This window comes from Genypterus blacodes, unplaced genomic scaffold, assembly GCF_046128005.1.
Source record: "Genypterus blacodes isolate CSIRO-AG114 ecotype Tasmania unplaced genomic scaffold, CSIRO-AGI_Gbla_v1 ptg000067l_1, whole genome shotgun sequence".
In the NCBI taxonomy this organism is placed as follows: Eukaryota; Metazoa; Chordata; class Actinopteri; order Ophidiiformes; family Ophidiidae; genus Genypterus; species Genypterus blacodes.
Window position 1 is genome coordinate 11,549,275 of NW_027466879.1, and position 123,509 is coordinate 11,672,783.

Sequence of the window (123,509 nt, forward strand, 5' to 3'; positions counted from 1 at the left end):
CTGATAATCAGCTATGTGCAGGAAATATTATGCTGATGAGAGAACTCTAATCCTAATGCTGCATAAACACGATGCGTCTCAACACCCAATTTCAATTAATTTGCAATATAAGCAATTTTTTGATAGCTCCTTTACATCATCTTTTATAAAGGCTCATATCTTATCAACTTGTTTACTCCGTTTAGACATCTGCATGCACAACTAAAGGGTTTGATTACTTCATAATAAGGCAGAAAACAAGGAATGAATCAGGAATTGCAGCTTAGACATATGAGGTAATGTTTTGTCCTCAGCTCTGCTTGAGCAAAACAGAAGCAATGTCGCATTTCATGACACACGAGTCAGGATGGCAGGAAAATGCTGATCTGTGTTTATTTCATTTATTGATGTCATAATAATTCCAATATATGCATGTGCCCCCAAAACAGACGGGAGAATATTTGATTTCACATATGTTTTCCGCCTAATATTCATGTGTACACAATGCATATCAGATTTAACATTTGGAATGGGGATACTTGTGCCTGTGCAATGTAAATGTGGAATATGTGTGGAAATGTGTGAAAGAGCAATATTTTCTGGAGTGGAGAAAAACCAACTATGAAAAGTTAATTATTCTCTCCAGCAGCTCGTGGCCAAGGTGTAGAGCAGAACTAATGTTGAGTCTGATTATGTGACTTAATGTGATGCACCTTTATAAATATCAGAGAAATTTTGAGCAAATGCCCCAATGAAGACAGTTTACCTCAAAGGCTTAGAACATTAGAGCGCAGAATATCACAGCACTCCTTCATCACAGTAACTTACTTAAGGCGTCACATACATCCTTAGAATTACGACAATATAAATGGGTATGAATGTATTAATTTGTATAAAATGTGTAAAATCTAACAGTTCTCCCTCTTCATCTTTGTGAAGGCGACCAACATCAAGACCCCTCAGACGCAGGATGATGAGTTCATAGAGATCCAGAGTGACACGGGCACTGCCCTCCAACGCTGGACTGTCAGGCACCTCACCATGCTGCAACAGGTCTGCCTCTCAAACCTACACTTTAGAATAAAATAGAATAGAATAGAATACAATAGAATAGAAGGACATTGAATTCATATGTTGTTTGTCTCCCTGCCTTTAGGTGATGGCCAATATGATGTCTTTATCAGCCCCAGAACTCCGACTGCAAGGTGTCTTCCTGGTTGTTATCTGGTTTTGCATGGCCTTCAGGTAAAAAAAAGTGTAGAGGGAAGTTAGGATCTTACAGATTTCAGCTTTTTGTTCAACTTTAGTGGGTATATAATACATATGTCCTAAATCATTGATCATACATCCCATGTTTCTGCGTGTGTATATGTGTACCAGCTACCACGGATTGGGAGTTTGGTTCCCTGATATGATCAAGTACATGCAGTATGAAGAGTACGAGTCCAAGGTCAAAGTGTTCCACCGAGAACGCGTGGAACGTTTCCACTTCAACTTCTCTCTAATCAACCAGATCCACCGTGAGGGAGAATACATCCATGATAAGTATGTTCCCTGCACACTGACCCCGCTCTGTCAGTGTCAGTGCCATGTCATGAGCCCAAAATGTAATAACAGCTTCAGTAATCCACTCTCGGAATTGTTGCATAGAGCATTTTCTATATCCCTCACCCAAACTATGAGTCTGAAAAAAGTTCTCAAATTTGACCTTGAATGAAGAGAAAAGTACTGTTTGTTTCTCTGTAAGTATTTGATACCTCATGAATGTAATCTGAAAGCAACAATATTTAATAAGCTCACATTTAGAAAAACACTTCACAGACTCTTGAGAAAATTGATTTTGCCCTTGAAAAAATGTATTATTTTTCATATTCTTACTGTAAGGGTGAGTGGTCGCCATCTAGTGGTACACTGGATTTTTGGCTCTTGGCTTTTGTTGTTTAAGCAAACTAGTAACACTTACTGGTGAAGACAATTTTAACTCAAACTGAATCCCTGCCCCCTGCTTTTTTATTATAACACTGCTCTGCTTTGTCACTTTCACAGATTTGTGGACATTGAGATTAAGTCTGTGAAGTTTGAGAGCTCTCTCTTTGAGAACTGCTACTTTGAGGATATCAAATCAACCAACACCTTCTTTGAGAACTGCACCATCAAAAACACTGTCTTCTATAACACAGGTAGAATGCAGCATTGGTAATAAATGATCATTAATGTTTTGATAGCATTTTCATTGCTGGCTCATAAGTCCAGAGCTCATTAAAGCCAATTCATTAGTGGTATGAAATATGCATCAAAAATATCAGTCATCGTAGTCAGAGCGCATATTCACTACAACAGCTTTCTCCAGGTTTTAGGAATTAAATTTTTCCTCTGCTCCATCCAGATCTCTGGCAGGAAAAATTCAAGAACTGTCTGATGGAGAACGCCACCTTCCTCCACCCGAAGAAAGGCTGTCATCTGAACTTTCAGGAAGAGAACGACATCGTCATCTACATCGTCAGCTTCCTGGGCAGTTTGGCTGTGTTGCCTGGCAACATCATCTCAGCATTGTTCATGGATAAAATAGGCAGAATCAGAATTATAGGTGAGGTCAATAGAACAGCATGAACATGTGCGTATGCAGCATAGAAGGGTCAATTTTAATGTGTCCATGTTTCCATCCGTCTCCCTCTTGTTCTCCTCACTCACTCTACTCATTTATTTCTCTTTATGTCGCTCTTTCTCTTCCTCTCCTTTTCCTCTTTTCTCTGAATCATCCCTCTAGGAGGTTCTATGCTTGCGTCATCAGCCTGTACCTTCCTGTTGCTGCTGAGTTTCAGTCAGGGAGCTGTGATCTGCTTCCAGTGTTTATTCTATGGTGTCAGCGTGGCAGCATGGAACGGTCTAGAGGTCATTTCAGTGGAACTCTACTCGTCCTCTAAAAGGTACAAAGGCAAATCTAAAGTGCAACTCTGCCTCAGTCAACTTGACCATTGAGCTAAGAGATAATACAGTCTAACTCTATAGTCTATAGCTTCCCTGAAAGGTTTATGGTCGATTGATCCTCACTAAAGGTACGAAGACATTTTGCTACCTTCATCTAAAAGGATAAATGGAACAGTGCCTGTCAGGTATACAAACATGAGTTTCGTTGCCATGACTTCACTCTGGTGATGATAAATGTTGATTTTATTGTCCAATGATGCTCATGAAAAAGACTAACAATCACCCCAGTGACAGAATCCTGTGGCTTCCAGCTAGAATAGATTTGAATCTCACTATTTACCTGTTTTCTTGGTTTGTTATAGGACTTGGGAGTAGAACAATAGGTTTAGATTTGCATTTATTTTGCCTTAAAGGTTTTATATGAATGCATTTTGGGCTCATGATGTAAGTAAACAACATGCAGTGGAATCTTTTCAGCAATGCACTGCATGAATACATGTGTTTATTGATGTAGAACAGTTCAAATGTGAGGCAGGTTAATTGTCTTGGAAGAAACTAAAATCACTAATTATTGTAGTAGATTTGTCTTTTGTGATTTTACCAGTACACTTATTTTTTCCTCCTGCAAACTGTTCAGTGTCAAATATGTCAGCTAGTTTTGAGCTGAAGTTGCCACGCTCCTTTGAGCCCATCAGTGTTATTCTGAATGCTGGATGCAGTGGTGAGATGCATCATCGCCTCAAGTTTTGTCATAATTGGATCAGTGGAGCCTGACATGTTGCACTGGGTAGATAGATGGAAGAACAGATGATGTACTGGCCTGATCACTGGGGGCCTCATTTGGGAGTGAAGGCTTTTTGAGTGGCTCATTAAAATCTTGCTGGGATTCTGCCGAGTTCGCCAAACTTCTCGCACACAGACCTTAATACCAAACATTTACGCTCTCTTGCCTTTTAAGATGGAACACATCCATCATTAGAGAAGAGGAGATGCACATCATCAGTCTGTATAGGCCCACACAGGCCTGAGAAGACGTTTAATGAGCCAAAATAAACACCTGTGTGGGTGAATCATTAAGACAAACTGCATTTGTAAAAATGGCACACAGTAAAAATGACATGCATCATCTCACTGAGTTCGATGAAAAATGCAGACATCCAAAATACAACAATTTAACAATGGAATGATATTGTAAATATTTTACTACTCGTAATAATAATGATGAGAATTAGACATAAACATTGATCAAAATTATTGGTACAAATTGCTTTTCATTCCCTAAAATGAAACAACATGCTTAATTACTGTTTTGCTTTTTTCAAATTTTACTAATATTTTAATTGTTACTTTATTTAAATATTTTCCATAATTGTAACTTTGTTTTGCAACTGTGTGATTAGTCATTTGTAAACAAGACTGGAAACAGGAGTTTGCTAAAAGAGTTCAAGCTGAGAGACTAAGCTGACAGCTCTTCAGTGTTTCAGACTCGAGGTGGATTCATTATTCACTATAATTACTATAATAATTAATCATTACTAAAATTAGTAAAGCTGCTTATTTGGAGTCTGGATGTTCATTATCCAGCACGTTCAGCACTAACTGAACATTAAATACACCGCCTTAAATGCACTCTCTTTCCCTCTCTCTCGCTCTGTCCCTCTCTCTCTCACTGTCTCTCTCTCTCTCTCTCTCTCTCTCTCTCTCTCTCTCTGTCCCTCTCTCTCGCTCTGTCCCTCTCTCTCTCTCTCTCTGTCCCTCTCTCTCGCTCTGTCCCTCTCTCTCGCTGTCTATCTCTGTCCCTGTCTCTCTCGCTCTCGATCTGTGCCTCTCCCTCTCTCTTGCGGTTTCTCTCTCTCTCTCTCTCCCTCTCTCTCTCTCTCGCTCCCCCCCCCCTCTCTCGCTCTACAGGGGGACAGCATTTGGGATCCTGAACGGGATCTGCAAATTCGCCGCCATCATTGGCAGCTTCATCTTCGCTGCCTTCATTGGCATCACCAAGATCATCCCCATCTTCCTGGCCTTCTCCGCCCTCGTCTGTGGAGGTCTGCTGGCTCTCAAGCTGCCTGAAACTCGGGGGAAAATCCTCTCTTGAAAAAGCCAAACTAAAAAAAAATCCTCCCAAAATCCAGCTGGGGGTAGAAAAACAAACAAAAGTACTGTGTTGATTTAAGAGGGGAGGTGACAGAGGAGAATGGTCAGGGTGATGTGTGAGAGCAGGTGCATGGTTGCCTAACATTTCTGTCTCATCATAGGAAAATAAACGTTCTAAACATCATTCGCCCCACATCACACTCACACACATAACACACTCACATGCATACACTGCTTAGAGGCGCTTGTCTTGTTTGAGGATTGTATAAAAGAATGATTAATACGAGAATGTGTGTAATGTAATTGAAAGTTGATAGTTTATGTTGTGCTTTGATGTCATAAAGGAAGATTTGAGGAATTTACGCTCTTAACTTGCGTTGAGGCTCAGCAGCGATAAAGTAACTGCCCTTTCATTCACAGAGTCTTTATTTTGTTTCTCCTGTGGTCTTTTACGCTTGAGTTTGTCTCTGTTAGTTCCAAATGTTGATGCTGGGTTTGTTCGCTAAAGCCACGCACCTGAATTCCTGAAATCGATGGTATCATTAAATGTGGAGAGTTGTTCCTCGCAGAGAAAGTGGATTTTCCTCCTGCTCGTCATCTTGTTTTTGTCTGTGAACCACTGTGTCTGTCCTAATCTGTAGAGGTGTGTTGTAGCTGGTGATAATGTAGAGTTTGACCTGTCAAATATTGCCATGTTACGATGTAAGGAAATTATTCTCATTGTCCATTCAATTGTTAATTTTTTGTGTCTTTTTCTAAAAACAAAAGAGAGAAGATGCTCTGAATGTGTGAGAATAGACATTTTGATATGATGCTCTCTTTTTAACGTTCTGGTGAAGAACCTGCTGCATTTCTGACAACATGTGTCAACATTTCTAAGGAGCATGTTACTTTTTTTGGCATGACTGTGTGTGTGTATGTGGCTATGTGTGTGCGTGTGTGTGTGTCTGTCTCACGTATGGATTTCCCGAAACATAGTAAAATTGTCTGACCACCAGTACTGTTTGTTGTTGTACAGCCTAGATTTGTGTATACAGTATTAGTTAACATTGTACCTTCAACATGACTTGAATAAAAACGAGGGTTCAACGCCAGTTTCTTGGTCAATAATGCAAATATTGGTGCAGAGACGTAAGCAGATAAGAGGCAGCAATGGGATGTTTGGATTTGATTTAAAACGATCTGACAACATGAAGCATAAAATGAAATCAGAGCAGATGTCAAGAATTTAGATTGACTGTCTGGCAAAATGCAGTGGACACCAGAAACCTCAATAAACTGCCGCTTCTAATTTAATGGACATTGAATAATTAGGCTTTAATTGGGTCTTTAAAAGAAATTAGGGCAAACTAGAGGAGGAAGAGGCTCAGTAATCATCAGATTAAGCTTTTTTTTTCCATATCAAGACAGACAGTTAGTATCATGAAATCAAATTTCCATCCACAATTATTATCAAAATCCATTGTACTGTCCTGCTGACATCACCATCTTCTGTATCTATTGAAATCATGTCCACACTAACTGCTGGTTCATCATAGATACACATTGGTGGCTGTTTCCAGCTTTTTTTGTACATTTACAGCGAACCCTAAAAGTGCATTTATTCTAATACAAAAGATTCAATATCTAGATCTGGATCTGGGCTACATGTCTCCTGTCCATAGTTCATAATAGGACACACACCTGACTTTTTTCAAAAACATTTTGCCTTGTTTTTTTGAGACTGGCAAAAAATGGTAGCAACAGCAGATCTACCTCATAAACTAATCTGCAAAACTATTGACAAAATGATGGAAAAAATTCATTAAAATCCATCTGTGGTTTTTGAGACATCATCCTCCTGACAAACAGACAAGCCAGGCAGAGGTAATTAGCATAATGGGGATTTTAGTCATGATGGTAAAAAAAAGATCTTGAAGGTTTTCCACCTGGACGACTTTTTGTTTGTTCTCAAAACAATTCACACTCTTCTGCTCCATCATGTGAACCACATGAGCACAGCGAATATGAACACTGCTGTTCTCATGTCTGTGGCAGCTGGGTTATGTGTGTGTGTGTGTGTGTGTGTGTGTGTGTGTGTGTGTGTGTGTGTGTGTGTGTGTGTGTGTGTGTGTGTGTGGAGAGAGGGGGGGTTGTAAAAACATGGCAGCACACAAGTGTGAGCAAGTGCCAGTAGTAGGAGGATGTGTTTACTCTGGCCAAGGTGCGAAAGACACACTGCTGATCTGTCCAGCAGCTTTAGTGGGACAGCAGAGAAACTCCAGCTCCTGATTTTGTCCCAATTCAGTTGGAAGGGAAATTTTTACTTAACTCTGGCTAAGTGAAAGTAATTGAGGGGTCTTCATAATCAGTAGTGAGTCATTCTTTCCAACAGGACAACAATACCACTATTACATCACTTGTAGACAAAGCAGTGAAATAACATTTAAAAGACAATTCAGCTCAATTCAGCTTAATAAATTTTGGTATTCCTGTGCAAACGTCACTCCCCTACAATTACATGAAATTTACTGTCCACCTCCGCTTGACCTCTCCAGTCCAGCTTACCAAATCAGACTGCCTGCTATGTTTCACACCGAGGGTGCAGAAGGCAACCTGCCCAGGACACACTCTCACACACACACACACACACACACACACACACACACACACACACACACACACACACACACACATACACACACACACACACACACACACACACACACACACACATACACACACACACACACATACACACACACACACACACAGAATCACAATTGCTGAGAACCAAAACAAGCCTGATTCAAACTGACCTAATGTTATCTATCTCTCTCTCTGCCTTGACTCTCATTGTATTGAAATGATCCAAGTCTCATAAATCTCTTTCACTGAGCTGAGCCAAGCTGACTGACTGCTTCCTTCAGCGTTACAAAAGCCTGGCGTTATCGAGGCGATCTGTCAAATTTCTGGAACCAGTTCGGAATAGAGCCAAAGTGGGTCAGTGCCCACCCTGGTCCAGGCTGTGCTGACCTGGCGGCTCCCCGATTGGCTCATGTAGGTCGTCATAACAAGTGGCAGAGCAAATGAAGACAGGGGAGCCATATTTAAAAGACCAGAGAGTTTCAGGTGGACAATTATTGTAATTTATTGTGAAAGTAATGGAACACACAGCCCCCCCCCAAAAAAAAAGATAAAAGAAAAGACACATTCAACGGCAACAGTTTCAGCCTAAGATCTCTTCAGCACCATTCACTCCGCAACTTCTCATCCATTTTGACTTATATATATTGACCCTTCAACTATTTTCCAATAGCAGCAGTTGTCTTTCTCTTTGTCTCAACAAGATAATAGGGGGACATCAAGGATAATCGTGAAACTGCAGAACTCAACAAATGAAACAACCTCCCTCGATGAAGAGAATGATATCACACTGTCACACTATAGATGATGTCACTTGCTCTGATTTCCATCTTCCCAGTACTAGAAGGTTGGTGGGAATCTAAGCAAGGAACTCACAGTAGAACACCACCTAAAGTTTCTGATGCAGGCGAAAAGTTCAATCACACTCTTTCACCTTCATCATTGTCTGCTGACAGTCAGTAGGACATTGGGACAGCGCTTTGACAGGCAGCTTTGAAGATCGATGGGGAACCGGCTGGATACAATATAGTGCTCCTCCATAGACCATAGAAAGTGCTTCACTGGTTCATTCCATGCACTGGGGTCAGAGTTCACAGAGGTGAACACTCCTTTTGTTTCTGTCTGACTGCAGCAGGCTCAGTAGACTTTAACTCTCACTGACGCACAGTTTGCAGGAGCTCTATTTTCAATAAGCTACCAGTTATTTCACTTTGGGAGAGAAACATCGGCTAAGGTAACCTCAAGAGAAATATAGTGCTGCTGCCAAAACTAGTAAAGCTGAAATTGCAGAAATAGAACAAAATAAAATAAAATAAAGAATTTCCCTTTCCTTTGAGAGGAAAAAGATAGCGACAAAAAGTAATAAAATACTAACAAACCTTTGTTTTGCAGGACATGATCATACTACTGGAGACAAATGCAATTTAATGTATAATAACTCTTCACTGGAAACGTAAACTGTCATACTAGGATCCATATTCCTGATAATAACATGGGAAAAATCATTCAAAATATGAGTAAATATCATTCACGGTCGTTTTCTCTACGGGGTCAGTATCTAAATCCTCTCCAGTGCTGTGGAGGTCGTGGTGAGGTTGATGGTCCCGGGAGAGACCCAGACAGGTGGCAGGCAGCCCAGCCTCAGAGCCTGCTGTGGGTGGGCGTCCACCCAGAGGTGCCAAACTCCCAGCCAGGCTCCCACAGCCTCACCTTGGTCAGGGTGACTGGAAGGGTCACAGCGTGGGTTCAACAGTTCACAGCCCCGGCCAGGCCTCGGACACTTCTTTAGTTAGTTTGAGGAATTAATTTCATCTTCATTTGATTGAGTCCCACAGATCCTAGCAACTCCCACACATGTTATTATTCAAAAATATCCTTTGGGTCAGACATCAGGAAGCAGTCCTGGGGCGAAAAGCTTCAATGTTTTGCTCAAGGGAACTTAAGCAGGCTTCATGTTCTTGAAATCCATTTCTCCAGCTGATTGGAGCTCAACTCACACACTGAAATGTCCACAGGTTTGCCTTTTTTCTGCTTGTTTTCAGTGAGCCTTTATTGCTTTGCTCCAAATCAATTCTCCCATGAATCAGTGCAAAGGTTTTAATGAAAATTAAGCTTTAAAAAAATCAGAATGATCTACTGTGGAGCAGGATTGGGATTCACGACAGCGCTGATATTAATATGATGATATAAATAACCAAAACAGACTCTAAAGACAAAAGCATGTCCAGAAATTGAGGCTGAAATCATGCAATCATGTCTCTTGGCTCAATACAAACCTTGATTATAATCAGACTGGGAGGAAAAAAACAATAAAAAAGCTTAAATGCACTGATGCCACATCCACCACAAATCTAAATCACAGTTTGTTGTAATTGAACACTTATAATATAAACCGAAGCAATGCCTGTGGGTTTAGTTGTTATTCCTACTTTAACACACATAACTATTTGATGATTCCACAACATAACCTTGATGTGAAAAGTTCATAATTGTAAAGACAAACATCATATATTGAATTCATTTCCATTTCATTATGTCTAAATTCAATAAGATTAGAAATGTTACGGCGCCCACAGAGGGAAATGAACCTGTCTCAGAAGAACAGTGAAAAGCTGTGTAACATCAATCATAAAGCAAGAGGTGGAGGTGCAACAAAAGTTTATAAACTGAAAAGTAGAAGCAATAATATAGAAATAATATAGGGAGACAGGACTAGAGGGGACAGAGAGTTCTGGAGAGACATTAGTGACAGTGTCTCTGCCTGGTTCTCACAGCTAAGGTGTGAAGTGACGCCTCCAGACTCATCAGTTCTCATCAGTGTGAAACCATCACACCTCCAGTTAAGCTACATAATACAGACCATTACGCTTCATTAGACCTCATTATATGTACATTTACATTTAGGCCAATGTAGGTTTGTGTAAGATTTGCATCATATCCATTTCCTACCATATTTCAAGATGAGATAATAGGAGGTCAGAGGTCAGAGTTCATGTCTCATATGTTCCATGCTGTCATAATAATGCGTCGGTGAGAAGTGACGAGATATAAGAGAGAAATGGCAGAGGATCTCAGGTTCAAGTTGGAGTAATGAGGTGGCAGAACTGTTTATCAATATATATATATACATATGTAATACATCATTTTCTGACTTAAATTTGTATTTTGTCATCTTCACTGATCATTTAAAACACATCTCCCTGAATGCAAACTACCATTAAGGTTTAAACATGTGCAAAAAGCATCAAGGTTGTGCCTGGAGGAGAAAAACCAAAAAGCAAAATCTGTTTATTGTTTTGAGCAGGAGTCAAAATTCACACTTCCACTCTTGTAGCTGAACTTTCCCAGACACACAGGGAGAGACAGGAGCAGAGGGAGAGGCAACGAGATGAGTGTGTGTGTTTAGGGGCAGTGGCCTCTGCTTAGACAGTGATGGTTTGGGAGAATCTGCGGAGGTGTCACTTCACACCTCTGTGGCCTGGCCTGGACTTATAAACCAGTGGAACGGAGCTGAGCAGCATTCACAGCTTCCCACTCAGACTAGTCAGACCAGTTAGTTAGTTCCTCAGCACAACATGGATACCTCCTCTGTCTCTCTGCTCAACTATGGCCTCCAGTACCAGTGGTGCTCTGACTCGGACCTCTCTAGCATCTCCTCTCCAGAAACCCTCTCTCCCGCCGCCTCCATGGATTCCAGCCTCTCGCCTTCCTACCAGCACCCGCCTCAGTCCACACCCAAGACTACTAAGACCGGATACCAACAAATGCCCAAACCCTCAACCTGCTCACTGCCTGGACGTGGCCGGAAGATAGGAAGAACCAGGACGACCAGGATCCGGAGCAAGCAAAGGGAGAGCGCCAGTGAGAAGGAGAAGCAGAGGATGAGGGACTTGACCAAGGCGCTGCACCACCTCCGATCCTACCTGCCTCCCTCGGTGGCCCCTGCTGGACAGACCTTAACAAAGATTGAGACACTTCGCCTCACCATCCGCTACATCTCTTACCTGTCAGCCCAGCTGGGTCTCAGCGAGGAGGTCCTGTTCCAGAGGAGGGAGCAAGGAGACACCTCAGCCTGCAGTGATACGTCCTCGCCGGACATCCTCAGCTATTTTCAGGACAGCTCTGTGGAAGGCCAGGGGGGCCAGCTGCACAGCCAGAACCTGAACCAGAGCCTGTACCTGGAGCAGTATCACAGCCAGCATACTGCACTGCATGCTGGGAGCTGTGGTTTTGGAGTGGACCTGCATCAGTACAGAGGAGAGTACTGCGAAGCTCCTCAGAGAGATATTGTCATGCAGTCACCCCTGGCTATACAGCCCTCCTCCTGTCAGGTATGTAAGATTATTCATCCTTGTTGAAACCACGAGTAACCACATTTTACTGCTTATTTTATGATCTATATAACAAGGTTGGTAATGTATGCCTGTTTTTAATTAATTCAGTACAAAATCTTTGTTTTTATACAGATGTGCAGTGAAGACTTCTGCACCCCGTTGGTTCCAAGAGAATATTGGGGTTAAACGCTCCAACATCTCCTCATCAGCATCCAACAACAGACAGACACACACTGCTCTGCTTTTACTGCCTCACTGTGAAACAAGTAATTTATTTGAACGTTATGTGTTATTTTCAATTTATTTATTTTGTCCCTTGAAATGTCTCCTGTAAATATTGATATCGTCTAACAACTATTTTTATAATTCTTTATGCCACTATTTATAATAAAACGGTTTACTACATCTCACTTTTTATCATTTGACTTGATTTCTGCGGAAGAATGACTTGCAGTTGCGAGTTCAGATCCCATGGAAAGAGCACATTCCTCTGATCTGTCATAAAACACTTCCCAATGGATTCAAGGCACTTTATCAGATCGGTTGCAATGGTTAGCTCCCAGTGTAGCTATGTTGAGAAATGGTGTGGAGCGCCCTCTCCTGGTCACACACTCACATTGCCACTGCAGCACAACCTGAGAGAAAAGGAAAGCTACCAAGCATTACAATACATAATTAAGCTACAATGAAATGTCACAATTCCCAGTAGAGAGAGAGAGAGAGTGAGAGAGAGAGAGAGAGAGAGAGAGAGAGAGAGAGAGAGAGAGAGAGAGAGAGAGAGAGAGAGAGAGAGAGAGAGATAGATAGATAGATAGATAGATAGATAGATAGATAGATAGATAGATAGAAAAGTAAATTTCCATTTACAAAACTACTCAGGGAGATGAGATTCACCTGGTCTGATTGAGTGGTGAGCTTCACAAGGGCGTCGCTTAGTTTCTCTCTCTCCTGGCAGCCATTTAGTTTGGTTCTCTTTGCATCTGTTTTAGTATTCTGTTTCTGTTCCATTTAATAAACAAAAACTTTTAAATTAAAATGCATGTGTGATCTCTCTCCTTGCCCAAACCACGAGCCAGTTCTCAGTTAGGTAAACACCAAACAATAAAGCAAATGGAAATAAATTGGTATCTTGTATTCTTGGGCACCAGCTAAATGTCTATGAAAAATTATTTGGATTTTCTGGCTTGGTGGGAACGAGCCTCATCCACTGTTTATCTTGCATTCTTCGAGCATATTTGTTAATGGGGCTCTGCAAACACGGAGGAGTCCTTGGCACCGCTAAGTCTAGACCAGACCTCCTCTCTCACCTTACAACCCTAATTACTAGCTAAGACCAACTGAGAGGGCTTTAATATTCATAGAGAAGTGTGGATCTGCATATCAGGCAGGAGAATTAGGCCTGAGTGTTTGGTTTGCCACATACATGCAGGTCATTTGAAATGCAAGCAGCGAGCCAACAAAGCCTAATATACTCACTTAAGTCTTTCATCAGAGTAAAGCTAATAAACTCTGTGGGCGAAAAGGGTTTGGGATAAAAGGGTTAACACCGCTGTGCTGATTATTCACTCATTACATGTGAGCAAACACAGTCCCAGCTAATGTGGATTAGGGGAAAACTGTAAATCTGCCTCAGCCTGGGAGGAAGTCAGATAAAAACACAAAGCTATGTTTTTATTTAAACCATAAAATCAGATCAGCTGGGTAGATTCTGTAGATGAGCCACAATACAAGAAAAATATATACAAACCAGTTTAGTGTTGAAAAGAAGGATAGAATGAAATTTGAAAGAATAATATTTATGAATTCCTTCTTACTTAATCAACAGATATACAGTATATATAGAATAATACTATAATATTGTGCTATCAATCATTTTAGTCCAATTGAGTGAGATTTAGGCCATAAATCTTGCAGCAGACTAACCTGCATGTTACGTCATGTCACTGGGGCCAGTAAATCTGAGGTAGCCCACTCAGCCTGTCCGATGGCAGCGGCAGGTAGAAACAGAATTGGACAGGAGAGTGACAGAGTGAAAGCTCTACTGTCTATAACCAACATGTTATCAAAGGGAATGAGAGTACATCAATGTAGAACTGTGGAACTGATTCAATGTCAAGTCATGTAAGGGTTTGGGGCGGTCAAAGGTCACAGTGAGAGCTGGTCTTTAAGTCAGCTGTCAGCCCCAGTGTCACCTCACACACCTCCCAACTCAAGGAAAAACAAAACCACTGATCTCTGAATTAGTTTGGGATTTTTAGTTTGTAGATTCATTTATTGTATTCATATTAAAAAGAATCCCAGCCTAATTAAATCTCTACTTTGGTTATGAGGCACAGTATGTCTCCACATGGCTGATTTTCGGGAATAACTGAGGTGATGAAACGTTATGCGAGAGCGCTTCACACGTCGTGGCTGCAGGTTTCACCTCTGGTGTGGACCAGGAGCCAAATGTGACACGGTGGATTGTGGGAACGCTGCTCGGGACTCAGATCCACGCTTCCCTCCTGAGATTTAATTATAGCCACACAATAGTACCAACAAACCAGGGAGCTTTCTGACAACTGAAAAATGGAAACATATTCCGCATTATTCATAATTCCTTATGTATTTGAAAGGATAAATTATTGAGGTGTGATATTAGATAATACATTTTCCAATATGGATAGTGTGGTATAAAGCTCTGATACTGAAGTGCAAGGAAAATAAATATAGCATTAAAAGTAATAAGATATAAGAGGTGGGATGTGACAAACTTTGTTAACATAGATTATATATAGTATGCTGTAAATAAAATCAAATGATGTAAATCCATTTTATTTATATATGTGATAGGCTGAACACCTTATTCATCTGACACTCTCACAATTCACATGTGCCATTTCCCTTCATTCTCTAACCATTCTCTAACCACACTGTCATGTGTTAATTCTGCAGTCAACATCACCTCCAATTCTTTCATGACGAGCCTAACTGAATAAGAGATACTGCTGAATTATAAAAGGTATAAAATGTGTTGTCAGTGTTAGTCAGTACTTCTTACTGCATGTGGCCCAGGTTCCCATAAAGAGGCTTGCTGCTGTCCAAACAGGAGGAAGTGTGATCTCCTCACACCTCACAGCTGCCTGGCACACTTCAGCCAGGCCGAGAAGGAAATGAAATACAGGGGTAGAAAAAGCTTACTCTGATTATATATAATATATAATTATTTATTTATGTCAAATTAGTTTCTAAATGTTACGTAGGGAAAATGGACCCAGGCCCAAACAGAGCTATCTCCCCTATTGCTTCACCTGAAACTCAAATTCATTCATTACTCATTACAATATAAATCTTAGACTTGGCTGCTATTATCAAAAGTGAGGGGATATTGATCCTGGTTTGCTTCTGTGCTGTGTTGAGTGGTGATTTTACAGTTCAGGGATGTTTTGTTGTTTATTGTTCCAAACTATAGCCGCTTCCATTCCTAATGAGCCCCAGACACGGAGCTGTGACCCAGGACTACAGCTCTGACAGGGTCATGTTCCCAGGAGCATGGTGTCACTCCTGCCTGTTTATGATGCCTGTGTTAGCTGCCAGCTCGCACCCTGTCCTGGAGCTGTGCGGGTTCCCATGGACCCCCTGGCTTGGGTGTCAGCCTTGAGCTCAGAGCTTCTCAGGACCAGAGGTGGCTACTGGAGGTGCAACCTCACACCTCCCACGACATATATGGAACAGCCTGCCTGAGCCTCTTCACTTATCCTCTTCCTGCCTCACCAGCAACACAGCTCAGGGAAGCTTTGACAACCACAACTTCTTCTACGACTCCTGCCTCTTCTCCTCATGTCTGCAGCAGCCATGGAAGTGTCTTTCGGCTCTCCTCTCCAATTCGAGGAGAATGACACACCTTTCTTCTTTGACTCTTTCCTGGAGAAGCCTTACAATCATCTCCCCTGTGATCTGGACTCTGGTTATTTCAGTGCTGGCAGCAGTCTGTCCCCCACTTCTACTGAGGACTCCTTCTGCTTCTCCCCAACCTCTCTCCAGGCGGCTGGAAATGAACAAAATGTCTTGGACCATTTCATATTCAGCAGCCCACAAGTGCCTTGCATTCCTCAAGAGCCACAGTTTCAGTCCTGCTCCAGGTCCACAACAAGTTCCAGCACAAAGAGATCCAGGTCCAGGTATCCTGGAAAGAAGAGGCAGACAGCCAGTGAGAGGGAGAAGCTGAGGATGAGGGATCTGACCAAGGCTCTGAACCACCTCAGGAACTACCTGCCTCCCTCAGTGGCACCGGCTGGACAGACCCTGACCAAGATTGAGACACTACGCCTCACCATCCGCTACATCTCCTACCTGTCAGCTCAGCTGGGCCACAGCGAGGAGGTGCTGGAGCAAAACAGATCTTCAGGCTTTGTGGAGCAGCCTCAAACTCACAGCCAGATCCTGGGTCAGCCAGCGGCCAGCTACAGCCTGCAGGAATCACATTGTGCCATGAGCACAGTGCAGCAGTCCTATGAAGCCCATCTGTCGTCCTATCAGGTATGTTCATATCCATACTTATGTTCCCTTAAGTTGATTTTCTTTCAAAGTTAAGTGTTTTTGTGAAATCTGTCTGTAGTTGAATGAGTGTAAATCTCAGTGTCAGTAACCATCTGTTTTTCTGTTGTCAGGTTCCTCCTGGAGTTTGCCTGAGCAGTGAGCAATACTGGATGCCACAGCAGAATCTGCAACACGCTGCCTTCTCGGGGCAGTGCTGAGCAACAATTTCATCTGTTTATTTATTTATTTTCATTGCAACAATGACCTCTATAAGAAGGACAAAGTTTCTGTTCTTATAATTTTTCTAACAATACAATATCTGTGCTATTTAAATTATTTTATTGTACATAATGCTGTAATTTATTGAATTTCTACATTTTAAAATAAATAATATTTATCATGACATTACCCTCATTTGTTGCATTCTTTCACTTCACGAAAATTCATATGGTTAATCAATATTTTCCACTGGTGTGACCTATAGCTGATTCAATAGTTAAAGCATTGGCAGCCTCAGCCGTCTCCTCTTTGAAGCTCAGCCTGAACAAACACTGGAGCTGACACCAGTGAGGTGCTAAACAGAGAGCACATCCACTCTAAGGTCTTTAAGGAAAGACCCCCACTGGGCTCACTGGCAGCTGAGGAGGATAATCAGATAACTGGCACCTTCTCACTCAACACAGCTGGTGGTGAGATACATTATGATATATATAACTATCATAGTAGTAACAGTATTGGATTAACGCTGCAAACCTCTTTGGTATCAAAAGCATTGAAGACAGGTTAATAATATTATACCAATAAAATCCTTGTGGTGATGTCAGTAAACTCCACACAGCTGGTCAGTCTTAATGTCCTCGGATGGTTCATACTAAAAGGATTAGAGAGCTAAAAGATAACATTTCAGTAAATCCAGCTTTCTCAGGATCACGTTCTGCTCATTGCTATTCGACACACTTTTATTCCTCACAATTGTGTCTCAGCAGTGTCTGCATGACAAAGACATTTTATTATAGCCTTGCATATTCAACATCTACAAACCGAGGTTATATATGTGAATACACAACTACTGTCTGTACAATGTGCAATGTTTTCCTGATGCCCAAAGTTCTATATCTGAATGACATCCACATCTGATGAATGAAAAACCTGAATATCACAAATTTATTATTGTATTTAGCCAGTTGACAAAAGATGAAACAATGCATCAGAGGACCCCAAGGCACTTTTGGATATTTAGCCTCATAGAAGCATTTTATCTATCTCAGTCATTTCATCACTTTGATTAAAGATCATGTCTGATCACTCCGGGCAGCGGTCTTCAAAATTAGTGTGACAGTTATTCTAAACATACAGAGACAATGACATTTTATGTATTAAATACCTGTTATCCACAAATTCTTTATCAAAACTTGACATTTAAAAAGATCCCCAATATTACACATACAACATTCACTTTTTATATTGAAAATATGCATCGTATTTAAATATACTGAACATTTGGTTTCAGCTGGAGAGAAAATCTGTGCCCATAAAGAACTTTTGAATGATAAAAAAAACTACTTATAAACGTGCTTCCTCCGTGAACCATGCAAGCACCTGGTCCTTGTTAATGTCCACCCAGTTCATGTTGGCTTTGGTTCTCTCCAGTGCCTGTTCAAGAGCCGCGCTGGCAGAACCAAACCCTCCTGGATGGGCCTCTTTGAACTGCTGCAACTATAGTGACACACAGACAAAATGTTAGTCTGAGATACACTGTATGTATGCTGTACATGCTGATACACACTAGTATGCTGCTTTATACTGGTATTCAGTTAAGTGTGTAATTGTATTGCAAAAAAAGATAAACTAACTAAAACAAATACATATAGTTCATAATATACCTGCAAATACAGGATACGACAGCAGATACTCATGCATTTATTTGCTCTATACTGCTTGGAACAGATCTGACTGATACATGTTGTGGATGTTAAATGAGATGTGAGATGTTGTAGTTTTACTTGAGAACTACAACAAATACATGAGAAACTTTACCTGCTTGTATTCAAAATCGGTGGAGAAACGTCTGGTCACCCCATCGATGAGTCTTCCAAATGAAAACGATCCACCACCATAACTGAAGAAAAGAGAAAAAATAAGACGTCCTGTAAAATCGATCATTGTTTTAACAACCACAGATTGTGTTTTGGTGGATGATGTGTTGCTTCCATGTGACCACTAGATGGTGGTGCATGAGAAGTTGTGTGACTCACTTATTGAATATATACTCCCATTTGGCCCTTATAAAGTCCCAGGCCAGGGGCTGACCGATGGCGTTGCCAGCTATGTAAACAATAGTGAAGGTGGCATCCTGCTTACGGATCATCTCCGGGTCCAGACAGTATTCAAGATATCTGAAAAACATATTTCTCTTTATTTCTTACTGCTGCAACAACCCCATGTATCTGGATGCCCATAATGTTTTTTTGTCCGCTATACTGATTTTAATGTACAGTATATATCTGCATGATGTGAAAGCTCTGACCTCTTCAGCAGCCAGGGCTCTTTGGTGCAGGACAGACCATACATCAGCTTTTCAGCCTCTGTAGCAATGGTTGCATTCTTGTACATTGACCAAGCAAAGTCCCACTCCTTTACCCCTCCTGCTGCAATTGCACTGCAGTACACTGCTGACTTTAGGTTGGGATGGATGCTGGAGGATAGAAAACATTGACAGGAAAGTATTAAAAAAGGGAGTCAGGGAGTTATGGTAGGGATGACAGTAGATAAAGAAGGAATCTGGGGGGAAATGAGAAGAAATGTATTTGTGAAAACAAAAAGTGACAGGAAGGAATGTCAAACAGTCAACTGTGAACTATATAGAGAAGATATAGATTTGAGTCACATCTATAACACAATTCTATCTATTATGCAAGGGAAAATTCAGTTAGCAGGGTAAACAGCAGAGTGTGAAATGGTGCACAATGTTCAACAGATTCAGCAGTTATCAACATTCTTGGTAAAATCGGGAAGATGGAATGAGGGAATCTAGGAAGGAAACGTGTTCTATGCACATACGGGTTTTTGTTTGAGTTATTCATCCATTCTCTGAACCAGCCAGTTGTCACCTCCTCACAGCCTGCCACTCCAGCGCTGCAGGCCAGAGAAATAGCATTCACCTGGTTGTACCTGGAACATATCAGGTGAAAAAAAGTGATTAATCATGAAAAAGTTGGTCTCCTAATTGTCAATATTTAAATAAACAAATAAATAACATGTATTGGATTTCAGTTCCAATATTTTTCGGTAATATTCTGAATTTTGTGTTAGGATAATCTTTTCATCATCATTAAAATAATACAAACATCAAAAAAGGTAGAAGAACAACAGAAGAAAGGCAAGAGGTTGGATCTTACTGGTCAGTGTGGTTATTTGGGATCTTGGTCCAGTCGTCAGTGATGTTTTTGAAGTAGTTAAAAAGTGGAGCGACCTGTTTCTCGATATAAGCCTGAGGGATGAAATGTTTTATTTTTAACAGATGTGTCTGTTGTCCACCATGCTTGTAAAATCAGACCTAAATTAGTTTTTCATTCATTTATTTTTTAAATGCATAAAATCAATGTTCACATTTAGATTAACCACCAGAATTTATTTATTTAACAAAAATAATGAATAATTTGGTGCATTATTCACAAACCTGCATGGGTCCATACACTTCACTGCGGTCAAACATGAGGAAGAAATAGTCCAAGCTGCGGCTGGCTGTCTGCCACGGCATGTACTCCACTTCTTTGTGGAGGAACTTGGTCGTCCTTAAAGCCAGCGTTGTGTTCACAATCTTTGCCCTGAAAAAGGAAACGTGGAATCACTCAGGCCCTCTTTGAAAACTTAACAACACTTATATTATCATATCATAATCTCACCTTGCAAGGTTGAAAGCATCATCAATCAGTTGAGCTCTGTTGATCACTGGAATATCCTGAAAAGTGAAGGAATTGAATTCAAGAAGTGAGTTCTAAGGTTTGAATATTCCTTTTGAAATACTCCAAAGGTGCTGTAGCCTCATTTCCTGCTGCAGTGATCAGCTTGGTACCTCGGGGTTGGAACTCAGCTTGGTGAGGAGACGCTCCCAGTTTTCAGAGTCATAGTTGACTCTGAAGAAACCAGCCATGTTTATGTTGGCCAGCAGCCACTCACTGCCACTGACAACCATGTCTGTGTTTGTATCTGTTTTGGATAGAGATAAGAAATATATAAATCTATAGACGCTTTTGATGAAGTTTGTTGTCTTTAAATTGCTGAAATATTGAAATTGTACCTTCTTTCTTAAGAAGCCAGTACTGCTGTTTGGCTCCAGCTGTCTTAGTCCAGGTGACAGGGACAAACCATTCATAGCTACAGCCACATCCACCCAGAAACACATATGGGAGAGCCACAGACAGACCAGGTCAGTTTAGTATTAGACTATATACAATAAAATAACATAAAATGTGTGTCAATTGAGTTCCTACTCGAACTGAGAAGGTGCCTCCACGACAGAGTCTGGGTCCAACAGGAAGTGTTGCTGTGTGATTCTTCCTGTCTTGGTGTCGATGGTGACCACAGGGAAGCCCATCTGAAGGATCCACCGATTCATGATGTCCTCCACAGAGTCGGGGAGCTGTAAGCTCGGTGTGGTTTCATTGACTGCCTACCAACAAATGAGAGCAATCATGTGACATTTCATTGGTTCCTGCAGGGAAACAAAGTGTGTGCATCTTCCTGCATCGGCTGACATCAGCAGCTGGGGAAATTTACACAACGCACAACGCACTAATTGAATTAGAACATGTTTAAAGTACATTGAGATAGATCAAACAATACAAATACAAATAGTATCAACTGCATTTGAAAATTTACAAGATCTGTAGAATAAGATAAGACGTGTTTGGTGTTTAATTTACAGCAGCTCTAAGCAAACAGCCGAGCTCAGATGGTCTTACCATCTGCAGATGCCTCCAGAGGTCAGTGTAGACTGTGTTGCTATACTTGAACTGTTCCAAATATGTCTGCAAACAGATCGACAAGACATTGGTTATGGACATTTGAAGCACACCTACAGATTAGATATACACCTGTTCAGCTGTACTCACGTGGAGTCCTTTGGAAAAGACTGTCTCAGTGATAAACTCTGAGAGCATTCTGAGGACTGCGGCTCCCTGAAATGACAAACAGCACAGTGTCAGTAAGGAACATATCAGATGTTTATGGAGAAATGTTGATGATCCGTAATTGCACCTTGCTGTATGTAATCGAGTCAAAGAGTTGGCTAATGTCCTCTGGTTTCAGGATGTCGTCTGCTTTGGATGACAGGGGATGGGAGGAGGCCAAGGCATCTACACCCATCACACCATGGATCTCATTCAGAACTATCAGATCTTTCTGGAAACCCACAGTTACAGAGAAATGTTCAGTTACAGTTTACATTTTGGCACAACAGGACTTATTCTTAAACACTCTTGGGTGTGAATGAATTGAAAGAGAAGAATCTCACAATGTTCCAGTCTGGCTCTGCATAGTTGGCTCCGAGATAAGAGACGTAGGTGGCAAATCCTTCGTTAAGCCACAAGTCATTCCACCATGTCATGGTCACCAGGTTCCCAAACCACTAGCAGGACACAGCATTAGGTTAGTCATCTCAGAATTACTGGATTAGAAGTATACGTGTCAAAGCCCAACATGATCTGGATGTGTCATGTTACCATATGAGCAAGCTCGTGGGAGATGACTGTCGCCACCCACTCCTTGTCTCCATTGGATGACATGGCAGGATTATATAAGAGGGCTGTCTCTCTGTATGTGATCAGGCCCCAGTTCTCCATGGCGCCAGCACTGAAGTCTGGAAGAGCTATCTGATCTAAAAAGTATTACAGACATCAGGTACCTGTAGTGTTAATAATCAATTAATTTGTATTAAGTAAAGGGCCTGCAAATTAGTGAGGATTGATTCTCTTACCTGACTTGGTTAGGGGGTACGATGAGTTGTAGTAATTCTCAAAAAAGGTCAAAATGGGTCCAGTCTTCTCAAGGGCGTAGTCTCCCTGACCTTCCTCTATGGCCTTCTTGCGAGCCCAGATCCTGATCTGGACACAAGATACAGAGAAAGTGTTTGAAGACTAGAAATGAGTTACTTAATTACGCCAATAGAGGGCAGCAAAGACAAACACCACCATGTAGATCACCAAGAAAACTACAGAAGATAGGGGTTCATCTGTTTGAATGGTCATGTTATGATTTAAGAGTAATTAAACAAATACATAAAACATAAAATCCCACAGTCTATTGAAAAGTAACATGTAACATATAATAAACTTTTACCAAAACTTCTGCTTCTGTTGGGGTTCTTATATGTCCAAAATCGCAGACAACAAAGGCCAGTAAGTATGTAGACATGACCTCTGTGGGTGCAAAGCTGGTCTGAGTTACACTTTGGCCATCCATTGTCATGTTAACAGGCTCTGTATGGGGACAAACACAGCAGATTATTATTATTATTATTAGTAGTAGTAGTATTAGTAGAATTAGTAGTTGTTGTAGTAGTCGTAGTAGTAGTAGTATCAATAATAATAATAATAATAATGATAATGATAATAATACACTTATTAGAATAGACACACCCAATGGAGCGACAGTTCATAACATATGTACATTTATCAGTGACTGTGTGGCATTGTGTTTGCAATTTGTGGCCTTTAACCTCGAACATCACAGACTGACAGGTGATAACATCGACTTATCACAGCGAACATCCCACACACAATCTAATCAGCAATGTTTTATGTAATAAAATAACAGAACAAAGTCTTATCAAAGTCACAGATAAAAAGCTCTTTGACACAGAGGACAGTTTGAATTGTTATGGCAGCAAAAGCACGTGATGAAATCGATCATGGTTTTGTTCCATTTAGAATAAAGAATTTAAATGCAATGGAGTTGTTATTAATGTTATTAGTTGTGTTTTTGACGTGACAAAATGTGAAAGGAATGAATTTGCTGGTGCACATACAGTCGGGCCAATCTGATAGCAGGTAGTGTTAATGGGTTTGGAGGAACAAATAGGTGCACAGCCTTGTTTTCACTGCTGCTAAGCATGTGTAATGCCAAGTTGTCGTATGTTACTTTTGAGTATTATATTCTCCTAGGAAGTTTTTTCACACATTGACTTAAGTTTTAGTCAGAACTATTGGGAAACCTGCCATGATTCATGCCGTTGGCCAGGGCCACAGTTCCATTGGGGTGGATGAGAGTCATGTGGAAGATGGCTTTCATAGCAGGCTCATCGAAGCACGGGAAGGCTTTCCTGGCATCGGTCGGCTGCATCTGAGTGGTGGCCACAATTCTGACAAAGCAAACATGATCATTTCACAATCAATACCCACAATGACACAAACCAAACCAAACGTTCCCCTCATGGAGGCTCACACACTGATTGAGATAATAAATCTTTGTCCTGGGACTTTTGGCTTTGCTTTTTTGTTATTTGCAACTCTTCTTTTTTGTGGCTTTATTGTATCATGAACCCATGATGATGCTGTTAAATAAAAATGTGGTCTCACAGTTAATCCTCATTGTAAATTGGCAAGTATGTAGAATGGGAGCTTTTGCACTTTGAGGTTAGAAATGTATGTCTGGACTCGATTTGAAACATTTATTCTAAATGTTATTTTGCTTTCTTCTTTCACCATTTAACCTAAATAATAACAATAATGTAAGATCAGTGTTGATATGCTGATAAACTGAGATTGCAGCACCATCTACACACGACTGTGGATTATAGAGTTACGGGCCACAGATAATGTCAGTATTTACTGAAATAAACTAAACTAAACAACATCAACTAAACTCAGAATGAACTTGAATGAAACATATTTAAAGTTAAATCTATTATACCTTTTCACTCCATCCTCCATGTATTCACTCCTGTAAAATCCTCCCAGATCGTCGGCCAGCTCTCCAATAAAGTCAGTGAAGAGTTCATACGTGCTGCCGGCCTGCAGCTTGCTGCTGAGCTGGATCACCAGGTACTGGGTAGGAACCTCCAGCCAGGTTTTGCTCAGGTCGGGTGCGGTGGCTCCATTCAATCCCTTCAGCTTGGCATGATGACCCTGAAACTTTTTAAGGTCCAGCTTGTTGGAGTGGATGAGGATGAGGTCGGTCTCCTTCACACATCTGAAAACCACGGTGGAGTGTCCGGAGAAGATGTACAGGTCTACCGCATTGGGTTCTAGCCGGGGCCACAGGGTCACGTTGTAGGTGATGGGAGCGAGGGTGTCTGGGAGTCTGTAGCGCTGCCATGGGTGCTTTGGGGTGGACGGGGTGGTTGTGGGGATGGTTGGGGTGGTTGTGGGGATGGTTGGGGTGGTTGTGGGGATGGTTGGGGTTGTAGTGGTAGTGGCCGGGGGGTTAGTAGTGGATGGAGTTGTCGCCTCGTTCTTTGACTTCTCCTGAGAGTAGACCACGGACAGAGCTATGATGGTGGCCACGGCACCAGCGGCTATGACCACACTGGTGACTGCCACCGCCTTACTGATGTAGAATCCTTTCCCCATTTCTCCACCACAGAGCAAGAAGACAGGAGGAGGAAACTGATCGCTATTTATACCCTGCTGAGTACAACACAGCCAATGTTAATGTGTGCAATATCAGCTCAAAGTCCAGTAGTAAAAATCTTAGATAACACCACTGCCTGATCTGTGAACCTTAAACCTTCACGCTGGCTTTGGGAAAAGTCTTTTCAAAGAAACTGGCTTTTCTTATTTTGCTTTACTCCGGTTTGTTAACTGTCTGCCAAGTAAAATAAGTGGCAAATTAAATGGTTACTTTTTGAAAATGTGAAGTATACCAAAATTCAGATCCTCGAGAAGGGTTCCCAAGATTGCACAAACCTTTATTCAGCCTTGGTCAAAACATTGCAAAAACCCTAAATTTGCAACAGCTGTGGCTGTGAGAGGCATAAACTGAAAGCACATATTTGAAAGCACTTTTTTTCATCTCAATTGACTGACAGTATAGATTTCCCAAAAACACTACATGACAGATTTGGACATTTTGACTTTAGTTTGGAAACGGCACACAACAAAATTCAAGAGCAGTGAAGAAATCCACATGTGTTTCAAGCCATTCTGCTGATGAAATCACTCGTCATCCTTCTGGCCACAAAGGCAATGGAAATAGGCTTACCAGCGACTAACTCAGGAGAAGACAGTCAGAGATCCCCCAACAGCCAGAAATTCTGTTCAATCATCTTTACAGATAAAAATAACACAGGAACAGAAACTTTGGTAATCCAGTTACCGTTACCGGATTCAAAATTGGAACTTCCCTGGTGGTTTCAGATAATGCAGTCAATTCTAATGATAAAACTCATTCAAATCAGGCATTACTCTTTATGCTGCGTTTGTCCATAAGTCCATAACAATAAGCAAACAGAACATGCTGCATATTGTGTATTCTACTCTTTGGCCCCTCCTCAATGGAGTCCTATGATTCTTTCTGAGAGGATTCTAGCTCAAGCTGATGTATGACAAGTTAGTTATGTGCCAGAAAACCATGTAGAATAACAATAAAGATTAGGAGAACATCTGGAGAACTGCTTGCTGATGAGCAGTTCACAAACATTCATCATCCAATCGTCCAAGTAAACTCATCCTCTCAATATTATTATCTGTATCGAGGTAGGAATGTCCGCCAAGGATAGAAACCAGGACAATTTCTCCACTGTCCTAATCTGTAAGACACACAATGTCCCTGGCTGAAGTACAGCTCGGTCCAGACTGAACTAAGGTGGCATGAACACAACGTTTGTACATTTTTGAGTCGTACTGATAGAAGCAAAGGAGTTTTCACACACACACACGCACGGACACGAGCGCACACGCGCGCACAAGCGCACACGCGCACACACACACACACACAGTAGCTGCATCCCTGTGGTTGATAGAACAAACTTATGATCCAATGGTTGTCGGGTCAAATTTCTTCTAAGGTGTTGTCTTTGTTGGAACTCTATGACAAGAACACAAGAAACACTGCCCCTGCCTTTTGAAAATATTGCCAAGGTACCCTGAGGCAAGTGTTCAGTTTCAAACAGTAGAAGTCTGCTTATATTGCTGAGACAGGAATTACATTGAAAAATGTGCTGTGTTACTTCAGTGGTTAAACGGAACTAAAATGATCACATATCTGAAAAAGGCTCAATTTATTAAACAAAATGACAATCAGAGACCAATTAAAACATAAGCGATCAAACAATAATTGCAATTTATTTAGTAAGATCACTTTTACACTGATTTTACACTGTGCAGAGTAAAAAGCGACTCTGTGTAAACAAATCCAGCACCCAGTCAGAATCAAAGTCCTAAGGAATCAAAACTATACTCTGTAACAAGCTGAGCAAAGCACAAACAAATATATATGCAGCAAATATAGATTGATTTATTTTAGCTGCTACACATTACAACTGAATATAGGCTGTTTGCATAAAGGTCATCATCCTCTGGACAATGTGGGATTGATCTGATAGCATTTGACTTGTGTGATCATATATTTGGAATTTTCTGATAGATAAAACTGCATATCATAGTACTTTGTGTGATTTTTGACATCAGAATACTATAAATCTTCCTGTATCTCATGATATTTCACTCAGTAATGACTCAGCTTTCTTTGTTTAATTCCTCATATTCACTGTTTCTGCTACTGCATAGCAAGTTTATAATATTTTTCCATATAGATTCAGTTTAATATAGGGGTGTATAGCCTTGTAGCCTTTATTGCACATCTAGTTTGCATAACACATCCTGAGAGAGACCAAACACTGTCCGAACAGCGGCCCGTTGTGTTTCACAGATACCCTATATCACCAAAGAGGTAGTGTATCTCTGAACCATGAAACACACACGTTTGTTCTATTCTGTGTTTGATATGATTTTCATTTATTACAAATCTCTGACGGTACAAAAAATAATTTCTTTCTCCTCATGTGGACTGCTCAGTGAACCACTTCAGCACTTGGGCTTTGTTCTCTTTCACCCATTTGATGTTGGCTGTAGTCTTCTCTATAGCCTGTTCCAGAGCCTGAGTGGCTGAGCCAAAACCAATATGTAGGTTGTCCTCTTTGAATTTCTTAAGCTGAATAAACGAAACAAAAACAAGACAGAGAGACGAACAATTTCAACACAGAGTTTGCAATTGGTATCTTTCTTTTCTTCAAAATAACTGTGAGAAAATGCAGTGTGTTATTTCAGTGTGGTTGACTGCATACCTCCTGCAACTCATACTCTGTAGAGAATCTCCTCGTGACACCACTGACAAGGTTGGAGAACGAGAAGGATCCTTTGCCATATCTGACACACAAAAGAGGAATTTTTTTTATCATGAGGTCACTTAATCACTGCTGATTCATTTCTGTAGAATAAGTACAAATTCCGTTGAAAGTGTGTCATTGACTGTGTTGGGAAGGAACTGACAGTTTCACAATGACCCAGTGGAGAAAATGTTCCTTCTTCAATCAATATGTGCATGCTAACTACATTTTCAGCTGAACTTGCAAGAGGGAAATTATCGAAGTCCATACTGTTGGAAAATGTAGCTCCATCTTGATCTGACAAAATTCCAGGCCAGCGGCAATCCCACAACATTACTTGCTATTGACTGGATGGTAGATGTGGCGTCTTGCTTTCGGATCATTGTTGGGTCCAATGAGTATTCCAAATACCTGCGTCATCCAAAACATTTTGTTATCTCAAGATCATTTCCAAAATGCATTTTCAATACATTTATACTGGAAGAAGTTCAAGCTGTCTAAAGTCTTACTAATCTGTCCCACATGGAGCCCTAAACATTCTCAGAAAATGGATGAAAATCTAATTCCAGTGATATTGAAATCAAAATCCTTATCAAAGAAATAACTGATCAGGTGAATTGAATTGATCTGGTGCAAGTGTACCTGTTCAAAATCCAGGGGGAATTGGCACAGGCCATGGCTGCCCTGAGGCTGGACGATTCAGATGCCACAGTGGCGTTCCTGAACATTTTCCAGGCAAAGTCCCATTCTTCCACTCCACCATAGGCAATAGCATGGCAGTACACTGTGGACTTTAAGTTGGGATGGATCCTGGTCAAAATTAATTCAAATATCGATTAGATATCAATCTCATGGGGCAGATCGAAGGCTGTGGAGATAACGCTAGATAGGAGTGTCAGGGCAAAAGGCCAAAAGGCCAAAAAAATGCATTTTTGTGCACAAGGAGTGTTAAATTCCATTGTACTTACGGGTTGTGGCCTGGATTTGCCATCCACTGTCTGAACCAGCGTTTGGTCAGCGCCCTGCACTCCTCCACACCCATCCCGCAGGCCACTCCTATGGCATTCATCTGATTATATCTGCGAAGGGAGATCGAAGAGAATGGGGATGATTCATCACAAAGCACAATTATACATAGTGACATGGTAGCTCATTCAGAAAGCTCCAGTAGCAATAAGAAGCACACAAGTATCCTGTTGTTGTAAGATGCATCCGTAAAATACAGTTTTATCATTTAAGTAGAAAATCCATGTCTCCCAGATTCGTTTACCCCCAGACTGACAAAAGTGTTAATTTTTGCACAATGGTGAAATAATGCAACAATGGCTCTTTCACTGCAAAGGAAGGAAAGGTGGTAGAAACAGCAGCTTATGATTTACGCAACATGGCATCAGTCTGGCACTGTGTTCTCTGAGCTACCCTGAAATTCCAATATGGTATAACATAAATCCATCCATCGCTAAAAAGTATAATATGTAGACTCTTCTAAATTACTGGATTAGAAACTCTTACTTGTCATTGTGTCCTATTGGTACTCTGGTCCAGTCAGCTGTAAGCACCTTGTAGTACTCAAAAAGTGGTTGGATTTGGTGCTTGAGGTATGACTAAAACAAGAACAAAAGTAACATTAGCAAATTAGTTTTTGTGTCCAGTCATTTCCATTTTCATATTCACGTTCCGACAGCACAAACCTGCAACGCTCCATAGACCACTGTGCGATCAAACATCAGGATGTAGTAGTTGAGGTTCCTTAGTGCCGACTCCCAGGGGATGTAGTCTTGCTCGCTATACAGGTACTCCGTAGTTCTCAGGGCCAATGTGGTATTGACAATTTTTGCTCTACACAAAGACAACAAGACCTTCATATGATTCACATGCTTAGCTGACAACCAGACGCACAATTAATGTAGACATGATGAGTTTTCCTTATTTATTTACCTCGCTAGGTTGAAGGCATCGTCCACTATCTGTGCTCTGTTGACGATTGACAAAGCCTAAAGAAAATAAGATGGATTAAAAAGCTTCTTAGCAGCTCGACCCACACACACACTTTTGTATTAGAATAGATAAGTCCCTAACTAGCTCCTTTCCATTTCCATCATCAAAATCTTACTTCTGCTTGTGCCAACTTGGAAACACAGAGCGGAAACCCAAGAGGCGTTCTTCTACTTTATGTTGACTTAAATCATTCTCAACCGATTTCACACAAACCATCCTGCCACCAGGCCTGTAAAGTTTCACATTTTTTGTTTCAACTGCAGGGTTTCAACAGCAAATGTGCAGTTAAGTTCACGAACCTATCAAGCCACCATAAAAGCAATTATTCATAAAAAGATTTCCCATTTACTGCCTCAACACAAGGCCTTTGTTACATAGAGTACACATTCCTCTTTCCTCCCAGGCGTATCCTACTCCGTCTATGAGAAACATCAACTTACACACACACACACACACATACACTATGTCTACGCTTGGCCTCTGATGAAAATTGAGATATGGAAAAATGGAATTCTGCTCATTGTTGCCTGCCCAGTACAACCCAGCCGAGGCTCGGCTATTTGGATGTATTTTTGCCTATGATTGATCGTTTGATTCTAGTTCAAGCAAATGTCAAGTTGATGAGCACAAGATTTCTCTTCCCCATTGGGCATAGATTTATCCTCCCTTTGGGTCACAATGACAAACTGAGCTAGTTTGACTGCAGAGGGGGCCAGAGAAGAGTTTTTATCACTTCCTGTGCATGCAGCTCGTCACTCATCTGTTGTAGGACGGTTGAGTGGCAGCGCCGCTTTGGGCTCAAGGGATGATTCTGTGGTGATCTGTTCACCTCACCACAAAATAGTTACAATTCCCTGTAGCCCTTCCTAAGCCAGCACAAAACCCATCCTCGGATTTTAGTGCATTCTTACGGTTGCCATGGCTCAGAATCTATGTAGCTCCACTGCTGGGTCTGATCCATCATGTCTCGGAGAGAATAGGACTTGAACCATCTCACAACACAACAGCTTTGACCACTACCCAAGTTTTTGTGTTTTTTGGGGGGCTGTCTTTGTAAGGCAAGTGGTGGGAAAATCATGTTTCCAGTTCTGGGGAAGGAAGGGGACAGAATGTCACTGTGGTTTGGACTATGTAGATTATCCTGACTCAGACTTCAGAAATGTTGCCTGGAAAAGTGACTCATGGTCCTGTTGATCAGTCTATTCACCAGTTTCTGTTGGATGGAGGTCTGTTAGTTTCCAACATTAAGGTGATTTCCTGCTGTCATGTTGGCTTCAAGTTTGATTTTCCAATCATGCTCTCATACAATGTTTTTTCTGCAGAGAATGTGGTGATAGAGGCCGTGCAGAGTGTGTATCCTTTGTAATAATGCATAATCCAACTTGTCTTGTTCTGTATTAACAGTGCAAAGAAACCTATCAATGCATTCTACTATCTTTTTTAACCCTTTCAGACTAGAAACTCATATACAGTATATCCTGGCAAATCATCACCAATTCTTCACCAATTCTTCTGTTCTCTCTACAGTTTCATAAACACATAAGGTGGGGACACTGTGTGCGCCTGGGACTCACTTTGTGGTCGGTGTTGAGCAGGGACAGGAGACGCTCCCAGTTGTCATGGTCATAGTTCACCCTGAAGAATCCAGACACATTGGTGTTTCCCAGCACCCAGTCCTCTCCTGACACTCTCATCTCAGTGTGGATGGCTAATACAAATATGAAAGAAAGACAACAGTGTTCATATTAGTACGTTTTCAGTATGTACATCTAAGTAGGTGTGGCACTGTTTTAGCGAAAACAACTGTAAAAGTGCTGTGTAGGAATTTGTTAATATTTAGAATATGTTGGCATGGGGCAGTAGAAACACCACCTTTTCTCAGAAAACCTCAATTTTGATTTTGATAGTATCCACCCTGCTCAAGTGTCTTAGAGAAACAGACCGAATCACTACCTTCAGCCTTTCCAAAGGAAAAGTAAACAACATCAGGGGAAAAACAGACACCATTGCATTACCACCACAGGTAGTTTTCAAACCTGTAATCTGAGCTAGGGAATGAGTTTCTACTGAGATAGAGTTTTGATCGGATCTCGCACGCATTCTAGTCGAGCCTTCACAGTGTCCAAAGTTGACTTGGGAGCAGAAACAAATCAAAACAACCACGCCAAGGAGGATGTTACTGATTTACGAGTCAGTTAGAGAAGAGCAGCATTATCATGTCTTTACCTGTTTTCTCAAGGAGCCAGTACTGCTGCTGCTCCTCGCCTGACTTCATCCATTTTATTGGGACGAACCATGTGTAACTGGGCAGAAACATCAAAAGATAAATGGTTGGGATTTCATACATTCATTTCTGCCAGATCAGTGTTTGATTCCAAATAATTATGTTACCATTTTGTTTTTGCTCCAGGCAGTGGTGCTTTTTATAGTTAAAATTTTATCATTTTTATCATCTAAACGAAACTTACAGAAAAAGGTAAAATTGGTTCCTACTTGAACTGAGAAGGCTTCTCCACTACAGAGTATGGATCCAACAGGAAGTGTTTCTGGGTTACACGTCCTGTTTGAGTGTCAATAGTGACCACTGGGAAACCCATCTGCAGGGTCCAGCGTTTCATAATGTCATGGACCGTGTGTGGAAGACGCATACCAGGGGTGTCTTCAACTGCCTGAGAACAGAAAACAAACATGGCAGGAGGTGGATATGAAGAAACCCCTACACACCCCACCAGATGTATATCCTTTATAACGTAATGAGCCATGTCCTGAGTCTATCAAGTGTACTCGCTGAGCTGACCTGCTGGAGATGATCCCACAGATCTTTGGACACTGTGTTGCCGAAGGCAAATGTAGTCAGGTAAGACTGAGGAGAGAATGCAGAGATAGCCACCTACTGTTATAGAGTGTATATCATTGTCACAAGGCAGAATTAGGAAATGACAAATCCTACATTTAAAGTGAACCCTCTATGGTTGGTTGACAAGTGAATTTTGAAAATTACATATTTTTCCACCAAATATGTTTTTTGTGCAGTCAGTCAGGCTGATCATCAGATGCATTTAGTTTCTTCTGTCATACCAGCTGACTCTGATATGATCACCACAAATTCCCCCAACACACAGAAGCACACACACACACACACCTTGCACAATCCAAAAGCAGTGGTAAGTAAGTGATTATACTTATTACTCACACTGAGTCCTTTGACAAACACAGGCTCACTGAGAAACTCTGACAGCATCCTGAGTACTGCTGCCCCCTGATAACGACACAAACACACAAACCACCAGATAATTTGTCAGTGTGCCAAAGGCAAAATGTGAAAATCACAATGGTGCTCTTGTATTGCTTCTCACTTTATGTGGATGGGAAAAGTGCAAAATAGTAAAATTGTACTATAGTTTTTGTGCATTTATTTATTCCTGTCATGTGAGAGGAGCAGACCTTGCTGTAGGAAATGGTGTTGAACATTTCGCTGATCTGGGCAGGGTTATTGACCTCCTCTTCTTCACGGGACAGCGGGTGAGATGAGGCCAGGGCGTCCACAGCAAATACCATTTGCACGTCAGAAAGAATGATCTGGTCTTTCTGCAGCCAAGCAAAGAGAAGAAGAAGATGAGTTATGACCATTTTTCCTAAATTACAAATATGTGAGATGTTAAATGGATCGGATCCATATAATGAATTGACCATGTGGCTGTCAAAACTCAAACTAGGATTCCCTGACGGATGCGATTAAGGAATTTTCTCATTTCCTCCTCCTGTTTTCTCTAATATAGAACATTGGGGTGTATGCAGAAGTGTTTTTCTTACAACGTCCCAGGTGGGTTCAGCATAGTCAGCTCCGAGGTATTCCACGTATGAGGCAAAGCCCTCGTTTAACCACAGGTCATTCCACCATCTCACAGTCACCAGGTTCCCAAACCACTGAAGACAAAACAACAAAACACACACAGTAGAAAGGTAAAGAGTTCCCAGAGTTCCTTCTCTCTATCGCTCTCTCCTTTCCCCCCTCTTTCTGTATAGGAAACAATCTCCAAACTGTCCTTAAACTGTATGCACACTGTCATGATAAAGGTTTGCTTCAATAAATAAAAAAAATACGATAAAATTATTTATGAAAGTTCGATCTTGACCGACAACACTGCAAGAAGTAAGATGGCTGGGGGTTGAAACATATTCCAAACCACAAGCCTCTTAATTTGTTTATCTGTCAGGCTTTACAAAAATGTAAAAGGTAGCAGGGTTAATCTGTCCCCAGATGAAGATCGGCCTTCTGCTTAGTAAAGGAAGGATGAGGACTATGGCTGACCTTATTTTTATATCGTTTATTGTTTTCCTTACTCCAGGAAAATCACTTTGTCTCTAGCAGAGTTTGGGGTATTTTTAAAAAAAGGGAAAAAAACCTGCAGTGAAGAACATTGTGTACAATCCATTTCATACCTCAAGAACACTACTATAGTGGAATTATCATTCCTGAATCATATCATGTCTACAAAACTGCACCTTATGCATATTTTTTAATCTCTCCTCTGCTGGAGTGAATAAGCAGATATGACACCTGCAGTTTGGCAGATAATTTGTGGCCTACCATGTGAGCGAGTTCATGGGAGACGACAAAGGTGACTCTCTCTTTGTTTCCGATTGAGGATATGACTGGGTCGTACAACAGGGCCGTCTCCCTGTATGTGATCAAACCCCAGTTCTCCATCGCTCCGGCGTTAAAGTCCGGCAGCGCAATCTGATCTGGAGAGGACAAGGACATCGGGAAGACAGAGAGTAAACAAGAGTCAATACAAATGGAGCTCCAAAACACAAAGAGAATGCACTTTCAGTACATGTGCATAGTGCAATACAACAGTGTGTAGACCTACCTGACTTGGACAGAGGATATTTTACTTTGTAGTACTGCTCATAGAATTGAAGAATTGGCCCTGTCACATTAAGAGCGTAGTCACCCTGTCCAGCAGTAATGGCGTTTCTTCGAGCCCAGATTCTGATCTGCAAAGAATTTGGAAGTTTTTATGCTGTGGCAGCAAAAATAATTAAAGCTTCCTTGCGCCTTTATTGAGGACTGACAAAATGAAACTGGTAAAATTTTAATTTCTGGTGCCAAATGAATTTCCATGTCTTTCCAAATAACAACGCCGAATTGAAATTCCAAAACTCATATTTGAAATTGTTATTAGAGCATTTTTGAAAAGAATTCCAAACTGCACTGGCAAACCATAGACATTCTCCAAAGCGTATCCCCTGCCATATTTGTAAAGAAAGTAAGTATGAAATGCATATCCTGTAGCACACATTTGGCCAAGATTGCTCATAGTACTCTGGTTGCTGATTAAAGAGAGACAGAGATTTTATATTGTTGGTCCTGTTCTCCCATAATCTCTATGGTTCACATGAATCTTCATCTTTAACATTTGCGATTTGTGTTGTTGTTGATCTATGGCCTCAATTGTCACATACCCTCACTGCTAATGTGACTGCTGAGCACATGTCTGGAACAAAGAGGATTTTGGAGTCCAAGCATGAAATCATACCGTTGCGTAAATACATTCTTACCAGTATGGTGTTGTCTTCAGATGACTGAAGGGAAGCAAAGTCACAGACAATGAATGCCAGCAAATATGTGGACATTCTCTCTGTTGGATCAAATGTAGTTATTCTCACAGCCACGCCACCAATGACAGAGTCCACAACCTCTGTATAGAGAGAGAGTAACAGTCAGACAGTCATCGACATCTCCTTTTCCCTGTTGTTCAGGTTATTAAGTATTTAAACAGTACAACCCCCAGAGACCTCCTATCGTCTTCTTCTACTTCCCTTTTGCCCTTAGCTCTGCAAAGAACATTTCTTAAAAGAACATTTCAGTCTTTCTGCAATATGAAAAGAGGTCGATTCACTGAATGGCACCTTCATCCACTGAGAGTAGAGAGAATGTACATGGAATATGTCTCTTCCTCAAACCAACCTCTCTCTTTGCTGTTAGACAGAGCTATAGTGTCTCTATCATGGATGATGGTGACGGTGAAGACGGCTTTCATGGCCGGCTCATCGAAGCAGGGGAAAGCTTTCCTGGCATATGTCGCTTGCATCTGCGAGGTGGCGACAATTCTGCAAAATAGCCCATTTACATATTAACACAGGAAATGCAGCACTTCAGTGGCACATGCATCCCAAAATCCCACGGAGAGAAACAGTCATTGTCAATGCAGAATGGCAGAATGAATCCTCCACAGCATCTACGTGAGGATTTATTTGTCAGATTATATTTTGTAGCTCTGCCATATACAAAGTCTTGTTACATTAATTGTTTGTGTCTATAGAGAGAATGATCCCATCTCATAATCCAAGACACAGTGACGAGTACATGGGCCACAAAGGAAATCTCAATGATTTTGTTTCTAACGTGGTGGCCCAAAGCCCCACTGACGCCAACAGCAATCTAAAATCTTTGATGAGGAGCTTCACCCTTTCTTTTCTGTCTTTGTATCATGCAAATACCTCCATCAAAGTGAAATACAGACAAATCAAATCAAATCCTTGACTTTCTGAAAATGCAGCTTTTATGAGTTCAGAGCTAAAACAACCTCAGGTCATTGGTGTCATCGCCACACATGGAACAGTGTAAATGTTTTACACAAAGTTTACACTAACTGTCACGTCAAACGCTAGATTTGGCTTTAGCTCAGAGCTCACGAAAACTGTTTTTGAGGCTAAAGGCAAGGATATTTCAATTTTAACTGCATTTGACAGACAAAAGGAGACAAAGAAGCAAAACGGAACCACCACCACCTGCATTTGATAGAAAGTCACTCTTGCAACTGGTGCCTCTCTTTCGCTTTCTTTTTTTAGTTACTTTTTTAGTGTGAAACATTGCTTACTTCCTCACACCATCTTCAATGTATTCACTCCTATAGAAGCCTTGCAGGTCATCTGCCAGCTCCCCCTGGAACTCAGTGTTAAGTAAATAGGAGTCTCCCACAGTTAGTGCGCTGTGCAGCTGAAGAACTAGATACTCTGTATTGACCACAAGCCAAGATTTCTGTATGGAGGGTGCAGGGGCTCCATTAAGGCCAGTTAGTTTTGCAAGGTGTCCATTGGTGAGAGTGAGATTAAGTTTGTTGCAGTGGATGAGGATGAGATCAGTTTCCTGCGTACATCTGAAGATGACCGATGAGTGTCCTGTGAAGATGTACAGGCTGTCAGCATTGAGGTCCAGCTGAGGCCACAGGGTCACATTGTAGGAGAGGGGTTCAAGGGACTGCGGAAGTCTGTAGTGGTCCCAGGGTCCTTTTGGTGTGGGGGGGGTGGGGGAAGGTGCAGGCGTGCTGCTACCTGTCGCTCCATCTTCGGCGTTCCCTCGCATCCTGGCCTTTGCCTTGTCTAAAGCAATGGACAGAGCTATGATTGTAATTAGAGCGCAAACCACCAGCACCATCAAGCCCCGGCCCAGGTTTTTACTGAGATAGTAGCCTTTCCCCATGGCTGAGGCAAGAGGTCACAGGAGAAACAAGGACTCTTCTTCTGTGTTCCTCCAGCGCAGCAAGGTTTGTTCCTCCTCAGTTAATGGCAAAAACACATTACCATTACACCTAAAGAGACATGGAAAGAGGGACAGAAGTCAGTTATTCAGTCTTGGCAGGTCTACATTAAATGACAACATCAAATAATTACATTATAAATTCGCAGCTGAATATAAGCAGGGTCTATTTTCAGATTCCTCCTGATGCCTCTGCGTGCTTGCTCTTACTCCCTCTCCCTCTGTATGGGGAGTGTATCTCCCCGCAGATGTTTCCCTGTGTGGGTTTGGTTCTTAGACGAGGTTATTTGTAGGCTTTGTCAGTGTGTAGAGTTTGCTTCCTTGTCTTAAACTAACCGCATTATTAACCAAGTATGTCTAATCGGTTTTGTCTCTGTATTGGATTGCTCTGGCTTGATTCTAGATGGTGACTGATTTATTTAAAGTGTGCCACTTCTTGACACAGACTAAAGCAGAACACAGAGGGAAGGAAGTTGCTCTGAATCAAGCCCAGAGTGAGCTACGATAATCGCTTTCTACATGATTATTCTTTTCAGTAAAGCTGACTATGGTGGATCAGAATCAGTGAGGTTTAAGGAGTAGTGATTTTAAATACAAAGCACTCACTCACTATACTGAGCATTTGTCTTTGAGGTTATTACGGGATTGAGGATACTTTACAATGAATGTCAATATGTATTATGTGATTACTTACATGACTGACTTGATCGTTATGCATTTAACATGTGATACAACTGAAGTTCCCTTGATGGCTTGATTATGGAATTTGATCATGATCATCTGGTCAAGTCCTTCACACTCATGACACACCAGCACCAGTATTTTCACTTATTCTGGCTGATCAGATCTCTTCTAGAGACAGTGTAGGTGTATACAGACTGTGCTTGACTTCACTGGTTGTATATTGCACTTGTGACCATGGAATGACTTTTTTTTATTTTCCTTCTATTTTATAGTGTAATATAATCTCTGGTGTGTAACGTGTTGGACAAGGTTGCTTGTTGTCAAACTTGAGGTCCACACCTATTGAAATACTTTCGGGAAGCCAAACCACTTAGCTGCTGAACTGCCCGGAAGGCTTTATGATTATGATTCCCGTATGTTAACATTGACCCATTTCTGGTTCAACTAACTGGTTATAACCTGCACTGTCACCTACTGTTGTTAATGAATAGAAACAGTACATCAAAATTCAGGCATCGAAAGACGGATGTCAAACGTTCTCCTCATGAGCCAAGGCCAGTATTCATTCAATAAATAAATTCTGCAATAACTAGATTTACAACTGATATCAACTGTGCCATGTGTTATGAAGTCCAAGGACATAAACGCTCATCATATCCAGGAAGGGAACAATGCTTAAGATAATTCAATAAAATTAACTTCATAAATGTTATGGCAGATAATCTTCCGGGCCTTTAATTAGCTTGTCCCCAGACAAACAGAGGCCGGAGTTGATTCATACCAAAATCGAAGAAAGGAAGTGTCTACACCTCAATTAATCAAGGGCAACAGAAATCTTGATTCCTTTATGCCTTGTTAGCTTTAAATCACTTGCAACTCACCCATTACAAGTCAGAGAATTACCTATGACATACTACTGAGGCCCTGGCCTACACCATCAGAATCACTTTACTTTCCATAATACCGCACAAACCAGCATTATACTCCTGTATAATTCTTACAAAGTAGAATTGTCAATTCCACAACAATTGGGATCTGAAGTATCATTACTGACCAGCAAACCAGATGGTTACATTCAGGCTTTATGTGTTTGGGTTGGTGATGGCTTTGTGTAGTTAGAGGTGTGATGTGTTTTCAGAGAAGGATCTAGAACCCTGCCTGAAATTATTGTGAGATCCAGAACAACAAAGTCTTCATGAGATGTAACACACACTGACAATTCACCTGACTCAACAAAATTTTACAGACATTATAACATTTTAATTGGTGTCTTTACTTTATGACCATATGACCAATGTTTTGTCCCCTGAATTTTGTGACCTTCTGTTTCTATTAATATGTGACTACATTTATGGTTCTGTCCATGTTTTCATAATCAAGCGATTGTTTGCTCAGTCAATGAATAAGTAAGTTTTCTCCACTCAAGTGTGCTTTTATTTGTCATAAAAAATATGATGAAAATATTTTAAATGGGACAAATTATAAAAATGTTTATGTCTAGAAACCTTTGCAATGCTTAAATTAAAGAGCACAAAAACAAATTGACCTTCATTTGATGCTGCACTACCCACTGTGCATACTGAGTGAAAACAGGTATTAGTGGTAGTTGTAGTAGCAGTAGTAGTAGTAGAAGTAGCCTGTCTGAGCAGGCACCACTCACTGTCTGTCTAATCAGGGGTTAAGGCAGGTCCATTCAGTATTTTATATGTACATGTTTTATGATGTTTATACTTCTCTAACAAACATGTTAGAGAAGTACAGGACAATCAAAAACAACAACTCCTCAGATTCCAGTGAGTTGGTAACATTGCTGTAAGTGTGCAAGATCTGCAAATAGGCCCCCTAGTGATCACAAACAGATGAACGCTTCTTTGACTAACTTGAATAGACCATTTCAGGTGTAAGTAATAGAGCCGCATTCCGTGTCTGAAGAAGAAGATCCCATCGTTGAGAAGTTTAACATTCAGGTACATGCATTTTTTCATGCAGGCTTTTATACACAACACACAATGCAAATCACACACACATCAAATGGCACCCCGGCAGTGCCCTTGAGGCAAACCGGCAACACTTCGGCTTCCAGCTGCCAGTCAACGTTTTTTGGTCCACAGCCCACCTGAACCGGCCACCTTCCGGTTCCCAAGCCAAGTCCCCTATGGACTGGGCCACTGCTGCCCCACTGCGCTCACTGTCTCAGCTCAGCATAGAGTCATTGTCAATGTCGCTTGTGCTTTTGCTCTAATCGCACGTGAAAAGTTTTCTGTTAGAAATGTCAATGACCCTTTTACTGTTCTCCAACAGTACAGGTTTACCTTTGCACACACAAAGAGCTTGGGAATAGATCAGCTGACAGTTAATGTTTAACATCTGGTGACCTACAGTGTGACATGATTCTGTTTGTAATTAGATTCAAGAACTTAAGACAATGACTCCTTGACACTGAGTACTTGTATTCAGTCTTACATAATGTTATAGCTATACTGACATAACATCCACATCCACCACCATTTCTAATTAATGCTCATGATGCACCCTTGTCATTCTTTCAGTTGTGATGGATAACATTCAGCCATTCATACTTAAGTAGATTATAGGTAGCAGTAGATGGCATTATCCCATCATGCACAGTTACACACGATTCAACTATTTTATTATCGAGAAAGTACCTGGAACGATCCCTGGCACCTTACTGCAAAAACAAATTGCTGCTGTATGTGAATGTGAGATCCTTCATTCAGATTCAGAACATCTGGAAACAATGAATCCAAAACTCATTCAACCCTCTGCAGACCAAGACCACACAAACTACACATATCCCCAGATCTAATACAAAAACAAACCAGCTCAGCTCATGAAGATTACTGCAATAATGATCACCTTGAATTGTAAAAGAACATGACTTCACTGAGCAGCGATGACAGAGACAATCAGTCCTTTAGAAAGTAATACTAGCTGACAAGAGGCCGTGTCATGCAATAAACTTAACACAGACAAATAGGAACAGGAAGTGCAGTTGGTGCAAAAGGTCAAAGTCAAACAAGGCATAAGTTACATATGTGTCATTTTACTGTTAATCCCTTTTTTCGCCTGGAAGCACGAAGAAACACTTGATCAGCACTCAAGAGACAAACAGCATCACTGAGGGTTTCTTTTTCCTGCAACTCCTTTTTTAGGTTTTGTTTCACGCGGTTACTACGATTTCCTGTTCTTATCTCTGCTTATCTAAACATGTGAATGTGAAACACTTTTTAACTCACGTGCATTTACTTTTCTCATCATTGCACCTGCACACCAACATGTGACCTCAACTATCCATTCCATGTGTTAACCATTATCAGCCTTCACACTGTTGCTGTAACAGAGCGACCTTGGCCAGATGTAGGAGTGTTGACATGCAGTACAACCCGTTCAGGATGTTGAAAGCTAACCAAGAAATCTCAGCAGAGTGGAGAGACAAAACCTCCTAATGGTCATACTGGGACCAAAGGACAGAGTGAATTATTTTCTGTTCAGTAAAGCAACAAGTCACAAGAGATTCATTTCTTATACCAGTGAAGGCAGGAACATGCACAAGCATCCTGAGAGAGCACCACCCTCAATTATACTGTCAAATATGTAGATGCTATATCATAACAAGCCCATGTGTAACACGTGTGCAAAAAATACAAACCAACTTCCAAACACCAAATATATAAACTCTATTAAATGTATGAAATAAAGTGTATGTCATGATATAATAAAAATGCATGATGAAAGCTTTTTATTGCCGTCTTTAAATGCACATTGAGGGAGATGTATGGATGACACATACAATCACACTTCTAATATGCTGATGATTTTACTTTGTTTCACTATTAATATTTGCTGCTTGTCTTTTGTCGGTTTCTCTTCTTCTTTTTTTGTGGCAGATCTTAAATTAACACCTTGAGACTGTTTTGTACCTGTAACTTTATTTTGGACTCTGTAGTGCCTTCTATGAGACTTGGTGTACTCGTGCCTGTTCTAGAACAGAATTATTAATAACATTCACTTATGTACAACTTGTTTCTTAAGACATTTCTTTTTGATAGCTGTCTGATTTTAAGTTTGTTCAGGTATTAGGATTAATTGGGTTAGGGTCAAATGCAAAGCAGAGGAAGTATAGGGACCATACTGAATGAATTGTCGATTCTATGGTAACTTGGAGGGTGACACTGACACGGACACTGTCAGCAAATCAGTTTTCATTGACAGTGTGAACAACACTATACTCAAAACATGTCTTTAAAGTATTCACTGGCAAGGACAATCCTTTTCATTTGTGAACAAATTTCAGAGAGGGAATCTAATCTCAAAAGCAACAGCACAGCATTGTACCAGATGTGCACACAGTCAGTTACTATTTCTGTACAAATTAACTTTGATGCGGAGGAAAAGGCAAGCCACAGAATAACAAGTTAATTTACAGCATAGTGACTATAGCACAGATGTCAGAAGAGGAAAAAGAGTACATACCAAACCCTTTTTGAGCTGGCCCTCCACAGCAGATTTAAGGCTGTAAGAGGAGTGGAAGTTGAGCTGGAATGATTTTGGCTGATGTGAAACAAGTCTGTCTGCATCTGTGACGGCGAAGGGAGGAGGGAGGCGGTGTGAGCTACCACAAGTTCTGCTTGCTGGAGGAAAGATGTTGGGAGGGGGCAACTCCCTTCACATCCACAAAAAGCTTCACTGAATCAGTGGGAGGGGGGATGAAAGAATGTGTCTGTATCAACAACACTGTGAACTTATTGTGGTTGAGTTCAGGACTGAAGAGGAACCCAGCGCAGAAGATCAGCGGTGGGACAGAATGTACCTATAATTGTGTCGGCAGCACCATTATACTGGTAGACCGCAGCCTGGTGAGTCAAGATAACCAGCACAAGAAAGATTCCAGATTCTTAAGGACAAGGTGGTGCATGAAAAAGCACAGGCACACAGGAATCTGTATTTTCATTTATTTGACAATGGCAGGGAATGACTTTGACACGGACAAAGGTTCCTCATCTGAGGCCGGACAGGATTTCAGGGGAAAACTACAGAGACCTTCAAAGTAGCTTCAAAGACAATCTGCATCAGTCATCTGACCACGAAATACAATCATGTAGACACAAACACACTTTACACAAACAGCCAAAATGGTTAGCCATTGAAGCAGATGTTGGCAGGAACCTATCACATCACATTAAAACTTGGCTGGAACTGAAAAGCATTTACATTTTTTCTACAGATTGTGCATAATATGCACCCAGGGGAACAATAACAGTATTCACAAATCACAGGTACGTTATAAACACAAGTCCAATATATTACAATTGGAGAAAAATTTAAATAAGAGGAAAAAGCATACAGATTCGGATCTCAGACTGTGAAAACGGCTTACAGCAAAGGATTTAGGATGTGTCCGAGAATGTCAAAGCCTAATGCAGGAGCCAGGGGTCACATTTCTGGGTCCGAAGTGCAGTCGACTCCAGACACGAGGAAAGTCGGGTCATGCTGTGATTAAACATGGAATATTTGTAACAGTGGACAGGAAACTACAACTACAGACTTTTTATTTCCATTGAGAAAGGGGAAGATAAGACAATTGGAGCAAATATATGCAGAAGTAGTTGAATTAAAAGAGAGATATCAATATGACTCATTATGCTTCATAGAATCAGACTTTACAATATTGTGCAAATCTCAAAACTGGAGTTACCTGCAACTTTCATACAGCAAAACTCAAAAATAATCCACAGCTCATCTCCCGTGTGTGTGAAACCATCGGAATGACGGGGAGAGAAGAGTGGTTCATATTCTTTAGTATGTATATATATATATATAAAAACAGTTTTATATACATATCAGAGCTGGGTGGAAGGGAACAGCAAGAGAAATGGAGTCATCAGTAGTACTTCAACCTGGCGGAGCTCAGCCAGGACGTCCTCGCTCGCTCTCTCTCCCCCTCGTCGCGTCCGGTTCAGAACGGTGATAGGCTCGGCACTTTGATATTAATGTCTCCGATGTTGATGTTGCGGGGGATCTCGGGGAGGTTCATGTTCTTCACGGCGGAGACGGCTCGGGCCGGAGCTGCTGACAGCCCTCCCTGCCCAAACGCAACAAGATAACACACAGAAACGTACAGAATGAAGTGATTGTTGCAAGTTGAGGCGGTAAATTATGAAGGGTAAATGTGTGAAATCAATGGATGAAGTGTGTAGTTTAATAGATAATTAAGATCATATCCAGAAATAGTAATAAGAATACTAATAATCCTAACTTTGGAGTCATCCTATTATAGGGCAGTTAGGCCCTGTTGAGTCAGTAAATCCGTGGGAACTGAAACGTTGAGGCCTTATTTGAATTGACGTAATCAACAAGTGTTCTTTTGTTTGTTTCCAGGGTTCGATTTGTCTACTTTATGCCACAAAGCCTGACGCAGATGAATGTAGGGCTTTGTGGCAGCCCATTCTCAAACCTTGCATGTAGGAAAACAATCTGTTATCCTGACTGGGTTTCTAAACATTGATGGTCTTTACACAAAGGCAACGCAGGCGTTTAATGTTAGGATTACCTGCCTCCAGCAGGAATGTTATATTGATTAAAGCCAGATTTAAGTCATCACATCTCTATCTCTCTCTTCCTCTGTGTCGTGGTGATGTATTAGAGACATTCCAAGATGGTTGTGGTCTTCTTTCTCCCATATTGAGTCTCAACAGTAAACTCTGCCTACACACACACCGTTTGTCTTGGATGGTTACCAGGTCAAATGTCCCTCAATCATTGTTGTAGCGTTTGAGTCACTGTTTTGATAGCGTTATATTTCCCCACCCTGCCACTAATGCCTCTAGAAGAGAGCAGTTTGCTCCACGCATTTGAACGCCAAGCAAATTTACAGCCTGGTAGATGATGATGACAATGAAGTAAAATATAATCAGAGCCTGGTTTTCATCTGTATACTAAGGACCAGAAAGCCATTTACTGGTCCTTTTCACGTGTGCAGTAGAATCTGACCTCTGACTTCTCCATGCGGTTCTGCACTTCCACCTGGGCTACGATCTCATTCATGTTGGTCTCCAGCACCATGCCTCCCATCACCACCTCCTGCAGTATGTAATGGACCTGCAAAGCACAGAACATAGCAGTTTATATACAATAGAACTACAGCAAAACCCTGAAAAGATGAGTTTAAAAAAACCTTTTGGTGTCCTGTGTGTTCCTGGGACTGAACGTAGGAATACATTGTATCATGCAACAGAAAATGCAGTTAAAACTACATGAACCTCTCTCATCTTGCTCCAAATTGCCCCCATGTGAAACTGTGAAGCTTATTGCCAATTACAATTCTCAGAAATTCTATAATTCTTTCACAATCTGGCTCATCTTTTTATTTCTACCATTAAACTAAAAGGGACGAGACAGCAGAAGATCGAAACTGGAGTCCTGCACAACAGTCATGACTTCAGTCAACAAGAACAAAAATGTGTACATGTGTACAGACGTTTGTTTGATGATCACGTTTTTCCACAAGGGCAAATAGCTGCAAGAGGTTTACCCCAGAACAAGCACTATAAACATAGGGAAAGTTGTGACTCAGCATGCAGTTAACAATAATTTACTCAATAACTTTTGGAATGTGGCAATTTGTTTCAAATTACACATATGTTTCAAAGTCAAAACTCTGCCACGGGGCCACTACCTTCTGAATCCTGCAACTGTGTACCATTCTCAATTGCAGCACGGGTTCACAAAGAAAAAGAACAGAAAAAGAGTTCCCCTCTCGAGCTGAAACATTTCCAGGCTTCATCTTGAGAACATTTCTCTGGCCAAACCCATCTGCGCCACATGACATCAATTTCCTACTGGGAAAATTCAATCAAGATGGCCGAAAATGTGCCTGATTAGCCTGCAGCGACACATCGAGTCCAGCCTCGGTGAAACCTGAACACTCCACAGCGGTTCTCTCGGATATTCTCCAAAAGGTTTTCGCGAGACGGAGAAACGTACACAAAGGAGGAGAATGGCAAAGAAGTTTTTTCCCCCACAGTTTGGTTTTGATTTTGAGTGAGTTTAGCTTTGTTATCAGAGAAGGAAATCTAGGTTTCTACACATAATTGCCACATAAATTCCAAATATTTTCCCTTAGGTTTTCTACCATGACCTCACAAATTCTCCAAAGCTGTATATCCACAGTGTAATAAAGCAAAGCTATGGCGACCTTGTGAAACTAAACTTGTTTTACATCATCACGTTTAAACTGGCTGTAACCAAAAACATATTGAGGTGAGAAAACTGTTCATTTGCTCCAATGCTGCACAAGTTCAAATAAGAACAACATGAATCAATAACTTCATGTGCCCATACGAATTCTGCGTTACATCTTTGTTCATGAAAAAAGATACAGTTTCAACTTGTTTCTCTGGCAACCTTTTTGTGTTATATTTCTCAGCATTTGTCCACATTATGAAGATGCTGCGGCACTGGGCAGAACATTTTCAGACCACCTCTCTGGCCTGCCGCCTCCATACTAATAAGATGGAAATCCACCTCCACCCCTCTGACTCACACTGTGGATCAAAGATATTCCGAAGTATGCCAACCTTGGTAAAAAAACATCAGATTTATATTGAAGGGTTCTAAAAGGATATTTAGTAAAAGGTCTTTTCCTTGAATATGCCAAAAAAAAGCCTGATGGATTTCTGGCTCTACTCACCATATGACAATGGAGTCTTGTCATCTGTTTCTCTTGATGAATGTTTCACTGATTCTATTTTCGTAATTTTTAGAAGATTTCACTCAATTGTTGGGAAAAGGAACCCCGTCCCCTTCTCATTAAAAAGCAAAATCCTATAGAGTAGTCTAACCAAAGCGTGACGTTTGTCTCACCTTGTCCATATGGAAGATAAGATCCAGCTCGCAGACGTTTTCAAAGCATTTGTCTAGAGTTTCCACGAAAACCTACAATGAAGACGGATTGCAAATTTATTAAACACTTGTAACAATGAACATTTTCAAACATCTACCTACTGCGTACACAAGAGTATAACACCCAGAACTGCACTCTATTCATAAGGTTGACCTGTCAGATTCACTTCTATGGTCCTGTTTGCAGCTGGATCATATTCTAGGCCTTTCTAATATTGTCCTCTGCACATATATAAAACAATATTAAAGAGGCAAACCTTCATTTTAATCATTTAAGCGACTGTCTTGTCTAAACACATTATCAGTGAGTTGTACAGTCGAATAAATTCCCCTTCCAAGAATAGCAACATTTCAAGGGAGCAACGGCTGGGAACCATCACTCAAACATTCATTATCCTCCCGTGTGCTGAAAAATGGAGAAGAACTTGGTGAAGAATTCACTGACCTGGATTAGGTCCAGAATGCCGAGCTCGCTCTCAGAAGAATCCACGCAGAACACAAAGTAGAGCGTGGCATAATGCCGGTAGATCAACTTGTAATCAGAGCCGCCGATGAGGCTGCAAGCAGATAAAAAGGAAAAAATTACAAGCTTTGGAGTGAAAGATCAAAGACAAATAAATGCAATAATTGGGGCTCTTATACACCTGCAGTGATTTAACAACAAATGAAAAACAATGACTAAGACTTGGGCAGATTTTGTGCAGCCTGCTACTGCTGCCAGGTAATCAGGTCAGCGTCTGAGGTGAAAGCAAACGGACATCTGGGAAGCATCCAAGTTTTAGTTCGTAGTTTTCCCCCTCAAATGTCATAACGCATCAAATTCCAGCTCTGGTTAAAAGTGTCCGCCCATAACTTGCGAGTTCAACTCATGACTTTCAATCAAACACTCAACAGGAACAACCCATCACACAGTTAATAGATCCCATCTTGTTGTGATAGATTGTTGTCCACTGGCAAACACTTCTGTGAAAATATAACATTTAGGAATTACATATACAAACACTGTGTCACTTTCACTCAGACAAACATCATTACTTGCCTTCCACCCTCAAGGAAGTTGCAGACATTGTCGTCTCTCTTAGAAACCAAATGGAAAGTTTCCCGAATGATCTGCTGCTGCATATCCTCCGCCTGCAAGAACACACACATGACAAACACGGTCCACTGAGTGCAAAGGGACGGAACACATTTGACTTTGACGTCCTGTAACCAGTCTGGATTCATAAATCCTCTGGACACATACAAACCATTACATGACCGGCTCTAGGTGATAAATGGAAGAGGCAAAGCTAAACTAATGGCGAATCTCTATATGTCTTCAAATTGCTTTTCATTCATCAGTGGACAAACCTAAAGGGATCTGAGTTGCGGTGAAATAAAAGAGAAAATAGTGTACAATCAATATAATAAACACCAAAGGTTTGGGAGCTCCAATACAAATACAATTAACTTGTCATGAAACTGGTTTTCATCTGCTGAACAGTGGCTTGGCTCAAAGTTTAACATGACGTCATGACTCCCCGTATCTGTACATTTATGAATAATAAAGTCGTCATTATTCTACTGCCATTCATTTGAATCTTGATCTTGGAAGTCAAGAAGATTGAAAGAAGAAACATTGTTATTGTACACGTCACTTACAGCGCCAACTGCATAATTTAGTCGTTAGTAGTTATTTGGCGTCGGCTAGTGCTAACAACTGTGGCTCCAAGAAGTCGGACACACAAGAGCAACACCCGACAATCACGATTATGACAGGACAAAGATTTTGAATGACAGCATGAACGATGGTAGCGGACAAAACACAAGTAGACAGCCTGTACCGGAACATCATTGTGTAGCATTAGCGTTTGTCAACAGGCTAATTCATGTTCTGACACCACTTCCAACAATACTCACAAAATATTGATAGAATCTGATCATCCGCGGCTTTCCGTGGTTGTTAAATATCAATATGGCTTTAATCATTTTTGCTCCTTGGTGTTTTACAAGCAGAATATTCAATAATGTCTCAAATATTATGATAACGGAACTGTTTAAATGGCGTTAGCTCGACGGCTAATGAGCTACACGGTATGCCAGCTGCCGGAACACTGTGTTCATGACATCCGGTCGAGTCTCCGATTCTAGTAGTAGCCGACAACAAACTCCTGAAATGTTTTGTTCCTGGTGCGTGATGAAAATAATTCAAAGGGTACTTTTTCCATAACATTAACAAAATGAATAGGTTGTAAATTGTTTTAAGGACGTAAGAACTTTTTGACAACACATTTAATAGCATATGTGGATAAAGAGAGTAATGTGTTCGTCAATACAATATCTTGTTCTCTCTCTAGCTCTATCTTCGTCTTTCTTGTCGTAAGTGGTTCGGTAGCGACCTCTACTGGCAACCATATTTATTGTAGAAATCAACAGACTGCCTCGTCAGTTGCTGTGGTCGGCGATCTCATTTTATTGTCAGTTACAATTAAATTAGAACGACAGATTACACCAATGTGAGAATCCGTCTGAAGATCTGGATGGAACCGGTAGTCAAGTAAGTGACACCATCATCACATCCACAATTTGTTCATCAAATGAATCATCACTTACTGACTAAATTCAAACGTTATCTGTCTCCTTTATTTTGTTTTCTATTGTTATTATCATTTAACATTTATTAAACCAACACAGCCAGTTAAAATTGAGATCTCGTTTTCATTCGACTTGTGACTAAAATAACAACACAGTTTTGTCACTTGAACCCACATTTATACAAAACTCACTGATTGACTGAACAAAACAGAAGAATTAAATAAACACAGAAGCTAGGCAAAAAGCAAACGATTTCTTCAACATACAGCACATTTAAAACAAATTGCACTTGACCACTTCAGTCCTTCCAAATTGCATAGACGTGTATGTATCAAACAATTTAAGTTGTCCCTTGTTGTCTCTTGTTGTCTCCTGTTCACGTATAGCTCTGTAAACTGGATACATACAGGAAGTCCATGGCAGACAGGCTGTAGTTTGACATCAGTGGAAAATGGAGATGTGAGTAAAGATAATATAGAAGCTGCTGAAGGAGATTGCCACAAAGGACGACCAGCAGATTTGTGGATGATTTACTTCCGAAGGCCGACACACTGTCTCACACAAACTAATGAGATAGGTGAAAGTCATCCCAGCTGATAATAAACACTATATGGTAAGCAGAATCCAGCATACGGAGTGATGTGACAGGCAATCAAATACACTGTATAGTACATCTTGCAGATTATAACTGCAACTGAGCTGGTGGTGGTAGCTTTGAACTTAACTTTAAGATTTTTACCTTTCATCAAAATATGCACATCACACATCACCTTTTCCACACGCTTACAACAAATTCAGGTCATAAAATCTTGATTTCATCATTCATTTTGTTATTCATACCAAACATTCATACCAAGAGTACATTTGGATTCATCTTGGCTGTCCTGCATATCTTGTACTGGAGGAAAAAGCTCACACATACCACATGCAGAGTTAACATTTAACCCAAAGTTCAAACTCAGGCTGCTGTAAGGGAGCAATGCCAATCAAGTGTAATCCCCAAACGAATAGAACAACACCATGAAATAAAATTTAACTTTGACTATATTTAGCCAATGCATAATCCAAGTTCTTTCATAACAGTGGGTCTTATTTAAATATTTTACATAATGTACTGGAATGCTGATTTTCATCCATTTATGTTTTGCCAAAGTTAAAGTTACATGCAGCTGCTCAATAGAATTATTAATATTTCCTTTGTTTACCTATATATTTATACAGTATAAATGGTCACTGGGAAACTGCACTGATGCGATTGTGAGGTGGGTGCATTTCACAAGGTCACCTCAGCAACAGTAATAAGGGAAGCTGCTCAATGAAATATTAGTTGTCACCTCAAATAGGGATGTGTGGAACTGATGCAGGGCAGAGTTGACAAACACCATGTTCCTCATTAAACCTACACTCATATATTGTGTTAAATCTAGTAACAATTACTGGGGAAATGAATGGAAACAGTATTAGGGAGCTATTCACAATAAATGCATCTGATGATTGATTCTGCTGTCATCAGTGCCATAACATTCAAATACACATAAATATCCAGGTTAAATATTTGATACCATGTCATGCTTCTCACCATACCTCTCAGATAGGACTGCATCAACCAATCTTTATCAAGGTCAAGCGGTTGTTGACCCACAGCGGCACTGTAAAAGTCAGGCCAGTCGACATTCTGCCTGTGTGGTCCACCTCAGCACCACCAAAATGTCACACCACATTTCCTGCTCTGATTTCATCTCCATTAATCCTCTGTTCTATGTTTTCCATCATTAGTGCTGCAAATTCACCCAGCCTGTTGTCTGCACATCATCTATTATTTCTCCCCCAATATTCCCTTCCTCCTTCATGGGCACAGTGGAAAACAAACAGACGCTCATTAGCATGTGTGACCTGTTGGTGGTAAACAGGCTTAATTCCACATGAGTGCCGAGGGAGAATGAATTCCATCAGGATGGTCGAGGTAGGTGGGCCAGCCGCCTGCCTTCACAGGGACTTTAATAGGGACTTAACAAATGCAAGTGGACAGGCACAGCATTCTCTGGCATGCAGGGATCATGTTGGTACAGTAAGCACTTGTTAGAGGCTGAGTCACTGTATTTTAAGTCTTGGGTGGCCACTGATATTCACTTCATTTTTAATGTGCATTTCCCCCTGCTAATTGTTTGATTGTGATGGGAGATAAGTGCTGTCTGCCAGAGCTGAGGAAATCTAGGCCTTTCAAATAATGCTTCTGTGCTGTGGTCTGTGAGGTGATGAAAGCAGCCTGTAATTACAGGGAGAGTCTAAACTGTCAAAGTCTCTTCTATGAACAGTTTTCTTTATGGTCTGCTCCTCTGGTAACATCACAAGCTGCTGACCATCCACTTCTTCAGCAAGGGCCTTACAGATCCCTGCAGCTTTACCTGCCAGGGTCTAAAAAAAATGAAAGTCACTGAAATGCAATGTGTTATTTTGGTTCATAATTATCTCAGCACGTGATATTATTGATTGAATAATTAGTTATTTTATGACTACAAAAACAACATAGTGTTAAATCAGTCAGGGTTATCAGGTCGGTATCCACTGATGGTTCATTTATTTATTTTTCATAGCTTTATGATGACAAGATAAGAGTAAATTCCACATTCCATTCCATTTTCTCCAAGACATGAGATGTGCAGTTAGTACATTTGCCCTGAGGGTGGCAGCAGTTCGGTGACTTTTCCAGAGAAGTCGAGTGTTGGAGAATGTCGCACATTATCGCTCCTCTAAGAGCTATCCAACAATCCAGTAAAACAACCCCATCCGTATCTACAGTCTTTTAATTTGATTAGTCAAGATTAAATGAAGGAATCCATCTGTTTTTAGAATTTAGATATTTCGTATTATTTGGCTGATTGAGTGAAAGATTGACGTGCCCGTGATTTTGTTACATTTGGTAAATTGATTATATTACGATTAAAAATGGATAAATCATATTACAGTAAATTAACACACACTTGAGATTGCTTAACACAACCTAATCTAATATGCCAATGATCCAATTGCACTCTAATCTAGGCCTATATCAATAATGTAAGCAAATAAACGGACACCTGTGAGCGCATAGTTCGCTATATGATATGATGTGATAATATGTGAAGAAACGGGTGTATCCGTATGAATGATAGGTCTCCATCTGCAATCCCTTCATTAAAAAGAGACAGGTGGTGCAGATTTTACGAGACATGATAGTCTTCTGCAGAGTATTTGGGCGCAGCAAAACAACCCTGATCCTGGATCCATATCCCGGATTTTCCTTCACACCGCGTCGCAGACAGAGACCACTACGGCGGGGACTATCGAGGAGAAACAAATATAGAGGTGTCACTCTGCCGGTATTTGCGGTGTTAGTTTGAACAGAGCGGTGATCCGAATCTTCCAGAAAAATTGCCCTTTCGTCTCGTCTTCACACGACTTATGTTTATGTAGAGGTCACCGTCTTACCTCTACATCAATTATTGCCGAAAATGAAGAAGAAAACGTAGAACATTGATAAAACTCTCCGCATCGAGCCAACATAATGTGACTGTGTTTACCATTTGCCGCGTATTTAACAGAAATTTTACAGTTATGTTAGATTAGTTGTAGAGCATAAACTGGCGTCTTCCGATTGACTACCACAGTTATTACTATGGCAACTGCCCTACTGCAGTGAGGACATGTTTGTCTATTTTCACAGACACCAAGGTTTGAAACCGGAGTTATCCATCTCGCTATCAAAGACGATCTTTGGAGTGCCGTGTTTACAGCGAACACGGCAGACTGCAGACCGACCGAAGGAGACTATGCGTGCCTACCTGTTCATTAATCTGTCTAACCTTACCAGCTCGTTTTCTACCGACGGATAGCAATAGATAAGCAAGTATTTAACCCGATAGGATAAAATAACACAACAACTCAGTTTACGGAAGATATGAACGTGAATTCCAGCTACCATAACACCGCGCTGTGTGTGTGTGCATGATGAGCGGCTGAGAGGAGGAGGAGGAGGAGGAGAAGGAGGCTGCGGTCTGAGTCCTGATTTTATCCTGGATATTTCCAATCAAATACCGCGTCTTTCACCACAACAGAGCAACGTACACATTTATTACATTGGAAATGTCCTAGGCAGTCTCTTTGCACTTCGTTTTAATTGGTTTTGACCCATTTACTGCCTCCCTTCCGAGGATCTTCCAACAGCCGGACGTTGAAGGTTTTTTCCTCCAGATATGGAGTGCGAAGATGCGGATTATAGAGGAATCCCCACCGCTAGTTTAGGCGCATTGGTTTCTCTATTCACATAAATGGGGTGTCATTTTTACCAAGAATAAACAGTACTATGTGCGTGTATGTTTATGTCCAGGGGAATCAATCGACGTTTTTGGAGCTTAATTGGACTCCCGTTGGAAAGCGTGAGAGGGCTGTGTTGCTAGCCTGTTTGTAGTGGCTATTAGCTCCCATTAGCCGGCTAACGGCTAAAAGCTGCTGGCTGGAGATTAAAAGGCTTTTTATTAGCCTGGACGAGCTTCTACCGACGTTTCCTCAACTCAACATATTTATTCGCTGGATTTGAGAGCGATTCATTTATCCAGGAATGAGGTCTCGAACGGAATGGAGCCGTTTGACCTTGTTTTGGGGTCTGATGCTGGGTCTGTCCTCCTGCCTTCGGCCCGCCACCGCAGAGAGTAAGTAGAGCTGCTCCACGCACACACACACTCACACCACACACACTGGGGAAACGTTAAGCGTTAAGGTTTGCTTGTATAAATGTGAAAACACACGTTATGAATGTAAGCAGACACACTACAGCTCTGTGTATCAGGGATGTGTCAGAGATGTGTTGTTTATGTAGTGTAGTACACACAGGAACATACTTGGTATTTAACTTTACACGCGTGGGTAAGAGTAGTACTCAAGTTGTGTTTTGTGTATGTTTGTATGTGTTAACCAGAATGACCTGCTACAAGTATATTAATATGTGAAACATATTAATACAAGTATTAATATGTACAAGTATATTAATATGTGAAAGTATGTGACGTATACTTTATACGTATACTTTATACGTATACTTTATACGTATACTGAAAGTATGTGACGTATCTCAGCTTTGAGAATTGCTTCATGTGTGGATGAAGCTCGTTTGTGTTATGTTATTTACAATATTTAAGAAGTAATGTTCACATGAAAGCAGTGTTAGTATGTATAGTAACATAGCTGAGTCAATGGAGAAAAAAAGTCAACCTCTTAGTACTTTGTGCACACCACATTGTCAGCATAGAGTCATATTGATGTGATTCAGAGCCCACAGAGCAGTGGGTGTATCTTTGATCTCTGTGGTCTCTCGTGAAGAAAAAAAAACCCTACCAATTTGGGGTAAAGGGAATTCAGAAATAGCAAGGCAGGTAGCTGAGTTTGATTGGGCTCACTTTCCAACATCTGCTATTTTAACATTCAAGTCTAAAATGTCCTGGTTCTGCTTGGACTATCCAAACAGGATTTCATATTTGCAACAAACCGTCCAAGCCAGTTACAGCATTTAGAGAGCAGTGTCAGTCAGTGTGGTTAAGCTTTAGACTAAGTGAAGTACTATGCATAATCTTGACCAACTATTTCTAATTACATAATATTAGGGTTCCACAATTTCTGGTCATACATCCTATACCTAACCTCAGTGGAATAATCCATAATTTGCCCTGTCAGTCTTATGTATGGTTATTCTTTACACAAGCTTCAGCATTTTAATAACCCTCTCTCATTATTGACACAAATCACAGCACTGAACACTGTTTGTCAGAAAGGGTCACTGTGTGTTTTTCTAGTAATGCATTCTTTGTTTTCCTGTCAACTATGCCAACTATATGGTTCCATCATGCACACGATGGGGACGGGAGAACAGTGGTAACTCAAAAGAGTTTCTATGAAAACTTGAAACTTTGAAACTCTTCTGAAAAGTTTGAGCAATATCAGTTGTTACCACAAAGAAACAGAGGTTGTGTAGTCTATCAAGTATGTAAAGCTGCTGCGTGAAAAATGTAATACCTGAAGTATTCATATTTAATTGCCTTTTATGGGTTCCCGCAAGGAATCTTTCCATGTTTCCAGGTATACTGCAAACCAAACTATTTGATTCATCCCATTCATCATGACATTTTGGGGAGGCAAGGAGAGGGGTGAGAGGGTTGAACCAGGGTCTTGGTTTTAAAATAGAACAAGCCAAAATACATTCACAAGCAAAACAGACCAAGTTCTGTTGATTGGAAAGAGTGAGGAGCCTGTGAACTGTGTGTTATGGGGTTTACTGTTAGCACCAGTGGTCACAAGACAAACCTGGGAGCAGCAGAGAGGTTCTCCCAACGAAATCCTACATTTATTCTCACTCAGACTTGGAGCTGTCTAAAGGTTCCTTGTGTGGCTTATTCAGAATATTTCTCCTCTTCTGCCGCATTAGTTCAGGGTTAACCAGGTTCAGTTCTGTTGCTGTAGACACACACAGCTTTTCAGATGAACCAGACAAGTTTCATCTGTCAAAAATGATCTTTATCAAACGATTCCCTGCTCATTTCCTTTCACCTTGCCTCTAATGACCACAGTATATACCAATAGACTTCTCTTACAGCTGTCTGTTTCTAACAGGTTGAAAATGAAGAGTAGACAGATTTGCTGCAGTCTTGTAGCAGGGACTGAAGCACCAGCTCAGAGGGTATATTGCTTCCTATTTCTTGTTTGGGACTTCTTATAGATTTCCTCTGATTGTCTGCGGACAGTCTGGCTGTTGCATGCAGCTGGGAAAAGGTTATCAAAAAATAAACATGTTATCTGGAGACCCATCAAAGCTCTGGAGATAGGTATGTGTACTCAGCTGTATGAAATGTGTCAGTGTGGGAAGGAAGGGGAGGGGTGGTTGTTGTTAAGCCACTACACCTGCTATCGGTATTTACACTGGTGCACAAGATGTACATTTTGATCAGAAACTCTGTTTAGCATTTTCACGGGCACGGTTGGGAGCAGTTCCCATGAAAGCTAGGCATGCTGGCGTTGAAGTAAGGCCACGGAGGGTGAAACTGTGAGGCTGTGGTGATGTAACTTGAGGTATGTAATGTAACTAGGCACTGTGTGTCTTTTTACAGGCTGGGGTGTTGTTGACTGAATTAACAGGTATGCGGCCCGCTCAGGGCTGCTGACAGCGAGCAATGATTACTAGATGATAGACAGCGACACAGCAGCTATACTAGTACACTGCACTATAAATCACACCAAAACCATTTTGTATTGGCACATGGAAGGCTTTGATGTCTTCTCTTGCTCTTGCTCTTAACCCTCTATTTTATGTTGAGCTTGAAATTAACCTCGAGTTAATAACACTGTTTGGCTAAACACTACTCCCACCTGGAAACAGCACTGGCATTGATTTGTGTTCCTACATAACCTGTAATCCTTTGGGAATGATCAGGATTTTGGAATACATTTATTTGATACATTTTTGGGAGTAGCAATCCCAAAGATGAAAAGTACTTAATGTCAGTGAATTTTTGTTTGAACTCGGTTTTTAGAACTGCTGCCAGCTATTTATAGACCTTTCTTTAATAAAATAAAATGCATATAAGATGCAAGTTTGAGGAACACATTGGACCCTTACTGAGACTGCTGTCACAGGTTAATCTCCGGTCATCATCACTCACAGAGGCTCCAGTCTGCATATTATTGGAAAACCACAGAATTCCACAAAATTCCACTACATGAGTACCAAGTAATAAAGTCATCTTTAGTTCTCCTGCAGACTCGCCCACTCATGCACTCTCTGTCTCCCTCCCTCTTTATCTTGCTCTGCTTTAGACTATTCTGGTTGTCAGTTGAATTTTAAACATCAATAGAATTAAATTCCCCTCCTTTTAATAGAACATTTGCTCACCAGATCCAGACAGTGATTAAGTTGATGTACAGTACATGTACCAATTTAGATCAACCCACAACAAGGGTTTTTATCATTTATGGTAAATAGTTCTACAGGACAACTTAGCAAAATAACAATACAGAGGAAATGTATTGTTGTTAAAACACATCATATCTTGGTCTAACTAATGGTCAGACTTATATCGAACCATTGCTGTACATGTAAGTGTGTCCATAGAGTAGCTTGTCCACAAGTGTGACAAGCTATTAACTGGTTGTTGTGAGTTTTCCATGACTCACTGCCCTCCGGCCTGGAAGTCGGAATCCTCCACGAAGGGATTTGAGATAATGGCCTGCATGTTTCATCGGGTGCTGCTAGGGCTTTAGCATAGCACACAGGTGGGAAACAGTTTGGATGGCTCAACCTAACTTCAAGTACTAAGAGACTCTTTTTTTTCCACTGACATTTTGTGTGGTAATTACAGGAAAACATAGAAACACAACAGCAAGCACATGAAGCCGCATGGCCATGGCTGTTGTTTACACACATGCAGTGGATATAGTGTTATATGGGAAAGTGCCATCAGGGAGTATTTTGAAGCATTAACTGTATCCAGTTTGTGTAATGTGATACAGTCTCTAATCCTACTTAAAACTGAGTTTCAGCTCTTACCAGCTGTCAACACATTTTTTTCTGGGATGGACGGTACCGTTGAATGCCTGAGGTTGAAGCGAAAGGATGCTGAGCGTAAGTGGCTGTTAAAAAAGTTGAACGTGACAGGAGTTTCGGGAGTTGGTGGACCAAATTCAGGGATTGAAGCAAGTAGAGCAAATATCGAGCTTACAAGTCGCCAGAAACTCGACTGGTGGGATGTCCATGTGTTGGCTGCATTTGCAATCACATACCAATTTAAAGTACATTATCGTTGCTAAGAAATGGTGTAATAATTGACCAACGACAATATATAATGAGTCAGCCTAGGGAAGAGCTCAAACTTACCTGTCATCAACTGTACATTAGATTACATATACATTGGTCCTGCTGTCGGTACATTTTCAAACCACTGTGTGAACAATAGCAGAGTGAGAATTCTTCACAAGGATGTTCCACACTGTAACTGCTGTCTTTAGTGAAGTATGAGTGAGAAACTGCACCACGCATGACTTATCTTGTCTTATCACGGTTTGAAAAGGTTTTTCAACACGTACAGTATATTTGAGAAACTGACAGTATTTGCATGTTTTTATGGAGGACATCTTTCATAGTGGAGCCTTTCAACGGCCTTTGAAGTTGTGATAATAAAGCTGGATAAAAGCAGAAAATTAACCCATGTTGATAGGTGTAAAGCAGAACAACAATACCCTGAAGGCTGAGCAATCAAAGCTTTAATGCACTGTTCACTGAGCTTGAATTGAACCTGAGTGAAGTATTTGCTCTGTCACACACTGTTGAGCTTGGCATTGGATATCCGTGGACAAACATGTTCAGTCAACAACACCACAGTTTAAGTGTACTGTCAATATTTAAGAAATGTATTGGATACACATTTCTGTGTAAATATCGGTGTTTCATGATTGGAGTTCAACGTTTACGAAAAGCTATTTATTGCAAATTACTTTGTAAATAAGTTATGAAATATTCGGGTCATTTGTAAGTGTTTCCACTTGGTTGTTTTCCGTAGCACAGAAACAAGTGGGATTTAGCTGAGACCTCACAGAGACGATGAAACCAAATGATCCTTGTGAGAAGATTGATTAGTTACGAGCAGCAAACACAGTAATACACCAAGAAAGATTTGTAATGTAGGTCTGAATAAGAAAGAGCATACAGTATATAAATTAAAATAGGAAACTGCCAGGTGTGTATGGTTCTGCTCACCTTTTCTTTTTATTTCCCTCTGCAGTCTGTGGTCCCAGCATCGACATCGGCAATGACATCAGTGAATTCAGGCGACTTGAGAACTGCACAGTGGTGGAGGGCTACTTGCAGATTCTCCTCATCGGTGACAAAAACAATAACATCAACCAGGAGTTCTTCCGCTCGCTCAGCTTTCCCAAGCTGACCATGATCACAGATTACCTGCTGCTTTTCCGGGTGTCTGGCCTGGACAGCTTGAGCACGCTCTTTCCCAACCTCACAGTGATCCGTGGACGTAGCCTCTTCTACAACTACGCTCTGGTGATCTTTGAGATGACTAGCTTGAAGGACATTGGCCTCTATAACCTGAGGAACATCACCCGAGGTGCCATTCGGATCGAGAAGAACCCTGAGCTCTGCTACCTAGATTCCATCGACTGGTCTCTTATCATGGATGCAGAATTCAACAATTTCATCGCAGGGAACAAGCAGTCCAAGGAGTGCAGCGATGTTTGTCCAGGCATCATGGAGAACAACCCTCAGTGCAGAAAGACCATATTCAACGACAACTACAGCTACAGATGCTGGAACTCCAATCACTGCCAGAAAGGTAAGCACACAATGGCACATCAGGGATTTGAATTGCAAATAGATCATGCAGGCTAAGCCTTTCACCTTTTATGTGTAGATTTGAATTTGGAAGTGTCGTGAAAGGTTCTGTCCTTAAAACATGTAGCCCTCCACCCATTTCTTGTGATAACATGAACTCTGGCATTCATTTGACGAAGTTGGTGAGACGTTGGTATTCACAATTGACTGCGGTGATGATGCACCTTCTCTGTGGTATTTTAGTTGATTTGCTTTGTTGGTGTGATTCAGACAGAAGATTTTGGATGACTGTGTTTGTGTTTGTGTGTGTGTCCGTGTGTGTGTGTCTGTCTGTCTCTGTGTGAATTGTCTTTGGTGACCTTGCTGCAGACTCAGCATGTTGTTTTCAGTCTCGTGACATGCACCTGTTTCAGGAATGGCTGGGAATGTGCGTATCTACATGCACACATGCAACGGACACGCAAACACAAACTGTCTATCATCGTCACCACACACACTTGAGCCCAGAGGTGCTGGGAAACAGACAAAACATATATATACTTTATGTTTAGACACGCAAGCACCTTGCCTGTCTTGTGTATTGGGGTGGCAGGTTGTAGACTGCGGGAAAATGCTGTATCTTGGAAGGCGAATTGTTGCATGGCCAGAGAAGCTGTTGATGGATCTAGGAGGTGCTAAACTTGGCAGTATCTATTATTTCTTCAGTCAGCAGGAAAACGGCATGTTCCGGTCGGCAATAAAAAAAAAGGAAGAAAAACATCTCTCCTCCTTTCCTTTCCTCTCCTTTCCTGACAACATCCACTCCATTCTTTGTGCGTCCTGCAATGAGCAGATGCATCATGTTTAATTTTTTTTAAATAAGATGGTTCTGAAGGAAGAAGGGTGAAGGTCATCACCCAATAAAAAAATAAAGCACTTCAGCTTGTGTTGCATTACAGACAACCATTTTTTAAGATTTCACAATTCACTACTGCCCAAGCAACTAGTACTTGGCTAACTGGAGTCCCCTTACTCTTGTGTTCTGCTATATGGTGTCTCAGCACAGCAGATGGACACACACACACACACACACACACACACACACACACACACACACACACACACACACACTCTGAGACATCAGTGTGAATATCTTTTCCTTTAACCTTAAGAAATGTATGTTCCGATTATGCAATGCATCATGTGCTGTATACCCTGAGATCGGTGGAATGCTAAGGATTCCGTGCATGCATGCATGCGGCTTAATCGCAGTAAAGTACGTACATGTTCTGAGTGACAACAAAGGATTAAACTCTGACAGCAGTATAATGAATGCATCACATGCTTGTTAAACAGGGCTTCAGTAGACCTGCGTCATATGTGCCTCTCCTGTCTGAACGAGGCATTACACAAAATAACTGTTTGGATTCAATCAGTTCAATTTGTGGTTGTATGTATATGTTTGTAACACACACATCAAAGTGGTATAAAGGTACTTTTTAACATTCAAAATCTCTACTCAACTCAGTTCAAACAAATGAAGTTATGCTTTTAATGTAAATGATGAACCCCAAATTCTATCCAAGTGCTAATGACAGTCTGACATTCTTCTGTGATGGCTCGCTATCTTTCTTTGTCTTTTAATGTATGCGAAGAAATAGAAGAAGACATTTTTTTCCAAGATTATAAATTCTCTTTGTTTGTGACGTTCATGCGTACCCTATCGTATAACTTCTTACTCGTCTTGTGGCGGTCTTCTCTGTTTGTGCGCTGTTTAGATTGTGTCTATGGCAATCTTACATTCTGCTGCAAGTTATTCTCAATTACATCTTTGGAGTCACATTGGTGTTTATCACAATATAATGTTGCGGGAAACAATGGAGATGTTACAATGACTTGTCATTTTAGATAGACAGTGTAGAAGTTGAGAATGACCGTGTGAATTTAAACTAATCTCCGGGGCTTCAGAGGGAGTATATTGGTCGGGGTAAACAGGCCATTAGTCACGGACAACACTGGTTTAAAACCGAATTGATCTCAAACCACATGAGCACTACAGCTCTCGCTGCACACACTGCATTGTTGTGCTATTTATTAGGCAGTTTGTAGGCAAAGGTCTCTGGTAGTAAAGCCAGGCTTCATTAAAGTGAGTAAGGCTGATAGCTGGAACAGACAAGCTGGCAGGCCAAACGGTGCTCTTTCCCTCAGGTTGTTGTTGTGTGGCAGCTCCCAGACCAGAGGAGGTTTGCTTTGTTATTGAGTCATGCATGTTCCTAGTTAATATATGACAATAAAAGGTAAATAATGCTGCTGCTTGTACTCGGAAGGTGTCCTTTAACTTGATGTTTGTACCAGCACCAGCAAACACATTCCATACTTCTGTAAGCTTTATTTTTGGTGTTGTTACTAGATGTGAAATACGCATATTGGTATGCAAAAACCCTGCCATGCGTATCCTGCAGTCTTGTGTGTGTGAACATCCTGTTGAATTAAGGGCCACAGGATAGTTGATGTGATGCAGCCCGTCTGGCTTGAGTCAGAAGGTAAACTTGTTTATACCTTTGGAATATGGAGCAAAATCTCTCCTTTGGGGGCGGTTGTAAACTGGAATTCTGTCTTCTGTGTTGGAAAGACAAAACCGAGGGCACTTGGCCCTCTTATTGCCCTGTATGACTTGATTGTAATTGATTGACTTGATTGTAATTGATTGATTAAGCTTATTATGCTAAACTAAAGGCTGTGTATGTGGGCACCACTGCTCAAGGAGAGAAGCACAGGCTACGCACACTTGATATCAGGTCTAAACCTCACATTTAGCCAGTATTAGCTGTGTGTCTTCTGCAAAGCCTAATGTATTTGTGTTAGAGCCAACTTGTTGTTCAGGGGCATTGAGTTTCCAGACTCAGTCGTTCATCAGCTCAGTCAGTGATGACGGGGTTCTTTTTAACTACAACAAATGAGTAAATATTGACCTCATCTTTCTAGTCTGAGCTCATTCATAAAAAGTGTTATCTGGCAAAGAGGATTCAAAGGCTGTTTCCAATTGTGTGTGTGGGGCGGGGGGGTGAGGGGGGGGGGGGCATACTTTACTGTGTTTACTCCTCATTTGGTTTTTTGAAACTGGTTTGGGTGTTTTGTCTCCTTCATAACTCTTAGAGGCTTTTAGAGGAGAGCCATGTCTGTGCATGCTGGGAAGCAAACGCACTGTCTGACTCTCAACCACACAAAAACACACACACGCTCACACATTGAACAGCATGGGGGGATGTTTTTCCGGTGCTTTGTATGGTCTGAGGAGATGAAAGCACATCATTAAAGTACAAAGTAGGTCTTCTGGGATTTACTGGAAGAACTTTTTGTCTTTGGTTAACCCCTGACTGAATGGATTACACATCAGGAATGTCGCAGCCTGTCACTATATTCATTCACTGTCTCTGACATGTCAGTGTTGGCTAATTAAACTTATATTTAGTCATCCTGAACACACAAAGGATCTTCTTTTTCCCCTCAAAGTTATGTAAAGAGGCATTTTAAGACAAATCTCGAAAAACGAGGACCAACCTTTTTCTGTCTAGTTATAAATACAAATCTTTGGCTGTTTTTCTGTACCACTGTAGTCTGTACCTGTAGTTAAGGTAGGTTCCTTGAATTTACATAGTCAAAAAGCCATAAAGGATCGTATGAGATAGATGATGTCCAGAAGTAGAGAAGCTTGAAACCCAGAACTTTTTTGTATTGATGTGGCTACAGAGCACTTAAAGGCGGACAGACATCATACTGTCCTGGTGGCACCCCCTGTCCACCTCATGGCTGCTGGCTCTATTTAAATGGTAGAGAAAACACTGCTATATAGTTCCTCCATAGGGTAGAGTAGACTTTGAACACAGGCTGTACAATGTGGTTGAAACTACAATCAATGTTGGCATCCTGTCAAAGGCATGTTTATTGGGTGTTTTTATTGTAATAAGTATTTGTATAATTCTTGAACAGAAATTCATATAATACACCGATTACACTGCTGTGGTATTAATAAAAACACGTGTGCTGCCCGCTGATATGCAGGCAACATGCTATCAGCTATCTGGCAGGAAAACACACTTATGTGCGTTAGTGTGTCGGGAAAAGAGCCAGAAAGAGAGAGTCAAACACACAGTGAGTTATGGATACAGTTCCAGCCTCTCGTACTTTCTGTTTGGTTTTGGATTAGGTAGATCACACTTTTTCTTGAGCACTAAATCGTAGGCCATTTTCTAAACCTAAATTTTCTCAATCTGAACTGACCTTTTCTCATTTCACAAGTGTTTTTTGGATATTTCTGTAGTGTAGCGCTTTTGCTATAATGGACCCCGAAACGTTCAGCTCCGTCCCAGTGTACACTGGATGAGGTTTTCAGCTCTTGGTGTGGTAAATTGTACTTTAATGTGTCTGTTTGGGTTATGTTAAGGTTGGAAACGGAAACATAGCTCCATTAAAGAACTGTTTGCAGTGTCTCCACAAGCAACCATCTCAAACCCCTATTGTTTTGATCTTGTTTTGAATTACGGCTTTGTCTTGTTGGTTTTTACAACATGACAGTATTTTCCTTTGTGGTTCTCTGTGATGTAGCCAGCTGAAGCACAAAGTGAAAATGATGGAGACAGTAGATGCTTTCCAAGTTACATTTGTCTGTTTGTTGCTAATATATACACACACTAGCCTGAGTGTAGAGTTTGGTGACGCAGGCTTGTGAGCAGATGTTTGTCTGTTTACTAGGTGGTAAATGAGTGACAGATGTTATTTTGCATTAACAGTTACTTACAATATATGTCCAATGTTAGTGAAAGCTGCACTTTTGGTGTGATAGGTTTGCATTGGTAATAACGTGGAGGTGTGTTAACTATTTGGGGTCCGTTGATATTCATTGATGATCTAAAAAGCCACACATAAGAGAAAAGAATAAAAAGGTAATCTTAACATGGTCAAGTAGATTTACTTCCCATTGCTTCATCATTGTTTATCTTTGCTGATTTTGATGAAACGTTGTTTAAAAGAATTGGTTTGTTCCATTAATCAGAGTAGAATCAATGTTTGAACATGCATCTAAACATACTGCATGTTCTCATTGCCTGATGTATGACCCACCCCCACCACATCGCCATCTGAAGCAGTTTATGTTCCTTTGTAGCCCCACATGGACTCCACGTGTTGGGACTCAGTCAGGCAGATACAGTCAGGCAGGCAGTATCTTTGGGCTGTAATGCCTAACCAATGCTTTGGGGTATCTACAGTCTAAAGTCTTTTGTAAAAGAAAAATTGTCTTTTGTAAGATAATTGTTTTGGACATATCGGTTGTCCACAGTGTAAGCTTGAGTCTCAGAATCCGATTTCAAGCCGCCGCTTTGGGCCACACAGCTCCTTGCCTGGCTTTATGACTACACAAACAATGATTCACAGTGAGGCGCAGCAGGTGTCTGGCTTTGTTACTGTCATAAGGATAGATGAGTTTGTGGAGGCAGTTTTACCTGATGCGTGAAGCAGATGTAAAACTGGCTGTTCCATTAACTGACCTTTCAAGCTCTTCTGTGATCACAGAGAGAGAAAGAAATGGAGAGACCTAGCCAGAAATAAAAAGGTAAGAGGGACACAGCAGATGTGTGGAATAGTATGTTACAAGAAACAGTGCACCTCTTCTGAACTAATTAACTTGACAATATAGAAATATATGAATTGTATATTATTTTCATCAGTAGTTAATGTGATAATTTGACAAACTGACAAAATTTAAAACACTGACTAATAGCACAACTTTCCCAGATAAACAAAACAAAATGAAAGTACAAGCCAGAGGCAACAAGCCAACCTCCAAACAAGAGCTGATAAAAGCGGGCTGGCTTGTCACCCCGTGTCACCTCACGCCTGCTGTTAAAAGTTGTGTTTGAAGACGCCACAAAGGCAACAGACAACAGACACTCAGCTCACAGCTGTCAGGCATATATGTGCTGTGCCTGGGTGACAAGAAATAATTAAGCAGTTGTCTAATTCATCCATCCATTGCATTTTCACTCTTGATTACCCTACATTTTAGTATTGATGTAATTTGTCATGACTGGCACTGTGTTTTTATCATTAAACAATTATTGAAGTAAAATGGATTCAAATAAAAAATAACATACTTGCCCCTGCATGACATGACTATGCTTACATATGTAAATATCTTTAGATGGCAGTAAATATCAGTCGCTTTTTGAATCCATCTGTGTTAAATTTGATGAAGATTTCTACAATGTAGGCAGGTTTAAACCCATTATTATTAGTATTGATAAATTCTGAAACTAAACGTTGAAAAGAAGGTGCAAAAATACTTGATTCTGTGTGTTTATATACTATGTATCTAATTATTTTCCAACGGCAGCTGGTATTCTAATTTGCCCATTAGTTACTAAATATTGAAACTGAAATCAAAATGTATGACGATGCTTAACTAATTGTGCACCCATTACCCTGACCCAGAGCCTGGAGACTGTCAGAGATGGTAATTATAGGAACTGCTTTGTAAACCAGGCACATCCACGACTACTTTTAGTGAACAGTCACACCCATCCCTGGAATTCCTGGAAGAGAACATTGCTGGTTTGGCTCCGTTTAAGCGCCTACTATAATTATGTGGCCTTTAATTGTGCTCTGTTAACACCGTCCGATTGGGATGAGCTATGACCAGGGACGAAGACGTGTCCTTTGTTTGTAGACTTGAGGATGGTTGGATTTGGATGGAATAGTTTTTACGATTTGTTATAAGGCCCTGGTCTCCTTTGTTTCCGTGTGCCTTGATCACAGGATTGGAGGTTTTGCGTCATCGAAGCACATTTTTAGTGTGATGTGTATTTGAAATTGGTTTCAAATTTAACATCCCGTTTAACTGTTCTATATACATCCGTAGTACACTTTATGGTGGTATGCAATTTCCGTGCAATTTCACTATGAAGTTTTGTTTTATGATCTTTGCTATTTTTAGTTGTTTCCTCCTTCATAAGGCTGTTGCTGAGCACTTGACCCTCTTTGTGAAAGTAAGACCCGTATTTGTACCTTTTCATGATGTTCTGTTTTTGAGTAGACTCCTTTTTGACCGTGATACCAATGTAACGTGCAAATTCCGTCACGGTAATGAAATTGTTTCTGACCCATTGACATTCGACTGCAGGCACTTATCATTGCTGTTCACACAAGATGCAGGACTGAACCTCAATTCCATTTTTGTCCCCAACCTTTCTAAACCAAACTTGCTCACCTTAGAATAAAGAAATTTGACTGATAATTCTTTGTAAGGTGCCTATGCAGACAAGTCACCTTTTCTCATTACTGAACAGATAGTGTTGATTATCTGTGGTGCTCACAGAAAGCTAGACTAACATCTACCACAGTGAAAACAGAAATGAACCCATAATCCAGAGGTCATGGGTTCATTTCTTCTAACACTAGTGTGACATCATGTTGTCTCTAACCACTAGCATCATTGCCATTATGCTTTCCACACCTCACACCCTTTTCATTCCTTTGGCCCTGAATGAAACAATTGTGCATGAAACATCCAGGCCTTGAATTATGGTTGGGAGAAGAAAGCAACATTTCCTTACACACAGAGATGGGTCACTCGCACCGCAAATGAGGTGAGGGCAAATCTTACTCGCAGCCTTTTCCGTCCTTTCCATCAAATTCCAGGGACGCTACTCTCTGCCCATGCCAAGTAAACACTCTCCACACAAAGGCATCTCTCTCTCTCTCTCTCTCTCTCTCTCTCTCTGTCTGTCTGTCTGTCTGTCTGTCTGTCTGTCTGTCTGTCTGTCTGTCTGTCTGTCTGTCTGTCTGTCTGTCTGTGTCTCTGTCTACCTCCAATAAAGTCAGTGGGTGGATGGGTTTGTTGGTGGGTATTTGTCAAAACAGTTAACTTTTAAAACATAATCTAATGTATGTGTAGCCACTAATTAATTGAGCACCTGGACTGTCAGTTGTGTTAGTTTCATTAGATCTTTCTTGGGAACTCCCTCCCCCCAAACTGTACTTGAAACGGCTCCCATTGATTGAATCTACACACTACAACAACTAATACTACTATGATCACTCCACTACTACACCTAGGCCTCTTCTTGAGATCTAAGTACATTTCCATCCACCTCACATCTGTTGGGTATAATAAATGTTTTTTAACCAATGCTTGTTAAGTATTATTTGCTTTAGAATGTAATTGTTGGTTTGTGCAAATGTGCATTAATTAGCAGACTGCTCAATATTGATAGATTTCATGTACATAATGTTATTTTACAACATCAACAATGTTACTAAAAACAGGGAAATAATGTGTTTCTGTATTTTTTGTATATACAAATGTGTCGTTGGAAACACATTTGTCTCTTCTCTATCGTGGAGCAAGAAATGATTGTGAACGGATGAGATTGGTTGGAATTTTTTGAGGTTTAGAGTCAGGTGTGATCTCTTATCTTAATAAATGTGGGGCCTTTGTCTCCGATTAGTAAGTATTAAAAGCTTTGTGACTGCACAGCAAGCTGACAATGCATTCTGTTGAAAGATTTTAGCTTTTTGCCTTCTGACCTCAACTTCACCTCTTGAAATCACAGGCTTATAGTTGCCATTGTTATTGCTAGAACACAGCGTTTGTCCTCCTGGAACTGGATCCATTTGCGGAGTCTGTCCTCCTCTTACATTATCATGGAGGTGCAGGTATTGCGAAACAGCTCAGGTGGCGGCACGTTGTAAAGCTCATCCACTCGTCTTTTGTCCGGCCTTTATGAAGGCTCTTGGGGGGGGGAAAAAGCGTTTGATTGTTTCTTGACTTTTCCAGGTCAGGTGGCAGGGGGATTCCAGGAATTCCTTTTTGTGCAGAGCCCTCCTCTTGTGTCAGCTGATGGGGAAGGTGATAGTTTTTTCTCAGAGGTGCACTTAGTTCTGTCTAGTCTGTCCAAGGCTAAATGTCTAATGCTGTCGCTTATGCATTGACAATTAGGTAATTACAGGGAATTTGATTTGTTTCACAAATCAACTAAGCAGCTGACTACTTCATTCATGTAAAGATATCTCTTTCAGATAAAGCCACCTGGTAAACTGAAAATCGTTGCATCTTGATAATTCAAGATATAATCTCAAACACAATGTACCCAATATCTAAAACGACTATAGGCGAAGCAAATGTTAGCCAGTCAAAGTAGACGAGCAGAGCACAACACCATACATCACATCCATGCATGAGCAAGTGGGGACTTCCCAGGACTAATGAAAATACTATATGCATCAAACATGTAATATGCTGCTGCCTTCTTAATAAGAGAAAGAGCACCAGAGGGAAACATGTGCTGGTTTCGTCACTCACAGGTACTGGAGCGTTTCCCCTCTGTTACTGTGTTTGTACAACCTGTAATTAGCAACAGGAAGCTACAGACCGCACACCTCCTTTGGGACACATCCCGAGGCTGTGAGGAGAAGTAGACGTGTTGGTCCAGCAGTGTCTCTTGATATCCTGTCACCCTACAGGTGTTACCGTAAACGGTAACCGTGCCTGTACTTGTTCAGGTATCTTCCGAAGTAGTAAACTAACCGAGCATGTGATGCCAGGGAAATATGAAGACGTTATGAGTTGGCAACACCTTGTATTCATTTCATTAGTTTCACTGGAACCTGGAAGCCTGGGGTTTGTTTGAGTCAGTTAACAGGGTTTCATACAAATACGAAAGAAAGAAAGAAAATAAATGACAATGTTCTGTTGTCCCAGCCAATGACAACAGGCCGATGAGAAGGGGATTTTACTTTTCAGCTGTGGAAATCGGCTTTATTGCTAGAAATAATAGAGTTGCATGATTTTGCTTTGGTGGCATCTCTGACTTTGTTGTTGTTATTACATGCTTTAAACTTTCACAAAATGACCTTATCAGCTTGTGTTTTGTGGCTATGAAAAATCCAGCATGTTCTGTTTGCTGATTTCTAGTAAAGCATAAAATATATGACAGCAGAAGTCACCAGTTAGTTTTATGAAACGGATCCAATCTCACATACAGAGCCGTGAGTCATTTGTAGTGTAAGTTAAACCTTAGACTGCAGAACAGCTGGCACACTGGCAGATGAGATAAAGATGCTGTAGTAGCGCATTACAGGATACACTTTGTTTACAGATGCACGCCTTTCAAAAAACATGTATTTGCGTCAAGTGTGATGTCTCTTTTCATTTCCCTCCAATTGACACGCAAATATTTGCCAGATTGCTCCCTGTCTGAGTGGGGATTTCATTAAAAAAACGAGACAAAGAGAGCACCCAACAGAGAGAATGGCTGAGTGTGAAAGTAAACAGAAGTCAGAAGTAAACTTAACTTGCCTCACTTCACTGAGTAAATGAAAAAATAGCCACAGGCCACCTTGCAAATATTGAGCATGTTTGATGGGCCGGACTCCCTTGAGACATAGCTGGGAACAGTGGGGGCTGATCTTCTCACAGCAGGGTGGCGACGGGACCTGCCAGAATCCATATTGGCATGAACGTATCTGGTGCAAACATAAATCTCTCGTGTCATGTCACTTGTGGAAGACTTTATGAAATACCTTTGCACTAATGTATTGTTTTGTTAGAGCCATGTTGTTAACAGTGGATAAGCAGGAATGAAATAATTAGCAGTTTGGTGGAATTATGGAGCTGTCTGTCTACCTCAATATTGCAATAGCATTTGGTTGTTTGTGGAGTTTGGCAACACAGACAAAAGCATATGTGATGATGAGGAGACTGTAAAGCTGACCTTGACTGGCTGGATGTCAGTCTGTGGTTGTACATTCGACCAGCTGAACTGACCGGCCAGTTACGATGTCTGGTTTCTACTGGGATTTGGACAGCACTGGTCAGTCATGTAGCGCTGTGAATGAACAGAATGAATGGAGATCCTTGTTCTGCAGCACAGCCACCAAACACTCGACTGACTGACTGTTTTTCTGAATGACTGATTCACTGACAGGCTAACACACTGACTCACTGACAGACAGTCCATATGGCCGTAACAAAGCGTGCTTTGTACAAGAATGGAAACACAGTTATATTGTTGTGTTTTCTGTCAATCATTAAGCTGGTATTCTGTCCGAGCAAACCGTACTGGTGCTGTTCAGTTCTTGGTTACTGGAACTCACTGGGAGGGCAGTGAGTGTGTGGAGTTTGGAAAAAGGATGGGGCTAATTCCACATTCATTCCACTTACCGACATACCCCCCCCCCCACACACACACATACCAGAGTTTAAAAACATTTTCAGTTTTGAAAACAAATCGTCTGAATTATGTCTGGGCCTACTAAAAAGGATACAGATTCAGTTTTTTTTAAATTACAAGTGACATCTGCCATTGCACCCTTTAGCAGATTTTACTGCTGACGGTGTCCGGTTCATAGCCTAGTCTTTTCTTTTGTTTGGACAAAGTCATTTCTGCTATAGCTCATCTTTGTTCATTTTGCTGTGTTATGTGTAACCAAGAGCAATAAGCTGACAAGCTCTTAAATGTCACACATTGTGCCGGGAGGACCAGAGACCAGATGTGCACTTAATACAAGGATTTAAGGGGGAAAACTGAAATTCAACCCGATATTATTGATAGAATAAGGAGCCATCGGAGCCAGACTCAGCCCTAACCAGCTGGGCCTTTTCAGGTTTTGGCTGTTATGCACATACAGGGAATCCAAATGAATGGTGTTAAATTGGATATTTTCCATCAATATTCCTTTATCTACCGCTCAGTCATAACAGAGACACTCCTATGCTCTGGCTGATCAGATTGAAGGTCATTTGAAGAGTTAAGTATGGCATAGGCATGACAGGTGTCTCTTAGACGTAAGCGTTTGGATTTCAAAAAGTGCCTTTTCACTAGTAACCGACTTCATGTCTTATTTATGTGATTTATTTGTTCTTCCTCCTTCCATAATCATTACATTTGAATTGGGCAGTGATTGACTCACAGGATATCTCCTGCCTGCCTGCCTGCCTATCTGCCTGCCTGCTTGTTTATGGACCAGCAATCTGGCAGTCACTCCTTGTTCACCTTCCAAAATTATTCTCGGTGGGGCTATTGGGTCCAGAGGCCCTTTAATTTTGGTGGTCGTGGCTATCTCATCTCATTTCATCTTGACTCAAAACTGCAATAACATCTCTGCTGACAATAATAGTTGCCTGATTACCACATATATGGCATCGTAAATTGAGACTTACAAGAGCTCACAAGTTGAGGAAAGTGACTTATTCACATCTAGCAACATGATACAGCAGAGCCCTACTACAGAAGGTTTGCTCTTACATAAGTACATACAGTGTGTAATATTTAGATATACAGTATATATATAGTAATTGTAATATTTTATTGTTTTACGATCATATAACTGGCAAGCAAATAGGCCTGAAGTGGCTGTCGGAATCAAATAATTTAAAAGCAACAAGCCAAAATTTTTTCCCACCCTTTGACTGGTTACTGGTGTGAACTTCCCAGCCTGTTGTCCCGCTGGGTCGGTATTTCTGTTTCCCTGGAAGCGCTGTATCTGCCTTTTGACCCACCGCAGCAACCTTTATTTTACAGCTAGAATGCTGTGGAATGATTGACAAAGCTGTACTGTGTGGATGCTATCAACTCCATAAATGCCTTTTTACAATTTTGTTTTTACAGTTTTGTTAAGCCTTTCAGATTGAAGCGGTGATGTAGGAAACACCCATTTTTTCCATCAATGTTGGGAAGTTTAAAATGGTTAAAAGTTGAACGTGACAATTCTAAAATTATATTTAATAGTAGGCTGCTTTACTACTTGATATATTTACGTTGTGACCAAACCCAAATTTAATCATTTGAATCCATGTGAAAATGTGAAAATTGTTGTCATGCACATGGACCAGCCCAGTTAGAAATCATGTTGCATGTTTTCATCCTCAAGAACTCGGCTTTGGAAACAGGAATCGACCTGGGTATGTCTTTAACCCTGAGTAATCACACTTCTTGTTGACATTGTGTTACTGTGGAATGTTGTAACTGCGGTGTGTAGTTGTTATCATGGAGTTGGGGCTCAACCAAGTCGAAGAATAATTGGTGCGGCACCGCATTCTTGCCTTCTGGTTTAACTGATAATCCACCCAAAACCTACTAGGTAGCGGTTTTCTCACTGACGGAGAACACCAGTTGTGCTCAATTTAGATTTTAATCTGTGTATAAAAATATGCTCTATAAGAGAAGTTAGGGGCGTCATCTTCTCCAGGCCTCCTTGTTTCCTGACAAATTTGATTGGGACAACATGTTGAAACACATCACAGTGGTTTGCAGTCAGCATCCTATGCATAACACATAATTTCCCCATAGCTCCTCTTTGGTTTGTTTATGTTAATATTAGTTTTACCCACTGGTGGACGATATAATCAAAATAGAGGTTTTTGTTTCTCTTAAAGATGTGGTTTCTTTTTCCATGTCTGTGCCTGGAAGCACTCGCACAAATAATTTCAAGCACTGATCTACACTGATTTTGTTGTGGACAGTATATTTGTTTCTCTTGGTGGAATGAGACCTTAATAGTGTGTCTTTGTACACAAACGTTTTGACATATATGCTATTAACGTTGACGTTGTGTTCAGGGCGAATTCTCTATTTTGGTGATGATGGATGCTGGACTGTTTTATAATATGCGGTTAGCGTGTCAGTGGCCTAATGGTTTTGTTGCTATTTGACATTTAAAAACTTCTTATCCTGTTCTTATCCATAGGCTTGTCGACTATTGCAATACACTGCTTGGTGCTTCCTGTTTGTTTTCCTTGCTGGGAATTCTCTGTCTTTGAGCCAAGGTTCACCACCAGGTGTGATTGCATCCTAAATATCCACCAGTCCGCTTCTAAGATTGTTGTTTTCCTTCTGGAGCTCCTGAATCAGTTTTTCCTGTCATCTGTTACAATATCCTCTTATTTAGAGGGACACCACAGCAACTGTAAGAGTTATTTGTAGCAAAGCTCCCTGGAAAACCTGGAGAGGGGGCTGTTTATCACTGTGGATCTGGGATGACCCCAAACAGCGGTACACAGTTGCACATATTCCTGTAGAGAATTCTGGTATTGCAAGTAGCTTATGTGCCTTCGTCAAAAGCACCTGGTTTTGTTCTTATGCAAGTTCTAATCTGGGCTCAGCGAGATGGTAAACCTGTGTGTTCATGTGAGTATGTGTTTGTGTCATTCACCTCCAGTAAATGAGTGCCAGCGATGAGTTAAGTCTCAGGACCGCACTGTTGTCTGTTTGTTGCACTCTGACACATGTTTTGATGGCTGTTAGATGGAGAGAGATGTTAGATGTTGCAGCATCACAAAAAAGGATGTACAGGCAGGTAGTATTAGTATATGTTATGGATAGTAAGAGCAGGTATTAGGCCTGATCTCTGCATTTCTAATGGCTTAATATCAGTTATGTAAAGCCTGATCCATTTGCTCACCTTCTTTTAACACACATTATGATTGAGTAAATTACAATCAAATAAACAGGAGCAGCGGTTTTACACATCCGCTCTGACAACAAGTGATACGATGTGTTTATTTTGCCCATATTTCATTGACATTATGCAGGTACGCAGTGTTTGTAGTTACCTGATTTTGGTTTGGTTTCAGCTTCTGCTTGTGATGCAAAGCTAAATGTCCATCAGTGGATGCTATGGACAGAATCCCTTTCTGCAATATAGAAATCAATTAAAGTAACACTGTGATGGAGATTGTGTATTCTTAACGCAATTGTAAATATAAATAAGGATTTGATCAGAAATCTACCAGAAATCAACACTTGAATTTGGATCTACTATGTGCAACATAGAACATCATCATCTGCCTTGGTATAAATCCACACTGTTGTTTTTCTCTGTACCCCCACAGAGTGTCCACAGAAGTGTCCACGGCGAGTTTGCACAGCTGATGGTGAGTGCTGCCACCCTCAGTGTCTGGGCAGCTGCACAGTCCCTGACAGTGACACAGCATGTGCTGCATGTCTGCATTACTACCATGAAGGGCACTGCGTGGCCGACTGCCCGCCTGGCACCTACAAATTTGAGGGCTGGCGCTGCATCAGTGCTGAGCTTTGCTCCAAAGTTCACCTCCCCGAGTTCGACAGCTTCATAATCCACGCCGGAGAGTGCATGCCTGAATGCCCATCAGGATACACTCGCACTGCACCAAACAGGTGAGCTATACACTTCAAACAAAACAGAAACTCAGAAAGATGACCTACAATGTAAGGAAGTGACATTTTTATTTCTAAAACTAAACTGCTAAATGACTGCCTTTGAGGATTGCCAATGTTCCTTTTGTAAACACCTTGTTGGCAAATTGTGAAAGTTGCAGTTAAATGCGTCATGGACGTCGTAAAGCTGTTACTGTAGCATTTTCAGGTCATGGTACTTATGATATCAGTATCTCCAGGGTTGGCATGTTGTGAAGAAAGCCTCACTGTCTGCTGTCTCGCCATATCTGTCTTGTCTAGTATGTTCTGTAGCGCCTGTGATGGTCTGTGTGACAAAATATGCGAGGAGAAGATTATCGACTCTATGGACGCCGCTCAGTCCCTCAAAGGCTGCACTGTTATCAAAGGCAACCTGCAAATCAACATCCGCAGAGGCCGTAAGTACTGCAGCACACAACTACAACCCTACACCCCCCCACACTACAATGCTACTACTCACCACCTCTGCTAGTAGAAGTCAAAGGAGAGCAGAGCAGTTCTCATTTAGTTCCCCCTCTTGGAGTTTCCCAGCTGGTTTAGAGATTGAAAGCATGAAGAAGTTGGTCTAGAGGTTGAACCATGACTGATGACAGTAAGGCACAAGTCCCAGATTTCCCAGTCGGAGGAAATGATTTAGAAACTCCACCCTGCCTCTTGGTTTGTTTGAAGTATTATTCTATACTGTATCCGCTTAGTACCAACTGCTGAGATTCATTTAGGGCTACACTAAGATGGATATAGTGCTAATTATTTTTTGGGTGTAATCATGATAACTTCCGACAATATTAACAACAACAGCAACCCTTCAAAATTAAGTTAAGGCATTGCATTGTGAGAGTGAGACAATGTTTTTAGTATTATTAGGTGCTGAAATAAGCTGAATTATAACCATTATTATACACAGCTATAGTACGTAGTCAGCCAGATCTCTTTCATTATTGTAGAACATTCTCAGAAGAACGATTGTGTCATACACATCCCTGGACTTGTATTCGCTGGAGACCGAACCATTATGCAGCTACAAAGAAAAGCGTTAGTCACGCACGCCCTCTTGAATTACTGCTACACACACATTACAAAATGCAATACCTAATACGGATGCAGTAATATAAACATTTGCTCTGCCAGCAGTGCAGCAACAGTCACAGCCAGAAAAATGGACACTTTGAAAAGAAACTACCTTTGACTGTTTGCACTTTTCTTTGCACTGTTGAGCACAATCAGAAGTATCTCAAAGTGTTTTTGCTGCAGACAAGTGATGATCTATGTTTTGGCCCTCTGGTGGCCACAGTGTTTAATCTTCCAGAATGCCGTGAAACTCTGAAGCGAGTCCATGAGCAAACACCACTTGCATTGCAACTGTATGCATAGCTAAATTCAGTAACCTGCACTAAGTCTAACTGTTAATGTGCAGGACATATTTCAATTAAATCCTGGGAAATAATGCTGTGAAGCCTGATTTTTCAGAATCAGAAGAGCTTTATTGCCAAGTAATCGACATATAAGAGCAACAGTAAATCTACAGTAAAAAACATACATAGTTATATACAGAAAGTGTAAATGTAGATGAGGAAAATGGCTGAGAATATGAGAATGGAGATTTATCCTAGCTCTGACATTGTGTGTGTGTGTGTGTGTGTGTGTGTGTGTGTGTGTGTGTGTGTGGGTGTGGGTGTGTGTGTGTGGGTGTGGGTGTGTGTGTGTGTGTTTCTAGACAACATGGTGGCGGAGCTGGAGAGTTTCACAGGCTTGATCCAGAGGGTGACTGGATATGTGCGGATCAGACACTCCCACACGCTGAGCTCCCTGGCCTTCCTCCGCAGCCTGAGATACATCGATGGAGAAGATCTTCTGGACGAGTACGACCACACACACGCACATGTATCAGCCTACAAGCAACCACGCATACCAAATTCCATTCTAAAACAAAATTTATGGTCTCGACTGTTCATAAGTGCTATGCTGGCAGGCATGCATGTTCTCAAATAAGAGATGTCCGCTCCCCGTAAATGCTCATTTACTGTACATACCTGCAGCCCGGGTCTTCCTGTCTTCTTCTGCCTCTCTCCACTGGGTTCGATTTTATTGCAATTATTTGAGCTTTTGCCCCGTTTCTACCTAACTGTGGCTATTGCACAATCAGCCCCCATTAAACATTTTTAAGCACCAGGGAATAGTTGTGGTGAATGATGACTGAACTGATTCTTTTGTCACAGTATTAAACTTCTACTAACTGGGCAATGAAAAGGAAACAAATATCCAGCATTCTAAGAATATCCTTTGCAAAGCTGTAAAAGCTTTGGAATATCAGATGGGCGGTGTGTACGGAGATACTTTGCTGAAAACCATCAGATTTAGGTCATCACAGTTGCTGAAGGGGATCCTTATCTGTCCTTATCTCGTCTGCTAAATATCACATTGGAGGACAAAACTTTTGCCTTGGCCTTGGTTTTTGTGCGTTGCTGTGAGAGTTGATGTGATTGTTGCTGTTAAAGGTCATCACAGAGATGCAGGATGAAGAGAAAACACAAGGAATGAACAGTCAGAGCTGATCGGATGTTTTGACTGGGGTTTCAGACTGGAAACATTTTTTTAGGACTAAATCACTGTTTGAATTGATAACTGTAGCTTTGCTAATACACAAAGTATAAAACACTTACTTGTGCCCTTAATAAACCTGGGCACGTAATTGTACCGACAAAAGCTAAAGGTAGATGTCACTTACAGTTTCCTCAATGCATTAGGAGGGGAGGCAGTAGCTCAGTGGGTAGAGCTTCCGCCTGGGAACTGGAGGGTCGCAAGGCACTGAACCCTCAATTGCTCCCCCCTCTGCGTAGGGTGGTAATGTAATGTAAGTCGCTTTGGATAAAAGCGTCTGCCAAATGCTCGTAATGTAATGTAATGTAATGTAATGCATTGTACCTTCCAGTTTGCTCAGGAATGGTTTACAGAAATGCCTCCTAGGGTCATGGGGAGACATTCACTCCCTCCCCCTTCTCATTCTCCTTGGGACCACAGTTCATTGGAATTGTACTGTCTCAAGGCTCACATTCCAGTCATTCCTGTCTGAATGTTGCCAAATGAGTCATAAAAACTCCACCTCCCTTCTTATCCCTCCTTCTTGCCTTCCCCCCTACTCTTGTGCTGATTCTGAATACTCATCTCAAATGAATGAGTTACTGATTAATCAGTCTATCCAAGTCATTTTCTCTCACCACAAACAATGAATGGAGATCCACAGGGACTAGAGACACACTCTGCTAAACAGTCAGCAAAGGTTCAACTCATTGAGGAAGACCATGTTATTTCCAGTAAAGTTCCTGGGGGTCAATCAAACATCTATTCATCCTAAACTGCTAAACTGTTTTTATTCTTAAGAGCTGAGATGAAATAATTGCATGAATCCCAATTGAACAGATGCTGAAAAATTACCCATTGAAAAATGTTGCTTTACACTGTCTCGTACACAAATCGCTTATGTCTGTCCCTCCAGCATGTACGCCTTCTCTGCATTTGACAACCAGCAGCTGCAGTATCTTTGGGACTGGAAGCAGCATAACCTGACCATCAAGACAGGAAAACTGTTCTTCAGAGCCAATCCAAAGCTCTGCATATCCGAGATCAGCAAAATGTGGGGGAAGACAAGCATTCAAGGCCACTTTGATAAGAACGATTTCCCTAACAATGGGGACAGAGCCAGCTGTAAGTGTCAAATGAAACACTGTCACAAAACCACATACTGAGAATTGTAATCAGTCCACTCCCTATGTGTTTATCTAGCAGCTTAATATGTTTTGGTTTTAACTCCATGCTCCATCTCCAGGTGAGAGCACAATCCTGAAGTTTAAGTCCAATAGCACCAGAAGTACAAGGATCAAACTGACTTGGCAGCGCTACCGTCTTGACGATTACAGGGACCTCATCAGCTTCATCGTCTACTACAAGGAGGCGTAGGTTTCCCCAGTCATTGTCCCTTGTCTTGTTTCCCTTTCCATGATAAATAGACTCATGTTGTGTCTTTGCATGATACAGGCTGTAGTCGTAATAAGAACTGGAAAATGTGTTTTTGAACTATGAGAAAAGTATGTATGAAAAATGCAGATGATTTGGCAGTTGAAGCACCTGCAATGACAGACACAACAAGCCAGGAAACAAAAGCCTACTATCATTCCTGAATACGTAAGCAAGACCAGACGGAAAGGAATTCTAGTTGATGCTTTTTGATATATGTTTACCTGTTAGAAATGTTTGTATAGTAAACACACAGAAATAATGCAGGCTTTTACAATATGTCCAGATCTGATGAGAAACACAGTTGATGTTTCTTCCTGAAGTGAAAGTCACAATAAATTATAGATTGGGCCATAATTGTCTGAGACTACCCCTTTCCATTTGCAGGCCATTCCAGAACATCACAGAGTTTGAAGGACAGGATGGTTGCGGCTCCAATAGCTGGAACATGGTTGATGTGGAGCTCACACAGGACAAGGATTCAGACCCTGGGGTGCTGCTGTCCGGCCTGAAACCCTGGACGCAGTATGCCATCTTCGTCAAGGCCATCACACTCACGGTGGAGGACAAACATATGCCGACTTCAAGTGCCAAGAGTGAAGTGGTTTACATCCGCACCAGCCCGTCAGGTATGCACAATGATTTTGTAGGACTGAGGATTATACGCGATGTAAAGGAGTGCTAAAAAGAAGAATGTAAAAAAAAAAATGGTGAAAGGTCACAATGATCGAAACCACTCCTATACTTTAAGCGACAGATAATGGATCTGTTCACATTGTATTTACGCTTGAAAATAGACGTGGAATTGTTTCATGATGAAAGAGATATTTGATTTCTGTGTAAGAAGATGTAAGAAGATGGAGAGGAAGACGGTTTTAATGAAATACAGCTGCAATTCCAAGAGACGGAGAAAAATTGTTTCAAATATGTCCAGCTACAGTATAATCCAATGAATACAGGGACGGCTTTAAATAAATCCAGCTGCATTGTAAAGACAAGGCAAGGTTGTGATCTCAGAATAACACATCTGCACTGATTGGCCAGCATCCCAGTTAGAAAGAAGAAGTCAGAAGTTTTGCAATAGCTCTGAAAGACCTAGTTTTGGAGCGCGATGACACAAAAAATTGAAGTCTGAATCTGAAGTTTCTCTCTCCCCTGCGGTCTCTCAGCTCCCTCCATGCCTCAGGATGTGCGAACCTATTCTAACTCCTCTACCCAGCTGGTGGTCCGTTGGTCGCCTCCCCTCTCACCAAATGGGAACCAAACATACTACCTGGTCAGATGGCAGCAACAAACTGAAGACAGAGAGCTTTACCAGCACAACTACTGCTCTAAAGGTATGGACACATGCTCACATAGCCCTACCCAATCTTCACTAGAATAGATTTTGTACAGATTTCAATATGTCGTCTTCTTCCTTCCAGAGCTGAAGATCCCTGTAAGGATTGCCGCAACAGGAGTGGGAGACCAGGAAGAGGACACCAAGCCCACTAAGCCTGACCCTGACGGAACAGATAAAGGCCCCTGCTGCCCCTGCCCCAAGTCAGTAGAGGACCTGGAGGCTGAGGCTGCCGATGCCTCTTACCGAAAAGTGTTTGAAAACTTCCTGCACAACTCCATTTTCACGCCACGGTAAATAACTCATCATCATTTCTCTACAACCTGGCATAGTGGCTGTGTACTGGACATTTGTGTGTTTTAGTTTAGTTAATAAATGGAATAGAACAGAAAAGAAACTTTATTGGGCCAAATCACATGCAAACACGTCATCTGAAATTTGTCTTGAGTGCCCCTCTTACATATCAGTAATAAAAGATCAGAGGATGAATAACAGGATGTCACAATCTTGGGCCATCATCCTTTCCTTTTAGCTTTGTTAGAAAGTGGACCCTTTTCTTCCTGAATAAACCCAAAACATAGCAAAACCTTCCACACAGTCGCCCTTTGTTTTTACTCTCTTTAAGCTGTTTACTGGAACTTAAGGGAATTGTGGCTAGATTACATTAATGTCCGCTCCGCATCAAGAGCATTCGGAGAAATGATGTCAGCAGAAAATTGTTTCAATTCATATAATCCCTAAAGCTGTCAAGAGTGTATCAAACACACAAACCAGCAAGGCCTAGCAAATTAATGAGAATTGTACATTTAATCACTATCAGAAACATCATCAATTTCGTTCCAGTCAAGTTGCAACAAAATGGTTCTTTGCAAAATTACCTTTTTCTGTTCATAAAACACATTGACCCGTCACTTTTGTTTGGTTCAACTTCAACTTTGTTTACTAAAGCAAGATGAAATAGATTTCTTCTTCTGATACCAATGTTTCTAGTGAATGAGGCACAAAAGTGTGTTGGCCTAGTTTTGGTGAGGAAACAATTCTTCCTTTCCCCACCCCACCCTGAGTATTATTCTCACATAAATTGCAGTACACGTGGACAGCTTTTTCCCCTGTTGTTTCTAAATGGTGGTTTTGCCCTTTGGCTGAAGTGCAAGGCACTGGGCCAACTCTCTTAATCTTCATCTGCATCACATTATATTTCTGTGTGTCTCTCCTGACACACATGCACACACGCACACACGTGCAGAGAGCATAGCCTTGTCCTGATGATATTGGTGCTCTGTCTCTGTCTCCTACCCTTCTTGTATCGTATCTAAGCTCCCTCACGCCATCTTTTCTCTGTGCCTTCCTCTTGTCTCCAGGCCACCAGATCGTCGCCGTAGAGATGTGTTTGGCGTTGCCAACTCCACTGTGTCCCGCCGCAGCCAGCTGCACACCAACAGCAGTACTGTCCCTCCTCTCACAGCTGGCGGAAGCAACACCACAGCAGACCCGGAGGCAAAGGAGCGTGAGTTTGAGTTCATGGAGCGGGCTGTGACAGAGCGGGAGCTGCAGATCTCTGGCCTACAGCCGTTCACTGTTTACCGCATCGACATTCATGCCTGCAATCGGCAGGTCCAACGCTGTAGCGCTGCAGAGTTCGTCTTCTCCAGAACCAAACCTGCAGGTTAGAGGACAAATGTGTTGTTTACACTAAATCTGATGAAGTTATTGCTTAAAATATATGTGATCACATTTACCTCCTAGGTTATACATGTCAGCCTTATATTGGGCAGATGTAACTCAAGTGTGTTTACCACCATTATGTTACTGTTACTTGATGAACTGATCATCCCACTATTCAATCCAAAGATGAAGGTGGGGTGATGTAGTAATCGACGATCAGTGATTGCAAATAATGAAAGTGGTTGGTGAATTGTGGCATTATATATTACATCACATTTTTATTTTTAGCTCACACTTAATAACCTAATCACCATGTGGTTCTACAGACAAGGCTGATGACATTCCTGGCCCAGTGTCCTGGGAGGGCCATGAGGATTGGGTGTTTCTACGCTGGCCAGCACCATCTCGCCCTAATGGACTTATCCTCATGTATGAAATCAAGTTTAAACTGGCTAATGAGGTAGGAACCAAGGATAACGCCGTCTGACCTATCAATTTTCTGAGAGCAAATGTCAAACCTGCACACATATCAAGGCTAAACAGTCTCGGCCTCCTTGATAAATAAGACTGCAGCTGCCACACTGTCTGTTTTGATATTTCCAAAACACGCATTTAAAAAAAAAAAAACTTAAAACCAACTGTTGATGATAATAGACTGAGCCTGTGTGTGTGTATCTGTGTCTGTGTGTGTCAGGCTGAGAAGCACGAATGTGTCTCGGGTCAGACGTATCAGACCCAGCGCGGTGTTCGGTTGGCAAACCTCAGTCCAGGAAACTACTCAGTCAAAGTCCGAGCCACTTCACTGGCTGGTAATGGATCCTGGACACACATGATGGATCTCTATGTAGCTGAAAGTAAGAGACACACACACTCTTGCACTATCAAATAACATTATCCTTTAAACCTGTACTTACAGATGTCTGGTTAGTTTTGCAGATTTGCAAAACAACAAAGCAGAAACACCTTTTTTATTACACCTTGTTATCAAAGATATATAACCAATGTTGTATTTGGCCGCACAGGATATGAAAACATTCTCTACGCCATGATCTTTGTCCCCATCGCTGTCATCCTCTTCATCTGCTTTCTGGTTTCGGCACTGATTGTTCTCAACAGGAAAAGGTGTGTGCTTGCGTGCATGCATCTTTGTGTAGTTCTGTGTCAGTGGTACATTAATAATGGAAAATGTAGACACAGCCTATTTGTAATTACCATCATTACTCTACTTTTATTGTAATATGTAAGTTAAGGTTAACTTCTTTAATCCATGTAATGTTTTGTTGCAAGCACGTCTTAAAGGATGTTACAGAGAAAGAACCTAACTTAGACCCATCTAATGAATGAATAAACACAGAACAAAATGTGATGACACATTGTGTGATACAACAAAACACAAGGAAAGCTGGAACAGCCGTCATTGGAGCACATACTGTACCTACACCAAAACCAAAGAAGCCGAGACACTGTTTTTTCTTGTTCTAATAATAATATACTGGCCTAAAGAGAGAAAAATTCTATTATAATACTGTTCAGCCTTTATTTCAAACTGTTTCAGTAATATAAAAACCTTAAGCATGCGACAGAGTCAGTATTATGACAGACACACTTTTGTGGTGGTTGCATGTTTGTAGCAATATTTGATTGACAACAACATTTCCATTGCGAGAGCTCAGTCAAATCTGCATCTGCACCACATTGCACCTCTTGATAGTCTATAATGATATAACATGTCTTTTTTTTAAATGTCTAATAATGCCGTGTCTCGCTGTGTTAAGAAATCGTTTTTTAAAAATCTGCATCTGCCCCTTGATCTGGCCAAAATGTAATGGCTTCTTCGCTGGGCCAATGTCCCCACAATTTTATCAGGTCAAAATCAGTTTGTAAAAACACAACCTTTCTGGGTGGAGGTAAAAGAAACACAAAATGGCATGTAGCAGCAACATAAGAAAATCTACCTAACCCGAATGACGGAGCCAAGGCCACACGGCAAAGCACAGACAAATACAAACAAGAAAAGTATTATTTGGAAAAACACATGGGAGACACCAGTCAAAATGGTCGCGACTGGCAAGGCTAAGTGCAGTAGCTGCAAGGTCAGAGCAGATAAAACACCCAAAACAAGGATATAGTACTATCTAAAGCACTGTGTAAGCAATATACTGTATGAAGAGGAAAGGTCTTGAAGTACTTACAGAACACCACAAGATCAAACATGAAGCAGGAGACATTCACAATAAATCTTTCAGCCAAGTTCAACATAAGTTCATTAAATTAGTTTGCTACTTTAATACCCAGGCATGGCAAAAGGCAAATCCAGTCCATAAAACTAATTGGCAAAATAGGAAATATTTTACAGTGTTATTGAGTTGGCACCCTTCTCCTTACTGGAAGCACATTGTAATAATCTCAGTGGACCTCTCGGTTTAAAATATTTACTGTGACAAAAATTAAGATGAAAGGAAAAAACCCCAACAATCTTAATGTGATTAAAATGCTGCTAGAAAACAGCAGTGAAGTAAAGCAATGCTATTGCTATGCTGTTATGAAGGAATTTCACAAAATCTCCAAAGATTTTCACCTTGAACATTTTTTGTGGTTGTCCAGGAACAGTGACCGGCTGGGTAACGGAGTACTATACGCTTCAGTCAACCCAGAGTACTTCAGTGCTGCTGAAAGTGAGTGAATGTGTACATAGACATATCAGGCAGCATCATTTCTTCTTCTGTTATTCTGTTCAGTCGAGGAATTCCTCAAGCAATGGTTAATATTCATTTCCACCAAGCATTGTAGTTTTGGAAATACTGGCTAAATATCCGTAGTGGTTTCTATCATTGTTATCACTACATTTAATACCTGCCTATGTGTGTCTCTGCAGTGTATGTACCAGATGAGTGGGAGGTGGCACGGGAGAAGATCGCTTTGAACCGTGAGCTGGGCCAGGGATCGTTTGGCATGGTGTATGAGGGCAATGCCAAGGGCGTGGTCAAAGATGAACCAGAGACCCGTGTCGCCATCAAGACCGTCAATGAGTCTGCCAGCATGAGGGAGCGGATAGAGTTTCTTAACGAAGCCTCTGTCATGAAGGAGTTCAACTGTCACCATGTGGTATGCATGCACATTCTACGCAAACACACCCATATCAGTTTAACAAAGCTTTGGTGGGCACGTTGCACTACTTGTTTAATAAGACGCATGAAGCCAGATCATCTTACAGAGAACAATGGAGCCTGTTTGTTCTGTGTTATGAAAGTGTGGTATGCTGTGATTGCCGCAGGTTCGTCTCCTGGGTGTGGTCTCCCAGGGCCAACCCACGCTGGTCATCATGGAGCTGATGACGCGAGGAGACCTGAAAAGTTACCTTCGCTCCCTGCGGCCCAAAGAGGTATCTTCTCAGTTTCTCACCCCACTTTACTCCCTCTCTCCAGGTCACCAGTGTGTGAAGATGCAGAGGAACCTATGCCTGATTTAATGTGACATCATTTCTTTGCATCTTTGCCTTGACATCTCTTAAATTCTAGTTGTCATCAAGACTTACATTCTCCTTTATTTGTCTCTACAGCAGCAATGGTCGAGCCTGTCCCTCCCTCCCCTAAAGAAGATGCTTCAAATGGCCGGGCAGATTGCTGATGGCATGGCTTACCTGAATGCTAACAAATTTGTCCATAGAGATCTGGCAGCCAGGAACTGCATGGTGGCTGAGGACTTCACTGTTAAGATCGGAGGTAAAGGACAACAGGGATAGAAAAGTTAGAGGTCACTGTCAGGCAAAGAGCTGACGTAGGAGAGGGGCAATGGCACCTTTTACTGTCTAAAGAGGCAAGAAGTGGTATGATCCATTTTTTGAACTTCGGAAAGAAGACATTGTGATATTGGTCATGTTGTTTTGCAGTACACAATTGCAATATAAAAAAAAAAACATTAAATAATTTTCATGGCCTGATGCAGTTTCAAACTTCTGTTGCTCTATTTGGAAAGAATATATGACTCCAACAGTGATGAATGATTTTAGAGACTCAGGGCAGTTTAGTTTTCTGGTTGATTTAACCCGACACTTTTAATCGTTACTCATCCATTAGTCGATGCCCAGTATGAAGTCCAGGATCAACACAATTTCCTTGTAGTGTTTGGAGCCTCTCACATATGGTCCAGCTTTTGCCAAAACATTTGAAACAGATGTTTGCCTCATTGGACAGCATTTAGTTTCGCCTTTGCACAATCATACATGGCCTTTGTGGCTTTGGAGTACATGGTCTAATAATTTAGTTGTACCCTGCTGACAGAGTACCTGTTTTTCCTCAACATCCCTTTAAACAGCTGTACTTCCACATAAGCAGATTTTGCAATTGTTTTTACTACTAATACTTCTTATTGACCAAATCCTTCTTCAAAAAATCTGATGTCATTTTGCACATTTATTTTATAATTACTGTTAGAAGTTACAAAACCGCTACAGTCACATGTTGTTGGCAAAGCATATGATCACCCCATCAAAAACTGCCTGCCTTCTTTTCTTATCACTTGGAACTCATAGAGCAATGTCATACTGTTTTATTGTTGACCTGCAGCCTTACTGGAAACATTGACAGTGTTATGAAGTTTGTTTTTATTGCTTGGAGACAATGAAAAAAACACTCAATGAAAGAGTAAGTTAGCGTGCATTCCACAAATATGAACATGAGCCTGAATCTCTGGCCAGTCTAGTTGTCAGAGCTTATAAATGAAATATAAAAGCTGTAGCTGTATGACTTGACTATGAGTGTTTGTCCATTTAAGAACAATCTCCTATAATCGCTCAATTAGTCAATTTATTGAACAATCTAGATGAAGCTAGACATTGTCAATTCCTCATTTGCTCTCTCGCTCTCTTTTTCTCTCCATCCCCCCCTTCCTCTCTCTCTCCCTCCCTCCCTCCCTTCATGTATGTGTGTGTAGACTTTGGCATGACCAGGGACATCTACGAGACAGATTACTACCGTAAAGGTGGTAAGGGTTTGCTTCCTGTCCGCTGGATGTCACCAGAGTCTCTGAAGGACGGCGTCTTCACCACCAACTCTGATGTCTGGTAAGCACACACACACACACACACACACACACACACACACACACACACACACACACACACACACACACAAACTTAAACCTCTGTGTATTTTAAAAGCTGTTTTTGAGGATTATCATGAACAGAGGGCCTCTTTTCCTCCCTGTAGGTCCTTTGGAGTTGTGTTGTGGGAGATTGCGACACTGGCAGAGCAGCCCTACCAGGGTCTGTCCAATGAGCAGGTCCTCCGCTTTGTCATGGAGGGAGGATTGCTGGAGAAGCCACAGAACTGTCCTGACATGCTGTAAGTGACCAACACACATGCATCCTTAGTTTAGGTCAACAAATTAGCACATATGCACTCAATAATCATCAGTTCTGATAAATAGTAGAACACCTCTGCTTCTCTTCAGCCAGCGATTTCATACAACAGTGCTGGCTCCCAGTCTGGGTTCTTGGTGTTCTGACTTGTTCTTGTTGTGTAACAACACAAATATAAATCTATTATCCTGGGATGTATCTAATAAAATATTGTTACGTGTAAAAGTGGAAAACACAAATGAGAGAAACAGGCCCTGTGTCACTGAGCATTCACTAACCCATTTAATATAATAACTGCGTCTGAGCACACAGCTGGGTCAGGATGCTTCATTCTCTTTGAGTTAATAAATAGTCACAACATTAGATGTAACCTTGTGGTTGCCATCTTGATATTGTTAGTGTTGTGTTTGATCCGGGCTTCTCTGTGGCAGCTGCCAAGCACAACTGAAAGCAGCATCAGAGCGCCATTTCATTGAGTGTGCAGGGGGGGGCAGGTAGAGATGTTTTAGCAACAGGAACTAAAGACTTGGCAAAAGTAAATATGGGCAGAGACCTCCTGGCTAAGCTGTTACTACAGGTGAACACCTTGATGCGGACTGTGCTAATGAGCGCGTGTGTGTGTGTGTTTGTGTGTGTGTGTGTGTGTGTGTGTGTGTGTGTGTGTGTAGGTTCGAGCTGATGCGAATGTGTTGGCAGTACAATCCTAAGATGCGTCCTTCCTTCGCGGAGATCATCAACAGCCTAAAAGAGGAGCTGGAGCCATCCTTCAGAGAGGTCAGTTTCTTCTACAGCACTGATAACAAGCCTCCCGACGCCCCACCGCTCCATATGGACAACATGGACAACGAGGGCGACGTTCCTCTGGACCCCTCTACTTCCACTCAGCCACAACAAGCCCCAGTCCCCCAGCAGACCCCACCCTCTCCGAGCTCAGAGGCTCCACCCGCCCCCTCGCTCGCCCCCAGCCCTCCCTCCTCCCCCTGCGCGTCAAACGCTGCAACGGACAAAAAGCCCTCCGGCCAGCAGGCGACTAACGGGCTGTTGGGGCCAGGGAACGGGACTGGGCCAGGCATGCCGATGCGGCCATCTCTGGAGGACCTGCCGCCATACGCGCACATGAACGGGGGACGTAAAAATGAGCGCACCATGCCCCTCCCACAGTCCTCTGCCTGCTGATCAACGGGGGGTCACCCTTGCCCATCCACCAGATCATGAACCTTCTACCTGCTGCTCTGCAGAGCCAGATTTCTGGCTGGTGTCTCTTTTTGGAAAAAACAAACAAACAAACAACAAAAACCATCAAAATTGGGTCCACCAGCTCTCTGAGCAGCAAAGACTCATGGGAAGGTGGACACAACTGTCAGCCTATTAGTCCATGTTCTGCTGTACTTCCACACACTTTTTTCATATTATTGTAGTTATGGTTTTTACCAGCTGGCTGTCAGACTGCCGTCGCTGCTGAGTGGGAAGAAGAGGAAAAGTGAAAGAGAAAAAATTAAAATCATACAGAGGGGGGAGCCTGTCTCTCTCTCTATGGATGAACCCATTTTATAAATTGTTTGTTACTTTTTATATCTATTTCCAGATGGGGAAAAAAAGAGTAGGCCTTTATTAATGACCAGTGTTTTGGTCACTTTTGGGCGGGCATTATGGTGAAACTGTTAAGCATATCTAATGAAGAAGCACTTCAGAGAGGTCAGCCTCCGTCAGGTCAACAGTCTATCCGCTGAAAAACAGAGAGGAGAAAAATCTGCCAAATTTGTTGCCAAATTGTATTTTTTTTATAAACTTTTCTCCTCTGCATTTTTGCTCCACTAGCCTCCATTACACCAGATGATCGAAAATGGAAGCCAAAAACTGAACTTTGACCGGGCATGAAAGGGGGATGAGCTTCTCTCAACAGTCCTCAACTCTTCATTCTATTGCTTTTGTCTTCAGTGATCCACATCTGCTGTTTTTGATCTCTGCTGGGCGGGTACCTGCTCAGTTAGACCCCCATGACACGGCTCTCTGTCAAAATAGATCACATAGGCATCCACTTCATCAATCTTGAGAGAGATTGTGCTGTCTAACCCTATATACAGTCAATGAAGAAGAGAAGAAACCTCTCAAAGCAAGGACTGCTGAGGGAAGAGCATAAACAGGCAAACAAGTATGAACACTCGATCTATGACTTCTTATTCTCGGGATTACTCGAGTCCAGAGGTGGTGTTGTTGTATACAAACAGTTTTTTGGTTGTTTCATTTTTTTGACTACTTATTAGTCTTCAACATTTACAACATCTCTACTCGGGCAGAGCCTTTACATACACAAGAATTGTTTGTCACTTTTCTAACTTTTATACGGTTGTAGACATTCATCATGTACAGAAAGAAGCTGCTATTCCTTATTTCTCTTGTGGTTGTAATATAGTTGATATCTATAAATACAGAGAAAAAGTCCTTCAGGTTGGATCTATGAGCGTTTCCACTACAGTCCATTTTTAATGCTCGTATTTGTGTCAGAGATGGCTTTGCTTCTGTGTTGCGTAAACAGTATGACAATTTGCCTTGTGTTTCCTAACACCGGTACCTTCCCCCTCCCACCAGATTAGAGGACAATAATGGTACCAATGATCGTCAACGTCCCAGTCTTCTCTGGGGACACCTCTGCCTCCCTCCTAGGCGGTTGGCACTAGATCCCACACAGGTGTTGGCTTACTGAAAGGGAGACATTATGAGCAAATGGCAGTTTGGATTGGACTTATTCTTTGTTTTGCTCCCCAGCCACGTTCTTTATAGGCGAGGACACACTTCTCAAACGTGCATCATGAAAAACATCTGGATGCCTATTCTCCCCTACTATTCTCGTAAATATGATCTATCACTGATGACTCACCCTCCCATGACATCATCCTGTGGGATCTAGTGACGACCTTTCTCCATACATCATGCTCCTGTAGGAGGTCAGAGGTCAGGCATCACTGCCAGGTCCCAACTGAATCTCAGGTCAAAACAAATTGAAATCTTTTCTACTTTTTTCCAGATTTGTTTTCCCAATTTCTTTCCTCTTTTTCTTTCTTTTTTTTTTAAATCAAGCTGTCATACCCCTAACACCCAGCATGGTGTGTGTGCGCGTGTTAACATTTCTGCCTGATGATATGATTCTATGTCCTTCTCACTCTGTGATTAATTTTCTTTGATAAGTAGTGTTTCTCTAACAGTCTGAAACCAGAGGAGGCAGAGATCCGTTCTGGACGGGTCCTTCACGCTGTATTTTCCTGACACTGGGTTCAAGGTACGAAGCAAATCAAAGCTAGAAGTCATTTCATAAGGCTTGGTGCCTTAAAATCTTAATTTTGGGAGACGATTGAGAAAGGATGTTGGCAGGAGAATTTCCCTTTGTCATGCTTATCAACATCTTCCCATTAGTCATTGGAGGCTATATGATTACTGTATGTTATCCACATTATTTTAACATCCTTTCAAAATGTTGACATTTGCATGTAGATGAGGAGAAACTGGACAGAGAAAGAAGTGATGTTATCTCACTGCATTGACCTTTTTCACGTGTTTTAGAAACATGATCGCACAAGTAAGTAAAACAACTAATGGTTAAACACATTTAGTTTGTGACATCTAACGGAAATCTTCCTGTTGAAAATCCAGATTAAGGTGAACACTCGCACTCCATTTAGTCGCAGAGTTACTGAAAAAACACGTCTGGCTAAAACATGAAGAGATACAAATATGATCGGAGAGGACCAAATGGAAAAGATATTTAACGGCTCATTCACCTCAAAAAGTACATTTGGATTTCCAGCCCAGATGTTTCTTGGTTATTTATGTCTTTCTTTGTGAAGTATAAGTCACTGTAAGAATACCCTGCAAGTTTTTCGTTTCCTATTTGATATTTTGTGTTCCTTTGCTATTTGGAGGAAGGCGTTTGTTCTTCCTTCAAGCTTCCATCTACCTCACTGTTCGTTTTCAAAAACCTATGTACGCGTACGGAAAGACAAAACATCTCATCTCTCGTCTGGCTGTCACGACGATCTCACCGAGTGGTGTTTTGAAATGGTCGAATTCAAACCACAAACCAAAAACCGTCCTGGAGAAGGAGAGAAAGAGGGAGTGAGGGAGGGAGGGAGGGAAGGAAGGAAGGAAGGAGTGGAGCACTGAAACAAACCTGTTGGTATGTGTTTAGTTTCGATTCTGCAGATAACGCACCCGCCATTCGCTGGTGAAATTTGATTTGTACCAGTCTCTGAGATCAAGATGTTCTTTGTTGCGGTCAGGGCAAAAGATTTGTCCTGTAATGCTATGCACTGTGGTAGTACTAGTGTTGCTTTTGGTGTGCGTGTGCATGTGTGTGCCTGTGTGTATGTCTTAACCCCCCCCACTCTCCTTTGTCAATCGACTCTCCATTCCAAATCCCAAAGCGATTGCATGAAAATGAAGGAGAAAGGTGGAGGATGTTTGGATATTCAGCGTGTGGATTTTGCTGGATTAGTTTTGGGAGGCCAAACCATTTGTCCACACCAGTTCAACCAATTCACATATGGGACAACTGACATCACCTAGAAAACACAAGATAATCAAAGCGGGAGAGCACAGGTGTGTGTGTGTGTGTGTGTGTGTGTGTGTGTGTGTGTGTGTGTGTGTGTGTGTGTGTGTGTGTGTGTGTGTGTGTGTGTGTGTGTGTGTGTGTGTGTGTGTGTGTGTGTGTGTGTGTGTGTGTGTGTGTGTGTGTGTGTGTGTGTGTGTGTGTGTGTGTGTGTGTGTGTGTGGTCATTTTCAACACAGCTCACCTTAGTAACGTTTGTTGTCTGTTTTTCGTTACTGCTGCTAGTTCATGTCATGATGTAAATTATGTTTTTGTGCTCTGCCAAATTTTTGCTGGTGGTCATGTTCTGCTCCCACGTGTTCTTCCAATGGGACTTTTGTCACTAAATCAGTTGGATGCAGTGAAATGGCGTCCATGTCGAGGACCTTGTGCTCTTTACTGGGTGTTATGGTAACACCTATGTTTACACAATTTGGGATATAATGGTGTGGTAGTTTGAGTGGACCAACCAAAATTGACAAATCACCCCCCCCCACACACACACACACACACACACACACACACACACACACACACACACACACACACACACACACACACACACATCCCTTAATTCTCCAACACCCACACCCCCCTCTTTTCACTGTCAACTCTTTCAAGGGCAACAGGGCAGGTCTGTAGTTTCAGCATGGGAATCTTGGTGTTAGGGCACTGGAGGTCTAGTTGATAAGTTGATATCAGCATCGGGTTCTGGTTCTTTTCAGCACTCAGTCCAACTACAGCAGGCTGACTGATGATGGCTCCCTGTGGCCCAATGCCAGTTTACACTGATGTGTTAAGGTCCAGATGGGTAGTTCAGTGTTTGTGGTCTGATTTTTGCCTCGCTTTTACCACTGGAACGCCTCACAGAGCGGACATAGAGGAGAACAAATTTATTTTGTTTTGTTACAAATGATGGCCAATTTGTTACCAAGTTTTTGGTGTGTGTAAGTTATTCATAGCCTTCCAACTATTTTTTTGTTGAAATGAATTGTTAGACTGAGGTTTCATTTTTATTTTCTTTTGTACATGCTGTTGTAAGGATATCTTCCTGTTTCAAACGTATATACTGAATACTGGGAAAATGTTGAATGGCTGAAGGAAAAGAGAATGTTGGTTTCTCTGATTCTTTTTTTTCTACGCGTTTACCACAAGAATTAAGATGAATTAAAATTTATGCAAACTGTTTTTGCCTCTTGTGTTTTGTGAATGTGAGCATCTTCTGTGCACCAGTGATGGAACCATTTGACCTTTGTTTTTAGACTCGTCAATTCTGTGGTTCCTACACATTTTCTCTGTTAGCAGCTGTCCTCTGTATCAAATAGGACATAACCAGGGGCAAAGGGTAAAATCGCCCCAAACAACTCCAATCTTACTGTAAACTGCTATGAATTAACTCGATTTTAAAAACTCTGCACAGAATACTCTAGGCCTTCCTACTCATGTTGTGACCCTTTGTCTGCTCTCATATATGAATTTACATTTAGATAAAACATTTCTGACCAAATTGGAAACATCTGGAATAAGCACATACATGTAATATATCCCCTATCAAACTAATTTCATATGTTTTGCCAGTTTTCTCATTAGAAGATTGTATGGAGAAACTTTTGTTAAAATCATTTTCTTATCAAATTACAGAATAGTTTAAAAAAACATTTAGGTACAGTAATCAGTGAGTATTTCATCATGTGTCCTAGCTTACAGAGGGGATTATGAGATTCAGATCAGTTGTTGCTTTAGTTTGGTAACATTTCGAACAAATACTTTTTAGACAGAAATAAAGAAATGCAAAAAAGCAGCGCTTATGTCACGTCACACAGAGTGTTTATACACATTTACCACTTGATGACAGCACTGAGACAGAGCAGGCGTTGTGTGTTGGAAAATCAAAAGAAGAAGAAGGCAGGACGTCGAACTTTCGACGAGAGGGTGACGTCATACGTTGTTTACGTCTGGTGCCAGTTGCTCCTCACCGGGCTGCGATACTTTGACACAGCGCGCGCGTGTAAGTGAGTATTACGCAACGTATAATTTACAATTAAAGGCGAGTAAATTAGAGCTGCACCATTAAGGGAAAGCGGCTATTTTTATTCATGAATGACATAGTTCTAAGTGCTTATGTGAGCAAATAACGCTCGAGTTACCCAGTAAAGCTAACGGCGCTAAGAAAGTCGTTCCCTTATCTTAGATAGAGTTGAGTTATATTCCGGCTCGCTTGTTGTTGTTGAATGACGTATAGCTGCTGTGTGAGCTCATGGAGTCTGACGCGACCGCTTTCAACCACTGCCAGTGTCCAAATAAGCCAATTCGCGGCGCTGACGGTGTGAGCAGAGCTAGCTAGCGTTCGTTAGTTAGCTACTTTTAGCAAGGTCTGATCGCTGTCTCGTGCCACAGTAAAGTCACAACAAAGATGTCTGCGTTCTGATTGGAGGAAATACTCATCACCAATATCCATTACAATAAAATAAAAATGCAGCTACACAGGAGATGAGTTAAAGGATCATTCCGTCTGCTTTTGTTTCAGGATACAGTAATGCCATAAAGGAGGGAGGGAGGCGCTGTAAAGTCTCCTCTCCACTGTGGGAAAGAAGGCTCTTCTTCTTCTTTAAACATGGCAACCGAACTCCATGAGTCCATATTCATGGCCAAGCAGGAGCGCCACAAAAACCTGTTTCTGAACTACAGGAACCTGAATCATTTCCCTATCGAGCTGCTGAAGGATGAAGGCCTGCAGTTTCTAGAAAGACTCTACATGAAGAGGAATTCTCTCACCACACTGGTACGCATACAGACACAAACACAGCCGTGTTGTTCTCTTATGTTACATCAATGAGCTCATTTACTGTGAGATTGACAGTTATTCTCTCTCTCTCTCTCTCTCTCTCTCTCTCTCTCTCTCTCTCTCTCTCTCTCTCTCTCTCTCTCTCTCTCTCAGCCTGACAATCTTGCACAGAAGCTCCCAAATCTAATTGAGTTGTGAGTATTCATTTGTACAAATCAACTGCAATAATCAGTTAAAACAAATAAACAAAGATTTATTTTTCTATTCTTATTCTTAAGGTATTTACACTCGAACAACATAGTGATTATTCCTGAAGGTAAGTCCATCACATCATCTTTTATCATTTGCTTGGAACTTTTGGCTGCCAGACTTTGAGAAGAAGTTAAACTACACTCACACGGAGCTGACGGTTTGCCTTTGAGCAAACTAACAGTGACTGTGGTTTGGATCCGCAGCTATTGGAAACTTGGCCCGGCTGCAGTCGTTGGACCTGAGCAACAACGCCCTGCAGCTCCTCTGTCCAGAGATCGGCCGACTGAGGTCCTTACGCCACCTGAGGTTGTCCGGTAACCAGCTGAAGAGCCTTCCTCCAGGTGACGACCTCATCACTGTCAGCTGTCACTTCCTACAGTCAGGTGACGTTAAACGTCAGCTTTGTTATGATTGGCTGGCAAATGTTAGTGACCGTGGCTCATTCATCAAAGTGGCTCTGTCTCTTGAACTCATTTATCGATTGTAACCAAATTCGGTGGAGGAGGGGTTAATTTTCATCATTGAGAGATGGAGGACTTTTGGGCATTGGGGGAGGTATGCACCCTAATAAGGATCTGGTTTCTCCTTTTAAGTCTCTCAGTATAACAGTGATGTGAAAAATGTATACAGGTTCATCAAACATCAGACATGGTTGTGATTAGAGACGAAATGTTGTGTTCTCTCCTGTCTGTCCGTCTGTCTGACTGTCTGACATTACCAGAGATTGGAGATCTGCAGGACTTGGAGACTCTGGACGTGTCCATGAACCAGCTGGTGTCTCTGCCAGACCGTCTGCACCGCTGTGTCTCCCTGCAGACCCTGACAGCCGACCACAACCGGCTGTGCCACGTCCCCCGGCAGCTCTGCTGGCTTCGCCGCCTGAACCAGCTCTCCATGGCCACCAACCGGCTGAACTTTCTCCCACTCGGTCCGTGCTACCCACCTGTCTGTGTGTGTGCCATTTAAACGAGTAGTGCATCATGAGCAGTGTTAAGATGAATGTGTGTGTGTTTTTAGATTTGGGCCGATCTCGAGAGCTGCAGTTTATGTTTGTGGACAACAACGTGGACCTGAAAGGCCTTCCCTCCTACCTGTATAACAAGGTCATCGGCTGCAGCGGGTAATACACAGTAATTCAGTTTGGTTCAGGTTATGGTACTTCAACCTGAATGAACACTCCCAACACGTGAACATGAGCTGTAACTGACACGTGTCCTCCTGTGATCGTCTCTACAGGTGTGGTTTGTCCTCCCAGGTGTTGGATAGCGGCCTGGGTGAGACGCTGGGCGAAGCGCTGGGTGAGGCTCTGGTCGGGCTGCCAGTCGAAGTGAAGGTCGTGGGCTCGGAGACGGACGGCGTGGTTCCTCTGGAGGAGCTCGCCCTGCGGACCCTGCACCGCTTGTACCACCACCGGCCAACAGGTGAGGAGCAACAGAGTTTCACGCAGGACCGTCACCATTCATTTACAGAAAGAATCTGTTAAAATGACATGCTTAGTTATTCAAGTGATGCACACCCATTATTTTTTGCTTTTGCTGAACTCCTTGACTTTGGTCTTTGTAGAACTCAACCTCCTGCACCCCATCGCCCTTCCAAAGAGCCTGCTTGATCTGCTACAGTTCCCTCTGGGGCACTGCCACCGCTGCAGCCAGCCCATGTTCACCATCATCTACCCAAAGCTCTTCCCGCTCCGTGACACGGCCCTGGCCGGAGTGCACCGCAGGTTAGAATCCCCCACAGAGCTCACACACACACACACACAGATACGCACCGCTTTTCTATTGTTCACACACTTTCTCTCTCCTCATCAGAACCACTGTGAGTTTTGTGGCCTACTGCTGCTCCAGTCACTGCCTGCGGACCTTTGACCTCAACGGGTGACGTCGCTTCTTCTCTCAGAAGCTCCCGATTGTTTTTCTGCCGGTGAACAGTTGTTGTTGATGTCGTTTGCTGTTAATGCAGAAACTTCAAGAAGCGCTCAATCAAGTTGGGACCAGTGAGAGCCTTCAAGTGTGAGCGACGGCGTCTCAGATGATGGACACCAGGTTTGTTCAATGCTTCACACACTTCAGGCAATGAACCAAAATCCTAAATGTTCTTGTTGTTTAAACCTTCCTAAGTCTAACCAGCTGACTGGATTTAAGTTCTGGGGGTTCATTTATTAGCTACTAAATGTGAATAAGTACCACAAGTGTGCTAATTTAAACTTCTATCAGTGTTAAAAGTGAAGTAAATACTAATATCTTGAAGGACAAGCGATGTTTGATTGTTATAAATCGGTATGTTTTCACTTCTGAGGAGGCGGCAGATTTTGCTCCGTCTGTCTTCTCTTTGGTTGAAGTAGAAGTGACAATATTTGGAATGTGTCTTTTCGAAGTTGTTACTGAAGAACGATCAAAGAATCTATTTTAAAAAGGAGTGAGGTGTGTGTGTGTGTCGTGTTCAGCAGCCTTGTTAAAGAAGACGGACCACAGAAACAAGACACTGAACTCTCGTACACGACGCCACCAATCCAGTTAATGAGGTCAAATTCATTGTCGTCATTCAAAAATGTTTTTCCAAAATCTAAAATTAGTATTAGTAACAATCAAGCAAAGACGGGTGTGTGTAAATGACCAGAATTGATTTGATGTGAGTGACTTTCCCCTTTTTTATATTGTGACTTTTTCGTTTTGAAGGAAAATGTCATGTTAACATGTTTTCAAAAGTCAGATTTTATATGAATGCAGACAGATTAAACACTGTGCACCGCTGAAAGCCTAAAGGAATCCACAATGGTCCCATTATTGTCCACCGCCGTGTCCAGATTTTCTTCATCAACCTATTGATAGTTTGACCTGAAAGGTTTCTGCTATCGAATGTAGAATAAAAAGTAGGTTTGTGCACTTAAACCTCTTCTGTTGAGCTGTTTAATGTTTGATATGATGTTGCACATTTGCTCTGCTTTGATTGTGTTGCATTTGGCAGTAAATGTTGACTGATGTTTACCTGTAGTTCCAGTGAATTTGTATCCACACACACACAGACACACACACACACACACAAAGAGAGCGTGAGAGTCAGAATGCATTAAAGGATTAAACACCAACATCAATTATCACATTAAGGGGCAGTATCAGTGTGTAGGTTGCCGAAAAAAAGACGGACCATATACTACTGAATGTGTAGCATACATATTTGAAATGTCCCTCTGTCAGCTACAACAGCAGGGAGAAGATGTGCGGACTCACCTTGATGTTGCCACTCGCTCTTGTTTTCTCCGTCTCTCGTTGTCACTCTCTCTTGTTCTCTTTCTGTCACTCTATGCATGAATAAAATGTGAATAATAATTACCTAAATAAGTAACGTAAGCTGGGAATCAAACCCTGTCCAATCAGCTTCTGTCTGGGTGTTTCACGCTATGCCATCAGTGCTGTGCGTACTTGGAATATGTGAGGGAATAGTCATAATAATCATAATAATCATCACAATCATCATCCCAGCATAAATGATAGGGATCCTGCACTTTGTACTTATCAAGAAACATTTCCTTTTTGTGCCACTGGGGGGCACTGTTGCTCCAGAACTACATAACTGCTTTCGAACGATGTATGTTATCAACTACAAGGCTACCATCTTATATAATACCAGAGGTTTCTGTGGGGAAATGATAGATTTCTGACATTTTATAAAAATAAAACGTTTTACTGAATGTAAAAAAAGGAGTACATGATCATGTTTGGTATTTAGCTGTACAGGAATTTTCTAACATTGTACCTTAATGTGCCAACATCTAAGTCTGTCTTCTTTATGCTTGCATGTGTGTGCATGCTTACACATGACAGACGTGTGTGTGTGTGTGTGTGTGTGTGTGTATGAGTGAGTGTGTGAGAATGTTCTTAGTGACGTGGTAAACTAATCCATCCTAAGCCCAGGGCACCACAGTGGACGTCCATGCGTGAGATATGCTGCTCCATCTTTCCTTCTCTTTCTGTCTTCTCTCTCACGCTTATGTCTTCAAATGTCGATGTCCATGTTTCACATTTTTAACCACGAGTAAGGTGGATAAACTATTTGACCTTTGACCTCTCACATTCTGCCAATCCCAGGAGGTTTTTATTCCCCCCGACCCTACTTGTCCACACACACGTCTCACTTAACCCTTCTAAGCTATTAGGCCGCAATGGGAGCTCCGCCCACATCCGGAGGCCGTGCTGACGGTGCAAGTACCACAGAACCACAGGAGGTCTTGGATGTCATAAATCATCAAGAGAAGCTGAGTTTGTTTCTACAGTTACGATGGTTTTAATGGCATTTTCCATCCATGGTGATATTTTTACAGTGATGGTCACAGTCTGGAAAGGTAAACAAAGAGTGGCACTATTGCAGAGATGCAGTAAATATGGGCCTCTCCTATATGTGTGTGTGGCCTACATATGGAGCATGCAGTTGCGATGTTAGGATATATTTCTCTAGGTTAATGAGTTATTTGTTGTTCTCTAGTAGTGGACAGACATGCAGAACATGCTGATATTGCTCGGGTTGAATTGTGAGTAATGGTCTGGTGTGTCTGTGTGTGTGAAGAAACTGTTAACCTTATTGCCTAATTGTGTGTACAGGCCTTTACAGGATTGGTTGCTGTTGTGCTGTTGTTGAACTCTGACCCCAAGCCAAGCTCCGCCTCCTTATACATCAGTCACTAATTTGGCCCATTATTTTATTTTTCTAACGCCGTTCAGACCACATACAAATACTTTTTTTCCACATATCCACACACATACGCGTGTATCGTCTTTACATTTCGATTAAACATTCAACCCTTTGCTTTTCGAATGGTCAGATTGAGCTCCCTGAGGAAAAAAGGTACATACTATACAATCTATGGCATCAAATTGTGACACTGCCCCATGAAGAGAATTGGTAAAATACTGGCATACTAACAGTCATGGCCATGGAATCAGCTGGATCAAATACTTAAATATATAGGCTTAGTGTGAAAGGTGTGCTTCCCTACAGATACCGTATGTTATTGTTGTTGAGGATGGAGCAGCTAAAAGGCTTTTTTTTTTTCCATCTAAAGCAGAGCTGTGATGGTGATATGTTCATGGCAAATGGTGGCTTTATCACTTAAGCATCACTACAGTGTCTGAATATCAATGTGTGTGTGTGGGGGGGGGGATTGCATGTGTACGTACAGTATATATTACACGACAACTTAAAAAAAAAGAAGAATAGAGTGAAAAGTAAAGAAAATGGGAGGAGTGATCTAAAATCCATGACGCTATCAAAGAAGCACTATGTACAATGTTAGAATGGATCGAGTAACGGACTATATTATTTTATTTAACAAAGATCCCCCCAAAAAAAGAGACGACACAGAATGACGTTAACGACACAGGGAGGAGGAAGAGGAAGAGCAGAGAAGGTATGATATGTGCTTATGTGCAAACTGTCTACGAGTATCACGTTAAAAGCATGGTTTTGCGGCGCTCGCCAATCGAACACGGGGGATTTTGGGAGAGGGGATTTAGTTTTAGTTTGGTGTTGTTGACTTTTAGGATGAGGGTTCAGGTTAAAATGGGGATGAAAGCACTTCTTCTGTTGTTCTGGCTGCAGTTTAGCCACTGCCCAACATCTTGGTGGCGCGCTGGTTGGCCTCGTCGATCCTGGTCTTGTTGGAATCAGCCTGCCGAGGGGAGAGAGAGAGTTGAGTGGTGAAACAGATGCATGTACACAATTAGATTTCCAGATTATCGCCGCCCAGCTCCATAAACTTAAGTGAGCAGGTAATCCATCCAAAATATCAGCATCATGCCTTCACTTACATTTCACACAATCCTGTCACTACAGTGTCGTCGCTACTAGCAACCCTCTCTAAAATTACCTCTCACTTATCTTACCATTCATACAAATCTGCCTATATATGTGTCTGTTCCAAAACACTAAACACCTAAAGTTTGGCAAGGTTTAACTGTAAATTATGCCCTCAACAATACTATGAACGTATTGCACTCGTACCTTCTCCATGATCCTGTCGATCTGGCGATTCTGGGTGTCAATCTCCTGACCCATGTCCAGGGCCATGTGACGCAGGTTGCCAATGATCCCGCCCACCTGCTCCAGGTTCTCGTCCATCTCGTTCTCCCGTGCGTCTTCTGTTACCCTGCAGTGCACAGGAAGAGGAGGTGGAGGAGGGAGGGAGTGATTATGGGCAAAGACTATGAAGTTGCTATATTGTGGTGGAACGCAAATTTGACTTCACACACACACCGCCTTACCTGCGGATGAAGCCCCCGCTGATGGCCATCTGTTCGCGTTCGTCCACCACTCGAGCCCCTGGCTGGCTGTTCACCACTCCATCCTGGTTCGCTCCCCAGGCCTGGCCCGAGCCCTTAATCCTACCATACACACATTCAACAGTCAGAGCTGCTGTAAGTGTGCAAGAGTGTGCGTGTGTGTGTGTGTGTGTGTGTGTGTGTGTGTGGTTGGTTGGGTAAAGATGCATGGGTGTGAATTTAAATGAATGAAAATGTGTGTGTGGGTCATTACTGGCTTAATGATGTCGTATACAGTGTGGCAATATATGATGTAAGTGTCTGTACGAACATGCTGAGTCACTATTAAAACATACAGGAACACACTATGTTTAGAATGTACGTAATGTGGTGTCAAGCCTACAAAAGCAACGTGCAGAACATGCATGTCAAAGTTATATACGTACATGCATCTCCAATCTATAAGTCAATAATTGATCTGATTTGGGATCAATTGCATTTGAAACACAGTAAGTTCACATGTGGCTTGTGTTAGAAAGTGATGAAGGTCCTTTAGTGACTCGGTTAGACCCTCTCCCACAAGCACATAGAACACAAACACAGAACATAGAACACACTGACAGAAACAACACACACACACACAAACACACACACAGACAGATGCACAGTGGTTGAGATGGGAGGGGAAACATGCACGGGGATGCAGGATCAGAGCACATCGTGTCAACACGCCTTATCTATTCATAGAAGAAAGACGAGCGGTTAGATCAATCACAGAGAAATCAAACAAAAATCAATGTGTAAACCATCAGCCCTTCATTTCATTCTGGATGTATTGAATCTATAGGATGATGCACATTAGTCGAGTCAAATAGGCAAATATGGAGGACCTGAGGAGTGCAGTTTGCCTCTTTAGGACAACATATTGAGCGTTACAAAGTTTAGATCAATGTAAACAATCTGTATGATCCTGTTGTCTTAATGTGGCAAACCACATTCGCCACGTGCTCCGGACGGCTCTTAACAACCAGCCGCAATCCTTTGTTCTGATGCTATTTGACCCGGGGACGCCATATGTAGTTATGTAGATTATATGATATACATGACATAACCATAGGATTACATAACAAGGAGGACAGAAGAGCTATAGAACAGACAAGATTTAAACAGATTCTCTCATAGTCAGGAGCCAGATGGAGGCCGCAGACGTCTAAAATGTTCAGAAATTGCAATGAGTTGACATAAAGACGTGTCCTCCACTACATTTCTAAACTTTAGTGTAAGTCTCTAACACGTACAATCCACCCTTGCTTTGTTTTGTTTGTTCTGTAGCTCTTATATAGATATACAGTTATACAGTACATTCTGTTTCCAAAGTACAGGAGCTCAGACATGACTTGGCGGCCATAGTTTGGCTGTCGGACGGGGACGTGGGCGGGGCCAGAGAACAGATCACACAGGAACATGAAGAAGAGCTCAGGTTTGACTAACTCCTCCTGTATGATATAGTTAATGTGGCACAGCAGGGGCCCGACTTCTTCTGTATTAAAGTCAATTTCCCCCCAATTTTGAAAATATACTGTAAACCTTGTAAGATACACTTAATGGCCACTTTATTAGACACACCTGTACAATCCCATACAGTCCAGTATAACAAACAGTCGTGTTACAAATCCCATCTTTGTCCAGCTGATGAGGCTCAGTTTGTTCAGCTGCAGCGTAATTGTTAGTTGACTAGAGACTGCATTGGATTGAGAGGTGTTTCTAATATTTAGTCCAACCCAATCACATAAATGAAGGGGGTAGAGGCAGAATGTTGGAAGTGGAATGTCAGGGAGTTCGGAGCGCTCAGGGTGGGATTCGGGGATGCAGGATGTTGTGGCCCGAGATTCCTGGTGTGGATGCTTGCTGGAAGAGAATCTCTCATCCAATGTGGAATGAAGGGCTTTGTAAGAGTGAATGTAGCAGCATCCGATCTGTCCTGTATCCGTGTGTGTGTGCGTGTGTGTGTGTGTGTGTGTGTGTGTGTGTGTGTGTGTGCGTGCGTGTGTGTGTGTGTGTGTTTGTGTGTGTGTGTGTGTGTGTGTGTCGCTCATGCATGCACAAATGCTTATACATGCATGCACACGGACAATATTTTACAGAGTGGACAGCGCTGTCTCACTGTTAACTTTAACTTTGTGTGTTGTATTTCGTCATGCTCTACACATCATAAGCAGGCGGGCGGTGAAACACATGCAGTCGGGCGACGCAAGGGGCAGCACCTACTTGTTACAGGGACATGTACATAGACCACAGAACTGTCCTAGATTGTTCAAATTCTTTTCCGCATCCTTCATGTCCTTATTGATTTGGTCCATCCCCTCCTCGATGCGTTCCAGTTGTTCTGATTACCAACACATTGTCATTTTTTTCCCCGTCAAAAGAACGAAAGCACATAAGAGAAGAAGAAGAGGGACGAGTAGGAAGAGGAATAGGAGGGGGAGGTAGAAAGCAGAGTCGGGGTGGGGGTGCAGAGAGGGGAAGACAAAGGAGGAGAGACAAAAAAAAGACATTGACTGTGACAAGAGAGACATCAGACATCACCACCACCACCAGCACTGGACAGGCAAGAGCGCCGGGCTCCTGGCCGGTACCTACTTTTTAACACATGGGCATATCAGACCACAGCATTGTCCTATATCTTTTATATCTTTCTCGGCCTCCTTCAGGTCTGCGTTGACCTTGTTCATGCCCTCTTCCGTGCGATCAAGTTGCTCTGGTGAGGGACAAAGGCATGAGAGCAGTGAAATGAATTGGACGGGTTTGACTGAGTGGTTTCTGCGCTCTACGCTACAGTGAGGCAAGAGGCAAAGAAATATTATAGTGTGGCTATATGCAAAGACGGGAAAGCAGGCAAGAGAGCATGTGCACACACGTGTAAAAGTGTGTGTGTGTGTTTTTGCTTTTGCATGTTAGAATGACAAAGTACTCTTGATTTCAGTTCCCAAACAAATGGTTTTTAGTTGTGCTATTTCTCATCAAGAAAGTGCTGCGGAACTGTCGCTTGGATTCAGTTCCCCTGTGATATCTGCATGCAACCGGGCATGAAGGTGTTAATTCTCTCACTTTGCTTTTCTGAATATCACTGCACACCACCAGGAAGAATTAGAACGGAGTTAAAGTCTCAACTATGTTTGGCTCCCTGAAAATGAAAAGCAGACGAATGGATGTTGAGTAAATCAATAGAGATCATGTCATGAACGTGGTGAAGAGCATCACCAAATGAATTCAGCCTCGTTAAGTCATACATGCATCCTTACGCAGGTGGTCGACGGGGCACCGAGCTATAAAAAGCTCAGATTCAAGGTCAGATCGTCGTTCCATCTGTGTAATGGATGGAAGGGCAGGAGAGGGACTGCAGTTATGTTCCTCTGCTGGGCTGTTTGCTCTTGCAGGAGGACGAACCACACTGTGGACATTTTGTAAGCATACTCAGCATGCAGGTAATGAAGTTGCTGAGACATTTTTAAGAAAAAGTTCTGTTCCCTACAAGTGACTTCTGTCCTTGGAGAAAACTCTGCTTTGCATTTTAGAAGTCACAATGACAAATATATCAGATGGCAACAGTTTCAAAGACGCCACTGTCACAGGATCTCTTTGATTCTACCTGTCTTGGATGTGGCTGACTTAGGCATATTATCTTGGATTTGGAAAACGATCCAGGGAGGTAAAGACAATGGATTCTGGTGTCATATTTCATGCAGATACAGAGAGAGTCAGTCTGGGGGGCGGAGGACAGAAATGTAACCTATGAGCCCAACAAATACGTCTATTTACCACAAAATCACTACCTGAAATGTTGAGATGTGTTAAAATTCGGTGGGCTGGTGTGCAGCAGGTACTGAGGGGGTGCAGAGGGTCTTTAATCTGGGACTATCAAAACTGAAGACGTGCGCAAAATAAGTCTTTTTAGTTAAATGATATTTGAATGCGTGAGTCATTTCCTCGAGGAGCTTTTGGCTTTGGCTGTCGTTGGAGTTTAAGCAGCACAGTGCCACACACGGCAACTAAGTGGTCTCCAGCAGTAATCCCAGGGCATAGCCAGGGATTGAGGAAGAGGAGGAACGTGACAGCGAGACGTGAGAGGGGCGGGGCTTTGTTTATCTCCTCAGCCTCAGACAACCTGTGTCCGCCTCGCCTGCGTCTGGGGATTACAGTATCCTCTTCAAAGAGCAACTCCTATATAAATATATATATATATACTGTATATGTTTTTCAGAATACTCTGACAGGAACAGCAGGGTTTTGTTTATCGCCAGAGAGGAAGAGTGTGAACGTTGAGGCTCAGTGAGGCAGAGGAATGAGCGCTGACTGAGGTGTAAATCAGGTCAACATGCATAAAGCAGGCAGGGAGGGACTCATTAGCCGGCAATCCCAGGTGATACATCACTGTGAGGAACGACAAACCTCCTCCTGTGTATGACATCAACAGGGGTGTGTATGTGTGGCTGAAATGTCAGTGTGTGTGTGTGTGTGTGTGGACAGATGGATTAGTTACATTAGTTACAGGCCACTCTTTATAGCTTAACAAGATTGAATTAATTACAACAGGCCTGGAAAGCTTTTTTTCCAGCTGCTGGTGCTTATAAAGAGACAGAATGATGAAGACCAACAGCTTATAATTATTATTTAGCAAGAGAAGTGTTGTAAACTGTAAATATGAGAAACATTAAATATCCTCTAATAGGTGTTTTGTTTATGATGATACAATATGTTGATGCATTCTTGGTTCTCAGGTTGTTTTGATGATAGTTGAATGTCTCTGTGTCGCTGTGTCTTTCATAACTTGTAGTGCATGATGTCATATAGATCTATCTTTAACTTAAAAACTGATCAAATCCCAAGTACTGATCAATTATGAGAAAATCATGACTGATCCAATGAACCAACATTCCAATTGAAAAATGTGTTTTAGACATGGACTGATTAAAACTACTCTATTCTTAAATTGACCCTCCATCACACAGATGAAAGTGAAACATTTAGCTGGAAAATGGATTGAAACATAGTGTGTGATAGAAAGGGTAGAGAGAGAAGAAGCAGAGAGAGGGAGGGATAGAAACACTCTTCATCATTAGTGTTGCCAAAGTGGAGATCAGGAGGGGAAGAGAGCGAGGGATGATGGTGAAACAAGAGACGGAGCATGAAATAGAGACGGAAGAAAAGGAGAAGACGAGACTGATGGACAGAAAGAGAGAGAGAGAGAGAGAGAGACAGATGGAGGATAGAGGACATTTGGTGAGAGGCAGAGGTAATTTAAATCTGTGAATTGATTTCTATTCTGTGATAACTGTGGCAGCCATTCTGTGTGTGTGTGTGTGTGTGTGTGTGTCTGTCTGTCTGTCTGTCTGTCTGTCTGTCTGTCTGTCTGTCTGTGTCTGTGTGAGAGAGAGAGAGAGAGAGAGGGAGAGAGAAGCTATCTGTTCTTTTGACAGGCCAATTAGACTGCTTGTTCATGCATGGAAGTACAAACGCACTGTAGTATTCGTACACACACACACACACACACACACAGTCATGCACACACACACATCCTCCACACATTTCAGCCAAACTAGACACTCCTCCTCACATGCACCCGGCGTAACCAGTTAACGTGACATTTTCCTTCAGGTCCTAAACATATTAGTCAGCAAAGACACACGCACGCACACACGCACATACTACACACACACACACACACACTCAATATGGGCTTTGGCTTCAGTATCTTCCTCAGTGCAAGCTAGCTGGTATGTGGATCAAACCAGAGTGAAGCAGGCGTTGGAAGAACAGACCGATGAAGACGATGAAAGCTTACAATCCGCAAAGAGACAAGATGGCAGCAGCTTTAGTTTATTTATCGCTTAAAAGAAGGCCGAGATGCTGCGTTTGTCCTCTAAATCAGAGCAGCAAGGAAGATGGAAAATAGAGGAAATGTTATTGGTAGTCCAACTGGATATGATGAAGGAACCGAAAGAAAGGTGGAGCTAAGCGATCAAATGTAGAAAAAGTATTTTGTCCTGAATATATTGAGGCCTTCAGGGTCTAACTCACAGTATGAAGTGTTTTGTACTTTTAAGTAACTGAAGGTAGTTTTGATCTGAGGCTGATGGACTATTGGACTATTTCTATATCTGGAATTCTGAACCCTGAGGCCGTTCTCCGTGGAATAGCCATGGAAGCCTCTACATCTCTGAACGACTTACTGTTAAGGCTCCGTCCTCCGTACCTGTTCTTGTACTCCAACCTGGATCCCAACTTAAAAGACTACCGGTTTTACTCTACACACTACTCCACTAACACACACACTATGCAAAACAGTGTTATTACCAAACCGATCACGGTTGCCTCAGCTGACCTCCGACCTCTCAGTCAGTCAGAGGTGCAGTCAGAGCGACAGCGCTGTTAAAAAGTAATGATGGAGTGCAGTTGTTCTCAAACTGTGGTACGCTAGTGGCACTCAGAGATGATAGCTTTAAAGTTTGAAAGATTTATCATGCTGCTTGAAATATGCTTACGTTCTTGTTTTGATGCTTTAAAGTTTGCGATATAGAGCTTAAATAAAACCTTCAATTGTCACAAGATGAGCCTCATACACACTCGTACATTTCATTTGCAAAGAAGCGTATAAACGTCTAAGAAGGCCAAGCAGAAGCTCATCAGTCACATCCAGTATAATCGCAGCCTGGCAGAAGAAGAAAATTAAATAAAACTGCAAAGTACAAAAGTAGTCATAAAATTGTTATAAAAAGTTTGTATTTCTTGGCGTTCCTATTAAACTGGCAGTCTACAGTTATACTGGATGTGCTGCTTATGGAAGTCTTCGTATTATCAGGGGTGCACATAATGCTTTCAGTCCAAATTCATGCTGATACTTATCCGTGTACTTATCTGGGGGGGCGGGGGGCTCCTTTCAGATCAGTTTAACGGGTGATTATGGTAGACGTGCATTTTCCCGCTTGAGGGTTCCCGTTTTTGTACCGCGTATGTGCACCTCTGCTTATTACACACAGCAGCAAGAGTGAACTGGGAGTATAGAGTTAAACTCAAAAGACAGGTGTGATCTCTCCCTACTGACTTACCTCCCTGCTCATCCAGCATGACCAGAGTTCTGATGCCGGCATCTTTACTCTAATAAACACACAAAGAAAGACAAGAAAGAGGAGAAGAGGAGAGCAGAGGAGTGGGAAGAAGAAGAAGAGAGGAAACGTGAGGGATCAGTCAAGGTCAGCAGAGCGGAGCAGTTAGTTACAGCGGCTGTGGGTCACATTACAACATGAAATCACTCTCTGGGTGTGGCTGATCTCATCTGACACACTGGGAAGAGGATTTCATTTTATACGTGAGCCAAGAATGAAGCAAAGTCATGGAAGTAAAAAAAAGCTACAGAGGAGACGAATACACACTTCGATCTAGAGAAGTTGAGAAGTACAAATGTCGCCACAGGGTGAGTGAAGATGATTTATGTGCTCAATCTGACCTATAATTGATATCAAAAATAAAATAAAAGGAGTTCAAAACTTTTATATTCAGTTAATCTTCTACAACTGGACTTATTTATATGTATACTTAATTATTCTTACGGAAATATTATAGATTGCGTAAGATTACACTTTTGCTGAGATGAGAAGATAAGATTCAATTCTCTTTTAAAATGGGCAATAAGACACAAATCAGAGCGGTAAAACCTGAAAACTGAAGATGAGATAAAGGAGGCAAAAAAAATCTTTTATGCTGCCAAAAATATATTCATGCATAATTCTGCTTTTGGGATGAAAGTGTCGACCAAATGGTGCGTGCTATATTTGTTTCGTTAACTAGGTTTACTGACAAATCTCCAATAAAATCACATTCTGACTTGGCACAAGATGAGACGTTCCAACATTCACATGTGTGTGCTGCCAACTGTCTGTGTGTGTGTGTGTGTGTGTGTGTGTGTGTGTGTGTGTGTGTGTGTGTGTGTGTGTGTGTGTGTGTGCGCGCGCACACATAACGTACACTGGACCTTCCTCACCTAATAACACGCTCCAGTGAGCAGGCAGTAAGCACATTAACCGCTGCGCGCGCGGCAAAACAACAACGTCCCGCTCGTCATCAGCCCGAGGCCTGAGAGTCCAAAGGCCGTTCAGTTCACGCTTCAGCTGGATTTTGTTTTAAGTGCGCGCTGACCTTCTTAGAGCTGTGATAGATGGAGACCAGAGCTGGTAACCGCTTAGCAATGCCAGTGATACGTGTATCAATGAAACCTGCCCGGATTGATGGATTTGAATCAGTTATTGGGTGTGAAAGAACGGATGGATACGAAAAAATTCATGATAGGTGGTGAAATCGGGATCCTTTTTGGAGAATACAATTCGTATTCCGCGTATATATGGAAAGGAAAGCTAGTTCTTGTAGATACATGTGCTGAAAATAGAATTAGAAGATGTTATGTCATGGTTCAAGGACTACAGGACAGGATATCCGACCTCCCCACCTGGCAAATCGTCATGTGGTGACCACTTATTTCTGCATGGCTTGTTAAAAAAACACACACACAGACACAAATACACACACATACTTATTTACAGGGCGCACTGTGAGGCTCAGGTTGGCACAAGGTTGAAGTATTCGGTCTTAAAATACTTTCTGCCCGGAAACATGAAAAAGAAGGGATAGAAACCCGAGATGAATAGAAATGAATATTTTACACTCATTACACTTAAGATTTATTTCTCTGCTCTCTATTTTTATGCATGCCATCTGTGCCGGTATAAAGCAATAAATGGCAAATATTTGATGGATGCTCGGCACTTTTAGTTGACTAACAAGACCAGGGAGGGTTGTTTCCTTACGTTTGTCCCCTAAATTTGAGTGGAGGGCAGAACGGGAGCAAGATTAGGAAAATTAGTCAAGACAGAGGAAGACAGTAAGAGGTTTATGGTGCAGCAGTATTGATTCTTTTATTTTGAAAGCCTCTATTATCTCCTGGAATCCATTCTAATGAAGTAACAGTGAGGACCAGCTGAGAACAGGTCAAAGTGATATACTATGATATGCAGACCTCCTGTAAATTTCCTGCAGCTGCTCTTTGGAATCCAATTTATAATAAATAGAAGTTATTGATCAGATTGATTCCAAAGATTTGCATCCTGGGTGAGTTCCGGCTCATTTAAGGATTTGTCTGTTCATTTAGGCCCATCATATATTTAGATATATAAGAGACTCAGCAAATTTATATTGTACAAGCTGAGGTTAAAAGTCTGTCAGTCTTTCAATCTAGTTTGCCGACTGCAGTCATGGAAAGAACGTTACTAAACAACAGTAAATTTTACAAAAGAGTACAAATATCTGACCCCATTGACTGATTTTTGTTTCCCTTTTAAGAAAACTAATATTTCAAGGCTCGATAAGAGATTAGATGACAGACACTGAGATATTGTGTCCGTTTTATGTAACGTATACTTCGCCGTCATATCAGATCTCCCTGTGTGACTGTCTGGGCCACAGAGACATTGGATTTGTGCTGATGTCCTTGGCTGATCTGTCTCTGTCTCTCCCCTTCAGCTCTCCGTTATTCTCCCCGTTCCACTCATTTTCACTCATTTTACTCCTCCACACAAACTCTCTCTTGTTATTGTCTTCGGCGCCTTGCAGTTTCTCATTTGTCTTGTCAGCAGGCGCAGGTCACACTCAGATAACACTTCTCATAAGGACTTTAATATGTCTGGGTCTTTCTTGATAAAAAACATTTCCTTAATAATGTGTCCAACGCGCTGCTTGAAAAGCATTATTCATATTCCAGTAACAGAAAACCCAATATGCTGCATCTTTCCATTGCTGGTGCACTCTCACAAATACACTAAGTACTAAGAATGTGTGTTTTCCACTGAATTTTAGAACATGGCTGCAGGGATTTGCTTCTATTATGAAACCTTTGAAATGCTGGAATGTGCAAAAAACAACCTCACAATGATCACATCTACTCTCCCTGTTGCAGCACTGCTGTGCACACTAAATGATAACGTGCCTTTTTATGTACAGCCTGACTCACAAATTAAGTCTATGGTACAGTTAGGAACCTACGGGTTTGTCTTATTGGATGACTCTACTCTACTATGTCTCACTATAGGGGGGAGGGGAAATATCAAGTATTTGTCCCTTTTTACATCGTGACTAAATGACATAATAGCTTTACATATACCGTATATTCCTTTCTGTCAAATCTTAAATTTTACTACACACTTGCACGGCGGCTCTGAAAGGCACTTTGCACAGGCGTGTCAGTCGGCTCTGCGATGTTGTGAGATGCCCTTGACTGTTTCCCGCTATCATACCACATAAAAAAGAGAGGTCGTGTCACACCCCGGCTCTCTGAGTGAATTATGCTTCACATTTGCATGAAACACATTAGATCGTTCAGACTGAGTGTTTCTACTGGCTACCCATTAACCATGAGCTCACTGACTTTGTTAAGCCGTACAGACAGACTGTCTTTGGACATTAAGGTGATGAGGGACAGACTCATTTGCAGGAGAGAGAGAGAGAGAATGTCCTCGACCCTGTTATGATTTGTTTACAACAGACAACCACCAAACAGTGAAGGAAGAAATATTTTTCTATTTTACCTCATTGTCTTTCTCTCTATATCACTAAACTCCATTTTGTGAGACATTCGCCTTGTGCAGATCTCCAAACACTGAAGTGCCACTGAGACAAAACAGTCAGAGCGCAGAGCAATCATGAACCATCATCACACTCACGGTAAAATATTCAGCTGGTTCATCTGTTCTGCAATTTCTAGCCTGTTTAATCTTTCACTTTCACTCCTTTCCATGGGTTTCACACACACACACGTTTTTTCAAAAATTGTTTCTGAGATAATTTCTGTGCAAATGAGGCCCAGACTGGCTTCAACAAGAGATCACTGGGCAAACACGCTCGCCATTCTGGCTGCTCCCTGCTTATTCAATTAGCCTAAGCTCCACTATAAGCCCTTTGAACATGGAGGGTATGTAGCCTTAGTGCTGCTCACTTTTTCCTATATGATGGAAAGACGAAGCGTACGATCCAAATCAGACTGATGTTGTGTTTTTATTGTGACTGGTATATTTTCTCCAAAATACACAAACATGGAAAATGCTCTAGTTCTTCTAAATCGGTGGAGGAGTTTCTCTGAGTATTTTTGCTGTGAGTGTGGTTTGGTTAGGGTGCCTGTCTGGAGAGCGGTCACAGCTGCAGCTAATTGTTAATTAAGTTTAACTGGACTCAACTCGTGTTAAACCTTCTCCCCTGTGTGCAAAAACCTGTTGGTTCCCGTCGACAACAAAGTCTTAACAGCTGCAAAAATCAAACGAACCAACCCACCAACAACGCAAACAAAAACAAAACCTGGTTTAAGACCAAGGCAAGGCTAATAGTTATTTAGGTTTAGGTTATTTAGACGTCATGGTGGTCATTTGGTTTGTGTCATGTCAGAGGAGCAGTGCTGACTCTTTAACTTGGTACTCTGGCCTGGAATGATTGAAGGTCATCCTTCTTTTGTCAGACCTCTGCTGGCGACATACAAAGTAATATTGTTAATAGCTCATCGTCAAAGTCTGCGTGTGAGTCCTGCCTCTTCTCTAATCCATGTCGGGCTGTTGTGTGTTGCCGTCTAATTCTCAACTGAGAGCGACAGTGGGCGAGCTGTCAGAGGTCAGCAAGCACGACACGGCACAGTTTTGTCTTTATGCCTTTCAGGCGTTTTCCACACGACGACTACTTGCGGAGGATAAACCTGCAACTCCAGGAGAAAGCGACTCACAAACCTCAGGACATTTCCAACTGACACACTTAAAAGTTGAAATGGACAAAGGGCATCAGCTTGGCATTATCCTGAAAGGTTTGGTATTCAGCCTCTGCCAGCTAAAAGGTTTGTCTGTTGAACTGCTCACTGTTGGGGTCACGCCGGGGTCTCTTTGTGACCTGCGCTGCTTTGCCTCATTAAGAAACGATGGCTGCTTTGGGGGTCAGACAACATGAACCCAGCAGCAGCAGCAGCAGCAGCAGCAAAGGAGTCATCTAATGTCAGTGAAGCACAAGGAGAAGTTTTCAGTTCATTGCCTCGCACGTTCATACTTTACGTCTGACTGTGGAGCTGACAGCAGACTAACGAACTACGCTTGGCAACGCGGTAACAGTTTCCAACCGGTAATGAGTCATAAATAGTTTCAAGATCCTAGAGAGGACAGGTGGTTACTGAGACAAGCAAACAAGCCTATTTATACCAAACAGGAGAAATCTTCCTTGCAACAAGAAGCAAGAACAAGCAACAGTTTCTGACTGTGCTGCACGAAATGTATCAACATGGCTGCGTCTTTTCCTATAGATCTCTGGCTTAGAGCTCGATGATTGATTTGGTTTCTGTCCTCACCCTGAGAGAGCCGTTCACAGTTTGGCGTCACATTGTGATCAGGTTAAAAAAATGTCACATTCGGGGTTCAGCTCAGCCGGCCAGATCGGCACGCTGTGTGTCCCCAAGTGACGCTGCAGGTTTGTTTATGTTTTTGTTATTGTTGTTGTTGGCCTATGAGAGAACATGTAAGAGCCCCACTTTCAAAGTTGAACTCAAGTAGACGTGCAATTACATATGTATAAGTGACAAAACAAAGCTTCTACATCTTTGCTGTAGGTTCAAGTGTTTATAAGCCGTCCTTCCTTTTTAATGTTGAAGTTTTACATTGAAAATAAACTTTGGAGCTCCCCGGGCTTTTCAAGAGAACAGTGATGCAATGGTTAACATCAGTGCAATTTAACGATTGGACACATTAACTCACCTCCTCAACCAGAGCCAGCATACGCCGAGTGCTCTCCAGAGACTGCAGGGGGACAGAGAGAGAGAGAGAGAGACAGAGAGAGAGAGAGAGAGAGAGACATTTTAGTTGAAGTTCCCAGAAGAGTAGAAATGAAGACAGTAAAACACCTGTGGTAAATACCGAACCCCCTGATTTATTCCTACACTTCTTCTTCTTCATCTCTTTCTTCGCCTGCTATCTCCTCTACCTCCAATCTCACTTATTTAAGACCTCTCCTGTACCTCTCTGATCCTTCCATCCCTCAGCAGCGCTCTCCCTTCCCCTTCCTCTCTCCTCCCGTCATATCCAAAGAGCTTCATGGCCTCACATTATCTCCTCATGAATATTCCATGAGGCCATTTGAGCTGCTCTGTTATTCTGCTCCTCTCAACTCATTAAAAAGGCCAAAGTTCCTCCTTCCCCAAAAAAATCCTGTCTGGATGAAGGAAGTGGTGCACAATGGAAAGAAAGTCAACTTAAATTGACTTTCTGAAGAGTTTTTGACTTGGCAATATCATAACTTTAATATATGATTTGAAATACATTCTGGATTTTTAGAGAGTGTGTGTGTGTGTGTGTGTGTGTGTGTGTGTGTGTGTGGGCACCTCGTCGGCTATCTGGTCTGCACGCGTCTGCAGGTCGGCCAGCTCGTTGCGCATGTCGGATTCGTCTGCCATGGTGACTGTTTAACTTTGACCTCAAACAGGAAACACTAGAAAGAGAGAGAGAGAGAGAAGGAGAGAGAGAGAGAGTCAATACAACAAAATGTACAGGGCCACATACACAGTTTCCGTGTCCACATTCCCAGCTCTGTAAAAACAAACACATCCCACTGATCAGCGCGGTGGCAGGGTGATCTCGTGTTCAGAGCCCTGTGCTGGCAGCAGACTGGCTTGGGTTCAAATCCCACCCACCTGCCTGCCTGCCTGCTCTGTCCCTGAACTTCCCCTTCAGGGCCCAACAGTGAATCAACATGAAGGGAAGGAAGCACCAGTAATGGGTAGAAGAAAATGTATCAGGACAGAGACAAGGTTCTATTTTAGTTCATGTGACGCTCTGCCAGACACATCATGATTCATATAGCGACACACACAGCGGAGACGGAGACGAGTTCATGAAAAATGCATGGAGCTGTTACCCTATAGGCTGCTGCCAGGGTTGGGATGAAGATGAAGAGCGTCTTGGCTGATCTCATCCTGCGCTCCTCCATCAGTCTGTTACTTTGGTGTCCTTGAACGATTAAGTCTGTTGTGATCCGGTCGGATGTATTTGATGTGTTTGGTCACAGGTGTCAATTTAACCACCTGGCTTCAGCGATGACATCATTAAAGATGCATCTAATCTTATCTGCTGTGACATAAAGTGGAGCAAGAGGCTGTTTCTGAAAAACAACAAATCCAGTTTGTTTTTGCTGCTTAAACTGGATTCTTAGGTTGTTGTTCTCTTATTTTAGGCAGTTACACAGATCAGTGATGTCGTTCTATTACGATTACAGCTGATCAGTTCCTCCTGTGCGGTGTGAAGGCATCGATCAGCTGCTCCGTCCCTAACAGAGGAGCTCAGAAAGATGAGGAGGACGCAAGGTCGACCGGCGTCTCCGTCGGAGGCTTGACAGAGCATCTCCCCGCTGTTGGGCCCCGCCCCAGTTTCTCTCTCTCTCTCTCTCTCTCTCTCTCTCTCTCTCTCTCTCTCTCTCTCTCTCTCTCTCTCTCCCCCTCTCTCCATCTCTGCCTCCATCCCAGCGGAAACGTCAGGGCGTTAAATAATTGAACGTGTGCAGGGAAATGAGGTGGAGTGAACATACAGCCTTTTAAAAAGCCTCCACCCCTGTTGCCTGGCGCACACACACATTTCTGCCATTTGTGTGTTTGCGTTTGATATTCATATTAGGACAACAGAGAGAAGAGACAGCGAGAAGAGACTGAACTGAAATCAACTTAAAGACTCAAAATCAACAGTACTAATGTTCTAATTGTGAGTTTTGATGTAGTGGAATGAATCCAAGGTGTTATTTCCCCGGGACAGAAGCTGTCGCGTGCTCTCATCTTCTCTTTCCCCTCTTTGCTCCTCACCATGGTTCCAGCTCAATTCTCTGCTGCGTTATTAATCAGTCATTAGCTTGTTTCTCAGCTTCCTGCGCACACACACACACAACCACACACATGCACACACAGTGCAGTTTCCTGCTCTTTGTCTGAATTACCTCGCTGCCACTTATCCTTGTTCTCCTTCCTTCTCCATCTACGGCAACAACTGTATCACAATCCTAACTCATATTTAAAACCAGGCGTTCTGATTAAATGCCTGAATTACTCCGCTCTCTTCTTTTCTACAGTTAATACATCCCTTTGTTTATAAATTTAGTGTGTGTATGAACACGTGGTGATACAGCAATGATGGACGTGACACAGTCCAGGTGACAGAACGAGGTTAGGTTTGTTCCCATCCCCCAACGGTCTCCTGCTGCCTGTCACTCATCTTGCTTGATGGCTGCTGGCCTGAACTGCCGGAGAGATTAAAGTCAGCGGAGGGAAAAGAGGATTTACTCTCTCTCTCTCTCTCTTTCTCTCTCTCTTTCCTTCTCTTCATCCCTTCTCCACACACACCCACTCTGTCCATTTCCCAGTACAGAGATGTGTATCGCTGTATGTTCAAGCACCCGAGACAGAGATCAAATATTACGCAACACTCGAGTAATCCACCACATTTAAGCTGCGTTTTCCTTTTCTGTCACTTTGTCACAATAAAAAGTGAAAAGCTTTTTATTTATTTAAATGATGAGATTGAATTCGCCCGCCTAGATGTTCGCCTCAGCTGAGACGCTTTCTAATGTGTGTGTGTGTGTGTGTGTGTGTGTGTGTGTGGCAGAACAGAGCACCACAGTTTGGGCTCTGTGGGGAGCTCGATGGGGAAATGGATTAACACACTGATAGGTTCACATGGTTACAGTAACATGCAGCCCCAGCACACACACACACACACACCAAACATGGATGAATCTGTTGACAAGATATTTATAGGGCTACAATTCTGAAGAGCCTGAACCCACGTGCACACACCTCATTCAAATACACACACACACACACACACACACACACACGCGCACAAGCACACGGCAACAATAAACAAAACGATAAGGTAAAATTGTCTATCACTGCTATTTTACCACAGACTGAGGTGGTGCATTGCTTTCTGCTGCTGCTGCTGCTGTGTGTCTGTGTGTGTGTGTGTCTGTGTGCATGTGTGTGCCTCAAGGTTAACATGTTTCTATGTGAGGTAACTGAAAGCATCAAACTGGGAAAAATGGGCCAAGGACGAGATAGCAAACAGCTGAAAGACAGATGTGTGTGTGTATGTGTGTGTGTGTGTGTGTGTGTGTGTGTGTGTGTGTGTGTGTGTGCGCATGTGTGGGGAGGTTCAACATCTAACCAGTCACATCAGCCAGATTCACATCAAAGCGCGTGTCATTATTCACTGGATCGAGCCAGGTCAACATTATTAATGTAACAGCGTGTCTGTGTCTGTGTGTGTGTCTGTGTGTGTGTGTGTGTGTGTGTGTCTGTGCGCGCACGCATGCCTGCCTGCCAGGATGACATACGTGTTCTCATGTGTGTTTCTTCTTGTGCCTGTGTTAGGAAGTACATTTGACAGCGTGAGCACACACACCCAGCACAAAACTGCGAGCAGGATTGTTGCCAGTGTATACTTGTTGTAAACACTGACAACACACACACACACACACACACACACACACACACACACAGTTGTATTACCCTGGGGATCTTCCTCTTATCCTGGCAAGAGCACTCATCCTGGAGTCCGACAGGCGTGCGTGTTTGCGTGCGTGTCAGTTCACGCCTGACCGCAAATGTACCACACACACACACACACACACAAACACAAACGTAAACAACAGGGATACACACTTACATAATATGATGACTGGTAACATGAGTGTACCAGTTCTTCTGATCAAACAAACCATGTTGGCCAAACACACATCACAACCACCTCGCATATTGTATGCGTGCGCGCGTGTGTGTGTGTTTGTGTGTGGGAGTAAATTCAGTGATACAAGTTACAGGAGTCACTGGAGGACTAATCACAGACTGGTGCTGCCTATCAAACTGAGAATCAAACCAAAACAACAACGCCAAGCAAATGTAAAACGTTCCAACAACAGCTTTAAGATGATGCATTCACGCCGACCACAGTGGTTGAGCGTAGGTATGACAATCTACACACACACGCACGCGCGGCGCGCTGGGTCGCTGCCCACGGCAACACCTGCCGCGACAATATGGCCTTGCCGAATTAAACAGCTCCCTATGGAGAGGCAGGAGGGACACACGGAGAGAAAGCTGCCGTGGAATATCACCGAGGACATTCAGGAGAGGACGGGATCCGTCAGGGAAATGTAATTCTGGCAAACATTCGGAGTATTCTGAATTTATGATGTAATGTTTTCTTTATTGAATCCCACCACCACTTGATGTTGACCCAACCTCAAGTGACGGCGCAAAACGGATTCCAGCCGCTCGGCCATTTCGCTCTCACTTTCCATCTCTAAGCCGGAGTGACAGAGCAGATTGCTTTTCTCACATTTCCTTATATTATATAATCCAAAGGACGGAGAGACAGACGGACAGCAGGACAGACGGACCAAAGGGGGAGCAGAGGGATGGTCAAGGAAAAAAAACTGGGCCGTCTGGCAAACTGACTCCAGCTTTGGAAAATGTTTTGAGTGAAGTTTGATGGTTCCCTGAGAGAAACACGGCTATGCAGACGGAAAGACACACACACAGACAGACAGGGAGAGTGCGGAGCGTTCTGGAAATTCGAAGCAATCATCTGTGGCCTGCAGGGATAATCACTGCAAAGCCTCACTGTCCCATTCACAGAGGATAAAACCCAGTGGATTAATCTACAGGAGAGAGAGAGAGAGAAGGAGGGAGAGGGAGAGAGCTCCTTTTCCCTCCTTTTCCCTTTCTCTCACTTCTGCCTTTACGCTTTTCTTTCTGTACACACACTCACACACATTCACACACACACACACTCACTCACACAGCAACACGCTCCTCTCTCTCTTCCTCTCACTTAATTTGCCACCTTCTCTTTCTGACATTCCCTTCCTCCTCCTCTCCTCCCCCACACAGGGATTTGAATGGACACCTGTCAGATCACTCGTCTGCGCATGCTGCAAACACACATTTACCAACACACAAACACACACACACACACACACACTCACATACAGTCACAGTTGCAAAAACATGTGCACATTTAGATAGATCACAATCGGCAAAACCGACAAATACAAATGACAGGATTACTTCATTTACACGCTCTCTGTCTCTCTCTCACACACACACATGCACAAAACAACAAACAAAGTAGCTCTTCAGAATGAATAAAATGTTTACTTCAACAATCAACAACCTCACAATCTCATTCATTCATTTACACAATGTAAGCTCTCCTATTAACCTTGTATTTTGTGTGTGTGTGTGTGTTGGGGCGGGCGGTCAGATTACTGCAGAGATCTGCCATGTCATCCTACTCAATGCGAGGAGACCAGATCACATTTTTCCGGATCTCTCACATGATCTGTTTTGTCCTTGGAGCATCAGGATCAGTGTGTGTGTGTGTGTGTGTGTGAAAGGTGGTGTACCAAGCAGCTCTAGATGGAGACAGAAGGTCCACTGAGGGCTCCTTCAGGGGAGGGGAGAGGGTCCGGGCCCACAAAAGTGATGAGCAGAAGTTTGTTTCCACATCATCGGTTATGACATCATCATCATCATGTGTGTCTCCTATGTGGATGATGATGAGACTCTTAGTGTCCCTGCACAAGCACAGCTCCACCTTCATGCTGACTTATTTCCACTTTGACAGAGCAACACTCAACAAACAGGGGTCAGTCAATCAATATAGTCGGACCCCATGTCACATCTTAAGGGGAATTCGCTCAAATGGTAGAGCACTCGCTTAGCATGCGAGAGGCAGCGGGATCCATGCACGCATTCTCCAATGGAAAACAACTTTTGGAAGTTTGAGAAGAACCTGTCATGGTGCCAAGCAGTGGGTTGAGCACCCGATAAGATGTCTCCACTTGCATCTTCATGGGGAATTAGCTCAAATGGTAGAGCGCTCGCTTAGCATGCGAGAGGTAGCGGGATCGATGCCCGCATTCTCCATTGGATTTTTATTTTATTCCGGCACTTAAATCACAGATCAAGTGGACATTGTCGCTACACTAACACGCTCTAGATAACAACGGAAAGAAGAGCTGATGTGACCGAATGCACCGGAGCTCTCCAAGGTGCTGAACTGGATTAATTCTCCAAAATGACAGGAGAATTAAAGCACCGATTTATTTCAAAACAACTTCACAGAGCCTGAATTACCCTTCGATATAAAAGCCTCCTCAAGGCAAACAAATTCCGTGTCTAATATATTTCAGACAGACACCGCTTAACCAACATCACAATAAAGCAATATACACTCAATTTATGTGAAAATACTATAAAGTCGTCTCATTTCACTACAACTACTCCCTGAGTTCCGACAGCCTACAACAGTATTTGATGGACGGGATTTACGGGCCTCGAAGAACTAATCTGCCGTGCTGCAGATCAGTAAGAGTGGAAAACAAAAAAGAAAACAAGCCAGGTTTGACTTACTGAAGGATTCAAGTCAACACAACCACGCAGGTAAGCATTTTGTTTTTTTAAAAAGCGACTAAAACACCAAATTAAGGCCAACTTTGAATAATCCGCTGTTTTAAAATTGCGTCTCAATATGTACAGAGGAGCAAACAAGAATAAGCAAAACATACCGCAATTATTTGTTGCTCTAATTCTTCTTCTTCTTTGATTTGACTTTATCTTTGGGAGTCGGTGGGAAAGTGTCCGTCGTCGCCGGGAAAGTGTCCGTCGTCGCCGCTCCGTTTCACGGGACTGTCCCTGGCAGACCACACCGCCTCCTCCCACCCCACACAGTCAAGCCCAGGGTGGCTAACAATCAAGACTTCCTGTTCGTGTTTAACAAAATAAAGGACTTCTAGTGGTACCCTCCATTTTACGTTGTTTTTGGACTGTATTGTAATCTGTGGGTTGTTTGCTAAACTATTAGGATACGTAATGATCAATTAATTCTCAAAATGCTTTACAATCTCAACAATGACCCCCGAGACTTAAATCTTACCAGATATCATGTATTGATGATCTTACAATTCACTAAAATACTGTATTTATCTAGCAAATTATTGTTTTGCCAAATATGTGGAGACTGTAGATATTTAGACCCTTTATCAGAATCTATTTTCATTAGGGGCTCCTACATTAACATTCATCTAAATAGCAATTTGTAGTAATGTATCTCTTGGGCGAACAAATCACAAAGGTTATCACAATTGCATGGAAAGGCCGAATTAACCCACGGTTACCTTGTGTTTATTTTTTATCATCTCTAAATCAGGCTCGATGTACGTTTTTTGGAAACGTTTTATTTTTTATTCTAAATCACTCGACTTCCAGCTTCATCATGTCGCACTTGATCATGCTCCTAAAATGGCCGCGCCCTCGACGTCATAGGCGCTAGAGAGAAGGTAGAAGGCAGAAGGTAGGGCAGCTCATCAGGCTTCAAACTGGCTTGGCTAACTACCAACTTATTTAATTGTCCTAATTATACATATATATAGTGTGTGTGTATATATATATATATAAACTACTATATACAACCTGCAACACACATCACACAAAAACTCACTGCTTTGAAATGATAGAATACTTGGCAATAATTCATATTTGCTCACATACTCATTTTATCATCTTATACTAAAAAAAATAAACCGACCACAAACAAGGATCCAGATTTGCTCGATATAAAGAATTATAAAGCCACATGAAGGCATGCATTTTTATCATTTCTAAATGTAGAGGATGTACGTTTAATTTGGGTGTCTTTGTGAGTTATACTGGTCCTCATTATGATTAACGTTCTCTGATATGGGCTCTGTTTTTGTGTCATTCTATACAGCAGTACAATGTTTCCCTCTGCTGGTCGAAGACATACAAATAAGGTAATGATAAATAAGAAAGATAAAAGAAGATAATCCTTTATTTGTCTCACAACGGGGAAATCCACATGTTACATCAGCAAAGGGGATAGTGCAAAGCAATAAAGGGCATACAGATAAAAATTAAAGCCTAACAAAAGTAAAGAGCCTATCAAAAGTACAACAATATAACCAAGTACTAGATTTTTTTTGCTAATATCGATTGAATGAATCGATGAAAGAATAAGTTACAAATTGCACATCAGAGATATTGCACAGTGTGATCAAAGATGACAGCTTGGCCATCATCCTCCTGTCCGCCACCACCTCCACAGAGTCCAGCCCAGGACAGAGCTGGCCTTCTTCACCAGCTTGTTCAGTCTCTTCCTGTCAGTGGCTGAGATTCCACTGCTCCAGCAGACTGTTCCATAAAAGATGGTTGATGCCACTGTAACGGGTTAATAAATTACGTAATAAATAGTTAAGTTATATTGGTATATGTATTGTTAAATCCTGCGTAAATGGATGTGGGCTTTTATTTTGGTAGTCAGTGTTTGTTTGGCACGTCAATGGCATTGTGGGTATCCTGCGGCAGAATCAATGTCTTCTGTCTTCAGGTAAGTTGGGTAGAAATGCGGTCCGCAATAAATGTTATTACATCTTATTTTCGTTACATTGTATGTGTTATATGTATCCTGTTGTGAAATATTATTATAACCTCCCTTGTTAATCGTATTTGTGTCATGTTTTAGATAGGTTTGTAACTTTTATTTGGTTTTGTATTTTCGTTTGCTCTGGAAGAACGTGTTCACTTTAGTAATGTAGATTTTAATTTGATTTAGGCCGACCGAATTTTGTTGTTGTTTCCGACTCATACCAGTGCTTATTCGTCATGCAGTGTAGCTTTCTGTACTTTGTGTGAATTTCGTGTTTAACTCGTTTAATTCTTTCATTTGTTTTACGTTCGGGGTGTAGTACCTTTTATGGCGACATGGGTTTATTTCTTCGGGATTATTATATACAGTACTATTAAGTGTTGTTAATTAGGTTGTTTTATATAGTGTTTCATAAAGTGTTTTGCTATACTTTAGTTGAAAAGAGAATCAATATATTCTGTCTGCAGAATAAAGTTCCATTCATACCAGATGCAAGCTCCTTATTAATTAATTAAGACACAACGCCGGTTACAGTGACCCGGATAAAGCTTCAATATGGTCGCTGATCAACACCTCCTCTGACCGGTGGACCAGCCAACATATTAGTTCAGTTA

At 41.9% G+C, this 123,509-nt stretch overlaps 8 protein-coding genes and 1 non-coding gene across 11 annotated transcripts in view; 5 read left to right on the top strand and 4 right to left on the bottom strand.

The window, feature by feature from the left end:
- sv2ba (synaptic vesicle glycoprotein 2Ba) overlaps window positions 1-4,999 on the top strand; it is a 12,272-nt gene extending 7,273 nt beyond the window's left edge. The window contains exons 6-12 of the mRNA XM_076156003.1: window positions 919-1,032; window positions 1,136-1,224; window positions 1,360-1,524; window positions 2,026-2,159; window positions 2,366-2,566; window positions 2,747-2,906; window positions 4,816-4,999. Of these exons, the coding sequence (XP_076012118.1) occupies window positions 919-1,032; window positions 1,136-1,224; window positions 1,360-1,524; window positions 2,026-2,159; window positions 2,366-2,566; window positions 2,747-2,906; window positions 4,816-4,999 (1,047 nt within the window). The remainder of the gene's footprint in view (window positions 1-918; window positions 1,033-1,135; window positions 1,225-1,359; window positions 1,525-2,025; window positions 2,160-2,365; window positions 2,567-2,746; window positions 2,907-4,815) is intronic.
- Window positions 5,000-15,791: 10,792 nt separating this feature from the next.
- Window positions 15,792-16,693, top strand: LOC143004846 (uncharacterized). Its single transcript, XM_076156005.1, has 2 exons — window positions 15,792-16,475; window positions 16,607-16,693. The coding sequence occupies exons 1-2, from the start codon at window positions 15,792-15,794 to the stop codon at window positions 16,691-16,693; spliced, it is 771 nt and encodes a 256-aa protein (XP_076012120.1).
- Window positions 16,694-18,008: 1,315 nt separating this feature from the next.
- LOC143004766 (aminopeptidase Ey-like) lies at window positions 18,009-25,045 on the bottom strand. The gene is made up of 20 exons (XM_076155907.1): window positions 24,387-25,045; window positions 23,693-23,835; window positions 22,815-22,954; window positions 22,453-22,579; window positions 22,199-22,353; window positions 21,991-22,104; window positions 21,735-21,878; window positions 21,590-21,655; window positions 21,440-21,505; window positions 20,969-21,147; window positions 20,776-20,852; window positions 20,551-20,684; window positions 20,381-20,436; window positions 20,155-20,302; window positions 19,874-19,965; window positions 19,536-19,646; window positions 19,003-19,170; window positions 18,731-18,871; window positions 18,513-18,594; window positions 18,009-18,191 (listed from the first exon to the last, which is right to left on the bottom strand). Exons 1-20 carry the CDS (start codon window positions 25,043-25,045, stop codon window positions 18,039-18,041), a joined length of 2,955 nt encoding a protein of 984 aa, XP_076012022.1. The 3' UTR covers window positions 18,009-18,038.
- Window positions 25,046-26,724: 1,679 nt separating this feature from the next.
- On the bottom strand, window positions 26,725-42,663 carry LOC143004898 (aminopeptidase N-like). Of its 2 annotated transcripts, XM_076156074.1 has the most exons (21): window positions 42,524-42,663; window positions 36,687-37,397; window positions 35,774-35,916; window positions 35,365-35,504; window positions 34,674-34,800; window positions 34,391-34,545; window positions 33,613-33,726; window positions 33,244-33,387; window positions 32,993-33,058; window positions 32,597-32,662; window positions 32,293-32,468; window positions 32,026-32,102; window positions 31,374-31,507; window positions 29,740-29,795; window positions 29,493-29,640; window positions 29,314-29,405; window positions 28,770-28,880; window positions 28,444-28,611; window positions 28,072-28,212; window positions 27,760-27,841; window positions 26,725-27,626 (listed from the first exon to the last, which is right to left on the bottom strand). In XM_076156074.1, exons 2-21 carry the CDS (start codon window positions 37,286-37,288, stop codon window positions 27,474-27,476), a joined length of 2,895 nt encoding a protein of 964 aa, XP_076012189.1. In that variant the 5' UTR covers window positions 37,289-37,397; window positions 42,524-42,663; the 3' UTR covers window positions 26,725-27,473. The 2 variants fall into 2 exon arrangements, with proteins under 2 accessions (XP_076012189.1, XP_076012190.1); XM_076156075.1 differs by lacking the exon at window positions 42,524-42,663 and having other exon boundaries at window positions 36,964-37,056.
- A 325-nt stretch (window positions 42,664-42,988) lies between these two features.
- On the bottom strand, window positions 42,989-49,063 carry ap3s2 (adaptor related protein complex 3 subunit sigma 2). Its single transcript, XM_076156202.1, has 6 exons — window positions 48,851-49,063; window positions 47,991-48,082; window positions 47,397-47,508; window positions 46,913-46,984; window positions 45,041-45,148; window positions 42,989-44,132 (listed from the first exon to the last, which is right to left on the bottom strand). The coding sequence occupies exons 1-6, from the start codon at window positions 48,917-48,919 to the stop codon at window positions 44,007-44,009; spliced, it is 579 nt and encodes a 192-aa protein (XP_076012317.1). The 5' UTR covers window positions 48,920-49,063; the 3' UTR covers window positions 42,989-44,006.
- A 4,233-nt stretch (window positions 49,064-53,296) lies between these two features.
- On the top strand, window positions 53,297-90,989 carry igf1rb (insulin-like growth factor 1b receptor). Its single transcript, XM_076155496.1, has 21 exons — window positions 53,297-54,213; window positions 59,326-59,889; window positions 74,755-75,058; window positions 75,359-75,495; window positions 76,812-76,956; window positions 78,591-78,799; window positions 78,921-79,047; window positions 79,496-79,737; window positions 80,278-80,445; window positions 80,533-80,740; window positions 81,809-82,113; window positions 82,439-82,572; window positions 82,807-82,966; window positions 83,135-83,234; window positions 84,717-84,787; window positions 84,988-85,217; window positions 85,387-85,494; window positions 85,672-85,834; window positions 87,045-87,174; window positions 87,320-87,454; window positions 88,140-90,989. Exons 1-21 carry the CDS (start codon window positions 54,123-54,125, stop codon window positions 88,645-88,647), a joined length of 4,239 nt encoding a protein of 1,412 aa, XP_076011611.1. The 5' UTR covers window positions 53,297-54,122; the 3' UTR covers window positions 88,648-90,989.
- A 2,989-nt stretch (window positions 90,990-93,978) lies between these two features.
- On the top strand, window positions 93,979-98,077 carry lrrc28 (leucine rich repeat containing 28). 2 transcript variants are annotated; one of them, XM_076156199.1, is made up of 10 exons: window positions 93,979-94,065; window positions 94,581-94,835; window positions 94,992-95,032; window positions 95,117-95,154; window positions 95,294-95,431; window positions 95,812-96,018; window positions 96,108-96,210; window positions 96,327-96,511; window positions 96,654-96,813; window positions 96,902-98,077. In XM_076156199.1, the coding sequence occupies exons 2-10, from the start codon at window positions 94,668-94,670 to the stop codon at window positions 96,969-96,971; spliced, it is 1,110 nt and encodes a 369-aa protein (XP_076012314.1). In that variant the 5' UTR covers window positions 93,979-94,065; window positions 94,581-94,667; the 3' UTR covers window positions 96,972-98,077. The 2 variants fall into 2 exon arrangements, with proteins under 2 accessions (XP_076012314.1, XP_076012315.1); XM_076156200.1 differs by having other exon boundaries at window positions 94,015-94,061.
- A 2,609-nt stretch (window positions 98,078-100,686) lies between these two features.
- Window positions 100,687-114,860, bottom strand: LOC143004855 (synaptosomal-associated protein 25-A-like). Its single transcript, XM_076156020.1, has 7 exons — window positions 114,789-114,860; window positions 114,166-114,207; window positions 108,451-108,499; window positions 103,613-103,730; window positions 101,348-101,467; window positions 101,088-101,232; window positions 100,687-100,755 (listed from the first exon to the last, which is right to left on the bottom strand). The coding sequence occupies exons 1-7, from the start codon at window positions 114,858-114,860 to the stop codon at window positions 100,687-100,689; spliced, it is 615 nt and encodes a 204-aa protein (XP_076012135.1).
- Window positions 114,861-120,304: 5,444 nt separating this feature from the next.
- trnaa-agc (transfer RNA alanine (anticodon AGC)) lies at window positions 120,305-120,377 on the top strand. Its single transcript has one exon. It is a non-coding gene; the product is annotated as a tRNA-Ala (tRNA).
- The last annotated feature ends 3,132 nt before the right edge of the window (window positions 120,378-123,509 follow it).

Coding starts and splice junctions, on each gene's coding strand:
- LOC143004846 (XM_076156005.1), top strand. CDS start 15,792: ATGGAAGTGTCTTTCGGCTCTCCTCTCCAATTCGAGGAGAATGACACA. Junction 16,476..16,606: donor CCCATCTGTCGTCCTATCAG/GTATGTTCATAT, acceptor TTCTGTTGTCAG/GTTCCTCCTGGAGTTTGCCT.
- LOC143004766 (XM_076155907.1), bottom strand. CDS start 25,045: ATGGGGAAAGGATTCTACATCAGTAAGGCGGTGGCAGTCACCAGTGTG. Junction 20,685..20,775: donor CTGGCTTCTTAAGAAAGAAG/GTACAATTTCAA, acceptor TATCCAAAACAG/ATACAAACACAGACATGGTT. Junction 18,192..18,512: donor CCGATTTTGAATACAAGCAG/GTAAAGTTTCTC, acceptor GTGTCACTATAG/TTGCAGCAGTTCAAAGAGGC.
- LOC143004898 (XM_076156074.1), bottom strand. CDS start 37,288: ATGGGGAAAGGCTACTATCTCAGTAAAAACCTGGGCCGGGGCTTGATG. Junction 35,505..35,773: donor GTCTAACAGCAAAGAGAGAG/GTTGGTTTGAGG, acceptor CTCTCTATACAG/AGGTTGTGGACTCTGTCATT. Junction 34,801..35,364: donor CTGAAGACAACACCATACTG/GTAAGAATGTAT, acceptor AATTCTTTGCAG/ATCAGAATCTGGGCTCGAAG.
- ap3s2 (XM_076156202.1), bottom strand. CDS start 48,919: ATGATTAAAGCCATATTGATATTTAACAACCACGGAAAGCCGCGGATG. Junction 48,083..48,850: donor TCAGATTCTATCAATATTTT/GTGAGTATTGTT, acceptor GTGTTCTTGCAG/GCGGAGGATATGCAGCAGCA. Junction 47,509..47,990: donor AACTTCCTTGAGGGTGGAAG/GCAAGTAATGAT, acceptor ATCTGCTTGCAG/CCTCATCGGCGGCTCTGATT.
- igf1rb (XM_076155496.1), top strand. CDS start 54,123: ATGAGGTCTCGAACGGAATGGAGCCGTTTGACCTTGTTTTGGGGTCTG. Junction 54,214..59,325: donor TCGGCCCGCCACCGCAGAGA/GTAAGTAGAGCT, acceptor TTCCCTCTGCAG/TCTGTGGTCCCAGCATCGAC. Junction 79,048..79,495: donor ATCGTCTACTACAAGGAGGC/GTAGGTTTCCCC, acceptor TTCCATTTGCAG/GCCATTCCAGAACATCACAG.
- lrrc28 (XM_076156199.1), top strand. CDS start 94,668: ATGGCAACCGAACTCCATGAGTCCATATTCATGGCCAAGCAGGAGCGC. Junction 95,432..95,811: donor GCTGAAGAGCCTTCCTCCAG/GTGACGACCTCA, acceptor TGACATTACCAG/AGATTGGAGATCTGCAGGAC. Junction 96,019..96,107: donor GCTGAACTTTCTCCCACTCG/GTCCGTGCTACC, acceptor GTGTGTTTTTAG/ATTTGGGCCGATCTCGAGAG.
- LOC143004855 (XM_076156020.1), bottom strand. CDS start 114,860: ATGGCAGACGAATCCGACATGCGCAACGAGCTGGCCGACCTGCAGACG. Junction 114,208..114,788: donor CAGACCAGATAGCCGACGAG/GTGCCCACACAC, acceptor GTCCCCCTGCAG/TCTCTGGAGAGCACTCGGCG. Junction 103,731..108,450: donor CATGCTGGATGAGCAGGGAG/GTAAGTCAGTAG, acceptor GTTGGTAATCAG/AACAACTGGAACGCATCGAG.